At 40.6% G+C, this 140049-nt stretch overlaps 1 protein-coding gene across 5 annotated transcripts; it reads left to right on the top strand.

Annotated features, from left to right (window-relative positions):
- The first annotated feature begins 38159 nt into the window (after window positions 1-38159).
- Window positions 38160-139399, top strand: LOC132404807 (protein FAM149A-like). Of its 5 annotated transcripts, none has more exons than XM_059989310.1 (15): window positions 38166-40911; window positions 91594-91698; window positions 96311-96437; window positions 97212-97354; window positions 98923-99051; window positions 101897-102067; window positions 106027-106223; window positions 108138-108292; window positions 110491-110594; window positions 113717-113944; window positions 117528-117632; window positions 121404-121524; window positions 123938-124063; window positions 130068-130146; window positions 137727-139399. In XM_059989310.1, exons 1-15 carry the CDS (start codon window positions 40364-40366, stop codon window positions 137804-137806), a joined length of 2418 nt encoding a protein of 805 aa, XP_059845293.1. In that variant the 5' UTR covers window positions 38166-40363; the 3' UTR covers window positions 137807-139399. The 5 variants fall into 5 exon arrangements, 4 of the variants coding, with proteins under 4 accessions (XP_059845293.1, XP_059845296.1, XP_059845294.1 ...); XM_059989313.1 differs by lacking the exon at window positions 38166-40911 and adding an exon at window positions 58242-58351; XM_059989311.1 differs by lacking the exon at window positions 38166-40911 and adding an exon at window positions 83605-83799.
- The last annotated feature ends 650 nt before the right edge of the window (window positions 139400-140049 follow it).

The raw sequence follows: 140049 nt of genomic DNA, 5'->3' as shown, positions 1-140049 counted from the left end.
CTGTCATGGAAAAAGACTGATTACCCTTTCTGTGTGCCTCAATTATGTAAACCATTCAGCCTGCTGTATCCTAGCCTACTAACTGCTCCTTATAATTTGAGGCTCTATTCTGAGCAATATCCTACGGAATATTTTATTTCATTTACATAAAGCGTGGAATAGGCCCTTTCAGCCCATTGAATCAGCCAGCCAGCAACCCACTTATTTAACACTAGCCTAATGACAGGAAAATTTACAATGACCAATTAACCCACTAACTGGTATGTCTTTGGACTGGGAGGAAACCTACATGGTCACAGGGAGAACATACAAACTCCTTTCAGACTGCACAGGAAATGAACCCAAAATTCAGTGCCCTGCGCTATAATAGCATCACACTAACCACTCCGCTACAATGGTGCCCTAAGCACTCTGCACTCTTGTTATCACATCCTTATGTGCCTTGACTATAGTTTTTCCACTCTACTTAGAAGAACTTAAGCCCATTCTTGGAGTTTCTGTCAATACTAATACCACTGTGCACTGCAGCCGTAGGTCTTCGTTTTTCCTCAGGCAAGAATTCCCCTTGACAGAGCCCTTGAGTTTTCCATTATCCTCTAATCTCACTCCTCCTCTCTTCCTTAACCAGAAAAATTTCTTCTTTTCCATATCTTTTGTGACATCAGCTTTTTGATTTGAAAGATCACCTGTTGCAACTCCCAACACCTGCCATGGGATGCCACCATAAAGGAGATCTTCCCCTCTTCTGTTCTTTAAGTATTCTGAAGGGAACATTCACTCTTCCATCTCCAATAGTGTCTACTATCAATAACCTTGACACACAGTGGAATTATAATTGCTATGTTCCCCATAAATAGCAATACTGGATGTCAGCAATGACCAGAAACTCAATTGAACCAGCCTTATAAGTGCTGTAGCTATAACAGCCGGTCTTAGTATCCTGCCAAGAGGAGCTTGTCTCCTGAAGTCAATATCTTGATCACAAATTCACCATCTTCCTGATGGAATGGATACACTTGCCCAGATGAGTGCACTTTTGAAATAAGCGGGACTTCCTAGCAGTCTCAGACAGTGATTAATGTGGTGCTGTAGGGAATGGTGCTTGGACTCCAACTATTCATAATGTACATTGATGATCTGAATGATGGAACCAAATGGCAACTACATACAATTGGGTGGGATTGTGGAAGGTGTGCTGCTATAATTATTACAAATGTAATGACAAAGAATAAAAATTTGACAGAAACATCTTTTTATGCATTATTCTCCTTGTAAAAGACTTTGAAAAAACTTGCTTCATTTGATCATGAATAGCTGTTTATGACCCCTAAAGCCAAGTTACAACTATTGTTGCGAGATTAACATTACTTATCACGTGTACATGGAAATTTGCAGTAAAACCTGCTGGTTGCATTAACAACAAACACAATCTAAGGATGTGCTGAGGTAGCCTGCAAATGTTGCCACACATTCCATCGCCAACAGAGCGTGCACACAACGTTCAGCTGAAGAAAAACAACAAAACAACAGCAAAACAAGCCCCTTCTCTCCCTCCCATCTACCCACCCACCCATGGATAGTCCTTTAATTTGATACTTCACCTCTATTCATAAACTCATATCTATGTCACTATCAACACACACAAAATGCTGGTGGAACGCAGCAGGCCAGGCAGCATCTATAAGAAGAAGCGCTGTCAACGTTTCGGACCGAAACCCTTCATCAGGATTAACTGAAAGGAAAGATAGCAAGAGATTTGAAAGTAGGAGGGGGAGGGGAAATGCAAAATGATAGGAGAAGACCAGAGGGTGTGGGGTGAAGCTGAGAGCCGGAAAGGTGATTGGGGAAAGGGATACAGAGCTAGAGAAGGGAAAGGATCATGGGATGGGACACCTGGGGAGAAAGAAAGGGGGAGGGGAGCACCAGAGGGAGATGGAGAACAGGCAGAGTGATGGGCAGAGAGAAAACAAACTAAAAATGTCAGGGATGGGGTAAGAAGGGGAGGGGCAAGTGGAACAAGTGCTACAGCTGCCCTTACATTTCCTCCCTCACCACCATTCAGGGCCCCGGACAGTCCTTCCTGGTGAGGCGACACTTCACCTGTGAGTCGGTTGGTGTGGTGTACTGCGTCCGGTGCTCCTGGTGTGGCCTTTTATATATTGGTGAGACCCGATGCAGACTGGGAGACCGTTTCGCTGAACACCTACGCTCTGCCAGAAAAAGCAGGATCTCCCGGTGGCCACACATTTTAATTCCACATCCCATTCCCATTCTGATATGTCTATCCATGGCCGCCTCTACTGTCAAGATGAAGCCACACTCAGGTTGGAGGAACAACACCTTATATACTGGCTGGGTAGCTTCCAACCTGATGGCATGAACATTGACTTCTCTAACTTCCGTTAATGCCCCTCCCCTTCTTACCCATCCCTGACATATTTAGTTTTTTTTCTCTCTCTGCCCATCACTCTGCCTGGTCTCCATCTCCCTCTGGTGCTCCCCTCCCCCTTTCTTTCTCCCTAGACATCCCGTCCCATGATCCTTTCCCTTCTCCAGCTCTGTATCCCTTTTGCCAATCACCTGTCTGGCTCGTCGTGGTTTCTCGTGCCCCACAAATGACCAGGAGATGCAGAAGATTCTTCAAGAAGGGTTAAACTTTAATTTGCAAATCAAAGCTGAGACAGTCATTGAGCTAGTCACTGATTGCCCACCGATCCTTGTACATAGCATGTTTTATAGCAATCTCCTGGTTTAGTTGTATTAGCATATCCAATCGGTCTATAGTTGCGTATCACACTATTGTTTCTACCCATTGACTTAATCATGTTCTAATCTACATCTCTTAGCTACCTCTCATTAACCCACCATTGTCTTCTACATTCTTAATATTTCATTCTCCTACTAAATTGGGTAGATGCATAGCAAATAGCAAACTCAGACTACATAATTTACATCTCTTAGCTTCCTCTTATTAACACACCATTGTCTTCTACATTCTTAGGATTTCATTCTCTAGCAAATAGCAAGTTGCAGCTTTTATACTCCAATACTCTCAGCTTCACCCCAACCCCTCCAGTCTTCTATCATTTTGCATTTCCCCCTCCCCCTCCCATTTTCAAATCTCTTAATATCTTTCCTTTCAGTTAGTCCTGACGAAGGGTTTCAGCCCAAAACGTCGACAGCACTTCTCCCTATAGATGCTGTCTGGCCTGCTGGATTTCACCAGCATTTTGTGTGTTGCTTGACTTACCAGCATTTGCAGATTTCCTCGTGTTTGCCTATGTCACTACCTTCATTTTGCTTTTTATATAGTAACTATAATATAAATTATATTCCTAATTTTCCCTGCTTTGCTCTCTGAGATTTTTTAGTATGATCTATTGAACAGCCTGACAGGAATACATTGTTTTTTAAAACCGTATATCTCCTGTAGGTGGCACCAAATTAAAGGTCACACCCGAAGAGAGGCCACTGATGACTGAGCTTGCTAAGTATCTGTGGGTTTTTGAAAATTAGCATAATCGAGGCCATTGTCTGAAAACTCCCAACCTCACTGAAAGTTCTATTTCACAACATGCCATTACTTAGAATCAGAAACAATGGAACTGTAAAAACAAGATTTGTTCAATCTTGAAGGTTTTAAAAAGAAAATACAACAAATTACTTTCTCAGTAATTTAAATGCAGTTGAAACACCGAGGTTCACATTCATCCACGTGAATAAAAATATTACTTATCAAAGTTTACAAACGTTGAGAACATTCAGCATGGTTGAAAATTAATATCTTTAATTGCATGATGTAAATGATGTCTGGATTGTAGTGGTCATCCAGTTTCTGCGTTAATTTGAGTAATTACAGAAAAATATAAACTAATGCAATGAGGACAATGGGACATGAAAAGAGAAGAAATGCAAGGACAGCAGACATGCCCAAGATGTCCTGCACTAAAGGAGAAAGAAATGCTGGGCCAATACTATAGCTGGATGAGTCATGCAGAAATGGTCTGGTCTGAGAAAGAGAGAGAAAACCAGTTAACCTGTGTTGTAAATCATTAAGAAGATGAGTTATTGCACTTCAAGGTTATATCAGACATCATTTTAACAGTGCAAGATGCCACAGAGAAGAGATCTGAATGCAGATGTTCTGCAAAGTAGTCACCCAGTATGCCTGACCTACAGACTCCAAGATGGAAACATTCACTAACAAATGGGTGCTTTTTTCCTTAAACAAACACTCATGATTTCCTTTCCTTTAGTCTGTTTCTTAATCATTCCCAGGGTTCACTACGATGTCTATAAGTTTCAATAAACCTTTGAAAACAAATTACTGAATTTAAAGCTCACTTGTATTGTCATTTCCTCTAAGAAGCTTAAGAGGTTATGCAAGCAGGGAGCTGCTCTTCTAAGTTAATTTTGATTACGATTGATGTGATAAGTGTTGTACAATTGCGCTGCACAGTAGGAAGAATCCACTCTATTTACTGCACCAAGGACCTTCACTGTTCAATAGGTCTCAATGAGGTCACCCTTCATTCTTTTGAATTCCTGTGAATACAGGCCCAGAGCCATCAAACACTTTATATGACAAGCCATTTAATTCTGGAATCATTTGTACCTCCTTTGAGTCCTCTCCAGTTTCAGCAGATCCTTGCTAAGATAAGAGGCTCAAAACTGCTCATAATACTCCAAGTGAGGCCTCACCAATGCTTCAAGAAGTCTGAACTTTACATCCTTGCTTCTATATTCTAGTCCTCTTGAAATGAATGCTAACATTGCATTTGACCATAAGACGTAGAAGTAGAATCAGGCCATTGGCCCATTGAGTCTGCTCTGCCATTCAATCATGGCTGATCCTTATTTTTCCCTTCCTCAACCCCAGTTCCTAGCCTTTTCCCCATAACCTGTGATGCCACGGCCAATCAAGAACTTAATCGATCTTCCTCTTAAATACATCCATCGACCCGGCCTCCACAACTGCCTGTTGTAACAAATTCCACAAATTCATCACCCTCTGGCTAAAGAAATTTCTCTGCATCATTGTTTTAAATAGATGCCCCTCTATCCTGAGGCTCTGTGTCCTAAGGCTGACTCCCCCACCACGAGCAACATCCTTTCCACATCTACTCTGTCTAGGCCTTTCTACATTTGAAAGGTTTCAATGACACCCTCCTTCATCCTTCTAAATTCCAGTGAGTACAGACCCAGAGCCATCAAACGTTCCTCATATGATTCCCTTTCATTCCCGGAATCATCCTTGTGAACCTCCTCTAAACCCTCTTCAATGCCAACACATCTTTTCTTAGATAAGGGCCCAAAACAGTTCACAATACTCAAGGTGAGGCCTCACCAGGGTCTTATAAAGCCTCAGCATCACATCCTTGCTCTTGAATTCTAGACCTCTTCAAATGAATGCTAATATTGCATTTGCCTTCCTCACCACCGACTCAACCTGCAAGTTAACCTTTAGGGTGTTGTGCTCAAGGACTCCCAAGACCCTTTGCATCTCTGATTTTAGAATTTTCTCCCCATTTAGAAAATAGTCCACAAATTTATTTCTTCTATCAAAGTTCATGACCATGCACTTCCTGACACTGTATTCCATCTGCCATTTATTTGCCCATTCTCTTAATCTAATCTAAGTCCTTCTATTAATGCAGTTTATATAAAGCTCTGTGACCAGACAAATATAATTCTGGTTTAATCATCAGCAGCCTTTGAACTCTGAAGTTTGGCCTTATGCAAATAGTTGCTGCAGAATCCAGATTTATTCAGTGATACCAACAATGTGCTTGCCTCAGCTGTATTAATAAAAAGTCAAAATAAAGTAAGTCAAAGCAAATTTATTATTAAAGTCCATTTATATCACCATAGACCTTGAGATTCATTTTCTTGCAGGTGTTCATGGTAAATACCAAGAAACACAATAGAATCAATGAAAAACTGCACACAACAAAAATAGACAATCAATGTGCAAAAGACAACAAACTGCAAATACAAAAAAGATTTTTGAAATTATAGTAAATAAGCAATACATATCAAGAACATGAATTGTAGAGTTCTGGTAACTGTTGATGAGTCCTGCACATTGGCTCAGGGGAATTTTAGGCCATTCCTCCTTACAGAACTGCTTCAACTCTGGGATGTTGGTGGGCTTCCTTCCCTGAACTGCTTGCTTCAGTTCCTTCCACAATACTTCCATAGGATTAAGGTCAGGATTTTGACTTGGCCATTCCAAAACATAAATTTTCTTCTTTTTAAACCATTCTTTTGTTAACTTACTCTTGTCTTTCAGATCATTTTCTTATTGCATTATCCAACTTCTATTAAGCTTCAGATGATGGACTGCAACCTTGACCTTCTCCTGTAAAATGTCTTGGGTACATTTTGAATTTGTTGTTCCCTCAAAATTTCAAACTGTCCAAGCCCTGAGGCAGCAAAGCAGCTACAAGCCATGATGCTCCTTCCACCATTCTTCACAGTTGAGGTAAGGTTTTGGTGTTTGTGTGCAGTGTCCTTTTTCCTCCAAACATAGCAATGTGCATTTCTGCCAAAAAATTCAACTTTTGTCTTATCTGTCCACAAAACATTGTCCCAGAAGTGTTGTGGAACATTTAGGTGGTCTTTTGCAAACTTGAGACCTGCAGAATTTTTTTTTTAAGAAAGCAGTGGTTTCCTCCATGGTGTCCTTCCATGAACACCATGCATTTTTCTTTTAGCTGTCACATGAACAGAATCTTTGGCAATTTCTAGAGATTTCTACAGGTCTTTTTCTGTTACCCTTTGGTTCTTTTTCACCTTCTTCAGCATTGCATGTTGTGCTCTTGGTGTGAGCTTTGCAGGATGCACACTCCTAGGGAGAGTAGAAACAGTACTGAGTTTCCTCATCTGTAGATAATTTCTCTTACTGTGGACTGATGAATACATAGGTCGTTAGAAATGCTTTTGTATCCTTTTCCAGCTTGATGTCTCTCTACAATTTTTCTAAGGTCCTCTGAAAGTTGTTTTGATCAAGGTATGGTACACATAAATGGTTCTTTGTTGAGAAGAGCAGGCTCTGTCAGTAACCTGACTGTGTGTCTTTTTTATAGGACAAGGCACCTCTACAACCCACACCTCCAATCTCATCTCATTGATTCGAACACCTGACTCCAAATAGCTTTTGTAGAAGTCATTACCCCAGAGGTTCACATACTTCTTCCAACGAATACATGTAATTATGGGTCATTTTTCTCAATATATAAGTGAACGAGTGTAATGATGTTTGTGTTATTTATTTTATTGAGTTCTCTTTACCTAGCTTTAGGACATATGAAGATCTGATCACATTTTAGGTCATATTTATGCAGAAATAGAGAAAATTCTGCAGGGTTCATAAATTTTCCACCACCACTTTACAGATGGAGAATAGTAAAACAGGCTTCTGCTTTTTGTATTACCAGAGGTATCAATGATATTTTAATCGGATGGTGCTACTATTGGGGTGCTGTGTTGGCTAAGGTAGAAAAAGAGCGTCACTGTGCAAGCACAGAGTTGAATCTTAGCAACAAACGATGGGCCAGTTATTGCTTTGGCTTGCTATCTGGTGCCCACTGCAGGAGAATGTTTGTCTGGCAATAGCTTGAAGAGGGTAACAATGGAATCTTCCCTCTGAGGCGCAGACACAGTAACTCAATGCTGCTATATGGGGCTCAAGGCTGTAGTCTGCTCAGTGCAGTGAGTGCAAGCATTCCTCGAGACTGGTAGCATCATCTCCATGTTCTGATTGACAACCCTGCCCACCCCTACCATCTCCAACAACCCTCCTCCCCTCCATCCAGATCCGATCTGCCTCCCCCTCTCATTGTTTGATTGCATGGAGATGTCTCTATGGCAACAAGTTCAATGACTGTCACTGGCCTTTCAGCTTGTGCAGCCAAATAAAGAGAGAGACAGACTGCAGTTTGCTTCACCTCCACAGTGATGCTAAAGCCCGTTAACAAATTGAGCTGGTAATGCCAGTCCACTGCAGTGGCCACACCCACTGTACCAGGCAGGGTGGTGAACAGACACAAGGGTCACTCCAGCTTGCCTAACACCAGCCCTTACAGGCAGATTCTCCACACCCAGCTAAGAGTAATTCATTGGGGCAGGAACACCAGCAAAGGGTAGGGAATCACATCAGGTTTCCAGAACAGCGGCAGGTGCTTAACATAAGAACATAAGAAATAGGAGCAGGAGTAGGCCATCCGGCCCATAGAGCCTACTCTGCCATTCAATAAGATCATGTCTGACCTGGCCATGGACTCATCTCCACCTACCTGCCTTTTCCCCAACACCCTTCATTCCCCTACGATGCAAAAATCTATCCATATATTTACAGTAAATATATTTAAGTATATTTACTGAGGTAGGCTCCACTGCTTCACTAGGCAGAGAATTCCACAGATTCACCCCTCTCTGGGAAAACCGATTCCTCCTCATCTCCATCCTCAATCTGCTTCCCTGAGTCTTGAGGCTAGGCCTATATCTTAATCAGATGTCTATAGCACTATAGCATATAGCAGCAATTTTAAGCCCGAATTTGCCCGACGGAGGCTGCTCTGTCATTTGATCATGAATAACTTACTTTTCCTCTCAATCCCAGTTCCCCCATAATCTTTGATGCCATTAATAATTAAGACCTAGCAACCTTCACTTTAAATATGCCCAATGACTTGTCCTCCACAGCTATCTGTGGCAATGAATTCCACAGATCCATCACCCTCTGCCTAAAAAAATTACTCCTCATCTCTGCTGTAAAGGGATGTCCTATTCTGAGGCTGTGCCCTCTGATCCTAGACTCTCCCTCGATCTGAAACATCTCCATGTCCACACCAAGGGCCTTTCAATATTCAGGTAGTTTTCAATGATATTGCCTCTCATTGTTGCATCCCAGGCATGCACAGGCCCTGAGCCAACAAATGCTTCTTATTCATTGATATCCTCTGGACCTTCTCTAACACCAACAATCCTACCTTAAATATGGGAACCCAGAAGTGCTCACAATACTCCAAACGTGGCCTGACCAATGCCATAAAAATCTCAGCAATATATCTTAGTTTTTATATTCTAGTCCTCTTGAAGTTAATGTTAACATTGCATTTGCCTTCCTCACCACTGACTCAACCTGCAAGTTAACTTTTCAGAATCAGAATCAGATTTATTATCACTGGCATATGTCATGAAATTTGTTGACTTTACTGCAACAGTGCAAGGAAATACATGATAAATAAATATAGAGGAAAAAAATGAATTATAGTAAGTATATATGTACATTAAATAGTTAAGTTAAAATGAGTAGTGTAAAATAAGAGAAATAAATAAATTGTGGAGTAGTGTTCATGGGTTCAATGCTCATTTAGAAATCGGTTGGCAGAAGGGAAGAAGCTGTTCCTGAATCACTGAGTGAGTGCCTTCAGGCTTCTGTACCTCCTACCCAATGGTAGCCATGTGAAGAGGGCATGGCCTCGGTGGTGGGGATCCTTAATGATTGATGCTGCTTTCCCAAGGCATTGCTCTTTGAAGGTGTCTTGGATGCTACAGAGGCTGGTACCCATGATAGAGCTGACTAATTCTACAAATTTCTACAACTTATTTCGATCTTGTGCAGTAGCCCGCCCCCCCCACCCCCGCCCCCCACCATCGCATACCAGATGGTGATGCAGCCAGTCAGAATACTTTCCATGGTTTTTTAGTGTTTTATTTGACGAACAAATCTCCTCAAACTCCGAATAAAATATAGCCACTGTCTTGCCTTCTTTACAACTGCTTCAATATGTTGCATCCAGGTTACATTTTCGGAGATATTGACACCCAGGGACTTGAAATTGCTCACTCTCTCCACTTCTGATCCCTTTATGAGGATTGGTTTGTGTTTCCTTATCATACCCTTCCTGAAATCCACAACCAGCTCGTTGGTCTTGCTGACGTTGAGTACAAGTTTGCTGTTGCAACACCACCCAACAAACTGGTATATCTCACTTCTGTATTCCCTTTGTCACCATCTGAAATTCTGCCAACAGTGGTTGTATCATGAGCAAATTAATAGATGCTGTTTGAGTTATGCCTAGCCACACAATCATAGGTATAGAGAGAATAGAGCAGTGGGCCAAGCACACACCCCTGCGGGACATTAGTGTTAATTGTCAGCAAGGTGGAGATGTTATTTCCAATCCACGCAGATTGTGGTCTTCTGGTTAGGAAATCGAGGATCCACTTGCAGGGGGAGGTACTGCGGCCTAGGTCCTGTAGCTTTTTGGTCAGGACTGCAGGGATGATGGTGTTAAATGCAGAGCTGAAGTCAATAAGCAACATCCTGACTTAGCTGCAGTATTTGCATTGTCCAGGTGATCCAAGGCTGCATGGAGAGCCACTGAGATCGTGTCTGCTGTAGACCTATTGTGGCGATAGGCGAAGTGCATTGGGTCCAGCTCCTTCCTAAGACAGGTGTTGCTTCTAGCCATGACAAACCTCTCTAAACATTTCATCACTGCAGAAGTGAGCAGTACTGGACGATAGTCATTGAGGCAGCTCACACTGCTCTTCTTGGACAATTTAGAGAATACTACACTAGGATTCCTAAGTCCCTTTGCATCTCCCATTTCTGAATTTGCTCTTGTTTAGAAAATAGTATACGCCTTTATTCCCTCTGCCAAAGTGTACAACCATACACTTCCCTACACTGTATTCCATCTGAAACTTATTTGCCCATTCTCCCAGTCTATCCAAGTCCTTCTGCAGACTCCCTGCTTCCTCAACACCATCTCCCCCTCTGCCTATCTTTGTATCATCTGCAAACTTGGTCACAAAGCCATCAATTCCTTCATCCAAATCATTGACATATAATGTAAAAAGAAGTGGTCCCAACACTAACCCCTGCAGAACACCACTAGTCACTGGCAGCCAACCAGCAAAGGCTCCTTGCCTCCAGCCAGTCAGCCAATGGTCTATCATGCTAGTATCTTTCCTGTAATATCATGGGCTCTTACTTTGTTAAGCAGCACCATGTCCAAGGCCTTCTGAAAATCCAAGTACACAGTGTTCACCAATTCTGCTTGTCATTTCTTCAAATAATTCCAACAGGTTTGTCAGGCAAGATTTCCATTGAGGAAGCCATGCTGACTATGTCCTATTTTATCATGTGCCTCCACGGACCCCACAACCACATCCTTAACAACTGACTCCAACACCTTACCAACAATTGAGGTCAGACTAACTGGCTTACAATTTCCTTTCCTTTCACACACTTCTGCCCCCGATACTCTCGAACTTCCAGCATACTACTAGTGTTTTCCAAAGTGAAGGCTGATGCAAAATACCTATTCAGTTCACCTGCCATTTCCTTGTCCCCCATGACTACCTCTCCAGCATCATTTTCTAGCAGTCCGAAATCCACTCAGCTCTCTTTTTCATTTTATGTATCTGAAGAAACTCTTTGATATTATTGGCTAACTTACCTTTGTATTTCATTTTTTTCCTTCTTTATGACATTTTTAGTTGCTTTCTGTTGATTTTTAAAAGTTTCATTAACTTCCCACTAGTTTTTACTCTATAATATGCCCTCTCTTTGGGTTTTATGTTGGCATTGACTTCCCTTGTCAGCCATGGTTATGTCATCCTGCCTTTAGAATGTTTCTTCCTCTTTGGGATGTATATGTCCTGTGCCTTCCGAATTGTTTCCAGAAATTCCATCCATTATTGCTCTGCCGTCATCCCTGCTAGCGTTACCATGCCTCTGTAATTCTCTTTACTCCACTGTAATACTGATACATCTGACTTTATTTTCTCCTTCTCAAAGTGCAGGGTGAATTAGTTTTTACTACCTTTTGGAGGTCTGAATAAAACTCCCATCAGGGTCTTTTTATCCTTGCAGTTCCTTAGCTCTACCCACAATGATTCAACATATTCCAATCCTATTCACCTCTTTCTAATGATTTGATTTCATTTTTACCAACAGAGTCACATCACCGCCTCTGTCGACCTGCCTGTCCATTCAGTACAATGTGTAACCTTGAGCATTAAGTTTCCAGCTACAATCTTCTTTCAGCCATGATTCAGTGATGCCCTCAACATCATACTTGCCAATCTACAACTGTGCTACAATTTCATCCTTTATACCTTATTCTGTATACTGCACACATTCAGATAAAACATCTTCTATCTTATATTTGTAACCCTTTTTAACTTTGTCCCTCTTACATTACAACTCATCAGTTGACAGAAACTTTGCCCTATCATCAGCCTTTCCATGCTAGCAGTCTCACTGCACACTGCCGCTGTAAACCAAGTACATCATCCTTAGCACTATCACTACGGTTCCCATCTCCCTGCCAAATTAGTTTAAACCCACTTGAACAGCTCCGGCAGACCTATTCTAGCAATCACACTATGAAAATAAACTAATCTTTGTATATACAGCTGCACTCAATCAGTACTTTACATTGTGTTTTAGAAGTTTGCTTCTATATTTACTGTATATTTTTCAGTTTCTTTTGTATTTTATTGTGTTCTTTATGCTTATTCCATTTTTGTATGTACAGAGCTACAAACATTTTGTACTTTACACTTGTGTCCTGAAGAATGACAATAAACAGCCTAGAATCTGGTATCTTCAAAAGGTGGTGGAAACAAAGATTTTGAGTACTCCTACACACCTAGATTGATTCTTACTAGGCAAAGTGTTTAAAGGTTACTGCATGGAGATGGAAACATAGGGTTGAAATTAAAATGAAATCAGCCATGATATAATCAGATGGTAGAGCAGGTCAAAGGAGCCAAAAATAGGAAGGTTATCTCTCTATTATATTGGACACAGGTAAGACAATATGCAGAGTATTTTGTACAGCACTAGTTTCATTTAAGGAAGAAGCAAGGTTACTTAAGAGGAAAGTCTGGCCATGCTAAACTTGTGTTCACTGGCATTTGAAAGAGTGAAGTGAGGGTGGATGATTGATTCTTAGGGAAGTTGACTGGATGGATGTTTCCTCTTGTGGGAGAATGTAGAAGAAGGTCATCACTGAAAATAAAGTTGTAAAGAGAGCATTTGGCAAATTGCCCTTCATAAATCACAGTATTGAGTACAGGAGTTGGGAAGTTATGTTAAAGTTGTGTCAGATGTTGCTGAGACAGATTTGGAGTATTATTGCAATTCTGGTCACCTGCCTACAAGAAAGACATCAATAAAATTGAAAGGGTACCGAAAAAAAATTACGAAGATATTGCTTGGTCTTGAGGACTTGCGTTATAAGGACAGGTTGAATAGGTTAGGACTTTACTGCCTAGACCATAGGAGAATGAGGGTAGATTTGATAGAGATATACAAAATAATGAGGAATATAGACAGTGGTTGATGCAGATTTGATTGCAACATTTAAGAGAAGTTTGGATAAGTAAATGGATGGGAGGGTACAGAGGACTATGGTCCAGGTGTAGGTCAGTATAATAGTTTGGCAAAGACTAGATGGGCAAAAGGAACAGTTTCTGTGCTGTGCTGTGGTACTCTATGACTCTATGGCTTTTCAACTGGTTGTCCACTTAACACAGAGATGAAGTGCAATGCTTTCTCTCCAAGGATTATGAATCTTTTAAACATTTTTCATCAAAGGGCAGTGGAAACAGAATCCTTGGAGGTAGGTGGATTCTTGATAAGGAGGGCCATCTGGGGGCAAACAGGAAAGATCTGTTGAAATTATTGCCAATTAATCACAATCTTATTGAATGGCAGCGAAGGCTTGAAGGGCTGAACAGACTACTTCTGCTCATATGTTAATATCTGGAGTTCCTCAGAGGGGTGGAGAAAGGAATTCTTTTTGATGAATAACCTTGGTCTGTCACCAAAAGCTTTCACATACTTCGATAGATGCACAGTGGAGAGTATCCACAGTGGAGAGTATCCTGACTGGTGGTCTCTTAGCCTGGTATGGAAATATCAATGCCCAGAATGGAAAGGTCTACAGAAAGTGGAGTATACAGTCCAGTCCATCACAGACAAAGCCCTCCCTGACACTTACGTGGTATGTTGCCACAAGAAAGCAGCCCAGTTATCAAGGACACCCACAATTCAGGCCATGCATTCTTGTACTATTGGGCAGGAGGGACAGAAGCTTGAGATCTTACACCACCATTTTCAAGAACAGTTATTATCTTACAACTATCAGGCTTCTGAACTGACAATGAACTGATTCAACAACCTACAAATTTACTTTTAAGGACTCTTTACAACTCATGTTCTCAATATTATATTTATAAGCACAGCTTGTCTTCTACACATTGGTGATTGCCAGTCTTTGCCTCTTTATGTATTTTTTTGTAAAATTCTATTATATTTTTTCTTTTCCTGTAAATGGCTGCAAGAAAACAAATCTCAGGGTAGAATATAGTAACATATATGTACTTTGGTAATAGATTTACTTTGAACTTTGAACCTCACCTCTGTGGACATGTGGACACTCAAAGACAGTAGAAGCTAGTGATTTATCTTCTTTTCAAATAGGTAAGGATTTTGTTCAATCTTGCTGTTTGCTGTAATTGTCCTGTTATTTGCAGACATCCATTGCTTTGGAGCTGGCAACGTCTTGTGCCAGCAGTCACATCTACTGGGATTAATATGGATTGACCAAGTTCTGATCATGTGAGAATTAATCCACTTCTCCAGCAAACTCATTTTTGTATAGCAATTTGACTTTGTTATTTTAAAAAAGTACTAAAGCATAGACATTACCATCAGCTAAATCAGTGGCAAAAGTTAAGAAATGTATTTTACATGTGATTTTAATGCCAGCATGAACTGACAAAAACCTAAGAACAGACAGTACACGCCAGAATTTAGAATAGGGATGCCATGCGTTCTTACATGAAGTTCATCAATCAAAATTTCATTTTAGCAGATTTATAACATATTGTAAAGAAAGCACTGCAAAATCCTAACAGAGTATATCACCCCTGGTATACTATGTTGCTGTAATATTGAGAGGGACTTGATTTACCCTCCTGACAATCAGTAAAATTCAGTAAGCTAGGGAAAATGAAAGGTCTTGTGAAGAAAGAAAAGTTTGCCCGACCTCTGACTCTCTAAAGTGCATTCCTGATTACCCTGTAGCCTAGGTGGAGACTCTTTGGTTGACTTTTCCCAAAACAAAGGTTCAGCAGTGCCACGCAGACTTAATGCATGGCCTTTTCCAACCTGTTTAAACATCTGCTGTACATTGCAAACCTGTGTCATTGCACCCTTGTTACATTCGGGAGATGCAGACAAATACAATAATGTACACATACATCAATCTGTCAAACAGCATGGGGGATATTAGCCTGAATCAGGCAGAGGCATTGTGACTTTATTTAAACTAAAAGCAGAATCAATTTGTGATTCAGTAATTGATAACACTCAAAGCAATATGGAAGTTTGGAGATTTTTTAATGAAGATAGGTGAAACAGTGACTGGCAGTTGAGAGACAAGTCATTAAGAACTCTGGTGTTTGTTTTACTAAAATTGACACTATTTGTGATCAAATTAATCAATGCCTTTATTTTTCAATTTCTTCACCAATTAGGGCACATGCAGGGAGGAGGGAAGTGATGTGCATGGAGATTGTGATGATTTTTGGTTCCATGCATTGGGTATTAAAAGTTCAACTTTCAAAGATGCTTGAAAAATGGAGATAGAACCTATTTTTTGTTGTAAAGTTTTCACTAAGGAAAATCACAAATGTACTCAATCAAGACTCAGACTTGTTCTGGGACCAGTGTGTAAGTGCAATTACGAAGAAAGCACTGTAGCACCTCTACCTCCTTAGGAGTTTGTGAAGATTTGGCATGATGTTTAAAACTTTGACTATCTTCTATAGATGTGTGGTGGAGAGTATATTGACTGGCTGCATTAAAGACTGGTATGGAAACACCAATGCCCTTGAATAGAAAATCCTATAAAATTTAATGGATATGGCCCTGCCCATCACAGGGAAGGCCGTCTCCGCTAATGAGCAAATCCACATGAAAGGCTGTTGCAGGAAAGCAGCATCCATCATCAGGGACCCCCACCACACTTCTTGCTGTTGCCATTAGGAAAAAGGTACAGGAGTCTTAGGACTCACATGACCAGGTTCAGGAATAGTTATTACCCCTCAATCAACAGGCTCTTGAACCCAAAGGGGATAACTTCATTCAATATCACATGCCCCACCATTTAAATGTTCCAACAATCTAGTGAGTCTTTTCAAAGATTCTTCATCTCATGTTCTCAATATCTATTGCTTCTTCATTTATTATTATCTTTTCTCTTTGTATTTGCACAGTTCGTTGTCTTTTGCACACTGGTTGAATGTCCAAGTTGTTGTAGTCTTTCATTTGCTCTGTTATGGTTACTATTCTATGGATTTATTGAGTATGCCTGCAATAAACTGAATCTCAGGGTTTTATGTGGTGACATATATGCACTTTGCTAATAAATTTACTTTGAATGTTGAACCTAATGCAATGATGAGGAAAGAAAGATGGAATCATTTTGATAATTGAGGAGAAGCCAGTGTTCATGGGTTCATTCAGAAATCAGATGGCGGATGGCAGATTGTGCCTTGTTGTGAGTTTATTGGATTTTTAAATCCTTAAATAGATTTGGACAGATTATTTCCAAGGTCTCTGTCAGCAGCTGTAATTAAGAACAGAAAGTTGCTTGTTCTTCAAATAGCTTAAGGATATTGCTCTGATCTAAAGTGTGTGACGTGAAGTGTTTGATCTATTTTCTTTCCTCATCAGGTACATAATGCACTGCAAAAAAATTACAACATTCTGCAAAGGATCATATTTTGACACTTTGTGTTGTTTCTAATAGAAACACAGGAACCAGGAGAGAAAAATAAACCTCTCCAGTTTATTCCTCAAGTTAATGAGACAACTGCAAATCTGTTGCCAGTTCCCATATAGCTGCCTTTGCTGCACTATTTTTTTTAAATTTTAACATTTTTGGTTAACAGATAACTATAATCTTCAGACTTAAAATTAACAATTGCAATGGCAACAATTGGACAAAAGTAGATAAAGGTTCCTGATGTTCCAGAGTTAAAATGCTTCCTAATTTCACTGATTAAAGACCTATCTTTAGATTGCAAGTTATTACTTCTACTTCTCAACTCCCAGCCATTGGAAAGTTTTGTTTTAGCTACTTTGCATTCCCTTTACATATTGAAATTTTCAATTATATTTTTCTAAACCTTGAAAATAAGGAGGACCTTAATTTTTCTTCATAATTTAATCCAGAATTATGATCATTTTCTGATTGAATTCATTTTGCACTTCTTGAAGTCCAATATATCCTTTCTCTATAGACTGCAAAGAGCTACTTAATATACTCCATGTAATGTCTGAGTAGGAATGTGTAAAATTCTCTCCTCCAGGTAAAGCTAGAATCTCACTGTATTTAAAAGATTTTTGCTTCAGTTGACATAATCATTTATTGATCAATATGCATAGATGAAAAACATAATACTGTAAATACACAGCAGCTTTGGCAGCAATTGAGGACACAGGAGCAGTTATAGCTTTTCAGGTAGGTGGTCTTTATTAATTAAAAATGCCAGGGTGTCATTCTATTCTCATAAATGAATTCTTTTTGTCACAGTTTTTAACATTTAATTAGTTTTCATAATTCAATCTTTTGTCTGTATTGAATTCAGTGCAGTGCTGAGTGGTGATCCTTGAAGAACACATCCTGTTAAATTGGTGTATGAGTATTATGTCTCTTACTCTCATTCTCTCTCATTTTCTCTACTTTCTTTCCTGACAGTCAATTTCCTAACAAAATCAATAACGCAACTGATTCACAATTTCTATGTGTTTCACTTTAGGCTAAAAGTTCAAGTAAATAACACTGAAACCATGAACAATCATCTGAGTGTACGAATAATTGGGATTCACCTGTCCCTACATCTCCTGTTGCTGGTGAACGTCTACGCTCCTGTGCCACTGATGTTGATTCCTCTGCAGCACTCCTGTCCCCAGTACTTCATTGCTCTTCGAACAATTAAATCAAATTTATTAGGCATTACTTCTTCACAAATCCATGCTTGCTCACTTGATCAGCTAAAAGAAAAATTAAAGGTATTCATTCTCTCCGCACTTAATAATTAGTTCTGCTAATTTCACAACAATGATGTTAGGCCATCTGGTTTCTATTTCCTCATTTTCCCTCACAAGTTGAAGTGCATATAATTATAAGATTACATATAAAATTATAAATGCATAAAGTAGATAGAAAGGATATATTTCTCCTGGAAGAGCAGCTGATACAATAGATTTAATACAGAAAGTTGAAGGGTCAGATAGGAGAAATCAGAAAACGTTGACCCAGAGAATCTGGAATTCCCTTCCTGAAAAGATAGTAGAGGCAGCAACCAGCATCACATTCAAAAATGTTTTACTGTGCATGGATAGACTACAACCAGTAAGATTACAGACCTGCTGGATGTTGGGATTAAGCTGGGTACCTCTCTTTCCACTGACTCATTTTAAAAAAAAGTTTCATTCTGTGGTGATGATATTAGCAATAGTTTTACAACTGCCTAGCATGTTATCCATTGGAAAGCTTAATCATCGTGCCAAATAGTGTCTTGCTGCTACCTTTCTATATAACTTGGTTAATTGCCATTAAAAATAATGATATTAAATGATTATCTAAGCAATTTATCACAAATGTATCTCAATTTGCTTCACTAGCTTATTCAATAATTCAGTTAGACTATAATCAGTCTTATGTTAACTCCATCAGTCAGCCCAAGTTGTGTATCACTTCCCTGATAAAAATTTATAAATCTCAGCTTTGAAAATTTCAGTTGACTTCTCTGCACAATATTTTGGGGAGAGTTCCAGATTCAATTCACCATTTGTCTGACGAATTTTTCCTCATGTCCACTGTAAACTGTGTATCTCTAACCTTACTGTTTTGCATTTCTACTATGTGAGAAATAATTGCTTATTATTTGTAGTTGCATTCCCATTTTTAATATCTCAATTAAATTATCTCTTAATTTTTTTAGCAACATTGGATACACAATCCATCCTCATAAATTAGTCAAGAGCCTTGCTTTTCATTCTGCTGAACCTGCAGTTTAAGCTATGCATGGGCAGCATATCTGTGCTGCAGTGATACACAGAGCTGAACACACTGAGCCAGATTTTCCCAGATAAATGTCAACAGTTCCACTTCCTTACATAAATGCTCTAAATTCCAGATTTCCATGCCAGTAGTGTCCAAACTTTCTGACAACTGACATTTTATTAACTCCACTTTGACAATGGACTCTTCGTGATTCTGCAAAAGATAGTGGAAATTATCTGGCAGATGCTTAAACAACCTATGGCTGGATATGGCACAGGGCACATTCCTTCATTAATTTCAGTGGAAAAGAAAGGGATTACTTGAGCAATCATGCTTCTATTATTTTAACTGTTTGTTTATTTGAAGGGCTATAAGTGCTCTTTTTTTAAAAGATATTTTTAGATAACTTCAAACTTCATAAGTTTACAGACCTAATGCAGGTAAATGGGATTAGTGTAAGTAGGTACAATTGATAGCATGGGCCTGGAGGGCCAAAGTGCCTGTTTCTGTGCTGTATGACTCTGTAATGGTTTAAATAATATTTTAAAGCTTTTGCGTGGACATGCATGTCAATCAAGTAATCCTAGTGCACAAACATGAGCAAATCTGCAGACGCTGGAAATCCAAGGCAACATGTAGAAAATGCTGGAGAAACTCAGCAGGGAAGGCAGCATTTATGGAAATGAGTAAACAGTTGATGTTTCGGGTTGAGTCTCTACATAAAGATCTCGGCCTGAAATGCTGACTGTTTATTCACCTCCTTAGAAGCTGCAAATAACCCAAATGAAAAGGTTCTGCCGCTGTTAGTGATCTTGCTTCAGCAGTTCAGTGGTAGGGCTAGTAATGGAATTAATATGCATAGGGATTCTGTGTGGGGTCTCAGTGCTTAGAATCAGTCGCATTCCTTCAGAAAGTCCTGTTCGATGTTTAAACTGGAGTTCAGTGGCACGCATGGGGGCTTTGGCCAACTGCAAAATCTGAGTTGGTAACTGGTTAGGATTCAATCATAGCTTCATATAGAATGACGTCAATTAGCTTACATTGATGGTCAATGTTCGACTACTTCTTTGTTCTCTCCCACACATTTCTGACATCGTCTTTATGTAGATCCCTTAAGTCTCTCTGCTTATCCACAAATTAAGAGCTTCACAATATTTAGCAAATATTACGATCAACCTTTCCAGAGCCCAAAAAATCTTAACTTGTACTTATTAATATATTAAAAAATTGTCACAATTTGTCTAGTTAAACTAGTACAAGGGTCGGCAACGTTTACCACTGAAAGAGCCAATATGGACCCATTTCCCACAGAAAAGAAAACACTGGGAGCCACAAAACCCGTTTGACATTTAAAATGAAATAACACTGCATACAACGGGATTTTTTGCCTTTATGCTATGTATAAACAAACTATAATGTGTTGCATTTATGAAATTGATGGACTCCTGCAGAGAAAACGAAATTACATTTCTGCATGCAACAAAAACATTTTGAACTCCGAAAAAAAGACGTTGGGTTGAAGGTTACTCCATAGTTAGCCTACCTTGGATCGAAGAATTAAAAGAAAGCGCGCACTGGCGGGTGTCAGGCATTGGCAGTGGTGATGTATATTAATAGCGATAAAAAACACGTTGTAGCGGTGTGCTACACGCAGTGCTAAAATAAAGACTGCAGTCAAAGGTAACTTTATTCGAACTAAACAGCCTTGATTTAAAGCCTCCCTCAACCCGTCCCCGTGGGCGCGGATGCTCCAAAAGACACGTACTCACAAACCCCCGTAGGCTATCTCCCTTAGCCGGAACGGTGGCTAATTGTGAGCCGGTTCGGATGTGCCAGGAAATGGGGTCTCCACAAAGTTTTTAGATTGTACAAGATCACCATAATCTTCAAATTTTGAATTACATTTCAAAAGCTAACAAACCACGGGGAGCCGCATCGCAGAGATGAAAGAGCCGCATGTGGCTCCGGAGCCGCAGGTTGCTGACCTCTGAACTAGTATGTCCCTTTTCTCAAGGGAATAAGGAACTCCACTCACTACTTCAATGATAAAAAAGTGTAGTTTTAGCAAAAAATGGAACTGCTGTAGGATGTCAGCAGGTCAGGCAGCATCTGTGAAGGGGAATCAACAGTCGACATTTTAGGTCAAGAGTCTTCACCTGGACAGTCCTTTCACAGACGCTGCCTGTCCCACTAAGTTCCTTGCAGTTTTTGTTTTCTCTAGATACCAGCCTCTGCAGTTCCTTGTGTCCCCATAATGTTTTTTAAAAATCCTGTTGGGAGGTAGAGAGCATTTTAAAAAGCTGTATCACTGCATGGAATGGGACCTGTCCTGTGGTGGGCAGGAAGGCTCTACAGCAGGCAGTCAGAACTGCCCAATGCATCACTGGCACCAGCCTACCTGCCATCGAGGACATACTATATATACAGAAGGGAGCTGGATATCAGCCAGTAACATCATGAAGGACATTACTAGTCCTTTTCCGCCACCTGCTCATGGCTATGTAGTACTGTACATGGACACGCCAGAACCACCAGATTCAAAAACAGCTACTTTCTCCAAGCAGCAAGGATGATCAACACCGTCACCCACTAACCCACCCCACCACAACCCCAACCACCACTAATTTATCCTTCCTGTTAGTTACTTTATGAACATGCAGTTGATCTATGTAAATAAGCTATCTTATGTATTTATACTTACTGAGTTTTTTTATTATCATTGTGTTCTTTATCTTTTTTTTGCTGCAGTAACAATTATTTCATTCTAATTTTTCTGCTAAAAACCAAATCGAATAATTTGGTTCAGAATGCTGTTGTCTGGTCCATCTATTTATTTATTTACTTATTTATTTGTTTGTTTATTTATTAGTTTTGAAGATTTCTCTTGCATATTGAGTGGTGGTCTTTTATTTTTATTTTCATTCTTTTTACTTTAATTGGGTTCTTCCCGGTTTCTCGCTTTGTGGCTACCTGTGAGCAAACAAATCTGAAGGTTGTATAATTTATACATTCTTTGATAATAAATCTACGTGATACTTGATAATACTTATTAGGAATATAACATCTGGCTTTGAAATGAACAATCTATTGTTTTTGTTGGAATATAGTTATTTACAATAATACCTATCATTGACTTACATTTTTGTTAGCAGGGAATTTACAATCAGTGTTATTATGCAACACCTTCAAAGATATTTAAATAGCTTTTTCTGGGGTATTGTAGATATAAATAGATTGTTAAGTGATATGAACTTCTATGGCTATATGATTAAATTCTTGAATGCGCTTTTGTATATGAGGTGTGAAAATTGCATGTCCCCTGTGAATGATTACTCACAACTGTATCTGGTTACATAAAGTGCCTCATGAACTCCTGGTATTGCCAATTACCTTTTAAAGCATTCCGTTTACAAAGAAAGCTTATGGGCTGTGAAGAGAATTAACTGTGATTAAGGGAGTAAATGACAATGACAGCCTCATTCCCAAGACCTTGAGTGAGTTATTTGAAACATGGTATTAAATTACAGGAAGTATCAAAAGAAAGTTAAAAATGTGTTTACCTTGTTACGTACCCCGTAACTGGGTGTCTGACCAGCAGAGAAAGAAGAATCTGTTGGAGTCTGGTGGTACTATATTCAAAAGTGTTTATTAGTAAAATAAGCAAATCAATATCAATAATGCACATATATATAGATAACACAAGTTAGCAATAATAAACCTAAAAGTGTAGGAATAATAATAATCAATAATAAACAAGCTCTATCGATGTCTAGGGGTAAATGAATTGTAATAGAAAAGTGTAAAGTTCAGTTCAGTTCATGTGAGCTGAGGTAGATGTGGTTGTTGTGTTGTAATCGTTGGAGAGAGAGAGAAAGAGAGCGAGCGAACGAGAAGTAACAGCTACAGCAGTCAAACCTTCCTTTGCATTCTTGATCCGTCGTGTCGTTGTGGCCATTCAGTTATGACCCCTCTGTCCTTCAGCTAGACCGTTCTTCTGTGGTGGACTCGTCACTCTGGCATGAGTGGACACACACACAAGTCCCCACTGGCCCTGCTATAACACTGTGAGTTTTACTGACTGACCTCCTGGTTCAGTCTCCGAAGCCCTACACTTTCCCATGGGTTCCAACACTCAATCAGTGTCTCCTGGTGTGTCTGAAGGGTGTCTCTCCAGACCAGTCTTTTATCCCTACTCACGGGGTCTCAGCTATCAATCAATTTTGAGTGACTGTGTCCATCAAACCAGCCCACTCCGGCTGTCCACTGAGGAATGTTAATGAACAGAATGGTAGAAGATAAATAACCCTTACAGAAGTCATAATACAGTGAATCAACAAGTCTCTCTCCCCTCTCTTATCTGTAGCAGATGTTCTTGCATGTTTTCTTTTCCATCTCACTCTCTCATGAGCAGCAGAGCAACAGTAATGGTTTGTGATTCTCAGGGGGGGGGGAAATATGGGCAACTCTGCACCCTGTTGTCCATCCGAACTGTTCATCCTTCATAACACCCCCATCCTTCTGGGAATTTTCACCAAGGTGAAAATTAACGAATACAGCATATTACAGAATTACAGAGTTTAACAAAATACAGAAGTTGTCTTAACTACAAAAATACTACAGTTACATTTTCAACTTAACATCTAGATAAACAATCAGCAATTACATTGTCACTCCCTTTTACATGTTGTATTTTAATATCGAATTCCTGTAGCAACAGACTCCAACTTAGTAACCTCCTATTTTTATTTTTCATGTTACCCAAAAATACCAAAGGGTTGTGATCAGTGTAAACAATTAATGGTCTCTGTGCTGAACAAATGTAGACCTCAAAATGCTGCATCGCCAAGATAAGTGCTAACAATTCTTTTTCCACAGTGGAGTAATTTCTCTGATGCACATTGAACTTTCGAGAGAAATACGCCACTGGGTGTTCCACTCCATCCCCTGCTTGCTGCAATAGGATTGCCCCTGCAGCCTCATCACTTGCATCTGTCGCCAAGGAGAAAGGTTTCAAAAGGTCAGGCGCTTTTAACACAGGGTGATGGCGCAGTATGGTTTTCAACTTCTCAAAAGCTTCCTGACAAGAACTGCTCCACTCAAATTTTTCATCCTTCCGTAGGAGATTGGTAAGCGGGAGGGCAATATCCTCAAAGCTCTTACAAAATTTTCGATAGTACCCCACCATGCCCAAAAACCTTCTCAATGCCCTCTTATTTGTTGGTACAGGAACCTCGCAAATAGCCTGTACTTTAGCCTGCACAGGAGCCAACTGCCTCTGTCCTACCACATACCCCAAGTACGTGATCGCAGCATTACCAAACTCACTCTTTGCGAGTTTCACTGTGAGATGGGCTGCAGACATTCTTTTAAACTGCTTTTCTACAGCCTCAAGGTGCTCTTCCCATGTGTCACTCCAAACTACTATATTGTCAATATAAGCCTTTGTATTTGGTAACTCTCTCATCACTGAAATGTTGAGTGAAATGTCCCCGGGCATTTTTCATTCCAAACGGCACACATTGTATTCCTAGAACCCGGATGGGGTGACAAAGGCTGAAATTTCTCGAGCCCTGTCCGTTAAAGGAACGCACCAGTATCTCTTTAACAGGCCAATCTTAGTGATGTATCTCGCTTTACCCATTTTATCAATACAATCGTCCACCCTGGGGATAGGGTAAGCATCTGATTGTGTGATGGCATTCACCTTTCTGTAATCTGTACAGAACCTTATACTCCCGTCCGGCTTTGGTACGACCACGCATGGAGATGCCCATGCAGAAGCAGATTCACGAATGATACCAGCAGCTAGCATATGCTCAATTTCGTTTTCCACTAGCTTGCTCTTTTCCAAATTCATCCGATAAGGGGATTGTTTAATCGGCTGGGTTGAGGTAACAACAGCACCATGCTCTGTTCCTTTACACCGCCTTGAAACATCTGGACATAAATCTGCATGCCGTTTACTGAGCTGTGTCAGCTGCTCTCTTTGTTCAGGCTCTAAATGACTGACTTTAATAACAGAGTACTCTAGTCTGGTGGGTACCATGCTTATCTTTTCAAATTGCTCAGGCCCCTCCTTAACACTCCTTTCTGCCTCATCGGTTTTCGTGACCGCACCGACCACCGTGGGGGTCGATTCATGATAACCTTTCAGCATGTTTACGTGAACCAACCGTCTCGGCTTTCGTCTATCAGGTGTTTCGATCACATAATTCAGTGAGCCTATTTTCTTCATCACCTTGTACGATCCTTGAAACCGTGCCTGTAGGGGGTTGGTAACTACAGGGAACAGGACCAAAACCTTATCGCCCACGTAAAATTCTTGCTCTCGGGCTCGTTTATCATACCATTGTTTCATTTTAGTCTGCGAGTCTTTAAGATTTTGTTTTGCCAGGTCGCATACCTTATGGAGTCTTTCCCGGAATTTCAAAACGTAGTCAATCACATTGACTTGAACGTTCGGACTAGACCATTTCTCTTTAAGTAAGGTTAAAGGTCCTCTGGGCTTGTGACCAAAAACGAGCTCAAATGGACTGAACCCCAGAGATTCCTGCAAATAACAGAAGTGGTAATGCATTATCCCAGTCACGAGTGTTTTCCTGACAATAAGTTTTAATCATGGTCTTTAAAGTCGCGTGGAATCTTTCCAACGCTCCTTGAGATTCCGGATGGTATGCAGAGGCTAAGATTTGTTTAACTCCCATCTGTGTCAACATTTGCTGAAATGCACGGGACGTAAATGTACTTCCCTGATCTGACTGTATCTCTCTAGGTAACCCTACCGTGGTGAAAAATTTAATGAGGGCCTTTACCACCGCAGGAGTCCTAATGTTTCCCAGGGGCACAGCCTCTGGAAATCGAGTAGCAGCACACATCAGGGTCATAACGTACTGCCGCCCACTCGCAGGTCTGGGCAAAGGACCCACAATATCGACGATGATTCGGGAAAAAGGCTCCTCAAAAGCAGGTATCGGTCTGAGGGGTGCCTTAGGGATAACCTGATTTGGCTTTCCTACCACCTGACAAGTATGGCACCTTTTACAATAGTCAACAATATCCTTCCTCATATTTGGCCAATAAAAATCTTTCATAACCCTATCCACTGTCTTCCTTACTCCCAAATGTCCACCTAGAGGTCCCTTGTGAGCCAAGTTCAAAATCTTGTTCCGATAGACGGTCGGAACCACCACCTGATGTACCACCTCCCAGTCCTCATCAACTGGCACCGTGGTCGGCCTCTATTCCTCATTAACACTCCCTCCTTGAGATAGTATCCCTCTGGTTCTTTATCAATCTCTGTCTCAGAAAAAACTGACTCTCTCAAAGCCACAAGCTCCTCATCACGTCTCTGCTCCTTTATAAATTCTCTCCTTGCTAAGGGTAGGTCTACCTCCTCTCCTTTACTCTCTTTCACCTCACTATTCTCTGTTTTATCACTCTCTAACCCCTCTTGGTACAGGGTCGGTAAAAACGTCTCAGCCAAATCAACACTGGACTCATTTAAACTGTCCTCTTTCTCAGCCGCCTTTCTCGACATGCTGCGAGTGATTGCGCATGCGGGATAGATCTTAGACTCTATGGGCGGGTCCTCTGCACTCACAGGCTTGCTTGTTAATTTCACTGCTGAGCACACATCACCACCTGCCAAACCGTTACCAAGTAGGACGTCCACACCGTCCCTCGGTAGTTCCTACCGCACCCTTGTTTCGACTGGTCCAGATACCAGGTCACATTTTAAAATGATCCTGTGCAAAGGTACGGCTTCTGTCCCTTTCCCGATACCTCTTAACACAACTTCTCCAGTCGCAAGACCGAAATCCAGCATATGACTGAGCAGCCCCAGTACCCCTCCAGAGACGCACTGGAACTGGGGTTTCTCCTTCTTTCACAGACACCGTCCCTTCCGAAATAAACTTCTCACGCCCCTCTAGGGCTCTATCTACCATGGCCTTCCTCATCGATCTGCTGACCGACTGAACGCAACCTGTCGGGATCGCTGTTTTCCTTTTTCCTGTCTCCTTCGGAGCAAAGCATTTAGATGCGATACGACCAGCTTTCCCACAATTATAACAAGTAAAGCTCGGAACCTTCCTGCCAGCCTGCTTTTTCTCCACCTTTTCCACTAGCTCCCGGCTTAGTCTTAGACGGTGGGCTTTCTCTGCCGTCCCTACTACCTTTCTGGTAAATCTTATTTGAGGAAAACTTTGACTTGCGGTTTAAGGCGTACCCGTCTGCTAATTTGGCAGTCGCAGACAGTCTCCGTCTCCTTCTCATCCAACTACGTCTTCATACTCTCAAGGATACAACTTTTAAATTGCTCCATCAGTATTAACTGTAACAGTTTATCATAATCTCCGACAACCCCTTTTGAGGCGCACCAACGCTCACAACACATCTGCATCTCACGGGCAAACTCTAAATACGTGTGGTTCCACGGCTTTCTCAAGTTCCGGAACTTCTGCCGGTATGCCTCTGGCACCAACTCGTAACTCCTCAGTACAGCCCTTTTTACTTCATCATAGTCCCTAGCCTCATCCATAGACAATGCCGATTACCCTTGCTGAGCCTTCCCCCTAAGTACGCTCTGCAACAGAACAGCCCATTTTCTCTCAGGCCAGTTCTGATTCACAGCCACTTTCTCAAAATGAAGGAAGAACTTATCGATATCCGTCTCCTCGAATGGAGGTACCAACTGGATCTCCCGACCAATCTTGAACCCCTCACTTGAGTCTGCCGCCCGGTCTCTTCCCTGCTGCTTTAACCTCTCCATTTCCAGCACATGCTGCCTCTCTTTCTCCCTTTCCTCCATCTCCCTTTTCGCCTCCAACTCCTTTAGCTGGATCTTATACTCCATTTTCTCCTTCTCCCCAGCCAACCTTAATTTTTCCATCTCTAACTGAACCTCCCCCTCGGCTGGTTTCCTCTCAGGGAACAGGTCCAATACGTCAGACGTGAACACATCCTCGGATACATAATGCATGACTATTTCCCTCTGTATATCCAACTTTCTCATCGACGGTTTTACTGCCGAGAGATTTAGTTGTTTCGCAACGCTCACCAATTCTGCCTTCTTGGCACCCTCTAGCGCCCCCAAAGTCGGGCTTTCTAAAAATTTGTCAATTTCCATCTCTGCTGGTTTCCCGTCTGGTTATCCACGCAACCAGATCAGATAAGAGACTTATATCCCGATTCACTGGCCCCCCAATTTGGTAATCAAATCTCGGAAGACGAGGCCTCAATTTGTTACGTACCCCGTAACCAGGTGTCTGACCAGCAGAGAAAGAAGAATCCGTTGGAGTCTGGTGGTACTATATTCAAAAGTGTTTATTAGTAAAATAAGCAAATCAATATCAATAATGCACATATATATAGATAACACAAGTTAGCAATAATAAACCTAAAAGTGTAGGAATAATAATAATCAATAATAAACAAGCTCTACCGATGTCTAGGGGTAAATGAATTGTCATAGAAAAGTGTAAAGTTCAGTTCAGTTCATGTGAGCTGAGGTAGATGTGGTTGTTGTGTTGTAATCGTTGGAGAGAGAGAGAGAGAGAGAGCGAACGAGAAGTAACAGCTACAGCAGTCAAACCTTCCTTTTCGTTCTTGATCCGTCGTGTCGTTGTGGCCATTCAGTTATGACCCCTCTGTCCTTCAGCTAGACCATTCTTCTGTGGTGGACTCGTCACTCTGGCATGAGTGGACACACACACAAGTCCCCACTGGCCCTGCTATAACACTGTGAGTTTTACTGACTGACCTCCTGGTTCAGTCTCCGAAGCCCCACACTTTCCCATGGGTTCCAACACTCAATCAGTGTCCACTGGTGTGTCTGAAGGGTGTCTCTCCAGACCAGTCTTTTATCCCTACTCACGGGGTCTCAGCTATCAATCAGTTTTGAGTGACTGTGTCCATCAAACCAGCCCACTCCGGCTGTCCACTGAGGAATGTTAATGAACAGAATGGTAGAAGATAAATAACCCTTGCAGAAGTCATAATACAGTGAATCAACAAGTCTCTCTCCCCTCTCTTATCTGTAGCAGATGTTCTTGCATGTTTTCTTTTCCATCTCACTCTCTCATGAGCAGCAGAGCAACAGTAATGGTTTGTGATTCTCGGGGGGGGGGGGGGGGGGGGGGAATATGGGCAACTCTGCACCCTGTTGTCCATCCGAACTGTTCATCCTTCATAACAACCTGCATCAGAATGCAATTTTTGGAGAACCACAAGCATAGAGAAAACAAATGAGAATGGTGTGTTGTTGGTTCCCTTCACTGCAGAATTAGCATGCGGGATTGATAGGCACATGGCAAATTACTGATGCTTCATTAATAATCATTATCGTTCTGATAGTGTCAGTGTGGTAGAATCAGTAAATGTGTTAGTTGTTTAGCAAGATATCTTTAATATTTCAATCAAGTATGTAACAAAGAGAAATAAACAGAAAACAGTTGAATTCCAGATAGTCGCAGTAACAACAGGTTGAAGAGTCCAAATTAATTTACAAAAACTTTCAAGTCAACCTCTCATGCATGTCAAAATAATTGTGTGTAATCCGGGTGTAAAACAGAAACATAATGTAATTTCTGAAGCAGTATTTTAACATGTGAATACATAAAGACAAAAACTCAGAAGTACCCTGTGATGGGCCAGAGTTCAGGCAGAGGAACAATAGATCCGAGAATTATTAATTTTCCATACATGCAGAAAGTGATTGCAAATTCCTATTGGTAATAGTAAGGTGAAGCTAGTCACTTCTTATGTAGACTCCCTCTTATATCTTAATTTCTCTGTGGTTTCCCATTGGAACCATGACAGGTATGGTGTTACTCTACATTGACCATAGAAACAAATGAATCACTTAATTCACGGTCTGAGAATAAAGAAAATTGTTGTAGGTGACTGTGCCTATGACTCCTTGTGTATTGTGATGACGGCATTTAATTCATTCTAACGAGCCGGAACTCATCACTCTGCTTCTGCTGTAGGGTTCAATTTTTAGACTCATTCAAGAGCACTTGAAACATATTTAGCTTGCCCATCTTGATAAATAGCCAAGACAAGTCATTTCATTAACAGATAATTTACAAACTGTAGACCAAGTCAATCTGATGCCAACGATGTTCAAAGTGAAAGGGAGAACAGTGGCAAGGGATTGCATGAAGAACCCTTTGATGGTTGTTCATTATAAAATACTGTCCTTAAAATATCTTCCAAAATTTGCTAAATGTATGCTGACATGGTAAAATTTAGATGCATTATGGAAATAATTGTACGTTAAATTGTAGCATCATCTTTCTGGTTTTCCGAGTTACTTGCAGCCCATTTGCACTCATCGGAGAAGGTTTCATTTTTCCACTATTCTTAGTAAAATTGGGTAAAAAACCTTTCAGAAAGGATTCACACACAATTGAAGCTGCTAATATTGACACAGAGAAAAATTTAGGCTACTTTTGCACATATTCGCAAGTAACATTTGCACAGACAAGTACCAGAAATGTCCAGCTTCTGCAGGGTAGTCTAATCTTCTTCCATTGATATTCAGTAGCATTATTATCGCCAAATCCATGACTATTGACATCACAGAGGCCACTATGCAACAGAAACTTAACCAAAGCAGCCCCATAAATACTGTAACCACAAGAGCAGGTAAAAGGCAAGGAAAATAACTTGCTTTTTGATTCGACAAGGCCTTTCCACACACAAGATCAACGTTAAAGGTTGCATGGAGGCCAGCATCCTCTGACTAAACCTTTTAAGTAATGGGTGTAAACACTTACGACAACAGTTATATTCACTGTGATGTTCCAAGATGTTGTTGATCTGTTCCCTCCTATTGATGAGTAGGAAGAATAAACTCCTGACTCAAGAGAAGGATGAAAGGAAAAGGAGGCATGGAAGTGAAAGCTCCACTCAACTATGTCTCCCATTGATCCCCCTCAAGCATTAGCCAACATTCTGTTATTTTCTAATAGCTGACTTGCCCTGCACAATGGAGGGCTGTGTAGTCTTCTGATAGGGGCCAACATGAATGCAAAAGCCTTGACATCTTTGACTGGGAGTGTCTCAGAAGCTAGAGCCAGATATAGAAGCACCTTCTGTCTATCAAAAACCAGTCAGGGACATGGATGTAAATGATCACTTGTTCTTCTTTTTGTTATTACAGAGAATGTTCTGTCTGTGGAAGTTTTATAGGACAGGTTCTACTGCAATTCAAAAAAATTCGCTCACCAGCAGCTTGTCAAGGGGGCTTAGGAAAGGGCAATAAATGTTGGGTTTACCAAGGTGCCCACACACTGAAAAATTAAATGTAATTGTCCTCCAAAGAAACCAGAAAATTGGCAGTAAGCAATGAACCTTTAGCACTTTAGGGTCCTTAAAGCTAAATTGCTCCCTTGAAAAGTTGCTCAGTCCTACCTCTCAACTCAATGAAATAAAAATGGATTTACAGTAGATTGGGTTTGCCATTTGTAAATTCAATGATGTAGCATATTATCCTGGATAGGAGGAAGGCACATTAAATTTATCCATTGTGTTTCTGATAAGTAATCTTAACACCTGAGACCAGAAGTGAGAAACATTACTTCTTAAATAATTGTACTTATAGACATTTTATCTCTGTGTATGGGATATCACTAACCTCATGGGAATGAGGGTATTTTATTGGGATGGGCAAGAATGTGAGAATACTGAAAAATTCAAAATACTTGAGGAAATAAGGAGACCTCTAATTAGCACACTTCTGTATCTGCATAAATCTTTGACTTGTTGAGAGTAAAGTCACAATTTTTTAATATATTATTATTTTGTACAGTATTTGCAATATCTGTACCAGCATAGAGTTTTGAGAAGAATCCTGTACAGATAAGTAATTGCATTCTTACTTAATCTGCAATAAAAATATTTTGGAATCAGAATCTTGAAGAACAGGCAATGACTATTTACTAGTGTACCAACACTATGAAAGGTGCAGCCAGTTAGTCAAGCTCTCCTGCTCTTTTCCCACACCCTTTTAATATCAGGACTTACTAACTTTCACAAAAGTGACCAAAGCTGTCCTAAAATTAATCGTTGTCAGTGGAATCTTGCATCCCTTTACAATCACAAAGAATAAACAGCACTTAATTCTGCAATTCAAACAGTGGACATGCCTGTGGCATGATGCTGGAATTGCCAAGTAAAATTTATTAATGCCAAAATTTAAAATTCATTATCAAAGTACATATATGTCACCATATATAACTTTGAGATTTATTTTCTTGCAGGCATACTCAGTAAATCCAAGAGAGATAATAGAATATATGTAAGACCACTCTCAACAGGATAAACAAACAACCAATAAACAACAAATAACAAAGAAAAAAAAAGCAATATATATTGAGAACGTGAGATGAAGAGCCCTTCAAAGTGAGTCCATAGGTTGTAGGAACAGTTCACTGAAAAGATGAATGACGTTGAGTGAAGTCTGATGACAGATTTGGAATACATTACTTGACAGAACAAGTTCTTGCATGCATAGGAACAAAGGGTTTGTGACAGAGTGGTATTTTCTTGCTATCAGTTCATAATGAAAATGCAAAAAGCATGTGCTTTATGTGATCATTCCTTTAGGTCATCAAGAATGTTCCTGCTAGATTGACACCACCTTTTTTATATAACAATAACAAAGATAATCTTAGTTTAATTATTTTGCACAGATGCTATTGTAATCTTAATGTTTACATTATAAATCTTTTTATTTATCTTTGACTAACTAGATAGCTATTTAAACATGATTGTTTGATGCCATGGAATGGTTTAACTGTAAACCATTTTAATGTATATTTTAATTAACACCCAAGCCTAAGATCATCAATATAATACCATGACTGAAATGAGGAGAAACCTTCACAGAGCAGTGAACCTTAGGAAATCTGCATCCTGGAGAGCCGTGGAGGCTCAGCCATTGATTATATTTAAATCAATTACTGAAATACTTGGAAAATTTCAATCCATCTGACTATTTTAATCCTTAAATACCAAAGTATATTAAGCTAATGTTCAAAGTTCTGAAGACATTTCTGTCCAATTTATCTACTTGGACGGACGGACAGACAGATAGACAGACAACCATACTTTATTGATCCCAAGGGAAATTGAGTTTTGTTAGTGGCACCAGCCAAGAATAGTGTAGAAATATAGCAATATAAAACCATAAATAATTAAATAGTAATAAGTAAATAATGCCAAGTGGAAATAAGTCCAGGACCAGCCTATTGGCTCAGGGTGTCTGACACTCTGAGGGAGGAGTTGTAAAGTTTGATGGCCACAGGCAGGAATGACTTCCTATGATGCTCAGTGTTGCATCTCGGTGGAATGAGTCTCTGGCTGAATGTACTCCTGTGCCTAACCAGTACATTATGGAGTGGATGGGAGTCATTGTCCAAGACGGCATGCAACTTGGACGGCATCCTCTTTTCAGACACCACCGTCAGAGAGTCCAGTTCCACCCCCACAACATCACTGGTCTTATGAATGAGTTTGTTGATTCTGTTGGTGTCTCAATGAATTAATTCATATACGGCTTTAAATGGATACTTGCATTTATACAGTTTACACGGACAAGACACCTAGGTCAAATCATGAAGAAGGAGGTGTGGAATATAGTTTTAAAAGAAAATAAATATTATGGATCTAAACCTAAACAAACTTCATGCAAAATTATTTTACTTTTGGTAGTCTTTGCTCTTTGACCAATTAAAAGGGACAGCTAATGGGCAAGTGGCTATACAACAGCAAAGAATAAAATCCATTCTTGGGCTGATGCCTGGAAAGAGGGAAGGCAGGCCTTGATCTTAAGCTTTATGGCAGGATGGAAGGCCTTTGGCCTGATCGTTCACCTTCCCATGAATTCAATCCATTTTTTGGGTTACAATCTGCCCTGGGAGGATTACTGACAATATAAAGGCAAATTAAGTTTGCAAGCTATAGAAAGGACTTAAAAGGTGACCTATCCCTGAAGGAGAATCCCCTGTTATTCTGCTAGGTTTCATCTAAGGTTATAATTGGTTATATTATTGGTTGGGGGGGGCTCCCTGTTGAATCTTCTCTTTTAGTTTTATACCAAGGACCTTCCTTCGATTATCCAGGTATTGCTATTGATTTTGCTGATAGGAGAACTGGGAACCTGAGCCTTACCTAAACATCTGTATCTTCAGATACAGGTCCTGCAGATGCAGGATTTAGGGAACTGCAGTTCAGATACAATGTCTGGCTGATCTTCACTTCGCCTTTAACTGCTCATATATCCAATTTTATGCTAATTTACAGACACAAATCCAATCTTTGGTTTCAAAAATCCTATGCCTTGCTGAGGATATTAAAAAAGTCTATTACTTAGCAAGTATGTAGAGGTACAAGAACCTGCAGCAATTTTGAGAGGAAGGATTCCTTGTCTGGCCAGCAAGATCTTAAACAGTAGTTCAGCATTGTATCTCTAAATAAAATAACAAAATTAAATTGTGTCTGAAAATCAAGAAACAGCAGATGTTGGAAACCTGAAATAAGAATGTCCTTTTCTGGAAATGTTCAATATGCTGGGCAGCATTTGTTTAAGAACAGCAGAGTTAGTTTCTAATGGTCTCTTGATGAAGGGGCACTGACCTGAAATGCTTTTGATGCTACTCTCTTTTCACAGGATGCTGCCTGCTTTGATGAGTATTTCAGGCACTCTATTGCTTTTTAATTCTGTGCTATTGGAGCTAATTGGATAAGAGGAAGCGATAAGCTTTGTGCCTCCTTTGCAGATCTCTAGAGTCTGCTAAAAAGGTGAACTTAGATGAAGGCATTAGTGTAAAGTGAAAATGCAATAATGGTGAAAAATTACATTGACTTCAGGAAAAGCAGTAATACTCCATCATTGTGTAAAGAGTTCCACCATATGAGAACTGTGTAGTTTAATGTCCTATCAATATTGGAGTTCAGTTAGCATTTACAGAGGTTTCTGCCTTTGTCTTATGGAAGGGATACTTGCTTGTTTGCAAATGGCAATAATACAGGAAGGAAGAGAATGATGTTTTATATGGCAAATTTGGTCTAATTGACATGCCAACTCATGCCAAAGTCTGATCTGTAAAGACCAAAATTGTTTCTATGCACAAAGTACTTGTGTTCAACAAAGACTAATGGTTAACTAGCCAATTGGAATCTGGTGTAAGTGGGTGACCTGGCAGATATACAAGATAAGCTATAAGTATTTTCTTAAACTGGAGCAGTATAAGGGAAAATCAATTCCTAAGTCTATAAATATTTGGAAGTAGCTGTCCTATTTACAGAAGAAACTGTAGCAAAATATTCCTTGTTCTAAATCAGGAATTTAATATAGTGGATTTTAATTATCAGTTTTATTCAATAGGTCATCAAATGCCACTGAACTCTATATGAATAAAACAATCTCAGTTCAAAGCCTCAACCTTGGTCATGCAAGGAAAAGTAGTGTAATCATAGACACAAGACATTTTGTAGATTCTGGAAATCCAGGGTGACACACACAAAATGCTGGAGGAACTCAGCCGGTCAGGCCACATCTGTGGAAAGGATTAAACAGTTGACATTTTGGGCTGAGACCCTTCAGATGTTGACTCTTTATTCCTTTCCATAGATACTGCCTGACTTGTTGAGTTCCTCCAACATTTTGTGTGTTACAGTAGTGTAGTGTCCAGAAAGTAAACTCTCAAGTGTTGTTTGTTCCAGAAATTCTAAAGACTATCTATAATTCTATCTGTCCAATCTACAGGACCTCAGTTAAAGGAGAATACAAGTAATACAGCTTTTAAAATGGCTTATCTTTTTATAGGTGTTGTTTTGCTGGTGATGTCACCAGGATATGAAACTAAAAGCAGGTTGGTGCATTTACAATCAAACTGCTAAATGAGGACTCCATAATTAAACGAAGCAAATTATTCCAGCTTCTATTCATTCATCTCATCTTCCATTGTGCCTTTTCTGTGCAGGTGATAGTACTCCTGTCTGAAATGAAATACCCTGAAAGATGAGCACTCGTTTAGAGGAACTCCCTCAGCTAAAGGTCACACTGTAAATCTCCATTGTGTTTTATTTAAAGCAGTTATTTCTGATGGACAGGCAGCAAGTGTTATACTTTTAGGGACATACCAAGGCCTGGAAATTGGAACATGAATTAATGCATAAATTACAGAGTCATTTGGTTTATGTTTTAATACAGTATTATATGGATGAGGAATGTTTTCTTCTGAAGGGCTGCAAATACATAGAAATACCTGTCCCAAAGTGTTGTGAATGCTGAGCCATTAGATGTGTTTAAGGGTGAGGTAGATTTTGTTCTGTAGAGAATTCAGAGTTTATAGGGATAGGGTATGAAAAATTTGGCAAGCACCATTAGCACAATGATTTGATGCTCTGTTGTTCTGATGCTAAAATGACTTAAACTTTGAAAACATCGCTGCTTCTTCACCAAGATACAGATGAGGTCAACTTTGTCTCATTCAGTGGAACACTCACCTGTGCCAAAGAATGTAGGTCAATTCACATTCTAAAGAGCTAACCACAAAAGCCTAGTTTGACATTTTGCTGTTATGCTGACAGATACTGTCCTCTTGGTTAAGACAACTTTCCAATGAAATGAAAAACTTAGGATAGCTTACTTCCAAGGTTGATGTAAAGATCTTTTGACACCATTTTGAAGTTAACCATTGGAATTATCTCTAATATCCAGACCAATATTTATCCTTTAACCAACATTTCTGAAGCAGGTACCATAACATAATGAATAACACAATGAATATAAAAGCATGTGTAGAACATTCAGCCCCTCAAGTGTTCCATCTTTCAAAAAGAACATGGCTGATCTCATAGCTTTGTGCGACTTATCTGCACAACCCAATTTCCCTTAAAAAAATTCTGCTTGCTCCTTGAGTAAATAACTTCAAAGGTTCACCGACTTTTCAGTGCGGACATTTCTTGTCATCTCAGTATGGAATGATTGACCCCCTTTGTTTGCAACTACAACCTCCTACTTCTAAATATCCAAACAGGGGAAATACCACCTTAATGTCTACCCTGTCAAATTTCATAAATGTTTTATTTGGTTCAATGACATCACCTCTTCTAATCTCAAAAGAGCATTAGTACAGTTTGCTTACTTCCAAATGCCCTATTACCACTTCCTTAGTAACAGGTTCTGGCATTTTCCCTACCATGACATTAGACTACCTGGTCTGTAGTTCATCATCTCTCTCTCTCCTTTTGTAAATAGTGTGACACGTTTTCTGCTTCCTATCTGTGAGAATCATTCTAATATCTAAGGAAAATTGGAATCCATATTTTCCTGCCCACCTCTTTCAAAACCTTGAGATGCAGCTCATCAGGATCTGGGATTTACCAGCCTTCAGTCCTATTAATTTCTCTAATACTGTTTTCTTGTGAATGTTAATTACTTATTGCTTCCCATTCACTCTGAACCAAGAAGAAAAGCACAAAATTAAGTTTCTCTGCTGTCTTTATTGGTCAGCAACCCTTAGAAATTTATGCTAATCTTTTAGTTAGAACATATCTGTAGAATCCTTTTAAGTCAGTGTCATTTGACTATTTTCATATTCCCTTTTCCCTTTCCTTATTAAAGTCATGGTCTTTTACTGAATTCTGAAATTATCCTAATCCTCTGGCTACAATTTTTCTCTGTCTTTTTGGCAGTATTATCAACCTTTTCTTTTGATTTGATATTATCTTTAAATTTAATTTTAGCCACAGCTGGGCCTCATTTCCTATTCAGATACATATGTATCTGTCTACTAATTGTCCTGGTGATATCCATTGTGTGTTTATTGCCAGACCTCTTGTGGTTTGCAACCTACCATGGCCAGTCTGTGCCTCATATTATAGCAGTCAGGATGTTTTTTTTTGAGTTTACCTACTTCCAGACTGAGTTATATGACTTCCAGTCTTTATGTGAAATCTACTACACTATGATTGCCGTGGTTACTTGAAATGACCAGGAGACGCAGACAATTCTTCGAGAAGTTTAAACCTTTATTTGCAAACAAGGCTGAGGCAATCAATGAACTTGTCACCGAAAGCCCACCGAGCTCCGGTGTACAGCATTCTTTATAGTAATTTCTTATCTCAGTTACATCTCGGTTTTATCAGCATACCCAATCAATTTTTAGTTGCATATCATCTATACATTAACTAATCAATCGCTCTTGCCTAGCTTTCGGTGCCCCACCAGTATCTCTTTCCAGTTCACATCTTGGGCCTCATTCCTGGCCAAGGCTGTTTCTCAGTCAGCCTCCTTAACCTCCCTCACATTACATCTTCTGCTGGTACCATCCTGTCCGCCACCGTTATCTCTAAATAAACAAAGGCTGAGTATAATACATGGAGTACATTTTAGCTAATTAGTGCTGCTAGCTAAACAGATGTTCTTTAACTGGCACAATATGTAGCTAAGAGAATACAATGTATCTAGTAAAACAATACATAGCAAAATGTGTCTAGTAAAATAATACATAGAAATATTCAGTACATAGGAGTGATTACATAGTATAGTAAATAGATAGTACATAGTGATTATATTTCAGGTATATATAGTGATTATGTCAGGTATATTTCTCAATATGATCACGCTTTCCTAAAGGCTTCTTAACAACTGGATTATTAATTAATCCTTTCTCATTACACAATACAACAGCTTGTTTCTTCAACAAACTGATCTAGGAAATTATCTCATATGCGCCGCGAATTAATCATCAATTTCATTACTATGTCATCTATTACATTATCTATGTATCGATTAATGTCACGTAAATTATTGCATTACTCCTGCTGTGTGTGCTCCTGAAACCCCAGTTTACATTATGTTCCGCGTTATTACCACTGTTTGGGAACCGGTGGAGAACTCCCACTCACGGGCAGTTTCACGACTCCACTCAAACTAATACTGAACTGCTTTTTGATGTGTTGAAGAAAGATCAATTTCTTTTGCTGTTTTAATCCCAACCTTCATGATCAGACCTTCTTTTCTAATAGCTGCTCTGGATATTTTATCCCCAATTTTGGGAACATTGAGATTACATCTTTGTAGTGGCAACCTGACCGCATGTCGTGAATTTTGTAGTTTTGTGGCAGCGGTATACCGCAAGCCATAAAAAAAAAGCTTCGTTACCAAACAAAAACTGAAATAAATAGTGCAGAGGTGGAATAGCGAGGTAGTTTACACGGGCTTGTGGATCTTGCGGGAGGGAAGAAGCTGTTCTTAAAACGCTACATGTGGCACTTCAGGCTCGTTTACCTCCTCCCGATTCTAGTCATGAGTCTGTGCCATTAATTTTTCCTTTTTGTAAGAAACAAGTAAAATAATCTTCAATTTTACTTTTTGACTATTTTCTCCTGCTGACTCTAACTGGAGATATTCTCACATGTCGGCATGCTCTGGTCTACTTGGTCATTATGACATAGCAGGTTGTGGCAGTTTACTGGGTCCAATCTAGCTGCTACATTTAAAACAAAGTGTGACTGGGCATTACATAGACTTCTTTTGGCAGGATGCATTTTGGAACAGCCCACGATCGTTAAAGCTCTTGATCACCATTTTGTTTATTTTTCAACTCTTGGCACAGAGATAAACGACAGCAAGCTGACTGGAAACAGCAGCAGCCCGAATTTTATAACCGGAAAGATGGATATAATTCAATTTTAAGCTAAATAGATATTCGCGCTTTTAAAATAGAGAAATCTGTTTCCACACATGGGATACAAGAGCCTCTCTTTAGTTATCGGCGCGGGACCAACCAGAAGTGAGGGTTTTGTTTCGCATAGCAACCTGTGCTGCTGTTGTCACCTGACAGACACATTAGCCAGCCAACTGTTTCTGATTAGCAATCTTTTGTTACTGGCCGCCGAAGATTTATTACTTTATGAACAAACGTGAGAGACTTCAGCTATTTCCTCGACCTGTGATTTATCTGTAATGGAAGTTTAACCCCGCAGAACTGTCCATCAAGACTGTTTTCTTAAACCTCTCCATGGGTACAGTGCGGCCTGTTGGCACAGACTCCAGTTTCGTTGAGCGGAAAAACTCGTCTCCACCGTCTCTTGGAACCTCAGTAAAATTAGTAAAGCAGATTGCCTAAGTAGCTTTCTTCCTCTCCCGCAACAAATTGGGAAGCCAGATTGTATTAAATTTCATCGAAACTCTCTGGGGTGTTCAGATCCACGAATCCGGAGCTGGTTGGTTTTAATTTATGTATATACATATATACTTTAAAATAATGAAGGTTGCAGTGCTAGACTTGGGAACTATCTTTGCAAAAATCTTCACCACTTCTGCTTCTCCTGTGGTGCCTCCGGTTGGTTCTTCAAGCAGCGGGTCCCCTGCCTCTCCTCGTGGACCGCCAGTGTCAGTATCTTCATCCAAAACGACGCCTTTCATTTCTTCCCTGTTCAATGTCTCAGGGAAAAGCTCCGTGCTGTCTGGAACAGCCCCTGGCCCAGAGTGCTCTGCCGCTCTGAAAGTCTGCAGCGCCTCTCCACTCCCCTCGGCCGGCCTGAGCACAGGGGCTCCAGCGAGACCGACGCCGAGCTGCAGCCCGGTTGGTCCCGGTGCAGCGAGAACCGCGCAAGCTCACGGTGAAGCCGCCGGTGTTGTGATGGGCAGCGCGGCGAGGTCTCCCTTGCACGTCGCGGAGAACGTTGGCTGGAACCCGCCCATCAAGCAGTACCCGTTCGCTTTGCCCGACATCGGCGAGGAGTGGCTGACAGATACCGAGCCGGTGGAGAATAACACCGAAAAGTAAGGGGGTTCTCCACTACTGGGGCCGCGGCATGGGGAGGCCGGGAGGGCGAGACTTGGCGTTGAAGTGCAGACTCGTTTTCTCCGGGAAACTGGTTTAATCGTGATTTGTTGGCTTTGATTCCAGGTCTGCCCGTGTTACGCAGTAACTTTTGTTATGTAGCATCTTTGGCGTTAGTAAAACTCTTGCTGAGACAGCCATTAAACAAAATTCGAAACTCAGCTTCGAAAAAGTTATTAGGATGTGTGACCAATAGCTTGGTCGAAGAGACTGATTTTAAGAGCGTCTTAAAAAGAAAAAGAACCCGATGTGGATCAGTTTAGGAATGGAATTCTGAAGTTTTGGAGCAGGCAGCTGAAGGTTTAGTTGCTAACATAGTGGAGTGACTGAAGAAACTAGAATCGGGGTGCAGGAATCTCAGAGTTTTGCAAAGTTAGCAGAGTTCCGGGGCAAGTACTGTATGGGCAAAACCATGGAGGAATCAAGGAGGGAATTTTAAAATTGAGCTGCCGCTTTATTGGAAGCCAGTGCTGGTTAACAAGCCCGAGGGAGGGATTCCTGCATGTAGACCAGTCATCAGAATGGTGTGTGTGTTTTCTCTACCGGGGATACTGTCTTCAGGATGACCCAGAAACTGGCTTCCGCTGCTCCACACGGATAGTTGATTGTTTGTTACGGGAACTTTTCACAGTCCCGGGACATGATTGCTTCCTTAATGGTGGACTTCAGCATTTTCCCAACGCCAGTTTGAACATGATGGAATAATGCTCTGATTTGCGATTGTTTATTTATTCCATCATGGTCAGGTCTTTAGGTTTCTGTCTGTAGCTCATCCGCCTTTCCTACGGTAGTTTTTGCCATTTAATTGCTGCAAGTATTGTAGGAAAGGGGGATGAGAGTGCAATTCTGCGTCTGTTTTTAAGATTATAAAGCAGGCTTATCAGTATTTCCATTTGTTTGCTTGGAGTATACCGTACGGTATTGCTCACCCTATTATAGGAAAGGCACTATCGAGCAGGAGAGGGTGCAGAAGAGATTTGAGGATGCTGCCTTACTGGATGGCGTGACTTATAGGCAGAGGTTGGCCATGAATGCTTAGAGTGTAGGGGAATGAGAAGTGGCCTAGGAGTTTCTGATATCCTGAGGAGTGTGGATGAGTGGATGGCCATGATCCTCAGTGTGAGAAATCCTGAGCTAGAGGACACAGGTGAAAGATAGAGGCGAGAGATTTAAAAGAGACCTGAGAGCTAACTTCCTTACACAGTGTGCAGTGAGTACCTGGACTGAGCTGGAGAGGAAGTGGGTGAAGCTGGCAGTATTGCAACATTGAAGAGGCATTGGATAGGTACATGGAGGAGAAGAGTTATAGGCCGACTGCAGGCAACTGGAACTGTCGTGGAGGCTGCAGATGGGCTGAATGGCCTGTTTTCATGCTTTATTATTCTTTGACTCTAGTACAGTAAAACTTGTTTAATTTGGTAGAATTAATGTTTTGGTGCTGAGCTGAACTGGCAGTTTTCCAAATTATTAAATGTTAGTCCAATTAATATTCCAATGTATTTCTCACTTTCATAGATGTTAAAGAGTACTATGATGTTTTCTGGCTAATTGGGTGAGTTTAGAGAGAATGCAGGAAGCCGGACCCCGGTGTATTAATGGGAGTTGGTGTCCATTGAGCCACATGCTGAACTGCTGGGATTTCCAAACAATCTAATAGTGGATTAATCAGAATTTTAGTATCACTTTTCTCTGGTGATAATCATTCTCAGTTTCACCGAGAGTTTTGCCTGGTTTTACCACAACTGTCATTTCAAATATTGTCATCCTGGGTTCCCTTAATGTCCTCTACTAGAAAGATGATTATAAGATTATTTATTTGTTCAGTCTCTGATTCTCTGCTTTTCCTGTAATTAATTCCTTAGCCTCAACCTCAACCTAGTATATGAGGGGTGATTGATAAGTTCGTGGCCTAAAGTAGAAGGAGTCAATTTTAGAACACATAGCACATTTATTTTTCACCCTCCCCTAGTGTTGCCACCATGTCCTCGTGGACCTCCTTGGGTGATAAGTTCTTGAGACCAAGGTAGTGGATGACTGCACGAAGGCTGAAGTTGTCCATTTTCTCAGACTGTGCTTACTTGCAATTTTCAATTATCTGAAACAGAAATACCACAAGAGTTGTTAACATCAAACTTTCTGCATAATCACTGAGTTCAACTGCACATGCATGTAATGAGAGCTGTATAACTCATCTACCTTAGGCCACGAACTGATCAATCACCCCTGCTGTGGACCACTTTGTGAAGGTCCAAGATGCCGACTTTTACAAAGAAGGGATCCGTATGCTCCATGACCACTGGACTAGTGTGTAAATGTAGGAGGGGACTATGTTGAAAAATAAATGTGCTAGGTTTTCTAAAATTGACTCCTTCCACCTTAGGCCATGAAGTTATCAATCACCCCTTGTATACTGGTATAATATGTATTTTGAAGCTGTCAGTATATGCTGTATATTTCTTGTTAATTTGCTGTTATTTATTTTCTACCCTTTTTTCCTGATTTTTTTTCCCAGTCCATTTGCTGAACACTAATACAACAACAAATGTCTTTTTCAATATTGTTCCATCCTCCTTTCATTAGCTGCTGATGGATTGCCCTTTTAGTAGACATTTAATTTCTCAGTCTAATTTCACAGGCTGGCAATATTCCCATAGATCCTATGAGGAATTGTTGGAACTGCAGAATCAGACTTGTGTATCTTGTGTTAAGTACCATTTCCCTTTCATCCCTGTGATTGCTGATGTGCTTTGAAACTCTTGTTTACTGAAATATTTTTTAAAAATTTCACCAGTTTTCAGATCCTTCTGTAACCTCTTCCTGCCCTACACAACTCTCCATTCCCTAATTCTGTGCATAGTTCAAGCATGAGTTTTATTACTCTATCATTGTCATCCATTGTTTGAACTGTCATCGTCCCAAGCTCTGCAGTTTGTTCCCTTCTCAGCCTCTTGATTTACTTCTCTTTTAAAATATATCATTAACAAGCTCTGGAAAATTTCTGCTGATGTCTGCTTCAATTGATTGGCATTTTAAAACTTTTTTTATTGTAGGGACTGTACAGTATATTCATCTAAGTTTGTGTTTGTTTTATTCAGATAATGTGCAGTTACTACTATTACATCATGGCATATTAATACCTCCTATTTCAACCTCTAGATGGTTTCCATCATCACTCTGATATGTTCACTGAACATCCACTTCTAGATATTAATGAGCTTTAATCTTTCAATTTGCTATCTAGAAATATATAAATTGAGACCCAGCTTATGATTTAGACAGGATTTCCATAACTTCACTTTGTATTCTATGCCCTATTTATAAAACAGGTTATTCTTTTTACCAGCTTTTATCATGCTGTTGTGAACAAGTTATGAAAATCGCATTTCTCTCTGCTTGCATCCTCTTTACACAAGTCAATTTGTGTTGTGTCCTCTCCCATTTATTTTAAGCTTGTAAATGAAAGTATATATTTAGGGAAGGACTAATCAATAGGTGGCTTATTTGTTGGAAAATTTGAATATGAACAGAATAGTAGGTAATAGGATGTTTAGAATATTCATTAATGGATGAATTGGGGTATATATAATATTCTGTTCAAGGGCTAAAAATTATTAGTTCCACTGGACATTTAGCACTAGGTAATTAATGCTCATTGAGTCTTTCCATTGGTTGGGGTCAACGATGAACATTGCATCCTAGCTGTCTACATGACAGGGAAGCCAGGGCAATATGATTTGGAAACAAGCTGTTGCTCGTGCAGCAGGCTTCCCCTTTCCGTGTAGTTAATGACTCCAAAGGAATGGCAGAGACTGATACAGTTTGGCACCAGCAGTGTCACAGGAGTTTCCAGTTAGCATTGAACTCAATGTAGGGCCTTAGGGACTCCAGCTGTGGATTTTTTCCTCTGGGGTTTATTCTGGAAGCCTTGCCCATGAGTGGTACAGCTACAAGGCAGTGGAGATTTAAGATTCAAGTTTTCCTTCTAGCTGAGCTACCAACCATGGCTGATGATTCCAAAGTGACTGGTTTTAAGTTGCCAGTAATCCTTCTGACACATCAGTGGAAACAGTTCCGCTGGTTTAGTAGTTAAATCACATGTGAAGGCCAGGAGCTGGACTTGGTTGTCAGAGGCTATTTAAGATGCACGTCATTGTGAGCATTTAATAGGTAGTCAGAGTTTATCACCACTACCTCCCCCAGCTATAACAACCTTAAACAACTAACACTCACTAAGTATGGCTTAATTTGTTACTAATGATTGATGATGTTCTGCAGCAGTAATTCAAGCATGTTGGATATCTGTGACTGCTTAACCATTGTGAGACTGAGTGCAAAGATGTATTAAAATCATTGGAATATGCTAATAAATTATTTGGCACATAAATATCGAGGAAGCATTGCATTTCCGAATAAATTAGCAGTGTTCTAAATGGATTGTCATAACAGTTTGTGTATTCCGTTTGGGGTGTCTTGAAATCCATAGTAGGGTATTATTTTTGCTTTAGTTATTTGTTGTTATTAACTTTGGAAAATTTTCAGGATTAAAATTGACATACTAGCATAGAAACCCATTTACATAGTTCATAGTGATGTTTAATAACACTGCTTTCTTTTCCCTTCAATGAAAAATAACATTGTATAATGTAAGATCACAAAGAATAGTTTGCTTGAAAGAAGATGAAGGGTCACTGCCCGAACATCGACTGTCTATCCTCTCTATGGATTTTGCCTGACTTGTTGAGTTCCGCTATAATTTCGTATGTGTTGCTGAATATGTTTGGTGTAACAATTGAGCAGGATAACTGTTTAGTTCATAAGATGAAATACTATAGATCATTACAAAATCTGTCAATTATGAGGTTGGCAGTGATACACTTACAGGATTTTCTTAACTCAGTAATTCTGCTGACCTTTACCTTTAACAGCTCAAGGTTGCTTTAAGGGTGTATAACCTATTTAGTGAAAATATCACAATGGGAAGATAGCTTGCAAGTTGAAAACTGCATTGATGTGAGACCACAGCAGTTGGGAAGAAATTTAATTAAAACAGCAAACCAAGCCAAACTTCACATAGTATAATATTTCTTCTTCACAATGAAATATCTAATAGCCTGCCATTCACAGACCTGAAAACTTGAGCTGAAGGTTTAAACTGAAGTTTTCAATATTTAATTGTCTCTGTCATAGTTAAGTTTAGAGTGCAAGTAACTAATTAAAAAAAAGTTAAAGAAAGAACGGTTAGGTGTAGGTTTCAATTCTGAATCTAGAAGATCTGGTTCCTCATTAGCATTAATATTTGTTGCTTATTTTTGTGTAAACATTATCTTAATTTTACTGTAGTGCAGAGAACTGATTGTCAATTAGTATGAATGAAATGCTCCAAATTGTGAAATTAAACATAACACTTGTAGAAGATGATTAATTTGTTTGTTATTGCATAAGAAAGGAACGGTTAGCTTATTTCATGAATATTCATTGGATTGTAGAAACAGAAGATGCTCCATGTGTAACTGGAGCATGAATTTTATCCCATAAGCCTTGGCTATTGAGGTCATCACACTGGTTTACGATCTTCGTGCTTTCAGTTTTAGTATTTAACAAGAGATCATTTTCTAGCTTCAGTCAATTGTCTCATTTACCAGGGACACCTCGAAGAAATTTAAGTTAATATTCTGACAATTTATTGAAATAAATGGAAGTAGGTGTGACCATCCATTTAAATTTCAGCATGTTCTTCTAAGGGAGTGCTCAAAAATTAATTATTTCCAGTGGCTGGATGTAAAGTTTAGTATTGAAGCAGAGCAGAGTAGATTTGAAGGTGAGCAAAGGGTAGGGGTTGTGACTGGGTAGCTGTATGGTGTTTACGTGCTTTTAAATTGGAACCATACAATAATTTACAATGCATCTTTGCATTCATGCTCCACCTAAGTGAAGATCAATGATGCCTTAAAGGCACAGATTTGTAACTAAATGTTCACAATTCAGATTCCATACAAGGTGCACTTATTCAATCAATGTCTCCTCCTCCAGGTGAGAGGATATTCCAGTTACCTTGCTGGTGCAGTCCAACGCAATCTGGATTTTACAGAGCATGCTTTTTTTTGTGATGAAGTCTTCTACTTTTACTAATGTACAGAGGTTCAGATGTGTGGTAAACTATGTATACCTGTTTGGACACCCCCACCACTGCTGACTGCTCCTGTGGCTCCTCCCACAGACCCCTGTTTTATGGCAATTAGGGATTGGTTCCTCCCTCAGTCTTCGATATGGTCGTGTTCCCTTTTTCATTGTAAATAAAAGCCTATCATTCACTTCCAGTCTCCTAGAGTTATTGATGGTGCATCAAGATGTCATTTCTTAACCAAGATAATTCAGTAAGAGCTGCACTTTTCCGCACCATCAGGAAAGCAAAATGTGATTATCCACAGAGAATGAACAGCCTTTTGCGACACCAGAGATACAAGGTGCACGTGACAGGGTATTCAGACTATAACCCTGTACATCGATGTCAGTAACACCTCTCTTACTGATAGGATACATGTCTTTTACATATGACTTGATGCACGGGGCAATGTGTCAGTGACACCCCCTCACCCCCTGAGGAGCAGGCCCTCAGGCTGGCCACAGCTAATATGAGGATGATCCTGTCAGAGTGAACCCACGTAAAGCTGAGAGAATATATATGGTCGGGTGCTCAGGGACTGTGCAGCCCAGCTAAGAGGTTCTGACAAGCAATTTCTACATTCCCCTGGAACAGTCCACTGTCCCTGCAGGCTTCAAAGCAGCCATCATCATCCTGGTGCCCAAGAGGGTGACTGTAACCTGCCTTAATGACTACTGTCTAGTGGCAATGACCTCAAAGCACAGCTGGTTATGGACTACACTAAATCCCATTTTCCTGCTCCATTGGACTTTTTCCAGTTCACTTATTGCTCCAATTTCAGCCTCTGTCCTGTCCCACCTGCAAAATGGTGCCTCATATGCCAGGATGCTGTTAATCAACTTCAGCTCAGTGTTTAATATGATCATCCCTTGGAAGTTGGTGGGCAAGATGTCCTTGTTGGGTCTCAACACCTCTCTGTAACTGGATGTTGGAGTTCTTGCCAGAAAGACAACAGTCTGTATTGGCTGGAGCATCTCTGGCTCCATTACGCTGTGCATTGTCACCCCCCCCCCCCCCCAAAACCCCAGGGCTGTGTGCTCAGCTTGCTGCTGTTCACGATGTTAATACGTGACTGTGTTGCTAGATCTAGTTCAAACCGAGTCATCGCTTGCTGATGACACAACAGTGGTTGGCGTCATCAACAATGGTGTTGCGATGGTGTACAGAGAGGGGGTAGAGCAACTGGTGGAATGGTGTGAGCACAGCAACTGGGAGTCTCAATGTGGGCAAGACTAAAGAGATAATAGTGGACTTTAGGAAGGTGCAGGCTGATCACTCCTCACTGCACATAAACTGCTTCTCCATGGAGAGAGTTAGAAGCACCAAGTTTTTGGGACAATCTCACCTGGTCCTACAACATCACCTCTTTAGCCCAGAAAGCACAACATCATTTCCCCACCCTCCACCAAATTCTAATCATTTTTTTTAGGAACATCTTTGGGAGTGCCATGATGAGTGCCTGGTATGGGAATGCTAGGCATCTGATCACGAGCCTACAGAGGATTCTGGGGACTGATGAGATCATTGGGGCCTCTCTTCCACCCATCCGAGATATTTAACAGGAGCACTGAGTATGCAGGGCCCTTAGCATCGTCAATAATTTTTCACATCTGTCCAACAATCTCTTTGACCAGCATCCCCCTCACCCCCCAGCTGTGAGACTGCTGAACTCCCCACTAGGCAGGTCTCATCACGTATGAAGCACCAGTAGTGTATACTATTTACTTTTTCATTAGTGTTGTAAATCTGATGCACTATCAATAACTCTCTGAGACGTGAGGCGAGATATTGGCTTTTATTGACTAGAAGAAGGAACAAGCAGTGGTTGACCACCATGCTACATCCTGGAGACTGAGAGACAGGGCTCAGGCCCCAATCGCCTTTATACCGGGGTCTGTGGGAGGAGCCACGGTCAGTGAGAGGAGCCACAGGAGCAGTCAGCGGGGGTGTGGGGGGTGCGTGTCCAGACAGGTATATGTAGTTCACCACATTCACCCTCCCTTTGTTTTAAAAGAGTCCCCATGGGGTGAAGTTTCTTACAAGTATATTTACAGGTTAAGTCTATCAGGTGGTTGAATCTGTCGCTGTGATCTACGTAGCACCGGCTGTGATTGCACAGGTGCCGGTGGTGATTGCACTGGAGGTGGTGGTTGTGCTGGTTCCGGCCTAACTGGAGGTGTCAGCCTACTAGGTGTCAGTGATCTCTCATGCGTGTGCAAGGCGCCTGGTATATGTGCGTGCGAGAAGCCCGGTATAGGAGTGTTGTGAGGAGTCTGTGTAGGGCTCGGTGTGCTCGGTGTCACTGCGGGTACAGGGTTCATAGTTACCGTGGAGTGTTCGGGGTAGTGGTCTGCTGCTCCTGCGGGCACCAGGTCGCAGACGGAGACTGTGTCCTCCCGCCCATCAGGTAAGACCACGTAGGCATACTGGGGGTTTGCACGTAGAAGGTGAACCCTCTCGACCAGTGGGGAGTATTTATTGCTCCTCACATGTTTCCGGAGCAGCACTGGCCCTGGGGATGTCAGCCAAGCCGGTAGGGTGGTCCCAGTGGCAGACGTCCTGGGAAAAGAGAATAGGCACTCTTGAGGGGTGGCATTGGTGGACGTACATAACAGGGAGCGGATAGACTGGAGTGCCTAGGGGAGGACCTCCTGCCATCGAGAGACTGGCAACCTTTTCGACTTGAGGTCTAAAAGTGTGGCCTTCTCCCTCTCCACCTGTCCATTTCCCCGGGGATTATAGCTCATGGTCCTACTAGTAGCAATGCCCCTAGCCAACAGGTACTGGCGCAGCTCGTCACTCATAAAGGAGGACCCTCTATCACTGTGGATATAGCAGGGATATCCGAACAGAGTGAAGAGCTGGTGCAGGGCTTTTATGACGGACGTGGCAGTGGTGTCGGGGCAGGGGATGGCAAAGGGGAACCGCGAGTACTCGTCGAGTCGCTGCTGCCATGTCGCTAAGCGATGTCTTGTTTAGACGGTGTTCACCGGCCGCAGGTACTGTCTTTTGAGGGCGTCCAGTGCCTCTTGGTAGGTCGGCAGGTCCCTGATAAGTGAGTAAACTTTCAGGGTGACCCTCGAGAGGAGAATTCTGTGCATAATAGCGGGCTCAGTCGCACGAACCTCCTCCAAGTATGGTTGGAAGCATGCAAGCGAGAGTTCAAAGGCAAGAGCTGCTTCTGGAGTTTGGGGGCCCAAATCCAATCTTTCTGGACATAAAATACTTTCCATGTTTTAAAACTTCCAGTCAATAAAATTGATGCACCATCAATAACTCACTGAGATGTGAGGTGAGATATCGGCTTTTATTGACTGGAAGAAAGAACAAGCAGCAATTGACCACCATGCTACATCCTGGAGACTGAGGGCAGGGCTCAGGCCTCAATCGCCTTTATCCAGGGGTCTGTGGGAGGAGCCACAGGAGCAGTCAGCAGGGGGGCGTGTCCAGTCAGGTTTATGTAATTCACCACAAAATCCACCTTATTATTTGTGGTAATATTACTTTGAACTTTTGAACTTTATATGTGTGTTGAGTTATATGAGCTATTTTGTACACTTTGGTCCAGAGGTGAATGAAAGCTACCTTTGACATCAGAATTCACACATGATAATCATATACTTGGAAATTTCTGCCTCTGGCCAATACCAAATTGCAATAAGACATTCCTTTGAAGAGTGTGCTTAGTAATTAAGCATTGATTGATTGATAAAGCCATAGTCCATTTGTGCTACTTTACAGGCTCGTTAGGCCTGGCTGCATTCCATCTGCTTCCAATATATTTTTCACCTCCTTGTATCTCTGCAGAGATTAATTGTTCCAGGAAAAATCCTGTAGGAACTATTAATCCAAGAAAAGATGTGTAATTACTTTTTCACATTCTTTTAGGCACCTTCTGTCCTGTGAGCAGCAGCTCCCAGTCCTTTGAAGTATGATTTAATTTCCAAATTGTCTGATTGAATATTAGTGCCTAGGGGACACAAGGAATGGTTTGCCCATGTCATTTATATGTAAAGGAAATAAGATCAGTTCACCAAATGAAAAACATTCTTTCTGGGAAATGGAAAACCTGAATAAAACTTATAATGCTTTGGATCACAGTGGCATTTTCAGTTTCTCATACCTATTATCTAATGACTTTTGGAAACAAAATTATGCATTTAATATGATAAACCTCTGAATGAGAACTAAAACACAGCCTCTGCTCGATTCTGCCCCTGAATTACGTTTAATGTGGAACATTACAAGACTTTATTTTCACACAAAAGAAAACACCATTGCATAAATTGAGTTTAATAGATCACACAGATGATCTGATCTGGAAGTGCAGGGTGCATTATTGTCAGCTTATTTTAGTTGTCACATCTCAATTTGAAGTTCAAGATTTCAAAGGTGGATAAGTATCAGATTTAATGCCCATTTCCAAGAGGGTAAACCAACATATGCTAGGATGAACTGGGGCTAGCCTGTAAGTGTTGCCACATATTCTGTCTCTAACTTGGGATGCTCCACATGTTCAGAAAAACTCAAACAGCAGCAGCAACAACAACAAAATGAAACAATGGCAATGCAAGCTCATATCTCATCCTCCCATCCATCCACCACCTCATGCCTACAGACAGGCCTCCAACCCCAGGGCAGGCCACCTCCAGGCCTTGGCCCTGGACTCTCAGACTCACAGACATCAGGCTTCTGATCTGTGGACAAGCTGGCCCAATGGCTTTGACCTTGAGCTCTTCCTCTGGACTTGGATGTTTGGCTTTGCTTTTCAGACATTGCTGACAGAGTCGTAGAAAAGTACAGCACAGAAACAGGCCCTTTGTCCATGTCAACCCAGCACCTACCAATCATAGATTTGACCTTCAGATCTCAACTTCCAAACTGATATGGACCTCTGACCCTAGTGAGCCCTTGTGACTCCCACCTTATGGATCTCTAGCCCAGGACTCGCCGTCTGGGTGGACCTTTGACCTGGAACTTGCCAACTTAGGGAATAATGTTCTCAGGATCTGCTGACCTGACCTCTGGGATTACTGGCTTTGACTATGGAGTGTTCCAACTTGGCCTGACTCTTAAACACAGACTCCTGCCCCTTACTCTTCATTTATTGTCTGTGACCTCCAGCTGTCCCTCATCCCCATTCTTAAACTCAACCTGAGCCCTAACTCTTCACTGAAACCTAAAAAAACAAAGAAGTAACATCGACTGGAGCTGCTCTCCAGGCATAAAAAAAAACTGTTGCTGATTAAACTAGAACAGTTTTAATGAGCTAGTAACTAATGATTTCTATGTGACTAATCTATTATGCAACGGTTATACGAAGATTTTGTTGAAAAATACTTTATTTTTCCAAACAGGTATTCATTTAATTTTTGCCAGACATGTCTTGTTATTGCTGTAATAAATAAATTTGCAGGCCACAGAAGCTGCATATTCCCACTTCCATCTATATTAAGAATTGACAGGAAGGAATCAAGTACATTTATGTCAACTACTTGCATTTTAAACAGTCTTGTTGACTTTTTAGTGTTCCAACAGTACAAAGTAAGTCCTGAACAAGGGTCTCAGCATGAAACATTGACTAACTATTCATTTCCATAGATGCTGCTTGACCTGCTGAGTTCCGCCAGCATTATGTCTGTGTTTGGATTTCCAGGACCTGCTCAATTGCTTGTGTAAATTAAAAAATAATGATCCAATTGGAAAGTGTCTGGTGTAGGATAGCTAATAGAACTGGTCATATTGGTTCCACCATCCATGACAGACTTGTCTGTTGAACAATCCAATTTCATCTGCTCCTCCTCTAGATTCAAAACAGAGGACGTTAAGAGAGAGGATTTATCAGAGTAATAGTTGCAGAGTTGTTTCTTTCCTTTCTGTCCCCAGAGTAAATTAGTTTTCAAAATGTATCTTTTAAAAACAAATTTTCTTTTGTCCGAGGAAATTGCATTGAATTGTGCGACTGTTATGTAAATTGAATTTTGTTTCCAGAGAATATTTACTATAATGAAAGATTAAGTCATTGACTTGAAAAATTATTATTCACTCGGGTACATTTATAAATGTGTTTATGTGAAGATTTCTGCAATTAAGACTTTAAATGGATATCAAATTATCAATGATAATGATTAAAATTCTAATGTGATGTAGCTTGTTCACTTTTAAAATGCTTAATGTTTTTAGGACATTTTATTTTTTATAACATTTTAGTAAAGTGAAAATAAATGGCGTACAGTGCTATCTAGCTTTTCAGATTAATCATATGAGGGCATTTAAAGGGATGTCTTTTTTTTTAAACTTAATGAAGGTCAACCACACATTTTCAACAGTTTTACAAGTGAATAGGATAAGACCATAAGATATGGGATCAGTATTAGGCCATTTGGCCCATTGAGTCTGCTCTGTCATTCCATCAAGGCTGATTTGTTATCCCTTTGCCTTCTCCCGGTAACCTTTGGCACCCTTACTAATCAAGACCTATCAAGCTCTGCTTTAAATATACACAATGACTTGGCCTGCACAGATTCAATACTCTCTGACTAACGAAGTTCCTCCTCACCTCTGTTGTAAATGGATATGTCACTATTATGAGGCTGTGCCCTATGGTCCTAGTCTCCCCCACTAAAGGGAACATCAAGTCCACATCAACTCTATCTAGGCAGGCCTTTCAATATTCAATAGGTTTCCCCCCACCCCCACTAATTCTTCCAAACTCCAGCAAGCACAAGCCTAGAGAGACCTTCTCCCTTTCAAATTGCAAGGTGAATTCTATCATGTTATGATCACTGTCTTTTAAGGGTTCCTTTGCCTTAAACTTTCTAATCATATCTGGTTCATTACACAACGCCCAGTCTAGAGTTGCCTTTTCTTTAGTGGCCTCAGTCACAAGCAACTCTTTAAAAACCCATCTCGTAGGCATTCTACAAATTCCCTCTCTTGAGATCCAGCACCAACTTGATTTTCCCAATCTAACTGCATATTGGAATCCTCCATGACCAGCATACCATTGCCCTTTTTGCATACCTGTTTTATCTCCCGTTGTAATTTGTACCCCACATCCTGGCTACTGTTCAGAGACCTGTATATTACCCCGTTAAGGTCTTTTTACCTTTGTGATTTCTTAACTCTACCCACAAGAATTCTACATTTTCTGTTCCTATGTCACCTCTTTCTGAGGGTTTGATTACAATTTTTTTAACCAATAGAACCAGCCAACCCTCTGCCCATCTGCCTGTCCTTCGATACGATTTGTATCCTTGGATGTTAAGGTTCCAACTATGACCTTCTTTCAGCATGACTCAGTGATGGCCACAACATCGTACCTGCCAATCTCTAACTGTGTTACAAGACCATCTACTTTATTCTGTATTCTGCATTCATTCATATATAGCCGTTCAGGCCTGTATTCATCACCCTTTTCGATTTTTGCCCCATGTTGCACTTCAACTCATCCCAGTGACTGTAACTTTGCCCTGTAAGCTGCTTGTCCTTTCTCGCTGTCTCGTTCCACACTCTATTTGCCCTGTATACCAACTGTCCCATCCTCAGCATGATGACGTAAATAAAAACTTATTCTCTTAATTCAAGTTTAGAAAGACAAAGTTGTACTTCACTGCTAATGGCTTAAGTAATCATCATTATGTGGCATGTCGGATGACATGAGGGATTATGATTTTCCATCTGTCTTTAATCTGAGAAGTTCTGATGAGAACTTCAAAACCTTTGTCTGTCTATCCCTTTTAACTCATGAATGTCATGTGCTGTTGACCATGACTTTTTCTTCCACCAGTTTTTCCCATCACTGCAAGGTACTCCAGCTTTTCTTTCCTCAGTACGTGCCCCAGAAAGTTCAACTACTATTTCCTGATTGATGATATCAGTTCTCTTCTTAGTCCAATCTTTCCCAGCACATTCTCATTTGTTACTCCGTCCTTCCACAATATTTTCACCATTCACTATAAAAACCATATTTCTGCAGCTTTGTGTCTTCCTTCATTTTGCTTTGATATTGTCCAACATTCGCATCCGTGTTAGTGTGGAAGGAACTGTAACACTTTAACACTCTAAGTTTCATAGAAACCAGGCAATATTTATTTGGGGATAGGATAGAAATTTTTAGTTTTTGGCACAACTTACAACAATTTTTCTTGGCTCTTTCTTGAAGGTGGATATTTCATTTAGTTCTTCAACCTTTCCTGACAGCTTTAAATCTTGTTTTGTTTCTACTTATATTGAGCATTTCCAGTGCTTTGCATACTAATTTGAATTGGTCTCTCAGCTTAGTTTATTTAACCTGTACACTTCCTTTGCAAAGTCCTCGGATCTATACATTTACTCTTTATGTCACCTAACTCTACTTGTTTTATCAGCCCTCTCCTTTAAGAGGGTGCTGCTCATCTTGTTGTTCATTGGCTGGCCTGACAGATCTCCTGTTCTTCTAAGATGGTAAATTATCAGTCACTGTTGGAATTTGACTGTCAAAGTATGGAGGAACCATCACAAACTCCCTCATCCCCCGATGATCCTGTGATTTCAGTCCCTGAAGCCAACAAGAGAGCATCCTTCAGGAGGATGGACCTAGGGAAAGCATCCAGCCAAGCTGGGGTACCTGACTGAGTACTAAAGGCACGTGCTTTTTAACTGGTTAGAGTGTTCACTGAGATCTTTAACCTCTCACTTCGGCAGTCTGAGGGCCCTCCAGCAAGCTTCAATTATGCTGGTGCTTAAGAACAATGTGGTAATCTGCCTCAATGACTGTCAATCAGTAGCACTTACATCCACTGTGATGAAGTGTTTTGAGAGGTTGGTGATGGAACATATCAACTCTTGACTGAGAAGCATACTGGCACAACAGGTCCACAGCAGACGTCAATTCATTGGCTCTTCATTCATGCCTGGAAAATCAGGATTGTGAAGATGCATACATCAGGATGTTCTTCATTGACTACAGCTCAGCATTCGATACTATTATCTACTCAAACCTAATTAATAAGCTTCAAGCCCTTGGCCTCAATACCTCCTTGTGCAATTAGATCCTCAATTTCTTCAGTTGCAGTTCCCAGTCATTTTGGATTGGCGACGACATCTCCACCATGATCTCCGTTAGCACAGGTGCACCACAAGACTGTGTGCTTAGCCCCCTGCTCTACTCACTTTACACTTATGACTGTATGGCTAAGCACAGCTCCAATGCCATATTTAAGTTTGCTGACAACACCACTGTTGTTGGCTGAATCAAAGGTGGTGATGAATCCGCATATAGGAAGGAGATTGAAAATCTGGCTGAGTGGTGCCACAACAACAACCTCTCACTCAATGTCTGCAAGACCAGGGAGCTGATTGTTGAGTTCAGGAGGAGGAAACCAGAGGTCCATGAGTCAGTTCTCATTGGGGGACCAGAGGTGAAGGAGTCAGCAATTTCAAATTCCTAGGTGTTATAATTTCGGAGGACCTGTCTTGGGCCCAGCACGTAGTGCAATTACAAAGAAAGCACAGCAACCTTATCCTAGGAATTTGCAAAGAATGGGTATGACGTCTAAAACTTCGACAAACTTCTGTAACTGTGTGGTGGAGAGTATGTTGATTGGCTGCATCATACCTGATTTGGAAACCCCAAAAAACTTGAATGGGGAAAATCCTACAAAAAGTAGTGGATATGGCCCTTTCAATCACAGGTAAAGCCCTGCCCACCATTGAGCACATCTACACGCAGAGCTATCGCAGGAAAGCAGCAACAGTCCTCAAAGACCCCAGGACCACCCACGTTATGCTTTCTTCTCGCTGCTGCCTTTACAAGGAAGGTACAAGAGCCTCAGGACTCATATCAGGTTCAGGAACAGTTATAACCCCTCAATCATAAGTCTCTTGAACCAGAGGGGATAACTTCACTCACCTTCAGTAGCTCAATCACTGAGCTGTTCCCACAGCCTATTTAATGTTTATTGGTTGGTTATTTATCTATTCATTGTTATTATTACTAATTATTTTTGAAAGATCTTTTTGTATTTGCTCAGTTTGTTGCCTCTTGCACACTGGTTGTCTGCCCTATTGGTGTGATCTTTCATTGATTCTATTATGGTTATTGGATTTATTGAGTATGCCTGCAAGAAAATGAATTTCATGGTTGTATATAGTGATATATTTGTACTTTGATAATAAATTTACGTTGAACTTTGAATTATGCTGGGAGTTGTTTGACCTCTGTTGGGTTTTATCAGTAGGGCTTGGGTTGTTCTGTGAATCTCCAGTAGAGGTCAGTACAAGAGTGGCAGAATATTGCGTTACTTGTTTTACCAGTAACTTTAGAGGATTTTGCAGAGAGCATCTGTGGCAAGTTGGTGACTTCTCCCATTTCAGCATTCAAGCCCTAGTTACTCTCATTTGCCAATGTTGGGCCATCCACATAGATTGCATGCTCGATATCTGACCCCAAAACAGATGTTGGAGTATGGGATATTGTGGGCAGAGTTTGCCAGGCAGACAGAATAGAAGAATCAAAGCTGTGCTCAGTGTCTTCTTGAAGCAGTGTAAATCATCATAGACCCCTGGCATCCAGTAGCCAATGTTCAGATAAAGTAGAGAAGGAACATTTGATATGCAGTTGAGAACCTCTGCCAACTCTGATGCAATGTAGTGGAGGGAGGAGTCTAGGAGAGATTTTGTAATAGGAGATTTCATAGTTAGGACAACAGACTGGAAACTCTGTAGTTGCGAAATAAACTTTAGGATGGTATGTTGACTCCCAGGTGCCAGAGTCAAGGAAGTCTCTGACCAGTTACTGAATGTTCTTCAGGGGGGAGGGTTATGAGGCAAGATGCTGCCAGTGACCATGATGACTGATGGTACCATCCTGCAGTTCATGAAAATATTTCTTCTTCTCCTAATTTTAAATATACTTCTACTACTAATCGGTGTGAAGTTGGAGACTGTAACTTACATTTTGATAATGTGTTTTTCGGCAGACTAAGCAATGTGGTGCTTTTACTGTCTCTGAGGGAATTGGCCATGGTTGAAAGCGAAGTTGAGAATGGAATGTATGGCCTAATGGTGGAGTGTGAACCCATGATTGGCTCCAATTCTTGACCAATCTGCAGATTAAAGCGTCAGGCAAGATTGAAATCAATGAGGACAAGAGGCGAGGGTGACCGGGTATTCAGAGCTGTCTGCCTGCATTTGACCGGACTCTCTCTTCCTCTCACACTTCAGTCTTGGGCAAGGTTTGATTAACACGGATATGTGGATTGGACTCCTCTTTAGAAGACTCTGTGGTTCTTGTGTATTTCTGTTTTCTGGTTTCTCCTATTTTTTTTAATTGTTATTTTGTGCAAATTTGATCGGGATGGACTGGCTTTGCGGCCAGCAGTTAATGATCAACCCAGAGCTCAATTAAACTGAACTAATCTAAACTAAACTGAACATTCCTAGACTGTTTAAAGAATTCTGCAGTTTGATGTTTAATATTCTGCATGTTGCTGCTCATTTTTTGCTGTTTGCAGGATTTTTTTCTTTTTGTGTGTGTGTCGGGTGTTTGATGTTTCTTTTGAATGGGTTCCATGGTGTTACTTTGTTTTGTGGCTGTTTGGGAAGACTAATCTCAGGGTTGTATACTGCATACGTACTTTGATGATAAATGTACTTTTGAATCTTTAAGCATCCAGAGTTTGTTTTACATATTCCTTTACATCAGTCCTTTAACATCTTTGGACTGTTTTTACTGTGCCCATGGTCTGTTTTTTTTAATCAATTACGCTATTGTTTGTACTGTTGTAACTATGTGGTTTTGTGCAGGTCTTGTAGCTTTAGTTTTTGGTCTTGTTTTGTCTGGTGGATTTGGAGCTCCTTTCCGGACGCTAAGACAATAGCGTGATATTAATATGCAGCAGCCTGTCCGGACTCTGGATCGGGGATTGCCAAACATTATGTGGATTTTCTGGTGTAGTCTGTTTTGTCATGTGCTTTTGTGATATCATTCTGGAGGAACGTTGTCTCATTTTTTAACTGCATTGCATTTGTGGTTTCTAAATGACAATAAACTTAATCTGAATATTCATAACCACGTAAGAAGAAAGATCTTGCAGAGTAAATACAGGGAGTTAGGCAGAAGGTTAAAAAAGCAGGATCTCAAGGGTAGTAATCTGAATGATTTCTGGTGTCATGTGGTAGTGAGGGTATGGATAGGAATATGAAGCATAGTTGATGAGCTGGTGTAGTTAGGGGCAATTCAGTTTCTAGCTCCTTCCCTACTCGAACCCTTCCCTCTTCCAGCTTCCCCTGTACAAGAGGGAAGGGTTCTATCTGAGCTGGAGATGCACACAAAATACAAATGTGAATGGAACCTACACAATTGAGTGGTTTCTATAGCATTTGCAATGGGTGGATACATTAACATTGTTTGTTAAGATGATTTGCACTATCATACGGCTATTTCAAATCACCTTCCCAATGCTTAATGTAGGAGAGAATTTAAAGTAATTAGGAGGACAGAATGAACTAAAAATGATCCTAGGTGGATAAGATAAAGGTGAAACCCAAGATGGATGGAGTATGTTGAGAAGCTGGAGCGTGTCAGAATTAAGAAGGCGGAAATTGTTACGTATGTGTGGAGCAATACGGAAACAGAGTAGTATGATTAAACATTTTTTACTGAATCATGTAGGTAACAGTGCATGTTGTGCAACCTAATGAGCGAGTTACAAACCAGGCCAGCTGAGATAAAAACAAACATGCCAAAAGAGAGCCCTCTGCGTGTAGGTGGTCCAGTTGATTTACTGTGCAATGAATCCCACGTGCACTTGCTATATTCTTACAATCTGATATGGTGCAGAGTTATTTGATGTAATAAGGGCTGATAAATCTCTGGGGCTGAATAAGGTGTTCTAGGATGCTATACAAAAATACTTTATTGGGAAAATAATTTGTTACAGCAGCAACATTTAAAAACAGACTTAGCAATAATACTAAATAACAAAGTGTATAATATTAATAATGAAGTATAGAATAATAATATATACACAATAATTTACCAATGTGCAATAATAATGTACGAAATAATAAAGCAGACTATTGTACTAAAACCGACTTGGATAGAATTTTTTGCATAAGTGAGATACCAGAAGTTTGTAGGGTAGTGAATGCTGTTTGGATACAGATTTTTGCATAAGTGAGATACCAGAAGTTTGTAGGGTAGTGAATGCCGTTTGGATAGAGATTTTTGCATAAGTGAGATATGAAAAGTTTGTAAAATAGTGAAGCTGTTTTCCTTTGAAAAGGGCAGCAGGGATAAGGCAGGTAACTACAAGTTGGCAAGCCTTGCATCAGTGTTAGGAAAATTATTGCAGGTTGGAAGATCTAATACTATTGGACAGGATTTATCTGCATTTGGAAAGGCAAAAGCTGATTAAAGATCAGTCCTCTCCGCTCTCCCTCTCTGCTTTCTGTAGGGATTGAACCCTCCACACTTCCCTTGTCCACATGTCCTTCCACACTAATCTCCTCCCAGCACTTATCCCTGTAAATGGCAGAAGTGCTACATCTTCCCATTCACCTCCTCCCTCATCTCCACTCAGGGCCCTGAACAGTCTTTCCAGGTGAGGCAACAGTTCACTTATGAATTTGTTGGGGTTGTCTATTGTATATGATGCTCCTGATGCAGCGTCCTCTACACTGGTGAGACCGGATATAGATTGACCCGGCTTTGTTGAGCACCTCCTGTCCATTTGTAAAAAGCGGAATTTCCCAGTGGCCATCTGTTCTAAATCCTATTTCCATTACAGTTCCAACATGTTGGTCCATGGCTGCCTCTTCTGCCAAGATGAGGCCACTCTCACGTTGGAGGAGCAACACCTCATATTCTGTCTGGTTAGCCTTCAACCTGATGGCATGAACATCGATTTCTCTGACTTCTGGTAATTTTTCCCTTCCTCCTTCCCTCCTCTTCATTTCCCCATTCTGGCTTCTTGTCCTCCCCCTGATGCCCCTCCTCCTCTTTCTCCCATGGTCCGCTCTTGTCTGCTATCAGATTCCTTCTTTTCCAGCCCTTTGCCTTTTTCATTTATCACCTCCTAGCTTCTTATTTCACCCCCCTCTATCCCATCCACCTGGCTTCAGTTATCACCCTCTAGCTTGTCCTTCTTCCTCTCACCATACCACCTTGTTCTGGCATCTTCCCCCTCCCTTTCCAGTTCTGATAAAGGGTCTTGGCTTGAAATATTTATTCATTTCAGTAGATTCTGCTTGACCTGCTGAGTTCCTCCAGCATTGCTCTGTTGCTCTGGATTTCCCGCATCTGTAGCATCTCTTGTGTAGCTGATTAAGGATGGCCATCATTGATTTTTGCAGGAGAAATCCTACCTTTCAAATTCAGTTTGAGTTTTTTTTGAGGACGTAACGAAGAGTATTGATAATTGCAGGGGAGTAGAGAAGGCATTGGACAAGATGGCGAGTCCAATGGTAGGCTAGTTAAAGTTGAGGCAAATAGGATCCAAATTAAGTTTGTGATAGAAGGCAGATGAAGAATATGGAATGATGCTTTTCCTATTGGATGTCTTTGAACACTTGTGTACTGCAGAAATAGGTGCTGAGATTCTGATTATTTTTTATACTTGTATTACAGATATATATGTAAATGTAGTTGGTATGATGAGTATACTCACAGGAGTAGAGTCATCTCAGGAGTTTATAAAATCATATGGGGTATGGATAAGGTTGGCAGACATAGTCTTTTTCCCAGGGTTGGAGAGCTCAAGAGCACAGATACAAGATAAGAGAGGAGCAGTTTAAGAGAGGTAACTTCTTTACATAGAGAATGAGCTACCAGAAGCATTGGTCAAGGTGGGTACAACTGCTACATTTAAGACGTTTACGTCTAATTTCTTACTGAGAAGGTTTGCAATCATACATGGAGTAGAAGGGTGCTTTTTTGTTTGGAGGCTTGTGTCAATATATGACAGCTTCACAGCTCACTTCAGCTCACATTGCATTTTGCTGGACAGAAACTATGAGCAAAAGACTCAGGCCTTTGTTTTTTTTTGCATCTATATCCCAAGGTTATGGGGGATAGTAACACTTTAAGTAGTGTTAAAGTAGTAACACCAAAATAGTTTAAGTAACACTTAAGCTGTTGTTCTGATTATAACGTACTGTACTGGCTCACCCAGGAGGATTCAAAATAGAAACCTTTTAAATTTGGTTTAGTACCACACTTAGCAGTGTACATAAATTAAAGTACTGTGAAAAGTTTCACAGCAAAGTACTTGAAGTATTGAATACCACATTTTAAGGAGTGCTATCTAGAAAACATTCCAGTTGTTCCATGCCCCAGGCCTCATGGCTAATGAATTAACTTCTATTCATGATACGATATTCAACACTCTGCTTCTCCCAGGTAAGTACTAAGAAGCTGAATACTTTTAATGCCGCAAAGTCTAGTTTTAAACTTAAAGGAATGTGGCTTTCATCTATACCAAAGGCATTTACAGGATTTTTTTTAAAAATCAGGGATTGTCTGAATCTAAAGTTGCCAGATCAAAGAAAGCTTTTTTCAAGTGGAAAGTTAATGGCAAGGTGAAATGGAAACATTATTCATAATTTCTTTTACAATACAAAAAAAATGAGCAGTGGTCCAAAGACTGTCAATAATTTTGCTAATATTAACAGCCAGTGAACATTTAGATGGTAAACGTAAACTAACAATAGAATTGCAGTACAGGGTTTGGCAGAAAGTTAGTGGTTTGATAATCTAGCAATGATCAAAGCCATTTTCTTTAAATAGAGGGGCAAATTAAACCAAAAGACATTAAAACACTTCCTGCTTGCACCTTTGTCTGCTAGTTGTGTTCAAAAAACAATATTAGTTGTCAATTTTCTTAAAGCACATGGAATCAGCTGATGGCCTTTCCTTGCTTCTCAGATTATGTATACTGCTGTTTAAGCACATTCAAAAGAGCTCAGAGCAGGAAGTACTTTTGTATAGTAACACAAACAAAATGCTGGAGGAACCCAGCAGCTCAGGCAGCATCCATGAGTAAATAGTTGATGTTTCGGCCGAGACCCTTCTTCAGGACTGAGGAGGAAGGGGGGAGATGGCAGAATTAAAAAGTTGGGGGGAGGGGAAAGAGTATAGGTGATAGGTGAAGCTGGGTGGGAGGGAAAGGTAAAGGGCTGGAGGAGAAAGAACCTGGTAGGAGAGGATCATAGGAGAATGGGAAGGAGGAGGGGGCCCATGGAGAAGTAACAGGAAGGTGAGAAGAAGTAAAGATGAGAGTGGGGAATAGAGGAAGTGGGGATGGGGCATGGAATTTGTTTACTGGAAGGAAAAATTGGTATTCATGCCATCAGGTTGGAGGCTACCCAGGCTGAATTGCTGTTGCTCTGAGGGCGGTCTCACCCTGGCAGAAAAGGAGGCCATGGATTGACATGTCAAAGCAGGAATGAGATTTGGAATTAAAATGTTTGGCCTCACTTGTGATGGAAGGTGTGGATGTACTCGACCAAGTGGTCCCACAATTTATGATGGGTCTCGCAAACGTAGACGAGGCTGATGAGCCCAGAAGATTCGAAGGTGAAGTGTTGCCTCATCAGACCAGGAAGGACTGTTTGGGGCCCTGAATGGAAGTGAGGGAGGTGGTGTATGGGCAGGTGTGGCACTTAGGCCACTCGCAGAGATAGGTGCCGGGAGGGAATCGCAGAGGGAGCCAACCTCTGGAAAGCGGGGAGAAGAGGGAGGTAAAGATATGTTTCGTGGTAGTGTCCCTTTGGAGATGGCAGAAGTTGTTGGAGGATGATACGTTGGATGCAGAGGCTGATGTGGTAGATAAGGAGAAGAAGGACTCCATCATTGTTAATGTGGTGGGAAGATGGGATGAGTGCAGATGTATGGAAAATGGTTTAGATGTGGGTGAAGGCAATATCAAAAGTGGAGGAATGGAAACCTCATCGTTTAAAGGAGGAGGCCTAGGACAGAAAGCCGTGTCCTTAGAACCGATACAGCAGAGATGAAGAAACTGAGAAAAGGGAATAGCATTTTTACAGGAGATAGTGTGGGACAGATACAGTCGAGATAACCATGGGAGTTAGTAGGTTTATAAAACTAGACATCTCTACTATGTCTCCAGAGATGGAGGCAGAGAGGTTGAGAAAGGGTAGGGACGTGTCAGAGATGGACCAGGTGAATTTAAGGCACAGTGGAAATATGAGGCAAAGTTGATCAAAATGAGAAGATCAGCATGGATATGTGAAGCACTGCCAATGTAGCAGAGGAAAAGTTGGGGAGAATAACCGGGGAAAGCTTCATACATCGATCCTTCTACATTGCCAATGAAGAGGTAGGCCTTGCTGGGGCCATTTTAGTGCCCATGGCTACCTCTTGAGTTTGGAGAAAGTGGGAGAAGCCAAAGGAAAAATTGTTCAGAGTGAGGACCAGTTCTGCCAGATGAAGGAGGGCGGTGGTGGAGGGGGATTGGTTGGCTCTTTTGTCAAGAAAGAAGCGGAGAGCTTTGAGGCCTTCTTCATGACAAATAGAAGTGTATAGTGACTGAACGTCCTTGGTGAAGATGAGGTGGTCAGGGCCAGGGAATTGAAATTTACTGAGGAGACTGAGGGCACGAGAAGTGTCAGGGATGTGGATGGGAAGGAACTGAACCAAGGGGGTTAGAATAGAATTGAGATATGAGGACACAAGTTCAGTAGGGGAGGAAAAGGCGGAGACAATAGGCCTAACTGGACAGTCTGGTTTGTGGATCTTCAGTAGGAGGTGGAAGCCAGGTAAGGGGAACTATAAGTTTGGTGGCACCGGTCAGGAGTTCTCCACAGTGGATAATGACAGTTATATTCCTGTAAGAAATAGGTTTTTCTTGCTACTGCTTATTTTGAAGTCTTTTTCTCCCCATCCCAATTATCACAGACTGTAATGTGATTTATTTCATGGCATGTGGCACAGATTAATCACTTTCATTTACTGGAGCAGATTCTAAGATCTGAATGGATCTTACCCTAATGCTCTTAACAAGTTCTCTGGATAAAAGATGCCTTTAGTTATTATTTGAGGCTAAGGTGTACATTCAGTGGCCACTTTATCAGGTACAGCTGCACACCTACTCGTTAATGCAAATAATCACGTGGTAATCACAGCTACACACTTACTCATTAATGCAGCCAATCACGTGGTAGCAACTCAATGCATAAATGCATGCTGACATGGTCAAGAGGATCAGTTGTTGTGCAGACCAAACATCAGAATGGGGAAGAAATGTGATCAAAGTGATTTTGACTGTGGAATGATTCTTGGTGCCAGACAGGATGGTTTGAGTGTCTTAGAAATGTCTGGATTTCTGGGATTTTCATGCACAACAATCTCTAGAGCTTACATAGAATGGTGTGGGGGCTAAAACATCCTGTGAGCAGCAGTTCTGTAGGTGAAAATGCCTTGCTAATGAGAAAGGTCAGAGGAGAATGGGCAGACTAGTACAAGGAAGGCAACAGTTACTCAAATAACCATGCATTACAACTGTGGTGCACGGAATGCAGAACACATTGAACTTTGAAGTGGATTGGCAACAGCAGTAGAAGACCACACTGGGTTCCACACCTGTATCTGCGTAAGTGACCACTGTGTGTAGTTGTCTTCAAATTAAGAGAAAAAAGGCAGCACAAATCAGGTATAGGCAGGTGGGAATAAATGAAGTGCTTATGAAATTAAGAAATGCAAGAGAACACGAAAGAAGGGAATCAGGAGGGCTAAAAGAAGGCATGAGGTTGCCCTAACAAACAACGTGAATGAGAATTCTAAGGGATTCTAGAGATTTGGTACGAGCAAATGGATTATAAGTGACAAAATTGGTCCTCTGGAAGATTAGAATGGGAATTCATATGTGGAGTCAAAAGGGATGGAGGGAGATCTTAAGTTTTTTAAAAATCTGTATTACTCAGGAGATGGGTAGGGTCTATGTAAGTGAGGCAAAACTATATTAACTTCTTGGACCCTATGTAGATTACAGTGGAGGAGATGTTAGCTGTCCTGAGGCAAATTGGGATGGATAAATCCCCAGGTCCTGACAAGGTGTTCCCTTGGACCTGCGGGAGGCAAGTGCAATGGGTGAAATACCAGAGGATTGGAGGATAGCCAATGCTGTTCTGCTCTTTAAGAAAAGTTTTAAAAATAAACCAGGAAGTTATAAGCTGGTGAGCCTGGCATCAGTTGTGGGAAAGTTATTGGATGGTATTCTTAGGGACCAGATATATTAATATTTGGATAGACATAGACTGATTAAGGATCATCATCAAGGATTTGTGCATGGTAGGTCATGTCTAACCAATATTATAAAGATTTTCAAGGAAGTCGCCAAGGAATTTGATGAAGGCCAAGTAGTGGATGTTGTCTGCATGGGCTTTAGAAAGGCACTTGACAAGGTCCCACATGGGGTAGTAAATTGAATTCGCCATTGGCTTTGTGGGAGAAGCCAGAGAATGGTAGTAGATGGTTGTCTCTTTGACAGGAGGCCCGTGACTAGTGGAGTGCTCAGGGATCGGTACTGGGTCCGTGTTGTTTTGTGACCTGTATTAACGATCTAAATGATAATATGGTTAACTGGATTAGCAAATTTGCAGATGACACCAAGATTGGGCTGTAGCGGACAATGAGGAAGGCTATCATGGCTTGCAGCACGATCTGGACTAGCGGAAGAATGAGCTGAAAAATGGCAGATGGAATTTAATGCTGACAGATGTTACACTTTGGTAGGACCAAGCAGGATAGTTCTTACACAGTGAATGGTAGGACTGGGGAGTGTGGTAGAACAAAGGGATTTGGGACTACAAGTCCATAATTAATTGAAGGTGGTGTAATAGGTAAATGTGATCATAAAGAAAGCTTTTGGCACATTGGCGTTCATAAATCAAAGTATTGAGTACAGGAAATGGGATGTTTTGAAGGCCTGATTTGAAGTATTGTGTGCAGTTTTGGTCACCTCCCTACAGGAAAGATGTAAATAAGATGGAAAGAGTAGAGAGAAAATCTACAAGGATGTTGTGGGTCTCAAGGACCTGAATTAAAAGGAAAGATTGAATATATTAAGCCTTTATTCCTTGGAACATAGAAGATTGAGTGGATATTTGATAGAGGTATACAAAATTATGAGAGGTATAGATATGGTAAATATGATAAGGCTTTTTCCACTGTGGTTGTGTGGGACTAACCAGAGGTCATGGGTTAAAGGTGAATGATGAAACATTTAAGCGAGCATACAGGGAAAATTCTTCACCTAGGAGATCATGAGTACGTGGAACGAGTTTCCAGCACAAGTTGTGCATGTGAGCTCACTTTCAAGGTTTAAGAAAAGTTTGGCGAGGTTCATGGATGGGCTAATCCACCCATCTCTTTATTTCTTTGTAGGTAAACTTTACTTAAACAAGCTTGCTTATTATTCCAAATGTAAGATGTTAAAATTGAATCTAAAGAATCAAAGTAGGTCTTAGGAATAAAAATAGGTAAGGCCTGAAAAAGATATAAAAATCTAGGAAGAATCTTCATTTTAATCGAATTAATTTGGCCAATTAGGGATAAAGAAAGAGGAGACCATTTAGAAAGCATCTTTTTCACATAATTCAATAAGGGGTTTAAGTTTTCTTTAAATAAATTCTTGAAGTTTTAGTAATTGTTACACCTAAATATGTAAATTGACTTGTAACAACTTGGAACGGAAATTTGGCATTTGGTGACATTAGGTCATTTAAAGAAATTAGCTCACTTTTATGTAAATTCAGCTTATATCCTGAAAAAGAACTAAACTGGGAAATTAAAGAAAGGACCGAAGGTAAAGAGGTTTCAGTGTTTGAGATAAGAAGTAAAATATTGTAGCGGTGTGCTACATGCAGTGCTAAAATTACGACTCGGAGTCGGTAACTGCAGTCGAAGAAAAACTTCATTCGAAATACCCAGCCTCGCTTTTAAGCCTCCCTCAACCTGCCCCACCCCGTGGCGCAGAGGCTCCAAAGCTCTGTGCTCGCAAACCCCCATAGGCTATCTCCCTTAGCCGGAAAGCTGGCTAATTGTGAGCCGGTTAGGATGTGCCAGGAAATGGGTCACCACATAACCCCCCCCCCCCAGAACCAGCGATACACCCCCCAATGTCCACAGTCTGGGCCGGACCCTGTTTGGGAGGTCAGCCTCTGCACTGCGGTGCCGGAAACTTGACCGGTTGCGCCAGGTCCACATGGGCCGGTTTGAGTCGGTCCACCGTGAAAACCTCCTCTCTCCCCCCAACGTCCAGCACGAACGTGGACCCATTGTTCCGGAGCACCGTAAACGGCCCCTCGTAGGGCCGCTGTAGCGGTGGCCAATGCCCGCCCCTTCGTACAAACACAAACTTACAGTTCTGCAGGTCTTTGGGTACGCAGGTCGGGTTCTGCCCATGCTGCGAAGTGGGTATGGGGGCCAGGTTACCGAGCTTCTCGCGTAGTCTGCCCAGGAATGCTGCGGGTTCTTCCTCTTGCCCCCTTGGGGCTGGTATGAACTCCCCAGGGACGACCAGTGGCGCGCCGTACACCAACTTGGCCAATGAGGCGTGCAGATCGTCTTTGGGCGCCGTGCAGATGCCGAGTAGGACCCAGGGAAGCTCGTCCACCCAGTTAGCTCCTCGCAGGCGGGCCATGAGAGCCGACTTCAGGTGACAGTGGAAACGCTCCACTAGCCCGTTCGACTGTGGGTGGTAGGCAGTTGTGTGGTGCAGCTGAGTCCCCAAAAGCCTGGCCATAGCTGACCACAGGCTGGAGGTGAACTGGGCGCCTCTGAACTGGGCCGGCACACCAAAGCGAGATATCCAGGTGGCGATCAGTGCCTGGGCGCAAGATTCGGAGGTGGTGTCGGTGAGCGGGATCACCTCCGGCCATCTTGTGAACCAGTCCACGATAGTCAGGAGGTGCTGCGCTCCTCGCGACACTGGCAGGGGCCCCACGATATCCACATGAATGTGGTCGAAACGCCGGTGGGCAGGGTGGAACTGCTGTGGTGGGGCTTTGGTGTGCTGGTGTGCCGCTGCACCTTGGCCGTCTGGCAGTGCATACACGTTTTGGCCCATTCACTGACCTGCTTGCGGAGTCCGTGCCAAACGAACCTGCTGGAAATTATCCGGACAGTTGTCCTGATGGAGGGATGCGCCAAGTTATGAATGGAGTCAAAAACGTGTCGCTGCCAAGGTGCCTGGATGACGGGACGAGGCTGGCCGTTGGCGATGTCACAGAGTAGGGTCCTCTCACCTGGGCCTATGGGGAGGTCCTGGAGCTGCAAACCGGAGACTGCGGTTCTGTAACTCGGAATCTCCTCACCTGCCTGCTGTCCCTCTGCCAGTGCTTCAAAGTCTACCCCTTGGGAAAGGGCATGAACAGTAGGGCGAGAGAGCGCATCCGCCATGACATTGTCCTTACCCGAGACTTGCCGGACATCCGTCGTGTATTCAGAGATGTAGGACAGGTGGCGTTGCTGGCGGGACGACCAGGGGTCGGACGCTTTCGTAAACGCAAAGGTAAGCGGTTTGTGGTCCGTGAACGCGGTGAAGGGCCGACCTTCTAGGAAGTACCTGAAATGCCGGATTGCCAGGTAGAGCGCCAACAGTTCCCGGTCGAAAGCACTGTACTTGAGCTCGGGTGGCCGCAGGTGTTTGCTGAAAAACGCCAGGGATTGCCAGCGACCTGTGATGAGTTGCTCCAGCACCCCACCGACTGCCGTGTTAGATGTGTCCACTGTGAGGGCGGTAGGGGCGTCCATTCTGGGATGTACTAGCATTGCGGCATTCGCCAAAGCTTCCTTCGTTTGAACGAAAGCGGCGGCGGACTCCTCGTCCCAGGTAATGTCCTTGCCTGGACCGGACAGCAGGGCGAACAGGGGGTGCATGATCCGGGCAGCTGAAGGGAGGAAATGGTGGTAGAAATTGACCATACCTACGAATTCCTGAAGGCCTTTGATCATGGTGGGTCGGGGGAAGTGGCGGACTGCATCTACCTTAGTGGGCAGAGGGGTTGCCCCATCTTTAGTAATCCTGTGGCCCAGGAAGTCAATGGTATCGAGTCCGAACTGGCATTTGGCGTGGTTGATTGTTAGACCGTACTCACTCAGTTAGGCGCAGAGTTGATGGAGGTGGGACAGATGCTCCTGATGACTGCTGCTGGCTATGAGGATGTCGTCCAAATAGATGAACGCGAAGTCCAGGTCCCGTCCCACCGCGTCCATTAACCGCTGGAACGTCTGTGCGGCATTCTTCAGGCCGAACGGCATGCGGAGGAACTCGAAAAGGCCAAACGGGGTGATGAGAGCCGTTTTGCGGATGTCGTCAGGATGCATCGGGATTTGATGGTACCCTCGGACGAGGTCTACCTTGGAGAAGATCCATGCGCCGTGCAGGTTTGCTGCAAAGTTCTGAATGTGCGGCACAGGGTAGCGGTCCGGTGTGGTAACCTCGTTCAGCCTGCGGTAGTCGCCGCACAGTCTCCAGCCTCCTGTCGCTTTGGGCACCATGTGCAGGGGGGAGGCCCATGGGTTGTCGGACCGCTGGATGATCCCCAATTCCTTCATTCTCTTGAACTCCTCCTTCGCCAGTTGGAGCTTGTCTGGGGGAAGCCGCTGAGCGTGGGCGTGGAGGGGTGGTCCCTGGGTCGGGATGTGGTGCTGTACGCCATGTCGGGGCATGGCCGCTGTGAACTGCGGTGCCAGAACCGATGGGAAATCCGCCAGGACCCTGGTGAAGTCGTTGTCGGACAGCGTGATGGAGCCGAGGTGAGGGGCTGGCAACTGGGCTGCATCCAGGGAGAATGTCTGAAAGGTCTCGGCGTGTACCAGTCTCTTCCTGGGCAGGTCGACCAGTAGGCTGTGAGCCCGCAAAAAATCCGCACCCAGAAGCGGTTGGGCTACAGCGGCCAGTGTGAAGTCCCACGTGAACTGGCTGGAGCTGAACTGTAGCTGCACCTGACGGGTGACATACGTCCTTACTGTGCTGCCGTTCACGGCCCTCAGGGGGGGACCCGGTGCCCTGCTGCGGGTGTCGTAACTCGTCGGAGGTAAAACGCTGATCTTGGCACCGGTGTCGACCAAAAACCGGCGTCCCAATCTTCTGTCCCACACATACAGGAGGCTATCCCGATGGCCAGCCGCCGTAGCCATCAGCGGCGGCTGGCCCTGGCGTTTCCCGGGAACTTGCAGGGCGGGCGACAACGGCGGGCTTCTGCGCCCCACCGCTGGTGGTAGAAGCACCAGTGTTCGTTGGGCCCCCCACCCCTGCTCCTGGGGTTGGCGGGCTCTGCGGCCGGGCCTGGACTGGTTTGCTGCTGGGAGCGTGGCTGGGTGATCTGTGCGATGGACGCCCCGCTCACCTTTTTGGCGTTCCACAGCAAGTCCGCCCGGGCTGCCACCTTCCGGGGGTCACTGAAATCCACATTGGACAGCAGCAGGCGTATGTCCTCGGGCAGCTGCTCCAGGAATGCCTGCTGAAACATGAGGCAGGGTGTGTGTCCGTCAGCCAGAGACAACATCTCATTCATTAAAGCCAATGGAGGTCTGTCTCCCAAGCCATCCAGGTGCAGTAAACGGGCAGCCCGCTCGCGCCGTGAGAGTCCGAAAGTCCTGAGGAGCAGGGCTTTGAATTCCGTGTACTTGCCGTCTGCCGGGGGCAACTGTACGAACTCCGCGACCTGGGCCGCTGTGTCCTGGTCGAGGGAGCTCACCACGTAGTAGTAGCGGGTGTCTTCTGAGGTGATCTGGCGATCGTGGAATTGGGCTTCAGCTTGCTGGAACCATAGGTGAGGTCGCTGTGTCCAGAAACCCGGCAGTTTCAACGAAACCACATGAACAGAGGCGTCGTCAGTCATTTCTGGTCCAAAAATCGTTTGGACCGTCGGGGTCACCAATTGTAGCGGTGTGCTACATGCAGCGCTAAAATTACGACACGGAGTCGGTAACTGCAGTCGAAGAAAAACTTTATTCGAAATACCCAGCCTTGCTTTTAAGCCTCCCTCAACCTGCCCCCCCGTGGTGCAGAGGCTCCAAAGCTCTGTGCTCGCAAACCCCCGTAGGCTATCTCCCTTAGCCGAAACGCTGGCTAATTGTGAGCCTGTTTGGATGTGCCAGGAAATGGGTCGCCACAATATCATCAGTGTATAATGAAATTTTATGAGTCATACTTTCCCTTAGTATACCAGAAATGTCCTTAGACTCTCGAAATGCTATTGCTAAGGGTTCTATAGCTAAAGCAAAAAGTAAAGGACTAAGAGGGCAACCTTGTCTAGTTCCCCGCTGTAATTTAAAGGGCTTAGAAATTTGAGAGTTAGTAATAACCTGAGCGGTAGGAGACAAGTAAATTAATTTAACCCAACAAATAAAATTAGGCCCAAAATTAAACTTTTCTAAGGTCTTAAAAAGATAATTCCACTCAATCCTATCAATGGCTTTTTCTGCATCTAATAAGCACTCTGATATTTTTTTGGATGGTGAATATATCACATTCAACAACCGACGTATATAAAAATGTGAGTAACGATTTGATCATTGCCGAATGTCCCTGTGGTGCTTCCCATTCCTGCCCTTCTCCATTCCCCTTTTCCCAACCATGATCCTCCTCTCCCTGCTTCCTTCCCATTCTCAGTCCACAATAGAGACCCATATCGGAATCAGGTTTACCATTACTCACGTGTCATGAAACTTTTTTTTTGTGTGGCAGCAGTACCTTGCAATACATAAAATTACTATTGTACTGTGCAAAAGTCTTAGGCACCCCATGTATATGTACCTGTGACTTTTGCACAGTACTCTATTTCACAGTATATTACCCTGAGATTCATTTTCAAGGTAAGTAAATGGTAATAAATATCTGAAAAATACATAGAGGAAATAAATAACTGAATGTAAAAGCAAAAACATGGAATTATGGAATCAGCCAAGTTAGCATTTTGAAGAAAGACAGGTTAAAATTCTTAATGGCATTCAATTCTTTGCAGGAAAGTAAACTTTTTTTTTCCAATTATGAAATGCATCTTTTATTCATTATCTGTGTTTTTGCTTCTGATTTTATTACATACATATAAATGGAGATTTTTGTCTTTAAACAACATTTGAATAGCAAACCATAAAAATTGAACCTAAACAGATATTGAAAATGTGTTCTTTATTTGTAGTAATTCTGACAAGCTATTAAGGAAAATGCAGTATTTTCATAATGTATAATAAAGTCACACTGAAAAGTAAAATAATCTTCTGTATTAGCTATGTATGTGTTAGTCATGTTTGGTGTTGATTTTTACCCCAATTATGGGACCTTTGTTCATGGTATTTTTAATTATACAAGCAGACAGTTCAATAAATAGCCTAACTTTTTAACTAGCTTCCACCTGTGATCAATCCTAGATATTATCTGGAACTCATTTTCCTCTTCGGAAGTCAATCTGGTCCAACACTGTTTAAACATTCAATTCTCATTTAGTCTCTGCTCTCTCAAATCTACAGTGAAAATGATTTCATGAGGAAAAGTACTTCATAAATGAGGGCCTTTAACAATTTTCATTTAATGGGTTCCAAATTGGCAACAATATGCATACACAAGTCACACAGACTGGCTCATTGACAGGAGCACCAGCTAATGCCAGCTGGAAGTAGGCAAGTCATTATATCAATTGTTGCTTTAACATTTGACAAATTGGACATCACAGCTTCAGTGCATACTCTTTCTTAATACTGTGTTGGTGAGCTTGTGTTCAAAACGGGGAACAATTCCTCAAGGACATGATCACTAATTGCAAATTAGTCTCTGAAGGATTGCTAACAACCATCGCTCCAGTTCCTCACACATTCTCAGTTTATAGAATTGTAGAACAAGGATTCATTATCACTGTAAATGGTGACTGGATTCATCATGTATCTGATGCGTCTCACAGTCCGCCACTCGCCCCCACAGCTGTATCGCCATCATCCTACTGCTGTTTCTAAGGAGTACATACGTTCTCCCCAAGATCGAGTTCAGATTTCCTCTTACAGTCCAAGGACTTGCTGGTTGTTAGGTTAATTGGTCATTGCAAATTGTCCCATGATTTGGCCAAGGTTAAACGGCGGGTTGCTGGGCTGTGACTCAGAGGGCTGGAAGGGCCTATTCCGCGCGATATCTCAATAAATAAATAAATTTCTTCAGACATAGTGCGCCATTCAAGAAAATGCAGAGCGTTCTAGCTGCAGCAGCTGTGAGTGCTTTCATTCTGTGATAGTCCATTTCCCCACCTGCAGTTGGGCTCCCAACACCCAAAACCGAACTGATCCCGCCAATTATGAACTCTCTTTCAAGGACTCTTCAGCTCATGTTCTTCATATTTATTACTTGCTTGTTTGTTCCCTCTCTTTGTATTTGCACAGTTTGTCTTTTCCACAGTTGTTGTTAGTCTGTCTTTGTGGTTTTTCATTGACTCTATTCAGTCTCTTCATTGTTGCCTTGAATGCTCACAAGGAAATGAATCTCAGGGTAGTATATGCTTAACATTATTGTACTTTGATAATAAGTTTACTTTGAACAGTAAATCAAAGGACAGCTACTACATGACATGAGCTCACTTTTGATGACATTGTTCTACAGTCTGGTATGCAATCCCATACATACATGCTGCTGATGTGTAAGGAATGTTATGCACCATAAAAGTTGAGGTGTGCTCAAATAATGATTCCACTGTATGGAGCATTCTACAGCAGCCAGTATTGTTTGACAGAAGATTCTCAAGGTTTATGGTCGATATGCCTTTTCCTCTAGAATCTCAGTGACGTGAACCACTGTTTGGTTCAAACAGTGAGTTTATATGTTTATCCCATTGATACTGCATCATTTGGATAAGATTGTATTTTGGCTTTAAAATAAGCATCGCCAGAGCATATGAAAAGTATAAATTGGTCAGTTATGTACTGTAAGTCATAATTAATAACAGGCAATAATTGAATAATTGCTCTCAGAAAAACGATTTGAAATTATCTTTGTTTCTTCAATTGCAATTGAAACAATTCAGATAATAGAGTGAAAATTTTGTGATTAGTTAATGTACATTCATGAGATACTCAAAGTATGGTGTAAATCAGAAGATGCATTGAGCTAAATAGAACATTTAAAATTGCTGTGGTTGGCAGTTTTTGGATAGAATAATATGGCAGTGAAAAAATAATAAAAGCTGATGTCAACAAAAGTAAAAACTGTTGGAGTATTCTGCAGTTAAGTGAATATAGCAGATACTAATTCAAACAGGAATCAGTCTTCAGTTCTAAATGTGGATAGTAAATTGCAAATAGTAAACTGAAATCAAAAGCCCACTGAGATATGATTTGCAAACCGCTAAGACAATGGGGTTGTGTTAATTGGCCTGCATCATACCAGGCAACATGGATAATTAATAGTTTTTTGTGTACCCAGGATATATGAGTACCTGGAGAGTCCTGACAACTTTAATTTTGGGTGTCTGGCTTTCTGAATTCTGTATTCAGAAGGTTTGGGTCTTTGATCATTCAGAGGTGTTTTCCACAGTAGGTATGTAATTCAAAGCCCAAAATATTGAAATAAATGATGTAATTGTAGTTATTGAAATTGTATTGAATCACCTGCTGTTATCTTTGACCTTAAGGCTATTAAAGTGTGAGGTATTCTTGGGTTTTGTGAGCCTGTGCCAAGAGGGTCTCGAGAATGTTGTCTGCTTGTTGTGATGAATAAAGACTTGTATATCTCCAGCTTCAGTGTCTTTCAGGTGACTTTGATCACAGTCACAACAAAACATTGAATTGAAGTTGTTCTATATGCAATAGAGCTGTTCTGCTTGAAAAGGTGAATTAATTACCATTCCAGTAGAGGTGGGGATTCCTGTGGTAGAATGTCATAAATCTAATGTTACTGTACTTACTGCACTGAAACATAATATCAGAGCTTTAGAATGGTCCACAGACTTGTATGAAATTATTAAGGCATTGAAATAATATTAAAAAATTGTGTGTTTAGCTGTTGGGTTTACAAGCATGCTTTTTCTAGGTAAAGAAGAAATATTCTGAGACAATTACTGGATGTAGAATCGATCCCAACCAGGTAACTAACAACATGGGATAAGATTTCCTTTCTGTGGATTATGTAACAAAATCTACTGGCTGTTCAAAACAAATAACATACAAAAAAAGAAGCGTTTTTCCTACAATAATTTTTGGCTAATTTTAAGATCCTCTGTTATGCTGCGTGTTATTCACAAGGACATTGACTTAACATAATTTTCTTGACAATTGAGGTTACTGACATTCATTTAAATATACCGATGATGTAATATAAAAGATGCTAATTCTTTTTGTAACATGTTCACTTGTGTTAAGACCATAAGATATGGGGGCAGGATTAGACAATCAAATCTGCTTGCCATTTCATCATGGCTGCTCCATTTCCTTCTCAACTCCATTCTTCTGTCTTCTCCTTATCACCTTTCACACTTAATCTCTGTTTTAAATGGACATCCCTTTATTTTGAAGCTGTGCACTCTGTTCCTAGATTCCCTCACCAGAGGAAACATCCTATTCACTTTCATTCTATCCAGGCCTTTCAACATTCGATAGGTTTTTATGAGATTTCTGCCCCCCCCCCACCCCATCTTCTAAATTCAATTGAGAACAGGCCCAGAGTCTTGAAATGCTCATATGATAACTCTTTTATTCCACAGGTCATTCTTTTGAGTCTTCTCTAAACCTTCTCCAATGCCAGCACATTCCTCCTTAAACAAGGGGCCCAAAACTTCACACAATACTCCAAGTGAGGCCTCATCAGTGTCTTAGAAAGGTTCAGCATTACATCCTTGCTTTTATATTCTAGTCCTCTTGAAATGAATGAGAACATTGCATTTGTCTTCCTCACCACTGATTCAACCTGCAAATTAATTTTTTGGGAATCCTGCATGCGGGCTCCCAAAAATCTTTGTTATGTTTTGTAACTTCAAAGCATTAAACTAATTGAAGGGAAGACGTGGGAATCTGGGAATGCAGATCTAACTTTATGTTTACTTTAAGCAAGGTGCACACTTACCACATGATGGTCTGATTACGTATGCAATTCATATATTTGTACATATAATTCATGAATTATTTCAATGAACAAGAATGCTTAATCAACCAATTAATTACTCTAATATTAAATACACAACACTCCTCCCTACTTAACTATAAGTTCCAACTCAGTAGAGAATGCATCTCAACTATATACTCAATATACTACATAACACAACTACTATACTATACAGGCATCCACAGCATAGTAAATTTTAAATTGTCCCATTCTGGTCTAAAGATTTAATTGCTATGGAGGATATCTTACTCTTGTGGAATAATGTCTTTCCTGACAAAGAGGACCACTCTGTTTGGCAGGTGAAACTTGTGGCTGTGAAACAGTCTCAGGTTCTGGGGTCTCCTCTGTGGTGGTTGTAGAAGTTGATTCTAAGACTGCAAAAAGTGGTTCTGACAGTTCTGGATGCCTTTCTTCATCCTTTTTCTTCCTCTAGTTTGTTCATCTTGATCCTGGGAATATACAGTGCCTATAAAATGTATTCACCTTCTTGTAAGTTTTTGTGTTTTATTGAATCACGGTGGATTTAATTTGGCATTTTGACATGATCAACAGAAAAAGGCTCTTTTGTGTCAAAGTGAGAAGGGATCTCTACAAAGTGATTAAATTAATTACAAAATTGGATCGAGGTCTGTACTCTGAGTTGTCCACTCCAGGACATTATTTTGTTGTTTTTAAGCCAGTTTTGGCTTTATGCTTGGGATTATTTGCTTGCTGGAAAACAAATCTTCTCCCAAGTTGCAGTTCTCTTGCAGACTGCATCTAGTTTTCCTTTAGAATTTCCTTATATTTTGTTGCATTAATTTTACCCTTTACCTTCACAAGCCTTCCAGCACCTGCTACATGAAATATCTCCACAGCGTGGTGCAACGACCACCATGCTTCATGGTAGGGATGGTGTGTTTTTGATGATGTGTGGTGATTAGTTTGATGGCCAAAAAGATCAATTTTGGTTTCATCAGACTGTAGAACCTTCTAGCTGACTTCAGAGACTTCCAGCAAAGTCTAGCTGAGATTTCATGTGGGTTTTTCAACAGTGGTTTTCTCTTTGCCACTCTCCCTTAAAGCTGTGACTGGTGAAACACCTGGGTAACAGTTGTATGTGCGGTTTCTCCCATCTCAGCCACTGAAGCTTGTAACTGCTCTGGAGTTGGCATAGGTCTCTTGGTGGCCTCTCTTAATACACCCCTCCTTGCACGGTCTTTTTGAGGACGGCCTGCTCTAGGCATATTTACAGCTGTGCCATGTTCTTTCCATTTCTTGAGGATTGACCTAACTGTACTCCAAGGGATATTGAGTGATTTGGAAATTTTCTTGTATCCACCTCCTGACCTCTGCTTTTCAATAACCTTCTTGCGGAGTTGCTTGGAGTTTTCTTTTGTCTTCATATGTGGTTTTTTCCAGGATACTGACTCGCCAGCAGTTGGATGTTTAGATACAGGTGTATTTTTACTACCATCAATTGACTGTGCACTGTGATCTCCTTTTAACTAATTATATCTCTTCTAAAACCAATTGGCTGCAGCAGTGCTTATATGGTGTGTCATATTAAAGGGGTTGAATATTTAGGCAATCAATTACTGTATTTTTGTGTATTTGTAATAATTTAGATCACTTTGTAGAGATCTGTTTTCATTTTGACCCGAAATAATTTTTTTCTGTTGATCAGTATCAAAAAAAGGAAATTAAATCCACTATGATTCAATGTTATAAAACAATAAATCATGAAAATTTCCAAGGGGGGGGGTGAATATTTTTTTTATAGGTCTGTACATTTGGTTCAATGGAATCTTCTCTTATTATTCTTTCGATTTGCTCCCTTTACGATCTGATCTCTCCTTGGTTTCTTCATCCACAGCATCATTTGAAGAATTCTCTGTTTTTGTATCTCCATTGACTCCTTTCTTCTTAGCTCTTCATTCCCCCAGCTGGGCTTTGGTCTTTGCATCTACGTTTACAAGGAGCTGTTTGTCTCCCACTTGAAGTTCATGCAATAAGCCTAATGCATGCAGAGTAGACTCTGGTTCTTTATAGTCACAAAAAGCCAAATGCTTGCATCTTTCCTGAAGCTCCTTGAACTTTCTTCCTGCTTAAAAACAGGTCACATTTCACAAGTAACTGCCTGATTAACATATCAGAAGCTTTCTCGGATATGTTGCCTACAAAAACTCTTGTAGTCGAACTAATGCTTTTGTCACTTTCACAACTCCTCTGAGCAGCGTCGTCCTTCTTTGGTAAAAATGCTTTCCAACTGGATGCACAAAGGTTGGCACCAACACCTGTTTGTCCTCTGATGGGCAATGGTTCATGGTGGTTGGCATGGAGACAGTTGGGCCATCATCTAATACCTTTTCTTATTTTACATTCAGATAGCAAGGGGTGTGGCGTGCAAATTGTGGATGGATCTCCAGTCAAGTTGCAGTTTTCTAGCCAGTTACATTCCCACTTTGCTGGTCCTCCTCATCATCCAAATTGTTGACCTACAATGTGGCTGTTGGTAGTTGCATTTCACTATTACTATGCCATTCCCACAGGAGTTATCTTGTGTTCAGTATTAGTTCTTAGTTGGATACTTGGAAATGTAATATCAGTTTAATATCTTGGAAATGCTGTTCCAACTCATTTTGTAGAATTACTAAAATGGCTGAACCAGTGTCTTAATTTCATTTTAATTAATTTGCCGTTCACTTCTGGCGTAAGCCATATCGCTTGTCTATTATTAATTTTTGCACTGTAAATAGTAAGGTTGCACAGTCCTGTGTTTTTTTTCCCATCATTATCAAAGTTTTCATCAACAGCATGCTGGTCAGTGTCCTTTTGCAACTGCAACTTGACTTTTTAGCTGTCTTTTCTCTGCAGTCCACTTATTTTTGTCTGCCTGATATGCTCTTTGTATGTGTCCTACTTTGTTGCATTTTCTGCAAGTTTTGCCTTTAAACCTGCATTGGTATGCTGTATGTGAACCCCTGTCACAACGGTAGCATAATTTGTTCAGCCAGGCTAGTATCTGTTTAGATGTCTCAATTTTGTTCATGCTCAGTTTCATTCCTGACTGCAACTCAATTGGTTCTCTGTGTGTGGTTTCCATTGAAACAGTAATTTCAATGGCCTTCTTAAATGAAAGTCGTGCTTGAGTTAGGAGACATTTTTGAATATTTTCTTGTAACATTCCACAAACTAAACTATCAATCTCTCAACATCATTAAGTTGAATATGGAACTGATAATGCTCAGACAGCTTCTTTAATTCAGTGACGTATGCTGAAAAGGACTCCGTTCCTTTTGATTTTGCTTATTAAGTCTAAAGCATTCTACAATCAACAATGCCTTTGTTTCTAAATGTTTCTCCGTTACTTTCACAATATCATCAAAGCTCATTTCTGCTGGTTTGGTTGGAGCAGTTAAACTTTGAAGCAAAATTTAAGCAGCAAAATTGGTACTTGATTCTCATTGGGTATTTAATTTGCTTCAAAATATTGTTTAATTAGCTGATTATGCCTGTTCCAGTTATCTTTTGTGTGATCAAACTTATCAATCTTTCCAATGTAGCCAGCCATTTCTGCTTTTATTCATGATTATTATTACTCACTCTTTATGAACCTACAAATTCTTCAGTTTTCTTCTTTTATTTTAACTCAACAGTCTATGCAAATGCTGTGCTGTTCTTTTAGTTTGCATGTCTGGTTCTGCTTTAACAGGTCGGTAGACTCCTCATGTTTTTTAAAATTCCTCATCAGGAATGTTATGTCTTGTAATTTCAAAACATTAAACTAATTCAAAAGAAAACATGGGAGCTCAGGAATGTAGGTCTAACTTTGTGGTTACTTTAAGCCAGGCATGCACGTATCACGTCATAGCACGATGACTTCCCAACACTGCCTTCCATCTGCCACCCCTTTGTTCATTCTTCTAATCTGTATAAGTCCTTTTGCAGCCTCTCTGCTTCCTCAACACTATTTGCCCCTCCATCTATCTTTGTATTGTCTGCAAACTTGGCCACAAAGCCATTGATTTCATTATCCAAATCGTTGACCTACGATGTAAAAAAAGAAATGGACTCAAAACAGAATCCTGTGGGACACCAGTAGTCACTGGCAGTCAATCCCAAAAGAATCCCTTTTTCCCCAATCTTTGTCTCCTGCCAATCAACCAATGCACTGCCCATGCTGGTATCATTGCTGTAATACCATGGGCTCTTATCTTGTTTAACAGCCGCCAGTGTGGCACCTTGTAAAAGGCCTTCTGAAAATCGAAATACCCAACATCTACCAATTCTCCTTTGTCTATCCTGCTTGTTATTTCTTCAGAGAATTCCAACAGATTTGTCAAGCAAGACTTTCCCTTGAGGAAACCATGCTGACTTTGACCTAATTTATCATGTGTCTCCAAGTAGCCCAGAACCAGTCTCCAAGTAGCCCAGAACCACAATCTTAACAGTCAACTCCAACATCTTTCCACCCACTGAGGTCAGGCTAACTGGTCTATAATTTCTGTGCTCAATAATAATTGTCCTACTAGACTATTTGTGTCATTTGTGTCACAGTTGATTGATTGCTACTTTGATTTCAGAGGTCTTAACATGTGGGTTACCTCAAGAGGTCCTCTCTTATGTGTTTGTTCTTTTGAACCAAAACTAATGAGGTTTGGATCTGAGTTTGAAAATCTAGTTCAATGGTACCATAAAAACAACCTCTCAATGTCAGAGAAACCAAGGAACTGATTATTGCCTACAGGAGGAAGAAGCTGTTGATCCATGAGCCAGTCTTCATTAAGGGATTGGAAATGGGGAGGGTCAGGAACTTTGTTAAGTTTCTTGGTGTTACCATTATCAGAGGATCTGTCCTGGGAGTAGCATGTAAGTTCCATCATTTTAAAAAAAAAAGAATGACAGGCCTCTTCTTTCTTGGAAGTTGCATAGATTCAGCATGTCATCTGAAACTTTGACAAATTTCTATTGATGCATAGGGAAGAGTATCCTGACTGGTTGCATCATGGCCTGGTATGGAAACATCAATGCCCAGGAATGGGAAAGTCTAGAAAACATGGTGGATACAGCCCAGTCCATTACAGAAAGTCCTCCCCAATTCCTGAACACATTTACTAGGAACACTGCTGCAAGAAAGCAGCATCCACCATCAAGAACCCCCATCATCCAGGCCATACTCTGTTGTCACTACTACTGTCAGGCAGGAGGTACAGGAACCTTGGGATCCACACCACCAGGTTCAGGAACACTTATTGCCCTACAACTATCAGACTCCTGAACCAATTGGATAACTTCACTTACATCAATGCTAAACTGTCTCTACAACATATAGATTCACTTCCACAGACTCTACAACTCAGTATTATTTATTTACTTTAAAAAATTATTTATGTGATTTCTCTTTATTTGCACATTGCTGATGCAGTAACAGCTTCACATGAGTCTATTTCTGAAGGATGGGTGTTAGTAGCTGGAATGTTATTGCTGACCCATTTCTTCATGTATGGATAAATGGAATTAGCTGAACACCGGGACCATCGAGAACAGGGAGCCCAGGAGTCTGAAACACATCTGCTGAGCACTTTTTGATAGCAGTCTTGTGTTTTGCAGTATGCCGCTACCATTGACGATGGGGACATTCATAGAGCTTCCTAATGCTGCTTAATCTCTTGCACCATTCGTCCCTGGAAGAAATAGGTGTGCAGGCATTTTGTCTGATCCACTGGTTGTGGAAATTCTTGCCTCTTTCTATGCCATGCTGTTCCTGCTCTTTAACAAATGTGTAGTCTTGTGCCACGTTTTCATCAGTTTGGTCTCAGAGATTTCTGTTGCACATTGTGTCATTCTGCATGGATGAAATGGACTAATTCCTGTCTGGTTATGGACAGGAGGGGGAAGCCCAGGCTGGCAGCAGCTTGTGTTATTTTTGTGAAGCTTGATGTGGCACTCCCTCTGCTTTTTGCACCACAGATAATTTTGAAAATACCTGCTTAGTAATTTTTTAAGTGAGACTTTCTTAAGGAGGGTACATTTATATATTTATCATTACTCTGTGGTTAAGTTGTTCACAGCAGCAAATGCAAATTTTGACCACCAACGTAACGTAGAAGAATATTGTCCTCAGTGTCTTGGCCTTCACATGGCCGCTAATCGTAAAATAAGCTGGTAGAAAACTTCTAGTTTGAATTAATCTTTTAAGGGACAGTGCTTATTTTTCTAATATAAATTGTCAGCAGCTTGCTGCAATGCTGATGGTGCTTTGTGACTCTGTGTTAACAGTTTCATGGATGAACAATTCCATGCAGTTCTCAGCAGCTGCTGGTGCGGTTTGCTATTTGCCTGAGGCTGGTGGGAGGGGAGAGTCTCACGTAGAGAATAAATATCTCAATACTATATTGATGTAGCTGTGAGTCATAGAGAGGCTGTTACTGCAGAACATTCTGCTTCATGCAGCCTCAGTTGAATAAAATTCTAGTCATTGTATGTATGCGCACGCACACACACAAGTCTTTGAAGATTTTATTTATATTTGCATCTCTGGGATCGATGTCCATGCTCTCAGGAATTCAGCTAACGCATGGTGTGGAGAGTGTGTGGTGAGTCCGAAGATCTGATGCTGATGGTTGGGGCATTTGATGTTTGCAAATGTGAATGGATTGGAAAGCCTCATCTACACTTTGCAGTTTGCATGTAAACCTGGAGTTTGCCAGGATGAGAAGTGCTGCTTCTGATTGCACACTGTAGCAATATTTGCCTCTCTGTTAGCTCTTTGTGCTGCGAACTGAACTCAGAAACACTAATGCCTCTTTGATCTGAGGGATCAATGATTTAATGCTTGGACTGATGCCTGGTGCCAGTGCTGTTTTTCTTCCGAGTGCTACATGCCATTGCAGTAACAACCAACAACTGTATAGCTGCAACTATAATGAAAGTAAGCAGAACAGAAACCCGGGTCTTGTAGTAATAGGGTAAGTGCAAAATACTTTCAGTGAGTAATAAATTTTACTGGATCTTTGGAAAAGCTTTATGCATCTTACACAACAGGTATGCAAAATATTAATGGCCAAAGAGTCATTAACTGTTGATGTGCCATTTTAATACACTGTATTTGTTGCTCAAGTCAAATTGGGGAAGTATGTTCTTTAAGTGATTTGTTCTCTAATGTTTACAAGGGGCTATCTGTTATCTCCTAAAGCATGACTTTTGAAGATTTACTGAATAGGACTGTTCCATGTAAAAGATCTGCAAATTTCTCCTTTACTGTCTCTGGTAAAGTTCTCTCAATATTTCATAACTAATACACCTAAATGTTACTGTTTTTTTAAGTCTTTCACAATGTTGACTAGTTTTGAAAAACAGGAAAAAAAAGCACACAAGTGTATTATAATTTGACAAAGGACACAGTACCTCAAATGAAAAGCTCAGACTAGAAATTTCTTCACACAGGAAGGTGTGTGCCAAAATACTACAGTGCCATGTCAGTTTATCTGGATCTTCTGGGGAAATAAATTTTGAAAGAGCACAATTCTTTGGTCTTTAGCACTGCCATGCACAATGGTTGATCATTATGTCTTGAAAAATGCTGCTTACTTGTGGAGTGATCCATTCTGGTAGAAGTTGTGGTTCAGAGGGGAAATGTAGGGAAATGTTTTTTGAGTTACCTCCTACTAGGAATATGGAGTTGAACGCAAATCGGCACTTGACTGGATATCAGGCTGTAAAAGTTGGAATTGGAGCTGACAACTGATGGAAGGGATTGGTGTTGGGAGTTGACTTATTCCAACAATAGTAGAAGCTGTTGCCTGCGTTATACTGCTTGCATCTGATCCACTGGTGTATCAAAGAATCTATTGTTGCCTTTCATTGGCAGATGCTGTAAATGTGGATTAAGTAAGGGTTGTCTTTTAAAGGAAGTCACAGACAGGCTTTCATTCCATTAGTCATGCCCTGCTGCTAATAACATTATTAAATGTGCATTGCATGCAGATTGACCTAACTTCTTTATGCCCAATGAACTCAATGCATGGAAACACCCTTTGCACAAAAAGCACAATTCAGTATTCCACCACATGTACTTCGTGCTTGAGTTCAATCTGTATCATAGTAAGATAAAAATAATTTACTATATGTTTGAATCTATATAGATTGAACCCAAACTCGTATATTAAACTATTTTGAAGAACTGCACATCAATAACTGTTAACAGTTAATTGTAAACAAGGGAAAAATCTGCAGATGCTGGAAATCCAGGCAACACATGCAACATGCTGGAGGAACTCAGGAGGCCAAGCAGCATCTACAGAAAAGAGTAAGCCAAGACCCTTCATCAAGATTCATGAAGGGTTTTAGCCCGAAAAATTGACTATTTACTCTCTTCTATAGATGCTGCTTGCCCTGCTGTGTTCCCCCATTTTGTGTGTTTCTAACAATTAATTGTGTTTCCATTGTCAGTAGTTGTATGATGAATATAGAGATGAATTAATCAATACTTCATTGTAAAGCCATCATTTATTGAGTCATTCTGCAAAGAAACCTTTAGCACATCATGTCTGTGCCGATTGCTTTGCTTATGTATACAATCCCGTCTGCCCATATTAGCACATCTTGCCTATCCAAGTGCTTTGCAGTTATGGATTGGTTGACCTCTGGCCAAATTATGTTGAGAATAATAAATTACACCAATTTTGAAACCAAGTTAACAAATTGAAAACATTCTTTTAAACGGTGTGTTTTGAAACCATTTACACTTTCTGACTTTGACCAGTTAACATTAATCATTAACTTAATGACCTTGCTGTGACATTGGTGTATAGTAATTCAATGAACTGTGAATTGGCCATAGCTCACAGTTGTAAAACATTTATTAATATATGTATATCACTTAGGGTTCAAGCAGGAATGTGGCTTTTTCAAGCACCGCAGGGAGAATCAGTCTTAAACTTTCTTGCTGATGAATAGGATAGTTTGGGCAGTTTCAGGGCAAGTTTGTTGCCAGATAAGTCACTGGATGTCAAGCTTTTTTAAAAAAAGAATCTGAGTCATAAATGAAATAATGGCTTTGTCATCAACCTCAGCAAGAGTTGCCCATGAAGATCTAGCAATCCCTCTTTCAATAACTTCAAAATTTTTCATCCCTGTTGCTGTCAAGAACACCAGACCTCAACATCTGTCAATTGTGATATAATCAAGCTGGTTGAAAAACCAGTCTTGATAATTCTCACATACAACAAACCAGGAAGCAAAAATGTCAATTTTTAATGGTTGGAACACACACGCTTGATTAGCATGGAGAGTGAGATGGTAAACCATTTATAATAAAGGAAATAAATGATTTCCCTTAGTTTGAAATGTGCATCTGCATTACGGTATGCTTGAATCAAATCAGTTTTTCCTCTGGGCCGTATAGTTCATTATATTATTATACTTGTATAAACCTCAGTTATTTTAGTGGGGAATGTTGGTAGTTTAAGTTCAGAATAGTTTTAATTTTTTAATAATTTCTCCTGATTATAGTGGAGAATGCCGTGTATAAAAGAGTATTATATCACTGAAGTTGCCACCTATGGAATTCCTGCTCATCTTTGTTCAAAGCTGAAAGTAAATTTATTAAAGTATGAATATACTACCTAGACATTCATTTCCTTAGCAGGCATTTACAGAAAATAAAGAAAAACAATAGAATTTATGAGAAACTAGAAACTAAATGAGAACAGAAGAAATAACAGTGATGGTAGGCTATTTTGGTCTTTTGAGCCTACTATACCATTTATCAAGATCATGGCTGACTTTTTACACAGCTGAGCTCTTTATTCGTAAACTACTAACTGGTTAAGCTATAAAATAAAAACTATGACAGAGTATACAGACATTTTTTTTCTCAGACTTGAAATCTTCATATCAGAAGGCATGCATTTAAAGTGGAAGGGAGTAATTTCAAAGGAGATGTGAGGGAAAAGATTTTTTAACATGGCGAGTGATGGGAAGGTATCACCTGGGGTGGTGGCAGAGGCGGAAATGTTATGGATTTTTAAGAAACGTTTAGATAGACACATGACAGTGAGGAAAATGGAAGGATATATATTATGTAGGTAGAAGAGATTGGTTAACCATTTAATTGTTTTGACAAAACATTGTGGGCTGAAGGGCCTATTCCTGAGCTGTACTGTTCTATGTTCTAACAAAGACTGACAAACAACCAAAATAAGGCAAATTATGCAAATAAAAAATGTATCTAAATAGTACTGTGAACATGACTTTTAGGGACCTTGAAAATCAGACTAGTCAGTTCAGTTCTGAGGTGAGTGAACTTACCCATACTGGTTCAGGAGCCTGATGGTGTAAGGTACTAATTTTGGCTTGTAATGGGCATTATGACAGCCACTAAGTCCGAATTAATATTTCATTTATATTCCTTATCTTTTAAGTTTATTCTGAGCTCTTCCATCATCAGATTTCTGAAGTTTCCTGAACCTCTTTTGCAGTATACCATCCATCCCAGTCACCTCATTACTGCCCTTGATTAAGATGGTGATAGCTGTTTGTATTCATGATGTTGGATACTCAGCTGTAAAAAGGCATTGAGGTAGAAAGAGAGGATGATATTGATGAACGGTATAGCCGCCTCAAACAACCAAACAGTTTAACTGCTATTCGTAAACACAAAGTACACTGCAGATGCTGGGGTCAAAGCAACACACACAACACACTGGAGGAACTCAGCAGGTCAGGCAGCATCTGTGGAAGCGAATTATCAACATTTCGGGCTGAGACCCAAGTCCTAACAAAGCGTCTTGGCCCGAAACTTTGACTGTTCGTTTCCACGGATGTTGCCTGACCTGCTGAGTTCCTGCAGTGTGTTGTGCATGTTACTTACAGCTGCTATTATTTCTTCTGTTCTTATGATGATGAGAGCAGAATCCCCAGATGAGCTTGTCACTGGTTATTCCCCTGGCTCAGTAGTGTTAATTATGCGCAAACTTGATAAAGTCATAAAATGCTGGAAAACCTCAGTGGGTTAGGCAGCATCTTCTGACTTGTGAGGTTACAATCTTTTCAGTAAAGTGGTGACGTACATTGAAGTACAAAAGAAAAACATGATGCTATCATTTGATCCTGGTTAATGTACGAAGTAAATATTCTTTGAAAATCATGAAGGATATTCTTCAAAGTGGCTAGACTTGCTTGATTACAGTAATTTTTCACTCGTTTTCCAGTTTTCATAAAGCGATGCTGAACTGAGAATGTTCTCATGCACCTCTTGATAGGATCTGGTTCTCTTTCTTTTCACTCTGCATTATGCAACAAGTGTATGTATCTGAAATAGCAACCGGACATCACTGGGTTATTTTTGAGGAATACCTACGTGGTGATGTCTACACTTTAAAGTAGACAATTATAAAAAGCATTTGATAATGTGCAGTCTTGTAGAAGGCAAATCTTCATCTAAGCATTGGAATAATAGTTCCTTGAAGGGATTTGAGCAAGTGCCATCTTGCCATTAAAAATGCCTATGTTTAGGACTAATCTTCCATTTCCTCTCCTTTCTTTGTGGCTCGTATCAATTTACAACACAGAAAAAGACCATTCAACTCATCAAGTTGAGACAATCCTAACTGTTCCATTAACCACTTACTTTCCTGTAGACCCGCAATGGATTTTCATTCATGTACCCACTAACTTCTGCTTTTGTTTCTTTTGTCACTTACTTATATGAAAGAGTAATGTCTAGTGGCCTGGTTAATCTGCTGGAAGTGGAAGGAAACAGGTGCACCCAGAGGAAATCTGCACAGTAACAGGCAGAATGTTCAAACTCCACACAGTACCTATGGTCAGGAGTGGATTTGGGACCCTACAAGGCAACAACATTAACTACTGTGCTATCCTGTCCCTTTTACGTAGTTCAGTCTAGTTTTTGTACTGTGTCATGTAACACCATGGTCCTGAAAAAATGTTGTCTCATTTTTACTATTGTCTCATTTTGTACCAGCAGTTATGGTTGAAATGACAATAAAAGTGACTTGACTTGGTATTCTGGTGGTACTCTGTGACAAGTGTATTTTAATATTTTGTATATGGTGAGACTGTTTCCACTCATTGACATGCATTTGTATTTAGATAGACTCTTATTTATTATAATTGCAATTTCTATTATGCTATTTTTGTCAAGCTTTGTAAAGCTATTGTGCGTTCCGTCCAAATTGTTACTTGGAAGATCATGGGCTGCATTGTTTAATCATGGATTCCCCCTTCTTCAATTGCACGATTTTTCAAAGAAGTGTTGACAGGTGCACTCTGCTTTTGCCAGATCTATTTTTAGCACAATCCCTTGGAGGAGGACATCAGTATTGCTCTGATGTAAGCTTTTGTAGCAATTAGAATCAGTTCACCTGAAAGATAAAGAAAACATGAACTAAATGTGGTCTTTTCTTTTGGAACACTTTTTTTCACCAGTTTAAAGCTGGTTTGGTTGATATGTGTAAGTAGAAATTTGAGTGTGCCAAATCTTTTTGGGAATGCTTTTGGTATAGGATAAATTTCTCATTGAACAGTGATATATGAGGTTCTTTCTCCACCAGCACTTCCATCCCACCAAAGCTGGGCCTCAAGTCTCCTCCATGGGAGTTTCCATGTTGCATGTAGCCAGTCATTGAAGAAGAAAGAAACAGTAGGGGCTCAAAGCTTAATAGAGAAATTTTGTACCCATTTCTGGTTCCTTATACCCATCAAAAATTGTCCCTTTCATTTTTTAATGGGATTTTTGTTTTCTCTTGCACTTTATTCCGTCATCTTCTGCCCCCCAAAAACATGTCATCAATTGTGCAAGTCAAAAAATTACATTTAGTGCAAATTACTGCCTCATTACTTTGAAAAACATAAGTATTTTATTTCCAAAACAACCCACATTTATTGATCTTGTTTCTCCTCAATCTGGGATTTTAAACAGTCAATATTTTAACTGTATTCTTTGTCCTCATCAAAGTCTGTGTTCTTCAAGAACCACAAATTTGGTCTCGGATGAGCATTGACCCCTTGAGGTTGGAGGCAAGTTCACTCTCACCAGTTTTCACCTGAGGACTATTTTCAGGCTGTGACTGCTGATCTCTGCTATATTTCATAGTTCGCTGCATTTCTAATCTGGCAGGTCAAGAGAGCTGCTTCTCAAGAAGATACTTCAAATACTTTACTGTTGGCTTGCAAGAATGGATACTTGCATTCTTCCTGTTTGCAGACGGCACTAAAATGCAGGCATTCACAGACTACACTCATGCCTTCAGAGATCTCCCCGGGATATCATTGGTGTAGTCTGTGAATGCCAGCATTTCATGGAATTATTAGTACCTCGCTATACCAATAGTCACTTCCTTGGACAAAAATAGCCCTCTGATGACTTGACCAATTTCTTCTGATCCTAGTGATGCATTCTCTGATCTCTTTCCCATCATTACACCAGCCATTTATTGGTTAGTACTTCTCCCTATGGCTGGAAGAGTATTGTCTCTGTTGTGGGCTGTTCCTGTTAATAAAATCCATATATACAACTCTCCTTGCTAAGCATTGTAGCTCTTGTAACTCATCAGTGGGGAATGGGATTCTGAAATTAAAATTATAATTGTAACATTGAACTGTAGTGTAAACCTAATGAATAAAATTCTTGTTTGTCATTTAACTTTCTCTGTTGATTTTAGAGTTACCTTTGACACAATTTTGGCACTATGTAAATTGCATGGAACAAATTTTAGGCTGAGGTCTCTATATGTATAATAAATGTTAAATATCAATGCAAACATTCTGCGAGAATCTAAGCACTATTGGATTGAATGTTGTATTCGGGAGGGTGGGATTAACATAGATAGTCTAGTGTATAGTATATTGAAAGTCAGCATGAACATGATGGGCTGAAGGGCCTATTTCTGTGCTAAATGACACTGGTGCATAGTAACAACTTGTAATAATTATTAAATAGAATACTCAAGAATAAACTAAGCCGAGGAGCATGACAGTAGAAATTTTAGTTCAAAGCTTCTACTGTCATTCCCCATTGCTCAGTTTATTCTTGTAAATTTTATCATTCTCTTAAATATGATCTGCAAATTATTTAGGAACATCCCAATTGCAGAAGCCCACTTCAGTTGCTGAAGATAGTGCAGTACATTGAGCAGAAGTGAAATGTACCAAGTTAGTCTTACTGTCTTATTGCTATATGGGTATACATGCAGATTTCACAAGGAGATAGCTTCACGGTTAGATTCTAGTCTACCTTCATCCTGGATGAATTTTATTGAATTCCCACTAAACTCTGCTGACAGATTTCAGGACTAATAAATACTTTGTAACTATTTTGCTAAGAAGTAAGCAATATTTAATTATAAACTTTTTTTTATTACCAACAGGAAGGGGTTATTAAAAGGAACCAGCTGTCTTCCTGGGAAAGCAATTGATTCTCTTCCAACTAATTTTACAAAACATGTCCAAGGAGCAATTCATAGTTACAACAGGTAAAATGTTTTCATGCATTATTCAAGTGATAATTAGAGAGAAACTGTACAGTAATGAATGATTAATGTACACAGGATTAGTTTAATCGTGAAGTGAAGCCAGGTGTGATTGTTGAATATTGGTGCATTTGTACTGACTATGCACTTGCCTAGATATCACTGTCCTCTTTGAAGGTGTAAATACAAAGGCTGTAGGTTCATTTATTTGAAACAAATCTTCACCCTCTTTTCAAACTCTGGAATATGACACTTTTTTCCATTTTGTTTATTTAGTTGTCATTAAATTTTCTATTGATCTTGAGATAAACATTTTGGCTTTACAGGGATATTTATTATTATTTTGTCATTGAGTCTTGGAGGAATTGAGCCTGGAAATAGACCCTTTGAGCCACCCACCATTATGCACCCATACTTTACACTAATTCAAAGGTTTCAAGGGTACACTTAATGTCAGAGAATATACATATATGTCCTGAAATGCTTTTTCTTCGCAACCATCCACAAAAACAAAGGAGCGCCCCCAAAGAATCAATTAACTGTTAGAACCCCAAAGTACCCCCAGCTCCCCTCCCCCCCATGCGTAAGCGACAGCAAGCAATGTTCTCCCCTTCACCCACTGGCAAAACAAAAGCATCGGCAACCTCCACTGAGCACTCGAGCGTGAGCAAAGTAACAGCAAAGACACAGACTTGCAGTTACCCCAAGACTGCTTGCTCACCCGGTATTTGACATACTACAGGATTTCTCTCTCCCTAATAAGGGAGAAAGAGATGTCTCTGTTTCATAGTGAGTGGGGAAACATAACAAACAACTTGCTGGTTTAAAATGTTATAAGTAAGTTATGTTGCTTTTTCTCAGCTCTGTGCCCAAAGATCTTGGGTCTCTGGGCACACAGCCTTAGATCTTCCATCACCCATGACACACCAATCTCCCACCTGGACATCGACCTCCAATCCCCCTGTCTCCGGAGCCACAATATCTCAGCCCTCTGAAGGCGTGCGGAGCTCTTAGGCCGCACCTTTGGTGTGCCGACTAACGGTCAGTCATGAAACCCCGAGAGCAGGTCCCATTCCCACAGAGAACCGTAGTCAGCGCGTAACTCCTGGTCAGGGTCTTTAAAAGAACCCTAAAAGGGAAAAATAGAGATATTAAAGATGGAAATAGAGCTGTTTCTCAAGATGCAAGCAAAGGAGTTGCCGTTAGGCGCCATTGTTTCCTCTTATTCTACTCCAATATATTCTACCTGTTTCTATCAAATTCCCTTCAAATTCTGTCACTAATCTACATATTTTTGCATCTACCACCACTACTTCTGACATCATTATATAGAAATAGATTGATTATCTGTGAAATATGACATGAAAATTGTGATTCTGCAGCAGCGGTACAATGAAAAGGCATTAAAATCTATAAATTACCAAAGTAAATGGTGAAAACCTAAGGAATTTTAAGGTGTTAATAATATGGGTTCATGGACCATTCAGAAATCAGATGGTGGAGGAGCAAGTTGTTCCTAAATTGTCGAGTTTGGATCTTCAGGCTCCTGTATCTCCTCTCTGATGGTAGTATTGAGAAGCAGGCATATTGTGGATGGTGACAGCCCTTAATTCTGGATGCCACCTTTTTGAGGCATCACAACTTAAAGTTCCCAATGGCAGAGGATGTTGTGCCCATGGTGGAGTTAGCTGAATCTATAACACTCTGCAGCTTCTAGTGTTCCTGCACATTGCACACTCCATACCAGGCTATGATGCAACCAGTCAGAATGCTCTCCATTGTACATCTAAAGAAATTTGTAAAAGTTTTCAGTGCCACACGAAATCTCTTCGAACTCCTCATTATTTAGAGCAGCTAGCCTTTGTGATTGCATCGATGTGTTGGGACCAGAAGATTTCCTTTGAGACGTTAATGCCCAGAGAGTTGAAGCTGCTCGGCCTTTCCACTGCTGACTCCTCAGCGCGGAGTGGTGTGTGTTCTCGCAACTGCTCCTTCCTGAAGCTCGCGTTCAGCTCCTTGGTTTTGCTGATGCTGACTGTGAGGTTGTTGTTGATTATGGTATTTGAGTATGCTTAGTGCCACACAGTAGTGTAGAGAGAGTGTTCTAAGCATGCATCCTAGAGGTGTGTTGGTGTTGATTGTCAGCGAGGAGGAGATGTAATTACCGATCGGCACTGACTGTGGCTTTCTGATACAAACTCAAGAATTCAGTTGCAGAGAGAGATACAGAGGCCCAAGATTTGTTAGTACTCTGGGGATGATGGTATTGAACACTGAGCTGTATTTGATGAGCAGTATCCTGGTTCATGTCTTAGAAATAAAACATAGAAAACCTACAGCACAATACAGGCCTTTTGGTCCACAATGCTGTGCTGAATATGTACTTACTTTAGAAATTTCCCAGGGTTACCCATAGCCCTCTATTTTTCTAAGCTTCATGTACCTATCTAGGAGTCTCTTAAAAGACCCTATCGTATCCGCCTCCACCACCGTGGCTGGCAGCCCATTCCACGTACTCACCACTCTGAGTAAAAAAAAAACAACTTACCGCTGACATTTCTTCCAAGCACCTTAAAACTGTGCCCTCATGTGTTAGCCATTTCAGCCCTGGAAAAAAGCCTCTGACTATACACGATCAATGTCTCTCGTCATCTTATACACCACTATCAAGTCACCTCTCATCCTCTGTCACTCCAAAGGAAAAAAGGCAGAGTTCGCTCAACCTATTCTCATAAGGCATGCTCCCCAATCCAGATAACATCCTTGTAAGTCTCCTCTGCACCCTTTATATAGTTTCCACATCCTTCCTGTAGTGAGGTGACCAGAACCGAGCACAGTACTCCAAGTGGGATCTGACCAGGGTCCTATAAAGCTGTAAAATTACCTCTCGGCTCTTGAACTTGATCTCACGGTTGATGAGGGCCAATGTGCTATGTGCCTTCTTAACCACAGAGTCAACCTGTGCAGCAGCTTTGAGTGCCCTATGGACTTGGACCCCAAAATCCCTCTGATTCTCCACACTGACAAGAGTCTTACCATTAATACTATATTCTGCCATCATATTTGACCTACCAAAAAGAACCTCCTCACACTTATCTGGATTGAACTCCATCTGCCACTTCTCAGCCCAGTTTTGCATCCTATCAATGTCCCGATATAACCTCTGACAGCCCTCCACATTATCCCCAACACCGCCAGTCTTGTGGTTGCCTTGGTGCTCCAAAGCAGAGTAGTAAGCCAATGAAATTATATCCTCTGTAGACCTGTTATGGCAGTAGGTGACCTGCCATAGGCACAGATCCTTGTTCAGGCAGGAGTTAATTCCAGCCATAACCTCTTGAAGCACTTCATTACCGTAGATGTGAGAGCTACCAGACGGTGATCATTGAGGCAGCTCACCCTGCTCTTGAGCACTGGTATGACTGATGCCCTTTTTGAAGAAGGTGGGAACCTCTGACCACAGCAGTGAGAAGTTGATCGTGTCCTTGAGCATTCTAACCGGCTGCTTGCCATAATCACTACTTGCCATAATCACTACTTGCCATAATCACTACTTGCCATAAACAAGGGAAAATCTGCAGATGCTGGAAATCTGAGCAGCACACACAATGCTGGAGGAACTCAGCAGGCCAGCCAGCTTCTAGGAAAAGAGTACAGTCGACGTTTTGGGCCGAAACCCTACAGTGGGACTACTTGCCTATTCCTCTTTTGCATTACTTAATTATTTTTAATCCTAACTTGTGTAATTTGTCTTGCCTGTTGCCACAAAATGACAGATGTCATAACTTATATCAGTGACAATAAAGCTGACTCCAATTCAAACCAGTCCTCTCAGTGGTCTCTGCCTTCCACGACCATACCTTCACCGTCCTCACATTGGTACTGTGGTCCTTGGCCTCAGTCTTCATGCCAGGAGTAGAGTATAGCAGGTGATCAGATCTGCCAAAGTGTGGGCGTGGGATGGTACAGTAAACATCCCTGATGGTGTTGGAACCGAGATGGCGTGTCTGAGCTCCATTGATTCTGTGTTGTTAGTTGTTCAGAGACCTCTTCAGCTAGCCTGGTTGGATCTCCCTGTAATGATTGGGAAGTGATCACTGTGCTCAGCTCCTCAATGCCAGCCTAGTGTCTGCCAGGGGTGGAATGAACACCACTACCAGGCTGAAGATTGAGAATACCCCTGGCAGATAGAACAGATGACACTTGATTGCCAGATGCCCCAGGTGTGAGGAGTAAGTCATTGTAGAGGATTTAATCTGGAGATGCTTCTAAACTACTTTTGTAATTTAAAAGAACCCAAGACACTATTTCAAGATCTTGTACTTTCCCCTAACATCCAGTTAGTATTGATTGCTCAACCATTGCCAAAACCAGATGATTTGGTCATCATGTTGTTTGTGGGAATTGGCTACCATGATTTGAAAATTATAAACTGTCTAAAAAAAATTACTTAAGTTTCTTGTGAGGTGCTTTTAGAATCCTTGAGTTGTAAAATATATAAATTTAAGTCCTCCATCTCTATTTCAATGCCAAACGGGTGAAATCACAAATAGAATATGGAAGTTTGTTTCATTCTAGAATGAATGTATTCCATGTGACTTTAATTTTTTTTTAGTGGTGACTTCATTGTATCAGAATCATCCATTGGGCAGACGACTCCCACCGACCTTAACCATTCTTGGTCTGGAATCCAGAGCGATACAACATCTGAGTGTAGTTCAGTGTACTCCTGGAGAGATGATGTGAGTATTGTATGGGCATGGGGATTGTAGTGATTTCAGACAGAATGTAAATAATGCTGGGGCTTTTACTGGGTGAAGAAGATGAGGGGAGATACAGTATGAATGGAATAGAGTGGTATTGTAGTCGGTATAGAGAGTGGAATGGAAACTGGGAGCTTTGGACTGGGTGAAGAAGATGCAGTTCATCTGTTGCAGCATCTTCTCTTTTATTCGATTTCAGTCAATTAAATTTGGGAGCACAGTATGTACTTGGGTTGTCCTGCATTTCAGCACTCGTAACACAAATCAATGAAGACAAATCCCAAACACTAAAGTTCTACAATTACATTTTTTCTCCTGCGTGTGCTGCTCTCTCCATATTTCAAACTCTCAAGTTAGTAACGTACTACATCCTAAAATATTCCTTACAACTTCATTTTCACTATGATCCTGGGACAAGACCAGTATGCAGGGGCTACGTGAAGTCTACAATATAACCTCAGCACTGTCCAAACCATATCCCTCATTAAGGAGGTTAAAATTAGATTTGGATCTATTCATGTTGCAATTGTGTTTTGGAATGAATGCTCAAGTGCAAATTCTAGTTCTCATATCTGATGTTTTTGCCATATGGAATATTGCAGCTCAACCAGGTGAATTTGGATAACACCAGATAACATCAATTAACAGCATCAATTCACAGCTGATATCATTCTCATCCCATTCAGTCATATCAAGCTTGTGAGTTTATGATAAGGTAATACTGACTAATAATTCTCTGTGTGCGGATATTAGGAATTTGACAAAGCAAATACGCAGACAGTGCATCAACTTTTCTGGGAAATCGATGAGATGTTGTTTGAGGGAAAAGTGAGCTGTCGAACCAAAAGCATTGAAACCGAATGTCGAGAGTGGGTGGAACGTTCGCCCCAGCTCAGGTGAGTACTCAGCAACACAAAACATGATGATTTTTTTCAGCTAGCTGGTAGAGGCTTTACCAGCTAATGACTGCCAAAGACAAACGTGATGCATTTGTGCATGTGTTCAGCTAGAAACACCCACCATCACAAAAGTTGCTCTCTGGACAATTTAATGTGTTTCACAGGATATGAAATGCTGAGAACACTGGGTACAGCAAACGATAAGGACAGAGAACATTTAGGCTATAAAGAAAGGCGAGGTTTTAAATTTGCAGAAGGCTAATTTCAATGTCATAAGAAGGAACTTGGTAAACATAAACTGGGCCAACACACACAAAATGCTGGAAGAGCTCAGCAGGTCAGGCAGCATTAATGGAAATTAATAAACAGTTGATACTTGACAATACCCTCCTTCAGGACATCTGCCAAGTGGGAAACATTCAATAGTGAAACAATGAGAATTCAGGGCCAATATGTCCCTAGATGGGTGATAAAACATGAGCAAGATAAGAACAGAATGTCTGAGGCACCTTTGAATATCAAGAGCACAAAGAAGCAAATGATAGATGTAGAGAACAAGAAACAGGGAGGCCCTTCAGGAGTAATGATGTATAGGCACAGGGAGTACTTAAAATAGGAGGGCAAAAAGGTGGCACAAAATATCACTGGCTGACTACATTCATAAAAGAAAAGTAGCTAAGAAAAGATTGGGATCCATTAGGGATAAAAATAATAATCTGTGCATGGAGCCAGAGGACATAGGTGAGGTCTTCAAACCTCTGTTTTCACTCAGAAGATGGGCATTGTAATGGATGACTTAAGGAGGTGGGTGGTGAAGTTCCAGCATGTTATCATTAAGAAGGCAGTAGTAGATATTTCAGCAGGCTTACAGGTGGATAAAGCCCAATGATCGGATGAGATGTATCGTTGTGTGTAAGGAAGGTGACACCGATTTATTTTTTTTTTTTTACTGACAACAGGTGACGTGCCAGATAACTAGAGACTACAAATCAACAAATGTAGTACCTGTATTGAGGAAGGACAGTAGGAATAAGCAAATGAGTCTGTAGTAGGGAAATTATTGGGAAAAAATTCTGCAGACAGGATTGTACTTTGAAGGGCAGGTTAATCAACGATATTCAGCATTGTTTTTGAGAAAGATCCCATCTGACCAAGTTGAATGAATTTTCAAAGCATTCCTTATTGTTTACCAATCATTTTTCTTCCAGGTACCTAATATTTGAGTTTCTCTTCCGTAAGCCTCCTCAGCTCCCTTCTGTTTCTTTTAAAACTTTAAGGTCTATCTCCCTTATCAAGCTTCTGGTTCTCAGTCTTGTCATCTACCTCTGAGCTCATTTTCAAATTTTGTTTGTAAATTCTCCAGTGAAATTTTTAAGGATACCCATGTACACCAAATTCACTATATTAACACATTGCTGTTTATTCATTTACATATTTGACTGTATGAACTTTTAATCATTAAAATATTATTAGGTAAATGGTCTAACCTTGTTAAAGGAACACTAGTGGCGAGAAATGTAACTAAATGGTTTGGAATCTGCTGTTTCTTCTTGTGTGTGATGCAGGATATTGGGAACGCAGCTCTTGCAGCAAGATGATGGAGAAGGCATTCAACATTTCCAGAGCAGAGGAAAGAGCTCCATGGCAACTGGAGCTTTGCCTAGTTTCTGTGAAAGCACCAGCGATATGAAAGAGTAAGCTTCCATTTCATTATGTTCACAGGAGGACTATATAATCGAAGAATAAATTTGTACAATTTTCAATAAAAGACTTTTCAGTTTCACCTGTTAAATTAGCAGCATCTACTAAATTATGTTAAAATTTGTTCTGTTATTGGAAAATGTAGAAATTACTTTGAAAATTTTAGTGGTTGATGATTAACGTATTTGCATGATGTTTCTTTTATCTTTTTTAATGTATGAGCTAAGCTGCTTATTTAAATTGGTGCTCTTGATTAATAGCATAGCATATATCAATAGATTAACAGCTAAAATATACTGCAGATGATAACAACATGAAATGAAGATAGACAATGGTGGAAGGATTTGGCGGGTCTGAATTCATCTCTGGAGAGAGGTGTGGTTAATATTTCATTCTTTTAAAGCAGAGTTCCCTAATTAGTTCTCAACAAGGGCCAAATCATGTCAATCATGCCAAGCCAAGGGCCAAAACGTCCAGGTTTTTTTTTCCCATTACACCAGTAAGTTGTGTTGTGGGCAGATGTCGTTGCAATATTGCCATTATTATTATTAGTCATAATAGTAGTAGTAGTAATAATAATAATTTAGGCCTGGGATTCTCAAAGCCTGTGTTGTGGGTCACACAAGAAAAAAAAATGCACTCTTGAAACAAAACAAGTCCAAAACCAGCCATTTAATTATGGCTCTAGCTATCACAACTGTCAGCTGTCACATTGAGAACTCATCTGGGACTTAAAATACACACTCACACTCACTCAAAACGTGGTAGTCTTCACCACTTCTCTTCCACACAGAGTTTTAGTAGTACTGCCTTTTCTACAGTTTCTGTTCTCTCATTTAATCTATTTGTTCTTTTTAATTAAGCTCTGTAGCATTTGAAGCTATAGATGAAATTATTAGTATTATTGTTGTTGTAATATTATTACACCACAATAAGATACTAGAATATTGACAAATTGACAAAAATAAATTGATTCACTCACCGATTAGTGAGAGAAGTGTCAGCGACGGGATGAGGCAATCCTTCTGATGTCGGGCCTGTATTCTGTTGTGGCAATCCTGAGGCACTGGCCAAGATGTGCATTGCAGAGTCTGTTTCTGTCCTGGTTCTTGTTAGAGCTCATTGAAGAAAATGATGACTCACATATGTACGTGGAGGGGAACAGTGTGAGTAGGAGCATTGCAATAGCTTTTGTGTGTTTGAATTGAGCTTGGGGAACCACGTTGATCCAAAAGTCACTCACCCCAACATCCTTGTGTTGTGCTTTGAGCAAATCAGATGTTCCCATTTCCAAGCCCTCCATCTGAAGAGTTGCCTCATCTATGGAAAGCACCAGCCTTTTGGCCTCTGCAGTCTACTGGCCGTCAGCCGAAAAGGAGAACGGCTGTCTGAGGAAGAGGAGGATGACACCTGAGAGTTTAGGGGAGCTTTCAAATCGTTCCCTGAAGTTTCCTGCCAGGCTCGTCATGCAATCCTTCATCACTGGATCCTCCTGCATTTCGTTCTTCTCGCAATGCTCTCGCAGACGTGGAAAGTGCAACTTTCTCCCATGAATGTCTTTTTCCAAAAGGTTTAGCTTTGACCAGAAAGCGTAGGTTGGTCAAGTGTAGGGTGTGGAATGAGGTTAAAATAAATTAGAGCAGTGCGCGCTTTATTACATGTTATGACAGGTGCATTCACTTGAGTGCCAATGGGTCGGCATGGTCCAGACATTTGGTTCTCGCAGTCCGGACCTGGCCAGCGGTCCGCCCATTGGGTTTGTCGGTTTGTCTGTTTAGAGTATTTGCCAGAGCTGGAAGAAATCACAACTGAACAATTAATGTAAATGTGCACAAGGGTGTCTTTTTTTGTCACATTGGATCTTTTTCTGTTAGTTCCTTTTAAAAATGTTGTTCATCTTTGATTCATTACATTTCTGCTCAAAGCTAACATATCTATACTTCGAAATTCTGACTGATCAGCTGAGGGTTATTAACAGTTACTGTTGCTGAGACAGTGACATGTTATTTGTTTACTGAGAATGCCAACGTGATTTCTAGTCTTTAAAACTTCATTGTGTTTTCATTCTTTTATTTTCTTTTTAAAAAATACTCGCTAAACTGTCTAAAACTGATGTGTTGATGGCATTATGTGCAATTGTATAAATATGGGTTCAGAAACTTTCATGTAAGTAAATGGACACAGCAGCAGGTTACCAGTGGTCTCTGCTGCAAACTGGAAGCCTTGGGTGCAACTGTCTAGCTGTTTAGGCTTTGTAAAGATGTGTTTCAAAATGTCTTGCCTGGTCCTCTTTTCCAATGTTTTGGTGATTATGATGGCTCAACTTGTCCTGTAACGTACCTGGTGTCAGGGTTATGGGAGTTATGGATGTTTAGAAGGATGGGACAGCAGGACTTTGCACTGATGGTGGAATTGATTGATGAATCGTCTGATGTTGGGAAAGAAACATATTGGAGCCCAGCACTAATGAATGAGTGGTTTGTAGAAAGTGCATGAGATATTGGGACCTTGTATTGATGTTTGTGGGGAAGGGTAATAAGGGGATTGGGATCATAATTCTGCCATGATGATTGGATGCTTGACAGGACAGAGGCACACTAGGAAATTGAGACCAGGGGCTTGGGAATGGAGTAGGTTGAAGTTATGGGTTGAAGGATCAGAGGGTTGTGGCATGCCCTTTAAGGTGGAGAGGGAAGGTCCAGGACAAGGGAGTACTAGATGGAGTTTGGAATTTTGTTGATGGGGGGGGGGGGTGTTATAACTCATATTATACAATTGAATTTTTAGCCATATGCCTTAAATAAATTCTTCTTGAAGATATTTCCCTTCCTTTTGCAGACTTAGCCTTTTGGGAGTACGTCTCCTTCCTACACACTCTCCCTTCCATAGTTCAAACTTCACCATAAGTTCCCTCGACTCAGAGTGCTCCATTTTCTCATTCCTAGAGGAGGAGATTTATGATACGGATGGAAGTATTGAAGAGTATTTTGCATTTGACAGTAAAGAATGGTGAGTGTTCATATAATGAAATTTACAAAGATATTAACTTTTGTGAACAACATGTTGTACACAGACCTACTATAACTTACAGCACAAAGCCCAGCACATTTTACCCTCACCTCCATTTTGCAGTAACTTGCTCACATAAAGTGGCAAGATATACCAGATGGTGAGGAGATTGGGTTCAAGTGGAAAGTTAACTAGCGTGAAGGCACTGACAGAGACCAAAAGTATAGACCCTGTCATTCAGGAAGGGAACTTAGGAGTATTTCTCATAATAAAGGAAGGCTCATATGGGGCACCTAAACTTCCTTTGCAGGATCTGGAAGAGCCATTTGACAAATTAAAACGGATAATTTAAAATGCATTTAATTGGGTCCATTTAGTCCTTGCTGCTACAAACAACACTAATATCTCATGAGAAGTTATTGAGAAGGTAATATCTCAAGCTGTGGCCTTCAATTGCCACTATCAGTGTGCTAAAGGTACTCCCACAGAGTTAATTAGGAAGGTGTTGTAGGATCTTGAGCCATTGTTGGGGGTATATTTTTTAATCTGGAAAGTGTGTGGTGGTGATTTTATGTGCCTATGGTCCTCTTAGTTTGCATACGTGGTGTTTTGGGAGGTTCTGTTGAAGAGCAAGTTGATGTGATGCATCTTTTTCATTCTTACAAACGTGCAACCCTGCTTTTCCAAACGGACGAGAAGGACACTTGCAGGGAGCAATGAAGTTATTCACAATACAAATTACTCTTACATATCATTTTCATTCACTACATTTTTACCTCATGGCTTGAGTCAGTGCTGGTAAACATTGTGAAGTCATGAACCTGGTGCCAATCAATCCACCTAGGTTCTTTGTGATGGGGGTAGGGGGTTGTTGAGCTCTGAGAGTAGTTGGAATCGTACTCATCCAGATAAGCAGAGAGAATTCCATTGCATTTGTATGTGTTTTGCACCTGAAGGAAAGGTTTTGGTGAGTGAGGAGCCAAACCACTTGCTTCAGGAAGCCTGTCTATGTTTTGATCTGCGGCCACGTTGTTATCTGCTGGTCCAGTTCAGTTTCAGTAAATGTGATCCTGAGCTTCATCACAGTGATTTTCTCATTCATGCAGTAATGAACTTGGTCATGAGTCCTAATGGCATTTAAAATGAAGGAATTCACCACTCCCTGCTGGAGTCCATTTAGATGAACAGTGTTGTGCTACTTCAAAGATGAAAAAATCATTTTTTTTTATATTGGAGTTAGTTCATTCTTTATATTTATCGTATCACAGCACTCCTCTGTAGAAAACATAGATTGTATCTCTTGGCAGTGTGAACTTGTAATTAGAAAATAAAACATTAGTTAGACTATAATTAAGGAGCAGTTCTAGGAACATGAGTAAAAACAAAAACAAACAAAAAAAAATCACTATTTAAAGTTAGAAATTCCAGTGCTATATGTCAATGAAGTTAACTTTTCCTTCACATTTATTCCAGGAGCTAAATTGAGAGATAACAAACAGAGTGATTGGAACGTTTCAGGATTCCTCATTGCCCACGTTGATTTGGCTATAGCCTAGAGTTTTAATCTTTTAATCCACCTGATTTCAGCCTTAGAAATAAATGGAACCTGACTATTTTAATGTGTTTAAGTTTTTAGAACTTTTAAAATAGTACAAAGAAACATACGTACCCAGTTAACAAGAACTTCATACACCATATGTTACTTGTAACTCCAGTTTGTAGTAATAACTCTTATCTTTTTTCAATATTTTGTTATCCATTTTAGTGCTGCTTCAGTATAGGTAGCATTGAGCAGGATAAAATACTTGTAGAATATAGCGTTATGTATTTTGGTTTCCTTCCTGGCTTTTTTTCTGGTTGAGAATGCTATGTTCCTCAGGTGACACAAGTTTAAAAAAAATACATGAGACCAATGTAGTTAACAGTAAAATGGGCACATGAATCTTTATCCAATGGTAATTCTGCACTGCCGAATTGCCGGCATTTAGCCATTCACAATGAAATATGCCATGGATATGTGCTCAAAATCTGTGAGTCTATCACTTGTTGACAGCAGTAGATGCTGAATTCTGCCCCCATAGGGGATGGTCTACAAAATGCTTCCCATGGCATCCAAAAATGGACCCACTTTTGTTTGGAATACTCAACAATATATTGGGGAATAGTTTCTCATATCCATCATGCTTGCTTCAGGACCTGATTCTGCATTCAGCACTAGGCAAAGGGGAAAAGAGATTTTAAAAATTATTTTGCTTTAAATGGAAGTATTTCATTAATTAAATATTTTAAAAATGCATTCCAATCATCATCTTAGTTTAAAAATAGTACTTTAATTGATTACTTTAAGATATCTTAAATGTTTCTGAATGTCAGAAATCACAAAAAAAAAGAAAAATTAGAAGAAAAGGGTCTTTTTCAGTTTGGAGAAATGTAACTTGGGAGAACACCAAGGATTTGTTCTTGATCTTTTATTTATAAATATATTTATATACTGGATATGATCTGGAGGAGGGGGAAGAGGGTAAAACATTCAGCACCTAGCTCAATATGAATAAATGTGAACCAGCTACTAAAATTTGAAACATAAAGGAGACTGAAAATGCTGGAAATCTTAATCAACACACACAAAATGGTGGAGGAACTCAGCAAGTCAGGTGGCATCTGTGGAGGGAAATAAACAGTTGATGTTTCCATTTGCAACACTTCATCATGTCAGGAAAGGAAGGGGACGGAAGCCAGATAAAAGTGGGGGCAGGGGAAGGTGTACAAGTTGGCAGCTGGATGGGTGAGATCAGGTGAGGGAGAAGGTGGATGATGGGAGGTGGTACATGGAAGAGGTAAAGGGCTGAAGAAGAAGAACTCTAATAGGAGGAGTCTAAAATTTGAGTTAGTAACATTAATCCAAAAACTGCAAGATTGTCCCGAGTAAACTGGCCCAACTTAATAATGGGTGGTCTGCAACACAGTACACTGTAAAGGGCAAAATCCACAGGTTGATAGGGTGGTTAGGAAGGTAAGTGGCAAGCTTACCTTTATTAGTCAAGGCATTGAGTTCAGAAGTTAGGAAGAATGGTGCAGCTTTATGAAACACCAGTTAATCTGCATCTGGACTATTACATACAGTTCTGGTCAGTACGTTATATAGAAGAGGTTTACCAAAATGCTGCCTTGACTAGACGGCATGTACTATATCGAAGGGTTGGAGAAACTTTCTCTGGAGTGGTTGGGCTAAGGAGAGATCTGCTAGAGGTTTAGAAGATAATGAGAGGCAAATGTAAAGCAGTCTAACATCAGAGAGCATGCATTTAAGGTGAGGGGATAATTTCAAAGGAGATATGAGGACAAGTTTTTTTTTTACATAGAGTGCTGCCTGGGATGGTGGTAAAGGTAGAAACATTAGGGACTTTCAGGAGATGTTTAGATAGGCACATGAATGTGAGAAGAATAGAAGGATATGGATATTGTGTAGGCAGAAGAGATTAGTTAGCCATTTGATTGTTAATTTAATTAGTTGGCACAAAATTGTGGCTGAAGGATCTGTTCCTGTGCAGTACTGTTCTATGCTCTATGTTCACTTAATATGGTATAGAATCAGTTTCTATCTGATGAAGAGCAAGAGTTTTACTTTTCAAAGTAAGTCTTGGAATATAAAGAACAACCGGACAACAATGAAACCAAAATATGTAAGTGTTTGTCAGGAATAATGGAAATCATTTTACAAAATGGTGCTATTATGTTCATCGAAGGAGAGTTGTCAGGGGTAATGCTGGCCTCTCAAACTGACTTAACTATTCCAAGTGTAAGACAAAAACTTACTCATATTATACTAATAACAATAATAAAAGGGACTTTATTTCAATCTAAATTGTACAGTCTGCTTAGTAAATTGTACCACTAAATGTCTTTTTCCAGAGAAAGGAATCCATAGCCATGTTAATACTATTGTGCTTCAATTGCAGTATTAGTGAAGATGAGAGTTTAAGACTAAAGAATGTTCAAGTTGCTCAGAGGAGAAATAAAAGGGGCATTCCTCCCATTTCTCCCCATGCCTGCCTTCAAGATGCTGTTTCAGCGGAGATATTTAATGATATCTGGCGAGATGTGATTGATGTGTTGGAAGAGCTGATCAGGAAAAACTGGGAAAACAACCTTTCAGGTACTAGAGATCAAAGAAACCATTAAGCTGCTGTAACGTCAAGGAAACAATGCTGAGTTACTCTTTGGAAACTTGTAATTAAGTTAACTCATTTAATCCAAATGTTTTCTTAAATATATGGCTCAATTTATATTTACAGTCACCTGGGGTCTTTAGTGGGTATGCAATGTGTCCTAGGCATAGGTTACCCAATTCACTTTGTTTTTCCCAGCAATGTACTTTTTAATTTAATGTTATCAAAACTGTTCAAGATTAAAGATTGCTTAATCTCAATTCCTGTACGCAAGTGTAAGGAAAACAAAATAATCACTGGATCTGATGCAGCATTTAAAAAAAATCCCCCCCCCCACAAAATATAAAGAACACAGTAATAATGATAATATTAAAAATACAATGAATATAAATACATCAGGTAACTTGCATACAGACAACACACACAAAACGCTGGAGGAACTCAGCAGGCCAGGCAGCACGTACCCATCATACAATCTCTTCTCCCTTCTGCCGTCTGGGAAAAGGCTCCAAAGCATTTGGGCTCCCACGACCAGACTATGTAACAGTTTCTTCCTCCAAGTCATCAGACTCCTCAATACCCGAAGCCTGGACTGACACCTTGCCCTTTTGTCCTGTTTATTATTTATTGTAATGCCTGTACTGTTTTTGTGCACTTTACGCAGTCCTGTGTAGGTCTGTAGTCTAGTGTAGCTTTCTATGTTTTTTTTACATAGTTCAGTCTAGTTTTTGTACTGTGTCTTGAAAAACGTCGTCTCATTTTTACTGTGTACTGTACCAGCAGTTATGGTCGAAGTGACAAGAAAAGTGACTTGACTTGAGCATCTATGGAGCAGAGTATAGTTGACATTTTGGGCTGAGACTCTTAAAGACATTGATTGTATGCCCATAAAGTGATGCTAAACACAGAAGTATCTGTACATAAGGTGATTGATAAGAAATAATAAAGTAATAGTAGTTGGGTGGGTGGATTAGTGGGTGGGGGTGTTAATCAGCCTTATTCCTTGGGGAAAGTAACTGATTTTGAGTCTGGTGGTCCTGGTGTGGATTCTATGTAGCCTCCTCCCTGATAAGAGTTGGACAAATAGTCCATGAGCAGGTGGGATCCTTCATGATGTTATTGGCCCTTTTCTGGCACATTTGTGCATATATGTCCTTGATGGTAGGCAGGTTGGTGCCAATGATGCATTGGACAGTTTTGACTACTTTTCGTAGAGTCTTCAAAATGTATAGTTCAAAATGAAGCTATATAATTCCAGTATTATGAAGTAGATATGGACTAATTCTGCTGATTGTTAGTTATTGATAATTCAATCATTATTAGTTCATATTTACTTATTGTGTTGTCCTGGGCACAATGCTTTGCTCTGAAATAAGGTGGACAGAAGTTGCATTTTGCTGTCTTTCTCTCCAGTCAAATCTTTTTATTCCTATGAATCTCCTGTATTAGATCATAGACTAAACCAGCCACAGAAAGCAAAGCTCTCAATTTACACTCCCCGTTAATTAGCATGTCAGATCTTAATTATTGCTGCCCAACTGGCACAGAAAATAAATTTTCAACAATTCTGATGTCTTATTTGTTGCCAGTGATCATCTTAAACCATGAATTAGATTTTATTCTGAATTTTTAAGAATCCTTAATATGCTTAAGAATCACTTGATGTCATTAAAATGGGTGGTTAAGGTGGATTTTAAAGTGTTCTTGCAAAAAAATATTTATAGCTGTGACTATATACTATACTTCATACATTTGGATGGTAGTTTGTATTAACCTCATTTTAGAATGTCTTTTCCATAATTAAATTGAAGCTATAGTTGAAATTTAAAAGTTTGCCTTGCTGATGGTGTTATGCCTTGAATAATGGTTGCGTTTCTTCTTTCTTTGTACACTGGCTGCAGGAGAGGCAAAGCAAACAGCAAGCATGCAAAGTGCAAAAATGAGCAAAATGCCTCATATCAATGACTCACGAATCAATTTAAATTATAGTGTTCCACCATCGAGAGGCTCTGAAACACGATTCTTGGCCCTAGGCAGCTCCTCCTTCCACTCTCAGGTACATTGTAGAGCATATTATGATTCTCTTGTAGCTGTGTTCCTTGCATATTATTAAACTATCTTTTAAGTTGCATATAAATGATTGACAAATTTTTACTGGTAATAGGAATCACATATCTAATATTGGTTTTGCTGGCCTTGTAGCTTTGTGATTTGTCTTTGTGTGCCTCAGTTAGGAAAGCGAGTAATTGGTCGCCTTCTCACTCCTGATCCTAACTAAAGAAGCTTGCTTGACTGTTGATAAGTTACTAGCGGAGTACAAGAAGGACGTTTTGAGTCCCTCACTTGCTTACCATCAGAGCAGATATAATTCATCCAAGTCTGCTGAACGCACAGTCAGTGGAAAATAGAAGAGGATTTGAAGAGAATGGAAGGTTATTTTCTTTAGAGGTTGGGGGGGGGGGGGAGACAGAATTGCCCAATGTATGTATTGTATGCAGTTTGGATCTTTGTAGCCAAAGGATGATAGACAGAGGTACTGCAATAAAGTTTCGGAAGATTGATTCTTGGAATGAGGGCTTGTTCAATGAGGAGATTGTCAGGCCAGTAGTGATCAAATTTAGAAAAACAAGTTTCTGAGGAAGTTTGATAGGTTAGCAGTAGCTAATTATATTCTCTTTTTTAGAGAATCTAGGTGTAGTCACAGGATTGGGGTTAAAGTAATTTAAAAGTTATTTGAGAAACTGAAGGTTTATTACAGGTCTTTCTTGTTAAGTGGGCAATTTTTAAAAGTTGCGCACACCCTACATGTTTCCTTAAAGCTTGATCTAGAAATAAGTAGACTAATCTGTTTATCTGACTAGTATCTGTTTTTTAAAATGGGCAGTTTCAAACATCCGAATTGAAAACATTAACTTTTTTAAAAAGGGTAGATGTCCTATGAACCCATTTTATATTTACTAACAATGGCTTGGGCTGTTATTAAAATCTAATGAAATAATAACTAAGGATATAAAAACAGAAGTGGAACAACAGTGTTGCTAGGGTATTGAATGTCTATGTTTTAAAGCACTTTGAAAAGAAAGATATTAGAAGAAGAAAGCATTACTGCTAAGATATCTGTAAGTGTGCTTTCCAGTAACTGGAGATGTGTTTGTATGTATACACAAATGGGATTAAGACAAAAAATTGTTGAGGTTTTGCTTATTCAGAAACAAAGAGCAGAAGCATAATAACTGTAAGTACTGAAGGAAAGTGAAATAATGGAAACTGAAGTGGAATCATTTCCATTTCAAAGGCAATATTCTTTGATGGAAAGGTACTAAAATCACAATTAAAAATCAATGTGATTTAAGAGCATAAGAGAACTAAAGACAAATAAAATCTGGTCACCCTGCAAGATATAGTAGAAAGGATTGGTTTCTACCTTTAACAAAACAATTCAACCAACTAAGCATGATGTTAGGCAATATTCTGAAGATTTCTAAAATGGTTGAAACATAGATGAGGCAAATGTCTGATCCATGTATTCAGGCCAATGTTAACTGATTGACTCACTGCTTCAGTAATCAGCAGATCGTGGCAGAGAAGAGAGATAGTTTTGGGTGTGAAGGAAAGCAGGGAATGGTGAGGGATTAGCATACAACATTTTTATCAAAGACATTTAAAAAAAACAATTAAAAAGATATTTGACTTGAGCTGAATAAAGGCTATCAGAGCAGGCCAAGGTTAGCATCAGATGAGGCATGGTTTCTCCTTGTGATCTGCTGTGTTTGCAGGGACAGCCTTAGTAATAAAGAACTGGAGGGCATGTGGGCTTGTGGGGCAATGAAAAGTAAATGCAACCTTAGGACGATGGACTAGATCATTCTGTGTCCTCTCACTTCTAAGCTTGGATTTGATTTGATTTCTGTTAACTTAATATTCTCAGAAAACAATACAAAAACAAAGGAGGAAAACAACTTTCTTCTAAGTAGAACAAGAATTCTATTTTCTAAATGCTTAAGGAAAACAGCAGACAAAAAAAAATACAAAGAATAACAATAAACTGAATTACCAATTAAGGAACAGATGATGAATCATTCTAAAGTGATTCAATATTTTAAAGTGGATGATTAGCTACATTTTGTTATTACATTTAATATAATTTTTGACAACTGCAGTCCTGTTCTCCTGCTAAAATTGGGGTATTAATAAACTGATATGTAACTGGTAGTCACATTGACGTTAACTAGAAAATGTTGTCATGTCTTCGAGGCTCATCGCATGGCAAACACTTACCGTAATGATTTAAATGGTGTCATGACCATTCAAGCCAAACCACTTCAGCAGAGACATACAGGATTACCTGAAAAAGCACAGTAAGTTCAAAGTATATTTATTATCACAGTATGTATGCATTATACAAACCTTTGAGATTTGTTTCCTTAGTAGAGGAACAGGACAAAATGCTGGCAGAAGACTTTATTTGTGACATGAGATAGTATCATTGAGTAATTACTCTTTCTAAACCTTAATAAATATTTTTTACAGTTTATGCTGTTCCATGACTGAGAAGGCAGATTGTAAATCACTACCCTCATGATTCTTAAAAAAAAAATCCATAGTTTGAATCAGGAGATATGTGAATGGAAAGAAAGCAGCAATTTTGTCTTAATTTCTCTTACTTCCTGTATTTCTTCAACCTCTGAACTTTGCTCATCAGTGTACCTTACCTTAGAATCCATTCCATGTACCAATTTTCTAACAAACTTGTAAAAACAGACAGAGCAGAAAAGGTTTTTTTTTCTTGCTGGAGGTTTTGGCTAATTCTTCAAAAGAATCATGCAAAAATATGGGTCTTAACACATCATAATAGTGCTGCATGTTGATAAATTAGCAACCGGTTAATGGTTTAATTCTGAATGTAGGTGAGAGATTTAAAGGCTGGTGTTCAATGGAATGGAAAATGCTGTCCATCAGAAAAAACTAAGATATTAACTTCCATAAAAATCTTCAAGGAAACAACAGTCAGTTTGAAAATAAAAGTAAAATTAGTTTGCATATTTAACAATGTGCTTACAATAATTGGCTTCAGATTTCACAAAAAGGTGTAGATTATTAGTTCAAAATTAGTTTTGAAATAATAATTTGGATCTTGGAATTGTAATTCCTTCATTATTTTGTTAGATGCTTTATCACTTCCAAACACATAATTGAAATTATATTTAAGCATGAAGTTAACTAAAAGAAGTAATTAGAGGAGATCTATTCTTCATTCCTGGGGTGCAATGTGTGGGTCTTGGTGCAACAGTGTAGATTATTGGCAAGAGTAACTTAATATGAGACCTGAAATAATCCAAAGAAAGAATGTCAGAGGTAAATGAACGAAATGGAAAATTGAAATACTGTAGATGGGGAAAATTTAAATGGAAATGGCAAATACTGAAATCCACAACAATTCTGTTTGGAGGAAGGGGTAATGTTTTTGTACAAATGGGGTATTTCTGGATAATATAAATTTTAATTTCTCATAGTGATATTCTTGCCTTAATTTTTTTCCACACTTTTGATTTTCTTTAACATCCTCCTAGATACATACTTCAGGGTGCTGCTTTAGCTGGTCAATCTTTTCCCATGGCAGACGCTGAAATTACATTGTATTCAATAAAATTGCAATGTAGCCCTGTTTCCAGTGGTTTGCCAGAAGGACCAGCCATTTTAACTGATTGAAAAAATATCCAGCCCCTGTTAAATTCTGGATGCATTGTTGTGTGCATCCATTAAAAGAGCTGAGTTCCTTTCATTCATATACAGTTTATCAGATTCAAATAAAATAGCTAGTATGCACATTTCAATGTGGATGCAACTAAATGCACATTGCATTGAGCCCAATAATCAACTCTGTATGATAAATAAATCACACAAAATGCTGGAGGAACTCAGCAGAATAGGCAGCATCAGCCAGCATATGCAGATTTTCTCTTGTTTGTGATAAATAAATCATGTGGAGTGATGTTAATTAACATGAACTTTGTTATTCTGACTGACAATGTAACCCTGTCATGTTAATTTTTGCAGCATTTTTAAGATGATGCCACTCTGTTGAACGTAGGTTATAAGGATTGTAGTTTTAGTGAAAGGAGAATGTAGTTATTAAAGGCCATGGTGATAATGGAAACATCCTTGAATATCTATGCCACATTTTGCTAGTGGATTAAAATGAGAAAATCTTGCAAGCTAATAATTCAAGAAAAAGTCTTGAGAAATAGAACATAATATGGCACTGGGCAATGAAGAGTATTTGAGTCTTTCATAAACTTGAGAACAGAGATTAATTAAAGAAAGTATTTCCCATAGAATATGCCCGGGAGGTCTTTCAAAGAATCCTCAAGGAGCTTGTACAACAGCCAATGAAAATTAGTATGTAGGTGAAATAAACAAGGAACATGGATATTTATATCATAACTTTATTATGAGAGGCTTTGAATATAGGAATAAGGAAATCTTGTATCTGTGTGGAGCCTTGATTGAGTCCATGCCTGGAGTATTGTGTACTTGATGTATTTACCACGGGGGTTCCGTATAAAGGTTTCATGAAGATTGTTCCAGGGATGATGAGTTCACTAAATGATGAGAGACAGAGCAGACTGGGATTGAGTACTTTAGAGTTTAGAAGAATGAGAATGGATTTCATTAGAACTTACAGAATTTTAAAAGGGCTTGACTGAGTGGACACAGCGAGGATGTTCTCTCTGGCTGAGGAGACTGAAACCATGAGTGAATACCTAAGAATGAAGATTAGGCTGGTTGGAAGTGAGATGAGGAGAAATTCCTTCAGCCTCAGGTCTTTGGACTTCTCCATTTTGGTGGGTTGCAAAGACTCGGTCACAATGGAGAATGATAGATTTCCAGATGTTAAGAGAACCAAGGGATATAGAAATGGAGCTGAAGTAGGTCAGCCATGCTTTTGATGAATGGTGGAACAGGACTGACAGGTCAGATGGCTGCTGCTGCTCCTGTTTCATATGCTCCATGTTCTTTGTAATTTGGCCCGCAGGAGATGAATTAAATGATTCCATTCTCTTATTAATTAGATTTGTACCTGTCCAATAGCTTTAAATGATGTATGTAATTTGATTCCTGCTTCTCACCATTTCTGCTTTTTAGTAAATACTTCAATTTATCTTTCTAAAGTCTACAGTTGTCCATGTTAGATGCCCTCTGCTGTAATTTTACCTATTCAGTCTATCTGTATCGCTTTGCAATATCCTGATTTTTGTCTGCACTGTTCCTTCTTAAAATACTGCTGGGTTCAGGAGAGGCTGCAGAAAAGATAATAAGGTTCTTAAAGTGGTAAATTAGAAGGTGAAAAGGGGCAAAAATTCACCTGGATTGAAGGGATACACCTGATAGTTTCTTATTATGGATTTTCCTCTGAAGGGAGTTGACTAGGATCACATGTCAAACGTGATCTGCAATTTTTTTTTGTTTTCATTTAAAGGTGCGACCAAGATGAAAAGCAGCTAAGTACAGGCTCCAGTATTTTGTCTACCACACGAAATCGCATGGGACGGACAACAGAGCACAGCGTTCTCTCAGCATCTCGCATTATTCAGGCATCTTCAAGAAAGACAGTGACGCAACGAAAGCTACCATCACTCAGTTCAGAACTGCTGAAGCTGAGAGCCTCCAATGTCAACAGTGATGAGATTCTCAGGGGAACTAAATTGTGAGTGGCAGCTGGAGAATATCCTGGAAACTATGGGTGGTTGAGTTTATAGTGAGACAGAATTGATTACTATTTGTGGTGCTGTAGCGGTGTGCTACACACAGCACTGAAATAACGACACGCAATCGGTGAGTTGCAGTTGCAAAAGAGATTTATTCAAACTTTGTGGCCTCACTTTAAAGCCTTCCTGTTCCTGCCCTCCCCGGGCGGGAATGCTGTAGGGGGCGCGTATTCACAGTCCCGTCCTGCACGCGGGCTTTTCCCCTTGCTGGTGAAGCAGACTTGGTGCCCTTTTTGGGACCAGCCTCAATGCCAGCACGCGCCACTTTGTGAGCCGGTTCGAGTGCGCTGGGAAGTGGGTCACCACAGTGCCATGGTGGCATAGCGGTTAGCACAATGTTATTTCAGCTTAGGGCATTCTGGAGTTTGGAGTTCAATTCCAGCGCTGTTCTGTAAGGAGCCTCTGTATGTGGAATGTGTGGGTTTTCTCTGGCCCTCCAGTTTCCTTCCACAGTCCAAAGATGCTGGGTAGGTTAATTGGTCATTGTAAATTGTCCTGTGATTAGGTTAGGGTTAATTGGGTTTGTCAGGGGTTGCTAGCGCAGCATGCCTCGAAAGATCTGCTCTGTGCTCTATTACCAAATAAATAAAATACTATTAATTTCATATGCATAGAAAGAATATTTATTTACATAACATCACATCCCATTTATAAGGCTACATATAAGATATATTTTGGTAGCACTCAATGTGCACTCTGTTAGGTCTTGCATATCCTTGATAAATTATTCTGTAGAACTATGGTTCATGTTGAAATATTGGTCAGAGCATAAGGAAGCAGTTCATTTACTGGGCAGGCAGACTGAGCCTTGCCTTAACACGCCATGTGAATAATGGCACTCCTCAGATTTCTAGAAAACCAGCTATGAATATGTAATCAAGTTCTGCACCGGTTGATTTAAGCTCACTGCTCAACCAATTTCGCTTCCAAATCCACAATGTATTTGTAACTTTATAATTGTGTTAGTATCAATTCAATTAGTGATCTGAATTTTACAGATGGGGTTCTTACCAACAGAAAGTAATAGTGACAACTATCATCCACTCATGGAAAGTTAAACACGGAAGCCAGGAAGCTGCTGTCAGCTTCTTTAGAACATTGCAGTTCTTTACAAAAGGAATCAGAATAGATATCTTCTTTATTATGAACTTGTTCATTTCCCACTATCCCACTCTAATTACTAATGAGGGAAATACTAAGTAAGTACTATATACTGTAATTCTCATAAATATTGAAATTTAATGGAATACCAAGTCATAATTTAATGCTGAACAATCTCTCTTGCACTGAGAAACATTTTTTTCAGGAGTAGTGTCCTATCCCAGGTTATTTTAAAAATGGATGTTTATTTCAAAGTGTTTATTATTGATACAGCTTAATGTGGATAAAAATGGGATATTGACTTGGGTTCTAAAAACAGAAAGACAGATTATTGTTATCTGATTGGTGGTAGATTAGGGGCGGTGAGGGGAGATGGTGGGGAAGGAAGCTGCAGTGAGACCTAGATGCCCTGATACAAGTGTTCAGGTTGAGCAGGCTAAGAAATCGTATGGCGTGTTAATCATAAGATGATGAGAGGTGTTGACCGTGTGGATAGCCAGAGGCTTTTTCCAGGGCTGAAATGGCTAACACACAGAGTGGTGAGTGCGTGAAATGTACTGCCAGCGATGGTAGTAGAGGTGGCTGCAATAGGATCTTTTAAGAAACTCTTAGATAGGTACATGGAGCTTAGAAAAATAGAGGGCCATGCAGCAGGGAAATTCTCAGCAGTTTATAGAGTAATTTACATGGTTGGCACAACTTTGTAGGCTGAAGGGCCTGGACTGTGCTGTAGATTTCATTGTTCTGTGTTAACATCTAAAGGTGGCTGGAGTAAAGGTGAGACCCTACCTGGAATTTTGGTTTATTTATAAGAGGGGGGATGTTTACCTGATGGCAACAAAGCTTCACTAGATGGATTCCTGGGGTGGCAGAGCCAATGTGTGAGGAGATGCAGGGCAGATTAGGCCTATAATCACTGGAATTTAGAACAGTGAAAGGGAATATCAAGTCAAGTCAAGTTTATTGTCATTTCGACCATAAACTGCTGGTACAGTACACAGTAAAAACAAAACAATGTTCCTCCGGGACCCTGGTGCTACATGAAACAACACAAAAAACTAGACAATGTGAGACAGCACAAGGCTACATTAGATTATGTAAAACAACATAAAAAATGCCCTACACTACAGACCTGCAAAGGACTACATAAAGTGCACAAAACAGTGCAGGGCAGTACAATAATTAATAAACAAGACAATAGGCACAGTAGAGGACAAATTTCAATATAATAATAAATGATGTAGATGTCAGTGTAGACTCTGAGTATTGAGGAATCTGATGGCTTGGGGAAGAAACTGTTGCACAGTCTGGTCGTGAGAGCCCGAATGCTTCGGTACCTAATATCATACCTTTAAAATTCTAATAAGACTATGGAGACTAGCTACAGAGAGGATCTTTCTGATGTTTTGAGATACAGGGATTTTAGCTTTGAGATGCTTGGAATGCCATTCAAAACCAAGATGGAGTGAATATTTTTCAGCTTGGTGGTGTGGAATTCTCTACCACAGAAGGAACCAGAGGCTAAGTCATTAAATATATTCATGAAGAAGCTAGATACATTTTTTAATACCAAAGGGATCAAAGGGAAGATGTCAGCAGAGTACTGAAGTAGATGATCAGCCATGATTGTATTGAATGGTAGAGTGGGTCTGAAGGGCTGAATGGCCTACTTATTTTATATCTTTTCTAAGAAAGCACATTTGAAACAGCAATAGATCTGTGAGTGTGGTAAAGATAATTCAGATCTGTTCCACCAGAGTAAGTAAAATCCCTGTGGTTTTGTCTTCCAAATGACCAAAAAAAGTTTGAATGAGTTTTTCAGGGAGATTCATCAGCCATATTTGTCAACAAATGTTAAATTTACCTTTCTGTAACTTTAGAATTTTCCATAAAATGCCTCTCAGTCTATGACCTATCTGTTTGTTTGAAAATACCGTTATCAGCTGTAAAGTAGTATAGTGATGTGAAATTGTTAATTTAATCTCCTTTAGCATAGTGAAATTAACACAGAAACATCAAATTAGTGAAGAGCCACAAATATTCTAAAGTAAAGCTAAACTTTAACCATATAACTGAAATAAAATGTCAAATACTTCATATTTCACATCTCTTATCTTAATTAGTTATAATGTAATGAGTTATATTGGAGAAAGCAGTTTGAATACTTATGAATTTGATTCATAGGAAATGTTATACAAATATTCAGATAAATTTAATAATTATGGTAGTGACCAAAAGTTGGACACGTTGAAACTTACAAGTGCACAATCTCATGAAATTAACTTCCATTTCCCACTCAAAATCTCAGAACTGAAGGATATGACTCAGTGTCATAGTCCTCAGCACTCACTTCCTAAAACTGCTGATTATTATGCAAGAGCCACTGGGCATATTAATATATTTTTTCCACTTCCTCCACAGTACCAATGCTTCTACAATTTGTAAGAGTTCTCAGTATGTTGAAGAGATTGCAAAGGCGCACAGTGGAGCAAAACATCAGATATATCAGCATTTTACACTAAAGAGGTAAGAAAAAAATATCAGATTATACCTTTACTGAGTGCTTAATTTGATAAGCAGACCTTAGCTAAATTATCATCAATTAACATGCACCTTTGATGGAAAGATTTGGAAGAGGAGCTTGGTTTGAAGTAAAGAACAACTCGTCACTCTTTTGTCTATACAATACTATTTTCACTTTATGATTCCCCTTTTGTACTAAGCTACTGTAAAGTTCATCCACTGTGGGTAGTGTTGTGCACATTGTATTTCAGAGTACTATTTGATGAATTGTTGACCAGTATATGAATACATTTTAGATGCTGTATGTAAATGTAAGCATTTATTTAGTTTGGGGCTGACCAGTCCATAATAGCAGGGAAACACAAGTGGATGATACTAAACCTGTTTTGCTGTCACCTTTGAGATCTCCTTCAGTATGCACTTTAATCGGTGCAATATCTTTTTTTTAAAATAATGTGCTCCTTAGTTGTAATGTGCATGGTTTACTTTTATACAGTAGTAGTTTCTCGAAGTCCAAGGAAGACGGATGTGTTGCGCAGTCAACGTCTGTGGGCACGGATATGACTTCTGAGGCCGAAGTCCACCTCCTCCTGTTGGTTTGCTGCTCTCCCATCACCGTAGGACTTTTGAAGAGAGAAAGAAGACGAAGATGCACAACGCAAGGACCTGTGCGTGGAAGATATTATAGAGAAAAAGCCTATTCATGGAGACAGTCCCACTCTCTCGGCCTTGGAGGTCAGGATCCACTGGCACGAAGATCGTTACACATGGTGGCCTCTTCGGCTGCAGGAGGTGCCGGACAATAGATTGATGAAATCCTCCCTTTTGACCGCCTACAGGGCTCAGGCTCCGGATTTCTTCTCAAGGTTTACTCCCGAAGCCTTTCCCATGATTGGGTGTGGCCACAAGGCAGCGGAGGTTTTAAAATCAGAGTTTTCCTTCTCCTAGGTGGGCAGTCAACCAGGACTAACGAGCCCCTCCTGCCCGAAGCATCTAGTTTTGAGGCGCCAGAGATCTGCCTTTGTTCCTTCTCTTGTTGGTAGGAACAGTTTCGCCACGTGAAGGCTGGGAGCTGGACTTGGTTGACAGAGCCTATTTGAGATGCAAGCCATGTGGAAGCACTTTATAGGTAGTGAGAGCTTATCCTCATTACCACCTCCGGCTATGTCAACCTTGGAATATACTTTCATATATTTAATTACAAATACCATAGTTCAACTTCTTCCAAATATTGTCCAGATTGATTGCAATTATTTTCTTTCCCCCTAACTTCAACACAATTGGCTCATAGCCCACACATCTATCCACCTGTGTTTCTTCTTCTTTAGGCTATCCCCCCTCCCCCTCTGCCAATGCTCTGTCTGCCCATCAAACCCCATCTAACATGGTTTCACCTATCACCAACCTGCTGATATCTTTACCTCTTTATACTGGCTATCTTCCCTCTGTACAGATGCTGCTTGGCCCACTGAGCACTTCCAACAGTTTTGCTTTTGTTCCCTTCCTCAGCTATTCCATATTGGTTTCAATTGTGAATTTGACAAATTGCATATTATTTGTAAATCCAGGCTATTTACCTGAACCATGATCTCAGCATCTTCCTTCCCAAGAGAAGGAATTTGTAGAATGCCACCAAATGGCTTTTTAGAGCATCTTGTAGTTGAGCCCACTAGGGAAAAGACAAGTCTTGATTGGGTGTTTAAAGAACCAGATTTAATTAGGGAGCTTAAGGCAAAGGAACCTTTAGAAGGTGGTCATCATAAAATGATAGAATTCAGATCTGAGAGGGAGAAGCTAAAATCAGAGGTATCAGTATTACAAAGGAGAAAAGGCAACTACAGACATGAGAGAGGAGCTGGTCGAAGTTGATTGGAAGCAGACACTATTGGGGATGACAGCAAATGAGCAATGTCTGAAGTTCTGGGAGCAATTTGGAAGGCACCGGATAAATTCACCCCAAAGAACAGCATGTATTGTAAAGGGAAGAAGAGCAGCCGTGGCTGACAAGGATAAAGACAGTATAAAACAAAAAGAGAGTGCATATAATAGAGCAAAAATTAGTTGGAAGCTAGTGGATTGTGAGGCTTTCAAAAAACGACAAAAGGCAGCTAAAAAGCAATGGGAGAAAAGATGAAATACAAAAATATTTTAGCCAATAATATAAAAGAAGATACCAAAATTTTTACAGATGTATAAAGAGTAAAAGAGATGCAAAAGTGGATATCAGACCACTAGAAAATGATGCTGGACAGGTATTAATGGGGGACAAAGAAATGGTGGATGAACCAAGTAAGTATTTTGTGTCATTCTTCACTGTGGAATACACTAGTAGTATGTCAGAAATTCAAGAGTGTCAGCAGGCAGAAATGAGTGTAGTTGCTATTACTAAGGAGAAGGTGTTTGGAAAGCTGAAGGGTCTGAAGGTAGATAAGTCACCTGGAGCAGATGGATTACACACCTGGGTTCTGGAAGAGGTAGATGAAGAGATTGTGGAGTGTTCTTTCAACAATAACTAGATTGTGGAATGGTTCCAGAGGACTGGAAATTTGCAAATGTCACTGCACTCTTTAAGAAGGGAGGCAGGCAGAAAATAGAAATTTATTGGCCAGCTAGTCTGACTTCAGAGGTTGTGAAGATGTTGGAGTTCATTAATAAGGATGAGGGTTCAGGGCACTTGGTGTCACATGATAAAATAGGCCGAAGTTAGCATGGTTTCCTTAAGGGGAAATCTTACCTGACAAATCTTTTGGAATTATTTGAAGAAATAATAGGATACAGGAGAGTCTGTGGATGTTGTTCACGTCTTTTCAGAAGACTTTTGACTGGACCTTTTAAGGTGCCAAGCATGAGGCAGTTAAACAAATTATGAGCATAAGGCATAGGAGCAGAATTAGGCCATTCAGCCCATCCATCATGGCTGATTTATTACCCCTCACCCCATTTTCCTGCCTTCTCTCTGTAACCTATGACACCCTGGTCAGTCAAGAGTCTATCAACTTCCACCTTAAATATACCTAATGATTTTTGTCTGCACAATGGTATTAAGAACCCATGATTTTACAGGTAAGATACTAACATGGATAGAAGATTAGCTGACTGTTAGGAGGCAAAGAATGGGAATAAAGGGGTCCTTTCTGGTTGGCTGCCAGGGACTAGTAGTATTCTGCATGGGTCTGCGTTGGGACTGCTTCTTTTCGTATCAATGATTTAGATGATGAATCGATGCCTTTGTGGCCAAGTTTGATGATGATACAAAGATAGGTGGAGGGGCAGGTAGTGTTGAGCAAGCATGGAGTTTGCAGAAGGACTTGGATAAATGGGAGAATGGATAAAGAAGTGGCAGAAGGAGTATAGTGTAGGGAAGTGAATGGTTATACACTTTTGTAGAAAAACTATTTCATAAATGGGAGCAAATTCAGAAATTAGTTGTGCAGTTTGCAGAAGATGTGTTTGTCTTTCAGAAGTGAGTTATTAATCTGCTTTGCTTGCAATATTTTAATTGTAAATATTCCAGGCTACAATCTTTTAATTGCAATTTAGGCATTTATTGCTGTACTTTTGATCATTGTAATAAGCTGCACAAAATTAGACTCCACTATGTGGCAATATACAATATAATTTGTATTGCAATTGGCTTTTTTCATTGTAGACATTTTTTTATTGCACTGCATTTGATTTGGCATTAACCAGTTTCATGAACCTGATTTTAATTGTTGCAGCATTTTTTATCAACAGAGATTTGCTAAAAAAGATTTCTGATTCTCATTTGTTAAGACACACTGGACTAGACCAACTCACCTCTCCATCACAAGCGACTCGTCATAACCAGCTGCCACCCATTAATTCTGAGTCAGCAGAAATGCACATTCCTCTGCCTGGATCAGTACCACAACTGGTAAGGTGGAAAGCTTCAATATTTTCATATTAATTAAACTTGATGGCTTGTTACCAATTACAAATACTGCTTTAAAGTGCCATAGAGTGTTTAAACTCTCATAACAAAAAGTAGCAAATATTGGAAACCTGAAACAAAAACAGAAATATTCAGGATGGGTAGCAACCATGGAGAGAGAAATGTGTTTGATGGGTATATTTTCTAAGTTTTGATGCAAGTCCATCAAACTGGAAAGTTGACAGTTATCTTCCCCAAAGATGCTGCAAGGAATGCTGAATATTTCCAGTATTTTCACATTAAGCTGTTGCTGGGAGCTTATAATTTAACTTAAGCTGCTGAGTGCAAGGTTAAGTTGGATAAAATTCCCCATTTTATCATGCTCATGACTCATCATCTCTCAAAGCACTGTTTTCTGTGATGCCTCTCAACAATTTATTTAGGCGTAGACGTAGTAAATTATCTTTAAGTTGGAATAGGTGGGTTATCTTGTGAGGAAAAGGTGCATGGGTGACGCTTCGAACCATTGGAGCTTGGAAGAAGTGAGTTGATTGACATATGTATGATCTTGCGGGGGCTTGACTGGACTATGGAAAGGATGTTTCCTTTTGTGGGGGAATCTAGAACAAGGAGTCAATGTTTAAAAATAAAGCTTTACCCGTTTAAGACAGGTAAGGCGGAAGTATTTATTTGTATTTGTATTATTTAGCGAGACAGTGCAGAGCAGACCCTTCTAAACCTTTGAGCCACACCACTCCAGCATCCTCCAACAACCTGATTAACCCTAACCCAATCATGGGACATTTACAATGACCAATTAACTTACCTGGTACGAATATGGACTGCGGGAAGAAACCGGAACCCCCAGGTAAAACCCATGTGGTCCGGGGTGGGGGTGGGGAAACATACAGGGACTCCTTACAGACAGAATTAAACTCTTGAGTTCCGATGCCCTGAGCTGTAATAGTGTCATGTCAACAGCTACGCCACTACCTGGGTACCCATTTTGTCAGAGGGTTGTGAGTCTTTGGAACATGCTTTCTCAAAGGTTGTTGGAAATGGGTGGATAGATTCCTAATTGATTTTTTAAAAAATGAATAGATTCAAATCAGAGAAGTTATATCAAATACATAATGCAAAAAACATACAAACAACAAAAGGGATATATACTGTCAAAGTTATATAAATGTAACATTAGGCTATAGTGTATAAACAAAGAACCACAACTCCTCTTGGCAATTCATACAAAAAAAAAGGTCTGGAAATTTTTATAATAAAGAGAAAAAAACCCCACTAAACTAACCTAAAACATAAAAAAAAAAGAGACTGCGCAGTCCATTTGAGGATTAAATTAGAAAAGAGAAAAAAGAAAACATCCTTCTGGTCAGCTCTGAACCTTTGCGGAGAAAGAGGGAAAAAAGAAAAAAAGATTTTACCAAAAAAAAATAAGGAAAGAGAAGAAGAAATTAAATCATATGAAAATATTGAATAAAAGGTCGCCAGGTTTGCTGAAAATTAAAAGATGTGTCAAATGTCCGGCTTCTAATTTTCTCCAAACTTAAACAGGACATGATGGAGGAAAGCCAAAGAAAAACAGTAGGTGGATTAGAATCTTTCCAGTGTAACAAAATAGCTCTCCTAGCCAATAAAGTTGAAAAGGCTATCACAAAAAATATTGAAAATAAAATGAGATTCCTAATAAGCAAAGGGTGAAAGGTTACTGGAGTTAGGCATGTTTGCAGTGGCAGTCAAATCAGCCATGATCTCAATGAATGTTGGAACAGGTTTGAGGGGACAAGTAGACTTTGGTTATTTCTAATTTTTATGTTTCATTACCAAGTAAATTCAGATCACTATATTTGTGAAGAATAATTAGTAAAGACTTTAATAATAACTTTATATTCTTTTCAAAGAACTTTAGAACCAACAAAGTAATATTGAATGAGCTATAACAATGTAGGAAATAAAGCAGCTAAAATTGTGCAAACAAACGTAAATAAGCTATTTTAAGTAGTCTTAAATGATGAATAATTATTGGCTAGGACATTGAATAATATCCTTTTAAAATTGATCTTCTGTGTCCTACTATGAGACCTCATGGGTCCCTGTTTTATTGTGTCATCCAAAAGATAGTAGTTCTGATAGTTGCACACCACTGGTATGGCACTGCATTCTGAATCTAGAATTTTGCGTCTAAGTCCCTTGAGCAGTACTTGAACCCCTTATTTTTAAGAATGATTGTAGACAATTATGTCATTCTCTACTCAAGCAATTGAAGTAATGATTGCCTCTGAATGTTTCTATTATTAAAATTTCTTAACCACCACCTATGGCCAGATTGTTTACTTCTACAAATGTTAGATAATTTTTGAAACTGGCTTTTAGAAAACTGCACAATAATTGTATTCTATCACAGAGAGGAAGATTTTTGCACAGCCGAGTGTCAAGCGCAGTTGGGGAAGGAACAGGACGGCGACCTCTCAGGGAACGACCATTTGCTTTGGATACCTCTTCAAGGCCGAACACAACTCACACATTTAGGGTATTGTTTTTAACAAGGAAATAAGTAGCCTACTAAGCTATCTAAGTTGCCATTGCATAATCGAGGATGAATATTTAATATAAGGTAAATAGATGTTAAATTGATCAAGGAGACTTGAAGATGGGGGAAATATAGTAAAGACAAGAAGAATGTCTTTTAACCAGTTTGCATATTGGAAAAATTGCAGTACTTTATACAAACCCATGCAATAAAGAAAGCCAAACTTGCATTTTATATCAACTTTTGTGGTCAACCTTTAAAAAGATGATCACTGTTATAACATAAGTAAAGTGCTATTCAAATTTCACATGTTAAGACAATATGATAACAAGCTGTTGTTAGTGATGTTAGTTAAGGGATAAGTATTTGCCAGGACACCAGAGTCCTCAAAATCGTGCTGCTGGGATTTTACTTCCATCTAAAAGGTTGCCTACAACACAGTCTTGGATTTAGAAGTATGAATTAGCCTGGTCAGCATAAATATATTTTACCAAGAGGATTAATTAAACTTGAACACACACCAAATGCTGGTAGAACACAGCAGGCCAGGCAGCATCTATGTGGAGAAGCGCTGTCAATGTTTCGGGCTGAGACCCTTCGTCAGGACTAACCGAAAGGAAAGATAGTAAGAGATTTGAAAGTAGTCAGGGGAGGGGGCAGTGCGAAATGATAGGAGAAGACTGGAGGGGGTGAGATGACGCTAAGAGCTGGAAAGGTGATTGGCGAAAGTGATACAGAGTTGGAGAAGGGAAAGGATCATGGGACGGGAGGCCTCAGGAGAAAGAAAGCGGGGGGGAGCACCAGAGGGAGATGGAGAACAGGCAAACAACTAAATATATCAGAGATAGGGTAAGAAGGGGAGGAGGGGCATTAACGGAAGTTAGAGAAGTCAATGTTCATGCCATCAGGTTGGAGGTTACCCAGCCGGTATATAAGGTGTTGTTCCTCCAACCTGAGTTTGGATTCATTTTGACAATAGAGGAGGCCATGGATAGACATATCAGAATGGGAATGGGACGTGGAATTAAAATGTGTGGCCACTGGGAGATCCTGCTTTTTCTGGCGGACCGAGCATAGGTGTTCAGTGAAACGGTCTCCCAGTCTGCGTCAGGTCTCACCAATATATAAAAGGCCACACCGGGAGCACCGGACGCAGTATACCACACCAGCCAACTCACAGGTGAAGTGTTGCCTCACCTGAAAGGACTGTCTGGGGCCCTGAACGGTGGTGAGGGAGGAAGTGTAAGGGCAGGTGTAGCACTTGTTCAGTTTACAAGGATAAGTGCCAGGAGGGAGATCAGTGGGAAGGGATGGGGGGGGGAATGAGTGGACAAGGGAGTCGCGTAGGGAGCGATCCCTGCGAAAAGCAGAAAGGGGGGGGGGGAGGGAAAGATGTGTTTGGTAGTGGGATCCCATTAAACATGGCGGAAGTTACGGAGAATTATATGTTGGACCTGGAGGCTGGTGGGGTGGTAGGTAAGGATGAGGGGAACTCTATCCCGAGTGGGGTGGTGGGTGGATTGGGTGAGGGCAGATGTGCAGGAAATGGGAGAGATGCATTTGAGAGCAGAGTTGATGGTGGATGAAGGGAAACCCCTTTGTTTAAAAAAGGAAGACATCTCCTTCGTCCTGGAATGAAAGCCTCATCCTGAGAGCAGATGCGGTGGAGACGGAGGAATTGTGAGAAGGGGACAGCATTTTTGCAAGAGACAGGGTGGGAAGAGGAATAGTCCAGGTAGCTGTGAGAGTCTGCAGGCTTATAGTAGATATCAGTAGATAGGCCGTCTCCAGAGATGGAGACAGAAAGATCAAGAAAGGGGAGGGAGGTGTCAGAAATGGACCAGGTAAATTTGAGGGCAGGGTGAAAGTTGGACCCAAAGTTAATGAAGTCGACGAGCTCAGCATGCGTGCAAGAGGCAGCGCCAATGCAGTCGTCGATGTAGCGAAGGAAAAGAGGGGGATGGATACCAGTATAGACTTGAAACATGGACTGTTCCACAAAGCCAACAAAAAGGCAGGCATAACTGGGACCCATACGGGTGCCCATGGCTACACCCTTGGTTTGGAGGAAGTGGGAGGAGCCAAAGGAAAAATTATTGAGAGTAAGAACTAATTCCACTAGACGGAGGAGAGTGGTGGTAGAGGGGAATTGGTTAGGTCTGGAATTCAAAATAAAGCGAAGAGCTTTGAGACCATCTCGGTGGGGGATGGAGGTATATAGGGACTAGATATCCATGGTGAAAATAAGACGGTGGGGACCAGGGAACTTAAAATCATTGAAAAAATTCAAAGCATGAGAAGTGTCATGAACATAGGTGGGAAGAGATTGAACAAGAGGGGATAAGACAGTGTCAAGGTATGCAGAAATGAGTTCAGTGGGGCAGGAGCAAGCTGAGACAATAGGTCTACCTGGACAGGCAGGTTTGTGGATCTTGGGTAGGAGATAGAAACGGGAAGTGCGGGGTGTGGGAATTATGAGGTTGGTGGCACTGGATGGGAGATCCCCAGAGCTGATAAGGTTGGTGATGGTATAGGAGACAATGGCCTGGTGCTCCTTAGTGGGCTCATGATCAAGGGGTAAATAAGAGGAGGTATCAGAGAGTTGTAGTTGTGCCTCGGCCAGGTAGAGGTCAGTACGCCAGACAACAACAGGTCCCCCCTTATCAGCAGGTTTTATAGTGAGGTTGGGATTGGTGCGGAGGGAGAGGAGAGCAGAGTGTTCGGAAGGAGTGAGGTTGGAATTGGAACAGGGTGTGGTGAAGTCAAGACGGTTGATGTCCCGTCGGCAATTAGCAATAAAGAGATCCAGAGCAGGTAGAAGACCAGAGCGGGGTGTCCATGAAGAGGAGGAGGGTCAAAGACGGGAGAAGGGGTCATTGGTGGGGGTAGGAGAATCCTTGCCAAAGAAGTAAGCTCGGAGACGGAGCCGGCGGAAGAAGAGTTCAGCGTCATGGTGTACACGGAACTCACTGAGGTGTGGGCAAAGGGGGACAACGGTGAGGTCCTTAATGAGGACAGAGCACTCTGCCGAAGGTCGGAGGGGATGGTAAAGACCCGGCACGGATGAGAGATGGGATCAGAGGGGGGAGGGAGGCTGGTAATGTCAGTGGAGAGGGAAGGGTTGGGGTGAGAGGAAGACGGAGCCTCTAAGAGCCCAGGAGCTGACGATGCGATCTGAGGGAGAGGGGATTGCAGAGTGGTGGTGGGGGAAGGGGAGACGGGAATCACAATCGCAGCATGTGAAGACCCGGCCTGGAGTTCAAGGTTGGAGTCGCAGTCGGTGGTTGCTCAATCGCTTTGAAGCTGTCCATGGTCGTTGGAACCCGCGTTGATGGTGCTGGAGTCCGGGTTTTCAATATGCCCGAGATCGATGGCTGAGGCCAATCCATGGCCTCCCGAGGCCTCCCGTCCCATGATCCTTTCCCTTCTCCAGCTCTGTATCACTTTCGCCAATCGCCTTTCCACTTCATCCCACCCCCTCCGGTCTTCTCCTGTCATTTTGCATTTCCCCCTCCCCCCACTACTTTCAAATCTCTTACTATCTTACCTTTCGGTCAGTCCTGACGAAGGGTCTCGGCCTGAAACGTCGACAGTGCTTCTTCCTATAGATGCTGCCTGGCCTGCTGTGTTCCACCAGCATTTTGTGTGTGTTGTTGTTTGAATTTCCAGCATCTGCAGATTTCCTTGTTTGTTAATTAAACTTGTATGTCTGCATCTCATAATGGTCACCAAGGTTAGATGTAAGAAATGATGATTATTTGTTGTACTTTAAGCACCCGTTATCAATATTGCTAATTGAAAAGTAAAAAGAAAAACTTCCAGTTTCTTTTATTTTCAAAGGATGGCTCAGATCTAGCAAAGTTCACTCTGTGAGTGATTTGATGTCAGCAGGATCCTCATTCTTCTTGAATAGGATTGGTGAAATGGTGCTGTGGAAACTGTCCAAAATTTCACTTTGCTTATGATGTGTGTAGTTGGAAAACAAGAAACTTTATGAATTTAGGTAAAATACAGAATATTTCTAATTGACATTATCACTATCAATAATCAAGGATCAGATTACAGGACCTCTTGACTTCAGAATTCAGTTTTGTTGTATCTGCTGTAAGGACTCAAGTGTGGATTTGCTTCTGTTTTGGAGTAAGATGGGTATGGAAGTGTATGTACTAATATATTCTGAAGACCTAAAGAATGCCTGCCCTTGCCTCCCTTGCCCTCATCAATGCTATTCAAAGGTTTGTAGGTTAATAGCAGTTTTATTTTTATAGAACTTTGCCTTGAGTAAGAAGAATTCCTTAGTAAGTCAAAGTAAATGTATTACCAAAGGCATATGTCACCATATACTACCCCGAGATTCATTTTCTTGTGGGCATTCACAATATATACAAAGAAACACAATGGAAGCAATGAAAAAACATATACAACAAAGATGGCCAAACAACGAATGTGTAAAAAGACAACAAATTGCACAAATACAAAAAAAAAATGATGATAATAATGATAAATAGATATTGAGACATGAGTTGACCTTAAAAGTGAGTGGACTGGTTGCCGAATCAGTTCAGTATTGGGGTAACTGAAATGATTCTCACTGGTTCAAGAGCCTGATGGTTGAGGAGTAATAACTATTCCTGAATCTGGTAATGTTGGATTTGAGGCTCCTGTACCTCCTTTCTGATGCAACAAAGAGAGGAGAGCATAGCCTGGCTGGTGTTTGAAGTTTGATGTTTCTGGACCATTGCAGGTTTACAGGGAATGATCTGCTCAGAGTTTGCATTGACCTTACAGTTTCTACTATACGTAGTGTAGATAGGTATGCCAGACCGAGGGGTCTGTTCCTCTGCTGTACAAGTCGAGCTGCTCTTAAGCTTGTGGCTGCAGTACAACAGAGGGTGCAGGGTAAAAGGCCCATTTAGAAGGTAGGGGAAATATGGAAGGAAATATGATCTGACTTCCCTTTAGAGTATTTTCTTACAGGGTATTTTGAAAACTTTTTTGTCTAGCCCAGTGAGGGAAAACGCAGGAGGCTACAAGTGTTAAGTGAGTGATAGTTTCACTTTTGTTCTACTCTGGTTCTCCCAAGTGGCTCTTTTATGTCACCCAAAGGGAGAAAATTACAAGGATATAGGATACCATTTCTTGTTTGTGATTCAGAAAGTGTGGGTTGAAGTTGACGAAGGATATGCAAAGGTGGTTTAGCCGTGAGAATGCTATCATATTTTGTCTATTCTTTGTTGTTAGGCATGATGCAAATTTTAAATGGCTCAAAAGAGAAGCAAAGCTTCCAGTGGGTTTTGTCTTTGGATGATGTGCATGTGTTGATCACTTAATTAATAGCGAGTATAGGCTTGAGATGTGGATGTGAAGCTATAATTAATGAAACTGCTGGCCAGAGATTGTAGGTAGTTGAGTGGTGCATTAATTTGTGTAGCAGGTCAGCGGTATATTTGGTTAGATATATCATTTGAAGGTCCGCTACTTTTTTTCGCACACTATCCAAGTTCTTGGGCTTGACTTGTGGAATCTATTTTCTCCTGAAGTTACAATTACCTCCAAAATGAACACTTACATTCATAGTGTTCCTTTATGAATTGTAGGCTAGCCTTAAGAACAGCAAGCAGGGTTAAACTAATACCAACCGCTCATGAAAGTAGATCATCTGTTATTGTGGTGAAACAAATGACAGTGCACTTAGTGCTGGTTGATTACTAAAATTGTATCACGAGATTGAAACAAATTTGGTATGCTAGGTCAGATGATTACCACACTGCTTGTTCTCATTGTCAGCAACTCCAGTATTCAAGAACAGGATAATTTGTCTGTCATTTTTCTAGTACTTTCAAAAGAATAGAATCAAAATTTTTTGATAATTAATGGGTGAAGGGTATTTCCTTCAAATTCACTATAATAGAATCTCTGATGCCTATAGATGAGAATTGTTGGCTTGAGCTGAAATAACTGAATACAGCTACTGTTAACTGTTGCAAAATACATTGTATTTCAGTCTGATACTCCTTTCAAAAGGTCGTTCACACCAATGGACTATGGTAGCCAAGCACGGTTAGGACGGGCTTCCTTTACAGGTAAACAAGCAGTGTTGTTATATTAAAATTGGAGAGAAGGAATTTGAATTTGGTCTCACTGTGAGTATCGAAATCTAACATGATATGTCTTCAGAATCAGGTTTATTATGCCTGACATATGCCATGAACTTTGTTGTTTTGTGGCAGCAGTGCAGTGTAAGACATAAAATTTATTATATTATAAAATAGCTAACTAGTGTAAAAGACAAATAGTGTTCATGAGTTCATGGATCAATCCGAAATCTGATGAGGAAGGGGAAGAAGCTGTTTGTAAAACATTGAGTGTTGGTCGTCAGGCTCCTGTGAGTGCAGGAGGGGGGATGAATTATGATCCTGGGAGGTGATGGGTGAAAAAGGCTGAAGAAGAAGAGATCTGACACGAGAGGACAGTAAACCATGGGAGAAAGGGAAAGAGGAGAGGCACCAAATGGAGGTGATGGGCAAGTGAAGAGAAGAAGGGGTAAGGGGGAAAGGGAGAAGGGAGGGGGGGAATGATTACAGGAAGTTAGAGAAGTCGATGTTCATGCCAATAGGTTGGAGGATACCTGGTCAGAATATGAAACTGAGTTTGGCCTCATTGAGGCAGTAGAGGAGGCCATTGCTAGATATGTCAGAATGGGATTGGGATGTCAAAATGATATTGGTATCCACTGGGAGATCTCCTATTACAAACTCACAGGGTAAGTGTCGTTTCACTTGTAAGGACAGTTTGGGGCCCTGAATGGTGGTGAGGGAGGAGGTGTAGCTCTAGTCACAGTTGCAGGCCTAGGTGCTAGGAGGGAGATCAGTGGGGAGAAATGAGTGGACAAGGGAGTCGTGTTGAGAGTGACCCCTATGGAAAGCAGAGGGGGTGAAAGTTAAAGATGAACTCTTTGGAAATATTGTAAGTTATGGAGTATGATGTGCTGGAGGCTAGTATGGAGTATGGAGGCTAGTGGGGTTGTAAGCAGGGACAAGGGGACCTCTGTGCCTATTGTGACGATGAGAGGATGGGGTGAGGGCGAAATGGAGGAGATGCTGGTGAGGGTAGTATCAAAATAGGTGGAAGAGAAACTATTGTTTGAAAAATCAGGACATCTCAGGTGTTCTAAAATGGAAATTTCCATCCTGAGAACAGATGTGGTGGAGATAGAGGAACTGAGAGAAGGGAATAGGATTTTAATAGGACTGGTTGGGAAAAAGTATAGGCAAGATAGCTGTGAGAGTCAGGTAAGTAAAAGATGCCAGTAGATTGTGGTTTGTGAGATGGAGATTGACAAAGAGGAGAGTGATTATGATTTACTTTAGTGCATCAGAGGTGGAGGTTGTTCTGGTGACTACACAAACACTTTATTTACGCCAGGCTCTGCTGCCATATGAACGTGTCCACAAGCAGGTTTCCTGAATAAACATGGGGGGGCTGGGGGGGTTTCAGAAGCTTATGCTCTACTGCTCGCCTGAGAACCAAACTGTTTGGAAGAATAACAAGCAGTTGCATTACTGAACTGCCACTTCCATAAGACAAAGGTGCAGAAGTCGACCATTTGGCCCGTCGAGTCTGCTTTGCCATTTCATCATGAGCTGATCCAATCTCCCCTTTAGTCCCACTCCCCCGCCTTCTCACCATAACCTTTGATGCCCTGACTACTCAGATACCTATCAATCTCTGCCTTAAATACAACCAATGACTTGGCCACCACTGCCGCCCATAGCAACAATTTCCATAGATTCACCACCCTCTGGCTAAAAAATTTTTCGCATCTCTGTTCTGAATGGGCGCCCTGCAATCCTCAAATCATGTCCTCTCGTACTAGACTCTCCCACCATGGGAAACAACTTTGCCACATCCATTCTGTCCATGTCTTTCAACATTCGAAATGTTTCTATGAGGTCCCCCCCCCCTCATTATTCTAAACTCCAAGGAGTACAGTCCAAGAGTGGTCCAATGTTCCTCATATGTTAAACCTCTCATTCCTGGAATCATTCTGGTGAATCTTCTCTGAGCCCTCTCCAATGTCAGCACCTCCTTTCTTAAATAAGGAGCCCAAAACTGCACACAGTATTCCAAGTGAGGTCTTACCAGTGCCTTATAGAGCCTCAACATCACATCCCTGCTCCTATACTCTATTCCTCTAGAAATGAATGCCAACATTGCATTCGCTGCCTTCACCACTGACTCAACCTGGAGGTTAACCTTAAGGGTATCCTGCACGAGGACTCCCAAGTCCCGTTGCATCTCAGAACTTTGAATTCTCTCCCCATTTAAATAATAGTCTGCCCGTTTATTTCTTCTACCAAAGTGCAAGATCATACACTTTCCAACATTGTAATTCATTTGTCACTTCTTTGCCCATTACCCCAATCTATCCAAGTCTCTCTGCAGACTCAGCACTACCGGCCCCTCCACCTATCTTTGTATCATCAGCAAACTTAGCCACAAAGCTGTCTATTCCATAATCCAAATGGTTGATATACAACATAAAAAAGAAGCAGCCCCAACATGGACCCCTGTGGAACACCACTGGTAACCAGCAGCCAACCAGAATGGGATCCCTTTATTCCCACTCTCTATTTCCTGCTAATCACCCAACACTCTATCCACGTAAGTAACTTTCCCGTAATTCCGTGGGCCCTTGCTTCGCAGCCTCATGTGCAGTACCTTGTCAAAGGCCTTCTGAAAATCCAAATACACAACATCCACTGCATCTCCCTTGTCTAGCCTACTTGTAATTTCCTCAAAAAAAATTGCACTAGGTTTGTCAGGCAGGATTTTCCTTTAAGGAAACCATGCTGAGTTCTGCCTATCTTGTCATATGCCTCCAGGTACTCTGTAACCTCATCCTTGACAATCAACTCCAACAACTTCCTAACCACCGATGTCAAGCTAACTGGTCTATAATTTCCTTTTTGCTTCCTTGTCCCCTTCTTAAATAGTGGAGTGACATTTGCAATCTTCCAATCCAACAGAACCAGGCCAGAATCTATCGACTTTTGAAAGGTCAATAGACAATAGCTGCAGGAGTAGGCCATTCGGCCCTTTGAGCCAACACTGCCATTCAATGTGATCATGGCTGATCATCCACAATCAGTACCCTGTTCCTGCCTTCTCCCCATATCCCTTAACTCCGCTATCTTTAAGAGCTCTGTCTAACTCTTTCTTGAAAGCATCCAGAGAATTGGCCTCCACTGCTTTCTGAGGCAGAGTATTTCATAGATCCACAACTCTCTAGGTGAAAAAGTTTTTCCTCAACTCTGTTCTAAATGGCCTACCCCTTGTTCTTAAACTGTGGCCTCTGGTTCTGGACTCCCCCAACATCAGGAACATTTTTCCTGCCTCTAGCGTGTCCAATCCCTTAATAATCTTATGTTTCAATCAGATCCCCTCTCATCCTTCTAAATTACAGTGTATACAAGCCCAGTCACTCCAATCTTTCAACATATGACAGTCCCACCATCCTGGGAATTAACCTTGTGAACCTATGCTGCACTCCCTCAATAGCAAGAATGTCTTTCCTCAAATTTGGAGACCAAAACTGCACACAGTACTCCAGGTGTGGTCTCACCAGGGCCCTGTACAACTGCAGAAGGACCTCTTTGCTCCTATACTCAACTCCCCTTGTTATGAAGGCCAACGTGCCATTAGCTTTCTTCACTGCCTGCTGTACCTGCATGCTTATTTTCAGTGACTGATGAACACCTAGATCTCTTTGTACTTCCCCTTTTCCTAACTTGACACCTTTCAGATAGTAATCTGCCTTCCTGTTCTTGCCACCAAAGTGGATAACCTCACATTTATCCACATTGAACTGCATCTGCCATGCAGCTGCCCACTCACCCAACCTGTCCAAGTCACCCTGCATTCTCCTAACATCCTCCTCATATTTCATACTACTACCCAGCTTTGTGTCATCTGCAAATTGGCTAATGTTACTTTTCTTCCCTTCATCTAAATCATTAATGTATATTGTAAACAGCTGCGGTCCCAACACCAAGCCTTGTGGTACCCCACTAGTCACTGCCTGCCATTCTGAAAAGGACCTGTTAATCCCTACTCTTTGTTTGTTGTCTGCCAACCAATTTTCTATCCATGTGAGTACCCTACCCCTAATACCATGTGCTTTAATTTTGCCTGCTAATCTCCTATGTGGGTCCTTATCAAAGGCTTTCTGAAAGTCCAGGTACACTACATACACTGGCTTTCCCTTGTCCATTTTTATAGTTACATCATCAAAAAATTCCAGAAGATTAATCAAGCATGATTTTCCCTTAGTAAATCCATGCTGACTCAGACCGATCTTGTTACTGCTATCCAAATGTGCCGTTATTTCATCTTTTATAATTGACTCCAGCATCTTCCCCACTACTGATGGTCTATAATTCCCTGTTTTCTCCCTCCCTCCTTTCTCAAAAAGTGGGATAACATTAGCTATCCTCCAATCCTCAGGAACTGATCCTGAATCTATAGAACATTGGAAAATGATTACCAATGCTTCCACGATTTCTGGAGCCACCTCCTTAAGTACCCTGGGATGCAGACCATCAGGCCCTGGGGATTTATAGGCCTTCAGTCCCACCAGTCTACCCAACACCATTTTCTGCCCAATGTGAATTTCTTTCAGTCCCTCCATTACCCTGAGTCCTCTGGCCAGTATTACATCTGGGAGATTGTCTGTGTCCTCCCTAGTGAAGACAGGTCCAAAGTACCTGTTCAACTCGTCTGCCATTTCCTTGTTCTCCATAATAAATTCACCCATTTCTGCCTTCAAGGGCCCAAGTTTGGTCATAAATAATTTTTTCCTCTTCACATACCTAAAGAAGCTTTTACTATCCTTTATATTCTTGGCTAGCTTACCTTCGTACCTCATCTTTTCTCCCCATATTGCCTTTTTAGTAATCTTCTGTTGCTCTTTAAAAGTTTCCCAATCCTCTGGCTTCCCGCTCATCTTTGCTATGTTATACTTCTCGTTTATTTTTATACTGTCCTTGACTTCCCCTACATCAGTGTTATCATAACACTGCCCTTCTGGCAAGCCTTTTGTAATTTGTAGTCCACATCACAGCAGCTGTTAGGAGGCCTGTAGATAACGGCCATCAGGGTCCTTTTAACCCTGCGATTTCTTAGCTCAACCCATAAAGATTCTCTACTTTCTGATCTTATGTCAACTCTTTCTAATGATTTAATATCATTTCTTACCATTAAAGTCACACCACCCCCTCTACCTACCTGCCTATCCTTCCGATACACTGTGTGTCCTTAGACGTTCAGCTCCCAGAGACGTGCATCTTTTAGCCACGTCTCAGTGATGGCCACAGTATCATACCTGCCAATCTGTAACTGTACAACAAGATCATCCAACTTATTCCTTATGCTGCGTGCATTTAAGTATAACACCTCAAGTCCAGTATTTGGTACTTTTTGCATTGATTCCACTGCAACTTTATTGCACTACAACTCATCCCAATGGCTGCAAATTTGCTCCATCACCTGCCTGTCCTTCCTGACATCCTTACTGCTCACTACCTTAGATCTATTTCTGTTTTCCCTCTCCTTCGCTCCATCATTCCGGTTCCCATCCCCCTGCCAAATTAGTTTAAACCCTCCCTAACAGTATCCCGCCAGGATATTGGATCCCTCGGATTCAAGTGTAACCCGTCCTTTTTGTACAGGTCACACCTGCTCCAAAAGAGGTCCCAATGATCCAGAAACTTGAATCTCTGTTCCCTGCTGCAATCCCTCAGCCACGCATTTATCCTCCACCTAATTCCATTCCTACTCTCACTGTCACGTGGCACAGGCAAAAATCCCGAGATTACCACCTTTGCGGTCCTTCTTCTCAACTGCCTTCCTAACTCCCTATATTCTCCTTTCAGGACCTCTTCCCTTTTCCTACTTCTGTCATTGGTACCTATATGTACCATGACCTCTGGCTCCTCACGATCCCACTTCAGGATATCTTGGACACGATCAGAAACTTCTTGGACCCTGGCACCAGGGAGGCAAACTATCATCCAGGTCTCTTGATTGCATCCACAGAATCACCTATCTGACCCCTTAACTATCTAGTCCCCTATTACTACTGCCTACCTCTTCCTTTCCCTACCCTCCTGAGCTACAAGGCCGGACTCTGTGCCAGAGGCACGGCCACTGTTGCTTCCCCCAGGCAGGCTGTCTCTTCCTCTCCCCCCCCCCCCCACCCCCGAACAGTACTCAAACAGGAGTACTTATTGTCAAAGGGTACAGCCACAGGGGTACTCTCTAGTACCTGACTCTTCCCCTTCCCCCTCCTTACTGTGACCCACTTTTCTGTCTCCCGTGACCCCGATGTGACCACCTGCCTGTAACTCCTCTCTATCAACTCCTCACTCTCCCTGACCAGACGAAGGTCATCGAGCTGCAGCTCCAGTTCCCTAACACGGTCCCTTAGGAGCTGCAGTTCGGTGCACCTGGTGCAGATGTGGACATCCGGGAGGTTAGGAGATTCCGGGACCTTCCACATCCGACACCGAGAACAATAAACTGCCCTCACACTCATACTTCCCTTTTCCTCAAATAACAGGAAAAACTGAAACCTAAAACTATCTTGCCTCACCCGCTTCCGCCAAAGCCCTTAAGCCTTCACTCTGCTCCTGGCCCACTCTGCTGCCCGCAAACGACGCTGCCTGCTGTATAAGGCTGTGTCCTTTTTAAATCTTCCCCGCTTCACTGCCCGATGTCACACGCCTGTGGAGTCTCACCTCTCTTAACTCCGATGAGAATTAGAAAAAATCAAAATGGCTTCCGCTGCACTCCAGTTCTGATCCTCCGACTTCCTTCCCAGCCAATTCTGATCCATATTCATCTAATTACAATATACTTAAATATGCATGAGTTAGCAAGAGTTGGTATGTTGTTGACAGCAGGAAATCAAAACATTTTGGAGGTATTTTCTGGTGGGGGGTGGAAGTTTGTAAATCCCTTAAATTTTCATCGAATCAGTATTTCTGTCATTTATTCTGGAGAATGCTGCAAACTGTGAAACTCTGGAAGGAACAGGGGTTCAATCGCAACTAGATGTAAACATTTAAGTGCTTGTATGTTCCAGATATTGCTGAAATTCAAGGTGTAATGAAGGTGAATGCTGATAGTTTAACTGATATTACAGCTGTAATATCTGGATTCTGATTCTGAGGTTCTTTTAAAAAAAATATTAAGAATACCAACTCAGCAAATGTGTAATTCTGACTGGAAACGTGGAAAGTTCTGACTTTTAGTGAATGTAGACACCAAGACATGTATAGACAGTATACTTCTGTATGTACCATTCATTTTCAGTTGTATGCAATGTTAGAGTAACTTTCATTGAAGAATGCCAGTTCTTTTATGTTGTTTAAGATCAAATAATGGGATATTTATACCAATGTTATATTTGCACATTATAAAGCAGCAGTCGTGCACTTTGAGAGATTTTCAAATTGGTGCATCATTTAGAAGTATGTAATGAGCAAAAATGTGTTTCATAATTTTGTTTCCCTCTTCCATGCGGCAATTCTTTCAGCTAAACAGGCAAAAACTTCTAAACAAAGTTGCTTTTCATTCACATCTCTATCTTTATCTATTACAGGTCCACAAGTTCATCTTCAGTCCAAAACATTCAACCGTTTTCCTGCAAATTCCAAGAAACGGTCCCAGGTGGTCCAGTAAGTCCAGAAACTGGAGAGTTGAAATTGGGAGGTAATGAGGATAACCTGCAGATGTCAGGTCAGAGTTCACTGGATTAAAGCAAAACAATATGAATACTCAAAGAGCTTGAAGTGCAAAGTCTTGCTTCAATGTGCCACAATGGTCTCAAGCACTGTCTTATCTGTCTTCCTTTCAATATATCTATAAATCAAACTATGCAATAAAATCATTTTCCACAGGAACTCTCCAACTTGTCAGACCCTCAGGAAGGTCACTCTGGGACTGTATCATTTGCAGGTATCATAAGTGGAGACAGACAGATTGATGTGAGAAGGTATCTGAGGTTTGTCAGTTCCCTGCCCACTCACGGGGCAAACCCCTGACATGAGAAGCTAGCTCCACCACTGCCTGACATCTTTATTCTGAATTTCTCATTAATTCCAATATGCTGTTAAAACCTCAATAAGCAACATACTGAAAGGCAGCTACTATTACCACGGCTTGCATTAACCAAGACTGGATAGTTATTCTTGAAAGTTTATGCTTGTTGTTGTGAGCAACCTGAAGGGAAATGTTTAGTTTGCAGCTAAACCACAGAAATGCATTTATTCCTTTTTACATGAATACAGAATGTTGTAGATTATGTAAAGACAAATACTAATGGCGTGCACTTGCTATTTCTCTCATTTTACTGAAGAGCAACATGAATTTTATTTTCTTATTTATTTTATTTATAAGACAAAATACAATTCTGAAGTGTTTTAATAATTTGGCAATACTCTATGCAATGACAACATGGAACTCTTAAACTCTGTAGGTCAATATTTTTCCCTCAAATTTGTTCAAATGTTATGCTGTTAGGATTGGATAATGGATTAAAATTTTAAGTCAGTTAATCATTCTTAATTTATTAGGCCAAGTCATATTGAAAAGGACATTGTTTTGAAAATCTACATGCTATTTAAGCCGCCATTTTCTATGGCAAGGTTAATTGACAAGTTATGGACGATCTGGCACATTCCTAAAAACAAAAGGACAATGCCAAGGATGTGATGCTATTTGTGTAAAGTAATATAAATCTATCAGCAAGATTTGGAAATGGGCAACTCACAGCATTTAATTTCCTTAACTTACTGGCTGATATCTGTGTTAATATTTGCACCAACTATGATCAAGTTTTAGTTTCTTGAAGAGTTTGGCCCATTATTTAATAGAGATAATGCTGAATTGAAGATTAACTACTTTTTGTAATTCTCTAAGATAATTTTTGACTGTCTTAAAGTGTGACAATGCCAAATTTCATGGTTCATAATATGTATGAGTAGATACAATGATTCAAAATGTACAGTTTGTGATATTGGTAGGTGAATATTTAATTCATTGATATGATGTTCATCTGTTGCACATTTTAGTTGAGGTATTGCTCAGTCGAAGCAGAAGAATGTCTTGTACAGAAAATAAGTGTTCACCTTTGCCATCATTGTAAACTCTAATTCTTTGGATTTTGTGATAAGACGTGAAATAAATGGTTTGTTTATACATCTTAAAAATTTTGTTATTTCAAAGTTTTGTTCAACGTTTTTGTGTAAATAAATGTTTCATGATCTAACAAGAATTAAAGTTCAAAGTAAATTTATTGTCAAAGTACATATATGTCACCATATATCCAATCCTGACATTCATTTTCATGCAGGCATACTCAATAAATCCACAATGGAATAATAACCATAATAGAATCAATAAAAGACTGCACTAGCTGGGGACAGGATCAGTATGGGAGGTGGTGTCTGGAATAGGTCAGCTCCCTGCTGACTCCCTGGACACAGCCTGAGCTAGTCTATACTGAGCTTCTAGACCAAAATTCATTCCTGTAACGTGAGAATCTAGGTGATTTTTTTTTCAGTGTTCAGTTCATCATGTGACCTAAGCTATAGTTTAATCCAGAGAGACTGCAGGATGAAATTTTAAACTTGTCCCCATTTCTCCATTGCACATTGAAGTAATTATCAAGCTGAAGCGGCTAAATTGCTGATATATTAAGTGTTAAACACAAGAGATAATGAAGATGCTGGAAATCCAGAGTAATACACACAAAATATTGTAGGAACTCAGCTGGTTAGGCAGTATCTATGGAAATTAATGAATAGTTGACCCTTCATCAGTACCTGAAAGAAAGGGGGAAGTTGCCAGATTAAGAAATGGGGGGAGGAGGGGAGAGGGGAAGGAGGACAAGTCAGAAAGTGATATGTGAAGCCGGGTGTGTG

Source organism: Hypanus sabinus, chromosome 14 (assembly GCF_030144855.1).
Source record: "Hypanus sabinus isolate sHypSab1 chromosome 14, sHypSab1.hap1, whole genome shotgun sequence".
Taxonomy (NCBI): domain Eukaryota; kingdom Metazoa; phylum Chordata; class Chondrichthyes; order Myliobatiformes; family Dasyatidae; genus Hypanus; species Hypanus sabinus.
The sequence above is the reverse complement of the archived record's forward strand: the minus strand, read 5'-3'. Positions and strand labels throughout refer to the sequence as shown.

Excerpts from the sequence above, each read along its gene's own strand:
- LOC132404807 (XM_059989310.1), top strand. The coding sequence starts at position 40,364 with ATGTATATACATATATACTTTAAAATAATGAAGGTTGCAGTGCTAGAC. Across the intron at positions 113,945-117,527 it reads ATTCTCAGGGGAACTAAATT|TACCAATGCTTCTACAATTT; the intron begins GTGAGTGGCAGC and ends CTTCCTCCACAG. Across the intron at positions 124,064-130,067 it reads ACACAACTCACACATTTAGG|TCTGATACTCCTTTCAAAAG; the intron begins GTATTGTTTTTA and ends ATTGTATTTCAG.